Source organism: Thunnus thynnus, chromosome 21, assembly GCF_963924715.1.
Source record: "Thunnus thynnus chromosome 21, fThuThy2.1, whole genome shotgun sequence".
NCBI classification, from domain to species: Eukaryota; Metazoa; Chordata; class Actinopteri; order Scombriformes; family Scombridae; genus Thunnus; species Thunnus thynnus.
The window spans coordinates 4721264-4865442 of record NC_089537.1 but is presented as its reverse complement, the minus strand read 5'-3'; the positions used below and the strand labels follow the sequence as shown (position 1 = coordinate 4865442).

At 40.3% G+C, this 144179-nt stretch overlaps 1 protein-coding gene and 1 non-coding gene across 4 annotated transcripts; both read left to right on the top strand.

Annotated features, from left to right (window-relative positions):
- Positions 1 to 25975: 25975 nt before the first annotated feature.
- Positions 25976 to 119084, top strand: LOC137173304 (cadherin-20-like). Of its 3 annotated transcripts, none has more exons than XM_067578070.1 (12): positions 25976 to 26329; positions 87455 to 87782; positions 92034 to 92328; positions 92745 to 92864; positions 99024 to 99191; positions 100730 to 100917; positions 101533 to 101786; positions 107742 to 107878; positions 110395 to 110516; positions 111831 to 111948; positions 114227 to 114478; positions 117284 to 119084. In XM_067578070.1, the coding sequence occupies exons 2-12, from the start codon at positions 87564 to 87566 to the stop codon at positions 117799 to 117801; spliced, it is 2391 nt and encodes a 796-aa protein (XP_067434171.1). In that variant the 5' UTR covers positions 25976 to 26329; positions 87455 to 87563; the 3' UTR covers positions 117802 to 119084. The 3 variants fall into 3 exon arrangements, with proteins under 3 accessions (XP_067434171.1, XP_067434169.1, XP_067434170.1); XM_067578068.1 differs by lacking the exon at positions 25976 to 26329 and adding an exon at positions 49373 to 49775; XM_067578069.1 differs by lacking the exon at positions 25976 to 26329 and adding an exon at positions 79993 to 80460.
- On the top strand, positions 112642 to 112713 carry trnae-uuc (transfer RNA glutamic acid (anticodon UUC)). Its single transcript has one exon. It is a non-coding gene; the product is annotated as a tRNA-Glu (tRNA).
- Positions 119085 to 144179: the final 25095 nt, after the last annotated feature.

Below are 144179 nucleotides of genomic sequence, written 5' to 3'. Positions count from 1 at the left end.
TCACCAGAGCACCAAATGTGGATTCATCCACCACTGAATATAATAGAATAATAGTCCCCAACAAATGCACTATTTCCTTGGTTTTTCTAAAAAACCACAGTGTCCAGCTGTTTTGGAAAATGAATGAGCCCTTCAGAACTGAAACTAATATATTTGTGTGCTGTTTTTAAAGGTTTGGGTCTTCAGGAATCAATGGGCTTGAAGCTGAGAGCTGCTGAGAGCTGCAGACACATTAAAGACAACAGAAAGTATTGAGAGACAGACTAACAATTGTTGGTTTTGGTCTTTTCATGGAATCTGTTCCCCACAGATTAACCTTAACTTAAGCCAGTTGTAAGCGGTTTAGCATCATGCAGTAGTTAGTAAAGGCAATTGGAACAATATGGCCACTTGGAGATGTTTGGAGAGGATTGGGGACACCAGTGCCACCACAAACTAAAAACTCTCTAGCTCCCATAAAGTAAGGCCTAGAGGTCTGGGATTTTATACAGGTGTGGTTGACAAGATGTAGAAGGTATGTGGTGACTTGCATAGTTCTGGCATGAAGCATGTCCTAGTTATTGTTATTCAAATATGACTCATTATAGACGAGGACCAAAAACACTTTTTTGAGCCATATTTGAACTGATGTGCTAAACAAGCACCTTTCCAGAAACTAGAAGATGTCACCTTTCAAATGAAGCCTAATACATGCATTTTGGCCTTTCAGTTCTTCTCTTATAAGCTTTTCCATTTGGGTATGCCAAATAGGCAAAAAATAATTTTAAAAATGGTTGGATGTTAAGAGGTTAAGACATTTTTGGGACCTCTGCTGAGAGCCACAGACAGATTAAAGATGACAGAAAGTATTGAGAGACAGACTAACAATTGTTGGTTTTGGTCTTTTCATGGAATCTGTTGACAATAAGAAAAATATAGAATAACATAAACCTTCCCCACAGATTAACCTCTACCGGGTTGCTGGCGACCCGCCAGTTGTAAGCGGTTTAGTATCATGCAGTAGTTAGCAAAGGCAATTGGCACAATATGGCCACCACAAACTAAAAACTTCCTAGCTCCCATAATGTAAGGCCTAGAGGTCTGGGATTTTATACAGGTGTGGTTGACAAGATGTAGAAGGTATGTGGGGACTTGCATAGTTCTGGCATAAAGCATGTCCTAGTTATTGTTATTCAAATGACTAATCATAGACGAGGACCAAAAACACTTTTTTGAGCCATATTTGAACTGATGTGCTAAACAAGCACCTTTCCAGAAACTAGAAGAAGTCACCTTTCAAATGAAGCCTAATACATGCATTTTGGCCTTTTAGTTCCTCTGTTATAAACTTTTCCATTTGGGTATGCCAAATAGGCAAAAATTAAAAAAAAAAAAAAATGGTTGAATGTTAAGAGGTTAAGACATTTTTGGGACCTCTGTTTCGTTCTGTGAAGGTATTCAAGCTGAAAAGGTATTGTCAGCACCTGAACCAATTAAAAAAAGTACAACAGAGTTGCAGTGTTTGAATGAACCACCCAGATTACACTCAGTGTTAACACTGGACAGATGTAGAGAGAGAAGAGTGAAAAAAAAAAAAATCATAATGATGAGCCAAAGCCTTAACATTGGCTATCAAGATTCTCATCAGCACCATGTTTTCTCCATAGAGGAAATTTTTGCCGTTTTCATTATTAGCCGGTGAGCTAAATAATAGCTGCCAAAAACCATCAGGAGAACCTTTTCATACTTAATGTGCTCTCACTGGAAATCAAGCTGAAATCCGGCTGCCTGTGAAAGAAAATCTACTTTTGTTGTGTCACGTTTAATTCCACGTCTCGCTTTCTTTATTGTCTTACTCAAAGATATGCAGAGGTGGGGTTTTTTTTATATATATAAAATGAACACACAGGTCTGCCAGATCCCTACACCACTACCATCAGCGCCGCCACCACCACCGCCACACTCCTCTTCCCCTCTTTCCTCCTCAATTCCTTTTGTCTTCTGAACAATACTGACTCTGGCATTTTGATCACAGCTTCAAGGTCCCTGATGCCTGAGCTTAAGTTGAAAGCAGTACGAGAGAGGAACTCCAATTAGGGTTTTTTGTTTTTTTTTTTTCTTTATAATTTATTTTCAATCAAACAAAAGAAGTATGATGTCTTTTTAAAAACGAGAGGAGCGACATCTGTGCTGGTCTTTGAGCTCCTGGAGGTACAGTAAGTCATTTAACATCAGTTTAACCATTTTCCCACTTTATAGGAATTACAATGACAAACACTGAGCGGCTCTCTGTTGGCATTATTTTCCCTCATTCCTATTATGATTCATAATTCACCAACCTACTCTTTATCAGGAGGCTTTTTCTGCGGGGAGCCTGGAGTTTCCCTGAACTGAACCAAATTATAATAAAGTACTTTATTATTATGATTATTATGATATAATTTTGGCTACTTTGGCTTTTAAATACAGAATGCAGAAGGATACACACTCACAGACTGGTTCTAGTCAGCTGCTACCAATGGGAAAGGTTCTCATGTTTACAACAAGTTAGGATGGTTGTATGATTGTATTAACAATACTTCTTTTTATCCATTATATCCGTAAAATTGTCTTGGCAGAATTTGGCTGATGTGAGACGTCCATTATTTGTCTGGTTTTCCAGACACTGTCATTAAAGGTACCCCGTGGAGATTTTGTACTCTAGTAGCGCTATGGGGCAGTTTTGTTTGTCTAATGCATTTGTATACCTCCCTGACAGTTGTTTAACATTATTTCACTGATCTGGAGGTGGTGTTAAAGCACCAATAAATGCAGCAATGTGCCAACAAAGGCGCTGAAGAGGAAGAAGACTGCAAACTAGTAACCATGGATGTAAACAATGCAGGTTTCAAACTTCAAAGATACACACAATGAGTTTTGGTGAGAAATACTGAATGTAAACATAACTTTTGTTTCTTTACAAGAAAACTTAACATATATTGGAGTTTTTTGAGTTGCAGTTACCACTTGAATGTTGACATTAAGGTTATTTACAAGCTGGAAACTGGCAGTATGACATGAACGGAGCATAAAGGCTGATTTATGGTAGGTCACTCAAAAGAAATGACATATTTTCAACAGAAAAAAGTGTTGCTGTGTTTGCAATGTAATTGGGTCGTGTTATTAACATCACCATGGAGATTGTAGTTTTCACTGAACTAACTTATTAATATTGTGGTCTGTAACTTTAGACAACAGTAACGCCCTTGTTAAATTAGTCTCCGTCCAGATGATATAACTAAAGAAGCCGGCTAGAGGACAGCGTCTTGTCACCATTTTTGTTTAGCGACACTTATCAAAAGTGTCAAGTGAACCACCATAAATCATCCTTTTGTAATCAGCTAATCCATCACGATGAAGTAGAAGCGTTGCAAGCTAGCTTATAGGCTATAAATACTGTGGCATCTGACATTGATCCATAATACTTTTTTCCTATAAAAACAAACATAAATAAATGAATAATATATATATATATACTGTACATTTAACCCCTCAACTTCCCTGAACTTCATCAGTCAGGTTTATACTGAGGTGCAGGTGTTACTGGTATCACACTTTCCCTTATGAATGTCTAGACTGCATTTTTTGATCCACTGTTTATTTCAAATATTTAGCCTAATTGAAATAGGAGTTTTCACCTCTCAATATAACATCATATAATTCAACAGCACTATAACCTAAAGCAACCAAAATGACCATAAAGTTGACTTTTACATCATATTTGGGGTGTCGAGATATACCGGTATTGACATTGATATACCGGTATTAATGTTAATAATACACGTATGATAATAACGTGTAAATAATCCAGAGCCTCTTAAAACCCCTTAACGTTCCAATGGCCCGTCCACGGGCCCTCACAGCTATGCTATGTGCACAATTCTTGTCTTTAAGTTGGTACTTTGTAACTCAGATTCTTGTGATTCGATTGATGCAAACCATTTCCAGTCACAACAGCAGGTACAATCAACGCCTCTGTCAGACCACCAATAAACAAACAAACAATTGCAAAATTCACGTTACTCCAGTCAATCCAATCCAGTATAATATTTAGTCCAAAACACATTATTACATCAATAAATATCCACGAATGGCTGTTGTATAACGAGATATGACGTATTCTCCGTCATATCTCTTTATTGCTTTTTATAAAGCCACAACATGGAAATTATGTAAATATAAATAGTTTGCTGTGATTTACTTACTTTCTATGACCTGCTTTGCCACCATAGTACTTGTTTTGACTCTTTTATATGCACAAAGTTTAGTTTCAACAGGGGAACAAAGCACTATAATGTGTTTATGCTTCAGTTACTCTGAATCAGGGGTTATTTGGTGTCTCTAAATGGCCTTTTTTGGGAAGACGCCTAGACAAACCCTTTGAAAAACGTGTGTAAAATATTCATTTTCTGTGGTATTGTTATTAAATTTAACTTTGGACCATGTAAGGCTCCGTGCTTTGGTCCTATTGTGTTTTCCAGCTAATAAGTCACAGCTATAGGTCTGCAAGCATCTGTTTGCAAAAAAATATTCAGGCGGAAATTAAAACCTTATACTTCAGTGTGTTCAAACTTCTTTCAAACTTCAAATCATAACCTTCCAGAAAATATCATTTACTGCAGGGCTGTTGCATTAGTAATAGTTTTAGCCAGGTGGACCTAACAAATTGGCGACTGTCTTAGGCCTTAAAGCTGCAATAATCAATATTTTAATATTAACAATGTGTCAAATAAGTATGTGTAATGAAGGGGTTGCTCATAATGACAAATTCAACTGTCACTCTCTATAAAACTCTCAAATTTCAGCTTTTAGCATCTTTCAGCTCATTGTTTTGGTTTTACAGGCTTAACTGATTCGGTTCACTCTCACCGCTCTCATTTGCATAATTTCCAGCAGCAGGCTGTTGTTTTTTTTTTAGCAAAGAAGTTCTGATAAAACCACTATATGCTAGTTGCCCAGAACCAAATGACAGATGGACAAAATTGGTGACTAGATGGTGACAAAAGTGGAGTTTTTTAGCAGCTAAGTGGAAGCAAAACAGACTGAAAAGGAGAGTCAACGTTAGACTTACATTTGTCAGGTGATTAAAAACATGCCATATCAACTTCATAAGGAAATCATATAATATAATAATATAATAAACTTTATTTGTATATAAATTTTCTTAAAACAATGTTTACAAAGTTCTTTACAGAAAATAAAACCCAAGGAGACAATGATGTAAAATTACCACAATTAAATAAATAATAGAGCTGAATAATAGAGAATAACAATAATAGTATTAATAAAAATATGAATAAAAGGCCGTACAAGAGATAAAAACAAACCAACATTTAAAAACAGATGGAACTTTACAGAAAAACACAAAGACCCCGTCGTAGCCCCAAACACCCGAACAGCAGCGCGTGAGAAGGGATTCACATAAAGGCTTGTCTGTATAAGTGTGTTTTTAGAAGGGATTTAAACGATGAAAATGATTTAGCTAGCTGAACGTCTTCAGGCAGATCATTCCACCGTCTACAGAAAGCACAGTCACCTTTAGTCTTGAGCCTTGACTTTGGAACAGCCAAAAGGGCCTTGTGTGAGGATCGTAGGCTACGTTCTGGCTCATAAGGGGTTGACAAGGGTCAGCAATATAGCTAGGGGTTAGACATTGCCATGCTTTAAAAGTAATCAATAAAATTTTAAAATAAATTCTAAATCTAACTGGTAACCAGTGCAGATGTGCTAAGATTGGGGTAATAAGGTCTCTATGTTTGGTGCCTGTTAAAATCCTAGCTGTGGCATTTTGAACAAGCTGGAGACGTGAGAGTGATCTTTGACTGAGGCAGGCATACACAGAGTTGCAACAGTCTAGACGAGATTAAATAAAAGTATGAATTTACCTTCTCTAAATCAGTGTGAGATAAAGATGATTTGACATTTGATATATTCCTCAATTAAAGGAAGCAAGACTGCACAACTTTCTTTACTTTCCCCTTAAAAGTTTATTTTTTTGCTTTCATTTAACTGTGAAAAGTTGTTGGACATCCAACATTTAATATCCTTGAGACAGTTTCTGAGAGTTTTAAAGCCATTGGGATTATTATGTCTTCAAGGTAGATATAACTGTGTGTCATCAGCACAACTGTGAGAAGAAACATCATGCTTTCGAATTATATGACCAAGTGGAAGCACGTAAAGGGAGAAGACAACGGGGCCAAGAACTGAGCCCTGTGGAACCCCACAGGTGATGTCTACTGTGATTAACGAAGACTTTCCTATTGTGACAGAGAAAGTCCTATCGGATGAATAGGTTTAAAACCAGCTTAAGTCTGAGATACCTACCCACTGTGCAAGTTAAAATAGTATGATCCCCAGTGTTGAATGCTGCACTCGGATCTACCAGGATTAAGACTGAGCTACTTTGACGAGGGCTGATTCTGCGCTGTGTAGTGTCCTAAAACCTGGATTTTTTCAAAAATCATTATGGTTTAGATAAGATGTTAATTGGGTAAAAGCAGTTTTTTTTTTCTAAAACTTTTGATAAAAAATGGAAACTTAGTGAAGGGTCAAAAGTTACTGAGATTAGACGGATCAAGGCTGGGTTTTTTTAAGGAGAGGCTGAACTACAACATCCTTAAAGCTAGAAGGAAAAGTACCTGTGGCCAGAGAAATGGTGACAGTAGACAAGATACAAGGACTATCAGAGAGATCTTTGAGAAATTTTGTTAGAATATCAGAAGAGCAAGTAGAGGACCTCAGTTGCAATACAATATCCCTTAAAAACAATAAAGAAATTGGTTGAAAACCATTTAAAACAGCCAAGTTAAGGGACATAACTGAGAGGTCAGCAGAGGAGATCTGACATCTTACATTATCAACTTTTTGAGTAAAACAAGCTTAAAACTCCTCACACTTCTCTGTGGAGGCTTTAAGGCTGTGGCTGAGAAAAATGCATCTCGTTCATCCATTAAAGATCCTCTCATATGTGAGCATTCGATTTCTCAAAATATCATTTAAGATCTGTAATTTATTAGCCTTCCATTTACGCTCGGCTTTTCTACATTCTCCTTAGAAAGGCCCATTTGTCAGTGTTGTGTTTACAGCTTGTTCTGCTGTCCCCAAGCGGCTAAAAATCTATTAATGCTGCTTTAATATCTCCTCAATACAACTTTCAGAACTTGCACTAAGACAGACATTAGAAGAAGTAAAATTAGCTATTGATAACCCTCCCCCCTGCTTGTGGAAAACAAATATCTCTGGAATATCTTGAGAGACATTGGGAGTTTTCCCACCCATCCTAATACATTTTGGAATATTATTGAGCTAGCGTCTTGTGGCCAATAAGGGAAGAGCATCTGGATGCTCTCTAACAGTCATTCAAAGAGCAATTTTATCTATTTTTATTATTTCCATTGCCCATTGAGGCCCAAAGTACTCAAACACACACGGCAATGCCCATCTGACACATTACAACGTGTATTTTCACATTCTTCAGGAGATATAATGCCCTTTTCTTTTTCACTTACCACTGCATTTCACAGCACATTCTTTCACTTATTGTACACTAACCATCATCTTCTCCAATTTCTCATCTCTCCTCCTCACAGATGGGCTCAAAGTGTCTTTTCCCATGATGCTTGAAGAGGGAGTAAAAGCAGGCTGGAAAGTCCAGGCCAATCAGCGTTATTCAGCTCCTTCTTGGATGTTCAGTACAAGGTAGCCTGGAAAGCTGACAGAGCCAATCGTCATCAAAAAGCCATACATTCCCCCAGAACCTCCCCCCCCTTCTCTTATCCGAGCACCTCGTCATCTCACATTAACCTCCCCCCCCTGCACGGCGAAAGACGTGCGTTGCACCCCACCAACCTGGAGTCATCTGGAGTCCAGCTTCATCTTCATCGGCAGGATCATCACGCTGCAGCTCTTCAGCCCCCGAGGCAAATACTGTATCTCCTCTGAATTACTTTGTTAGACACTCAAACTGCTTCAAAACAGGTAATGTCACTCCTGAGATCTGATAACCACTCTCGTTCATGTTATCTCTTTATTTGTTACCTGAAATAAAGTCCGACTTGGGTTTTTTTTTTGTTTTTTTCAATCAAATATGACGTATATTCTCCGATATTTTCAGTTTGAGTCATAAATTGTACATGTATTCCTTTGCATATGGATTTATTGTGCCTTTAACGGTCTTGCAATAAGCCTTTTCTCCTCTGAAGACAGTGGAAAACCTGCTTTAGAAATACAGTGAAGGTTTATTGATCTTCACGGGCAGATTAGGCTTCTGCAGCAACACAAGTAGAAGGAGTCTGCAGGGAACAGAGAAGACTTTCAATGCAAGGTACGAGGGCGTGCTCAGACTGACATTAACGCCGCATATAAAAACACGGACCGTTCATTTATTTCAATGAGAGAAAAGGCAGAAACAGAAATGCAGAAACGCTATATCGTCTTCATCGTCACGTCTGCTGTCATCTGCCAATCAAACATGGGCAAACACACGTTCCTAATAAGTCACTTTGTAACATGAGCAGGATAATTCTGCTGTTTAACTTCACAATCATTCAGATAAAGAATAAAATGATTGTCTGTGTGATAACTTTCCAGAGTTTCAAAATAGTATAAACCGCTGTACTGATAAGCCTTTAAAACTAAAACCAGCTTTCCTAGATAGTATTTCAAAGTCTCGCTGATACCTGAAGGAATAAACTAATGTGGTTCCTTTTATTATTTCTTATTTTTATCATTTTTCCTTGATAAATTGCTCTCTTTTTTAATACATTGGACAAATACAGGCACATCACAACACAATATCAGTACAAAACAAACAAAAAACAGGAAAAAATCAAATAAAAATGACCAATTATAACTATTTTACGCTGTGTTATGAAGAGAATACCGGCCAGAGTTATGTATTTGTTGAGTGAGCATCATGGTACATCATGTTGCGGCTCGAGAGGAAGCAACAGGTGCAGCGATGAGAACTAGCCGACCCTTTCCCCCAACCCACTAACCAGTGATAGACTGGGATTTTTTAAAAAATGTACCTGGACGTCAACATAGACTGATGAAATGGCATGAAACAGCAGCATCGACATTAACAAGCAGAGAGCATTTACGGGGCACCATGCCATTACCAACAACAAACCTTTTTAACATTCATCATTTGAAAACAAATGCATTACCTCTCTCTCTCTCTCTCTCTCTCTCTCTCTCTCTCTCTGAGGCTGATGGGAAAGTCATTACTTTTACAGGTCATAAGCCAATTTAACCTGACGATGGTGCTAGATGAAACTTTAAGAGTTCATCAAAGTTTTTACAATTCATCCTAGCGGGGGGAACGTGTCTATCGCAAATGTAACTATGAATAATCATATACAGAAGACAGAGAGTGTAAAGAAAACATCTGATACAGTCCCATAAAAACAAACATTTTTCATGGTTTTTTCAGCAAGAGCAAGATTTGAATGAGACCAATTCATCATTCAGATTATCTATCAAAATTTATGTAAGATAGTAAGTTTCTGAAGTCTCTTTGAAATTAATTTCACTTTACTCAAGTCGAAGGTTGTTTCTCTCCTGAATCTATAGTCTCCTGGATGTTTTTCCGAACTTCAAACGAAGCTAAAAATCTAATTAGAGGGTAACTTTTAGCATCCGGTGGGTGTATGTGTGTCCATTTTTGTGAGGTTCGGTTGATTTAGACCTTGAGAGTGTGAACATTTTGGCCCGTCCTCACTTTGTCAAAGGGTTACTTAAGACTTGACTAATGTTAGAATAAGGTTTAGGTTAATGTTTGAGTGTTTATACATTTTGTTAAAGGGTTTAAGATTGTCCAGATTTGTTTAATCCCGTTATCTTTAGCTTCTGACGGGACGATCTTGCTACAAATGGAACTTTAGCGAAAGTTCAGACAGGAAGACTATCTTTTGCGTGCTTCGGCCTCCTGCCATTCACATCTCTCACACTTCATCACTCATAATTCCCCTTGCTGTCATTGGCCGGGGCTATCAGCTGTTCACATCAGATGTTCACATCTATCCAATAGCACGGCGACACACACGCCCTCCGTTGTTAGCCGATCATCTTGAGGCCGTCTTTTTAAAGTTTCTCCCTCTCCGCCCCATCGCTGCCTAGTCTTCCCCAAATTCATCAGTGTCATCACTTCATCAGCCTTATCAGTCTCAGCAGAAGTCATCAGCCACCATCAACACCAGTGTCTGGACTAAATGGGGGGATTTATCCTGCTGCTGCTGCTGCTCAGGACTGATGCCCCTCAATTACAGAATCTCCTTGTAGAGTCTAAGCAGCAAAGACTTTCTTGACAAGACTTAATTATCACCATATCATCTGTTATAATAAACAATCATCATCGCTTCATTCACTTGTCTCTCCTGATTGAAACTCCTTTATATTACCTTTATGTGACAGTTAGTAGTGATAGATTTCTCACATATTTCTCACATAAAATTGATCATAAAGTTTCTGACATTTTATTGCTGTTTTAGTAGGTTAAATATTGGCAGAGTTGCAAGTAAAATTCTTTCCTCCTTTATCTCTCGCCATGTTTCCTTCAATGGAAGAATATTTTTTCTAATGTTTTGTCTTTCACAAAACATAAGAAGAGAAGTCTCTAAAAGAAAGCTTTATCCAGCTCTGTAAACAGCTAAAACAAATATATGTTTGTTATTTTTTTTTTTTTTCTGATTTCGCACATTTCTGGGGAGACTTGAAGTATGTGTTAATAAGTAAGAAAAGCAGCTGGGTAACACAAGCTGCCTCTGCTTCTTCTTTTGTTTGTTTTAGAGAAACATTGTTATTATGATGTCTCTACAGTGAATTTGTGAAAGTCTGCCACAGACAGGTCACAGCTCTTTTTGTATTTGCACATTAAAAAGCCTCACAGTTTCCTCTCCCATTATTATTATTTTTCCTCTCTCTACAACAATAAAGAAGGTCCCTGTAGATGTTCGCTTGGCTTTTATGTCAAAAGCTATCTGACTGATAGGAGGAAATGTCAGCCGAATCCAAAAGTAAAAAAAACAACCTGATTATTCCTTTCCATGAAAGGTCACCTGTGACACAGTATCTCTAAAATGTAAGATAAATTTGTACAATATTAGGTGTACTGAGCCATACCCGAGCATCTGTCTCTGCTAAGCCACAAAAAAAGAAGAAGAAACAATTGGCTGTAGACACTCAACTGAAGTCACACATTTTTTCATTTGTTTATGAAAACCACGGGTTCCCGATAAACTCCACATAATTCAACAGCAACTGCAACCCATCATAGGACCTTTATTATGCCTTCAAAGCGTTCAACAGTGAATGCATCGGTGTATATTCACACCACGAGATCTGATGTCTCCATCACACTGATTGTGCACATGCAGTTGTTTTGTTTGCTACCACAGGTGACCGCCTCGTTCACTCGTTCAGGGGACGGAAGATGTAAGAAGATTGCTTTTTATGGATTGCATTTTTAACAGCTGGGAGTTTTTTTTTTTTCTCTCTCTGGCTGGCTGGCTGGGCTGCTCTGTAACCACGACGGATGATAGAAAAGCTTTGCATCGTGCGTCATTGCAGCACCTCTTGAAAAGGTTCTCCTCTGATGGCCGTGGTAATTCACACGCATCTGTTTTTGTAGGAAAATTGAGGTAGTATTGTGCTATACATCTTTTGATGATTTACCTTATTTTGAAGGTAATATAAAGCACAATATAGGAGCAGAATGTATGGAGGAGAACACTTTACAGTATGTGGTGGTGTTTCATGTGACTCCCTGCTGAGGGGGGCACAAATTTCCATTGGAAGTCTGATGGTGAACGCAGCACAGCACGCTTTTCTTCTTGCCTAATGATGCAAATTATTAAAATGGTTTCCCTCCACAACCTGTTTCATGTATTTCCTTCCAGAAATAATTGAGGAATCTTTTTATGTTTTCAATTAGCTGCTTTTTTTTTCTTCTTCTTCTTCTTCTTCTTCTTCTTCCTCCGGTTGACATTCGTTCTAATTGCTAAAGATTCAGGCTTTGCTTGGAAACGTTGCAGGGCATTACAATAACAGGCGCTTTATTTTCCCTGTCAATCTTATACAATAGGAAGGAGAAGTGAGAGGGAGTTTACAAATAATTACTGCAGGAAAAACATTAATTTTTTTTGCCTTTCTGCCTCAGAAAATAAATACACACATATTGCTCTCAGGGAGTAATTACAGTGAATATTGACATAGTACAATTGTGAAATTTTTGTTATTTTCAGGAAATTTGCTGCACTCACATCAGATACACATACATCTCTAATAATGTCTAGATTTAAACCTTTTTTTCTCTATTTCTTATGCACTGCTTGAAGTTTCTTGCATTGGGCTCGTCTTGTTTTGATGTTGCAAGCTGTAGAATAGCTTAAAGGTTACAGAAACTGAAAGGTTGCAGGTTTAATATACCCCCCCCCCCCCCAAATATCCTTTGCTCTCTCCTAAAAGAATATTCTGCTAAAAGGATTTTTAGTTTCAAACACGAAAAATAATAAATAACTGCAGGCTTGAAAGGTGCTTTTTTTTTTGAGAGCTGGCAGATTTGTCCTTTGTGAACAACAGCAGCTGCGGTCAGTTTGAATTCAAGTTGGTTACAATGGATGGTGACTCAATTTTATAGAAAAAAAAGAGAATCAAAACACCCACAGAACCTTCAAACAACCAGCGCACCACTCTGTATTCTGTTAGACAGTCCTATTGCTCACAAATATGCCAAATTATGTAGCTTCTTTTTGTAGATTGAAGCACATGAATGTGTTTGCTTGAAGTAGCTGGTCAAGCAAACAATCAATTATTACAGTATATTAATTATTATAAAACAATCAAAACAGATTGCCTGTTTTGTCTGATAAATACTAAAAAACAAAAAAATACATTAAATTTGCAAATATATAACAGAGATATGAGCAGAAATTCTTTTTAGAAGCTGATACCAGTAAATATTTGATAATCTAGATTCGACTTACACAATTAATCAATTATCAGATTAGTTGCTTATTGTTTTCTGATGATTAACCAATGAATCAATTAATAATTAAAATGTTCTGAACTACTTTTTACAGTCAGCTCTCAACTTTGCAGGGGCAGAGTGTGGTACACATTTGGGTGGAGTGTTCCTTTAAGCGACATACTATGACTGGATCAACGTACGAGCAAAAATGAGCCAAAAAAACGAGGTTGAGTGTTTACTTGTTTTTGCCTAAAGTTATAATCCTGAAGGTCCTGGTTGATTTGGGAACACCTGTGGTTACTAGAAACTTTGTAGACTGTAAATAGTATCAAAAATGTGATTTTATATGATAAAAAAACATAATTTTAAACCATTATTTTAAAGGGTTGTTTAAACATTTAAAACAGTTTTACAGAAGACTCCCGGTCCTGCCATCAGATGCAGACTTAATCCCCATTTAGACGGGGATTAATATTCCAGTGGAATGTGGGAAATAATATTTCTCCTCTGTGACACTGTTCATGACATTTAGCTACTGCCAAAATACAGGAAGACCACGGAAAAATCCTGATACCCATGGCACTGGTGGGCTTTCATCATTCAATTATACACGTTACAGCTCTAATGTAGATTATAATGTAGATTATTAACGTGATCATAGCATGTTTCAGCTTATTCTGAGTGTTGTTTTCTAGAAAAATGAGGCAATTAGAGTGAAAATTGGTGCAATCAGTGTTGTGACAATGTCTTTTTGGATACTAAGAGTCACCAAGGTCAGAAATTGGTGTATTCAGAGGGGGTGGGGGGTGTGATTAATAAGGGGGTAGGGGGGGACAAAACACACACACATATGTGGACTCCAGATGGGATGGGAAATGAATATTAAAATCAACTTCTAGAGAGTTGAAAATTACATCTAAATGGGGCTTAATACCGTTCCCGTCCAGTCCCAGTTGGTGAGAATAAACTCACCCTCCTGACTCTTGCAGTGTCCTTATGGAGGTGAAAACTAGGCTAACCTTCCTGGCTGTTTCCCTTGGGAGGAGGTGGCAGATGTACAGAACCATACTTGCCCTCCGCAGTACACATACAACAGACATTTTTACACAAACACACACACACACACTAAACCCAAAAGCTCTCCAGGGTTCTGTCTCAAGTCGAGCCAAAAACCCAAGCTGGGGTAATCCCAAGGGAGCTGAACTCTACCACCGGCTCTCCCCTCAAATCCTATTGGGTCAGAAAATCCAGAGAGCAACTGCTCCACCACTGGAGGGAGGGAGGGGAGGGGAGGGGAGGGGGGGGCGCTTGTTATGTTCGAAGCAACATACAGTACTCTTGTCCCTGTGGAGAAAGTGAGGATGGGAGCAGGAACGCCATTCGGACACAGGGGCGTTTCGTGACTTCGCGAGGGGGCCCCAGCTGAGCCTAGCCAGCTGTGAGCACGCTCTATACGATTGTAAAAACACACACACACACATATATATATATATATATATACACTGGCAGCCCTCTCCTGGGGTTTAACATTAACAGCACACCACACACATTTTAAACACAACAGCCCAGATTCATCAGCCATGATCATGTCACCCTCCCAGCTCATCACGTAAGAGAGGAAGAGGCAAAAATCAACACAGAAACATTTTTTTTTTTTCTTTCATCACTCAAAGCATTCTGGAGCCACAACAATCAATTTCAGCCTAATCCGACCAAACGCTGCGGTCATCTAATCAGCAGCAAGGCTGCAAGGTTTTGCCTTGAAACATGGCACGGCGGCGTCATGCCGGATGCCTGGTGCTGGCGTGGAAAATCAGGAAACAACACCAAAGAGCCAAAACGTGCCAGAGAAGAGGCTGTTGAACAAGCCGAGATGGGAGAAATCGTTGGAAAGTACATCTGTTGTAGAGCTAAGATAACACAGATAGATATGTAAGAACTTGTCAATAGTGCTATAGGGAAATAACAATAGGAGGCTCCCCATGTGTAAGAATTTGTTATTGATGTTTTTTTTGTGTAAATTATTACATTTTAAATGACATTTTTCTAGCATGTAGGGGGAAAAGTCAAACAGTGGCTCTATGGATGTGCTTTCTAATAGATTCTTTGAAAAGAAAAAAAAAATTACATGTTTGATTCATTTATTTGGTGATTTATAATTAAAATTGGAATAAATACGAAAGAAAATATAAAAAGAACAGCAAGTAGCATCCTTGAAATGACCAACTGTCTCTAAAAAAATTTGCTAATTATGTATTGGTAATTAAAGTAAAACCCTTCATACAATGCAAATTACCCCCCAGCATCAAAATACACATGAATCAATCAACATTTGGGACTCCGTTATAACAAATATATGATTTACAGTCATGAAATATTTACATCTAATATCCACATACAATCTGTGAACTGACGGAGTGGCCTAATAACACCTTCATTTCCCATCCCCATGTGCAAAGCAGCCAAAAGGTCAACATCTGCTCTCGCCAGTTTGGAAAACACTAGGAGGCAGAGGAAGGACCGGGAGGAGGGAACGATATCATTAATTGGCAAAATGAATCTGAATCTCAATCACTTTACTTGCTCTGTGCGGTAAACGAACAGGAGTTTTATCTTGGTGATAATGATGCAGGGAATTATATGAGCAGGTAATATGTGCACAACAGGAGCTCAAACATGTGTGCAAACTAATACACACACACACACAGTATCACTCTGCATGTACGTTAAACATTAAATCAGCTAAAATGTCATGTACCACTCTTCACAGGAATTTCCTGTGTACATTCAGTCATGGTGAATGAGGGATAATTAAGCAGTTCTATGCTGTAAGATGACATTGCTGCACAGTTTTAAGCACCAAATCCTGATTTATGTGACTTTTGTTTTATCTTTTTATGTCTTTAAATATATACCAACAACACGACAGACTTAATAATGACAAATGTTTTGCATGCCGGGGAAAAAAAACATCCAGAGAAACCTTTTCTAATCTTTTGCAGAAAATCTTTCTTCACCCATCTGTTAATAAAAAATGACAGATTTTATATTAATTAACCTTAACTTGTACAGGGTAGGTTGGCTGAGCATACATGTCTTTTACACAATTAAACTGAGAAATAATACAATAGGAATAGACTGAATCATACACACAATAGAATAAAAGTCCAAACACACCAGCATGCTAAAATAAACAAATTCACTTTTGGGTGTTAAAAGATATGGCTGATTTTCTATATTTCTGTTATTATCAACAAATCTCAGAGCCAAACCAACAATGAACTGCTCTATTAACAAGTGTTATGTGTATCCAAAGCCTGATATATCACATGTTGTTGTCCAGAAACATCAGTGAGCTGCACTCTGGGTGACGTGTTCCTTCATTATGAAGAGTTTGGTCACGTTAGTGTGTTTAGAAACGACTCCAAAGACTAATAACAGCAATCACGTTTTCAGTCTCCTGAGAGTAGTTCTATGTAAGGCAGCTAGCTTGTTGAACTACATATCACAACCTCTTGACTTTGTACTTAAGTTCTTTACAATATAGTGCAAAGTCAAGAGGTTGTGATATGTAGCACAAGAAGTTAGCAAAGCACCATAAACAGAATCACATTCCTGCACATGCTCAGTGGCGTCTGCCTTACACAGAACTACTCTCTGGAGACTGAAAACATGATGCTGTTATTAGTCTTTGGAGTCATTTCTAAACAAACTAACTTGACCAAACTCTTCATAATGAAGGAACGTCACCCAGTGCAGCGGTGTGGCTCATTGAAGTGTTTTTAATAGTTTTTGGACAACAACGGAGGTCTACGGCACAGAGGAATAAGATATATCAGGCTTTGAATACACACTCAACACTTGTTAGTAGATCAGTTCATTGTTGGTTTGGCTCTGCACATGAGATTTCTTGACAGTAAGAAAAAAGTAGAAAATTGCCAGCCATATCGTTTAAAGATCCCCTCCAGACATGTTTTAAATTGTATATAAAAGACTCCACTTTGAATAATAATGTGTCTGATATGGTTTTTCCACAAAAAAAAAGTTCAATTATCTTGTTGAAATCTTTAAAATGACATCTACTCCGTCTCCTTCATTAAAATGTATGAATATGCAAATATGTCTCGTTTCAAACGTTTAACTGTTGGATACAAGATGTTTTGTACTTCACTTAAAAGTCCATCCTCAGTGTTTGTGCACTGAAGGCTTTAAAGTTTCAACATCACACTTGCTTGAGTTAAATACTGGACCCAGGATTGGCTTCCAAACTAGTTGTGATGTCACAAATCATGCTCGTAGGCCCCGCCCCTTAAAAATCAGATTTTTTGAAACTTTCCACTTTCAGCAGATGAAGGTGAAAACAGCCTTCTGGTGTAAAACTCTGCACAGTGAAGCTCAAACATCCAACTGTAAGAAACAGTAAAAAAAAAAACAGAATTGTGAGTGAAGGGGGGACTTTAAGCAATACTTCGCCATGCAACATTTGACCGTAATACAGGGTTGAAAAGGTTGATATGAGAGCAATTATCACGCCACAGAGAAAGTTTGCATAATTTAAGCTGCATTAAACACATTTGCATGTTCATGGCCCCAAATAACATCAAGCAGTAATTGTTTCCTGTGGTTCTAGCTCTTCAGTACCCAGATGTCAGTAAACCAAACCGACCACAGGGACACGAGGAGACACTCTTTCTCTTGTCCTCTCTTTTGCAGACTCAGTGTGTGAATTAAACTGATAAAAGAAAGGTTTGTTTCTTACTAGGAAATCTTTTTTTTTTTCAGACTTTTACCATCTCCTTTGGTTTGACTGTTATATACAGTATATCTGATCCACTATGCATCATTTATTCCAATAAAATTATAGATATTGGATATGATTTGCATCCCAATGTGCACAGCATGTATGGATCACTCCGCATGGCATCTCGCATTTTCACACATCTCATCGGTGCAGAGGAGAGAGACGGTCCCCGCGGTGAGACACAGCGGCTTCTGCCAGGGGTCCAAACACCCACATAATACAAATAAACACACAAACACACTGAAGCACAAACACACATTCGCTCAGTCATGCTGAGATACTTGGAAGAGACTGACAGAATTTGGCGGTTGGGGGGGAAAAAAAAAAAGGCAATCCAGTTTATTTGCTTGTTGACTGACAAGCAATTGCATATCAGGTTTTGCGAGACAGAAGGCCTGAACGTCAACTGACTAACTGTAGAATCGGGTCATGATCAAACCTGGCGAACTCCACCACACCAAGTGGGTTTTTCTCAGATTCTCCTCAGAGCCGTCCGAAGCGTCACCTCCGGGACCACGCACGACTCCTCTACAGCGAAGTCCTCCTCTGTTTTCTCAGGCTCAACAATCATGAGCCAATGTAGTGTAAGGGTGTCCTGAATGATGTTTTTATTAGCATTAATATTATCTTATCTGCTTGCTTATAAATGATCTCAATAACTTTGTAATTTCAATCTTATATTCTGTTTTTAGGGTGACTCTGCAACATCTGTCCAGGGACTACAGATTAAAAAAAAAAAAATAGCCTCTTGTTTATTAATGTGCTCTGTCCCTGTTACATAAACCAACAAATGAAATAAATAAATAAACAAGTGAGCGGCTTTCCATCCAAATTATTTATCAGGCCAACACTGGACAGTCCGCTGGAAAATGGGAACTGAGAGAATGGTAACTAAGTGTCAAGAAAGAAATTGGTTGAGCCTCTTTCTTCTCTCCTCCGGTGGTTCAAGATGCCGAAACGCAAAAAAAAACCCCCAAAAAACACATCAATCTTGCATGTGTTGTTGACAGATTTCGGACACCTTTTCCACAAGATTTGGTTTGTCATTTGAATAATTTGAGGACGTTGTTGTTAACGTGACCGGACCATATCAACAATTTACAGCAGCTGTGCGGTTTCTCTCTCGCGCCGCTGTCTTGTTTGGTATTTCAAACTATGACAAACTTTATGTGACAGTTGTGTTTGCAGTATAACACTGATCCAATATAGAGAAGTACAAGGCTCCCAAAACCTAATTTGCCATATATGGTACCCTGGTGGCTCAGTACACGGCCGTTATTCACATCTCACCTCTCCAATTTCTCTTTAGATTTGTGTGAAAACCTGTCAAATCAGAAAATGTTTATAAATTTATAAGATAATTAGCATTCTGTACCTGATCCCTGCACTTATTCTACTGCTACACCCATTATAAGTTGTTTTGGGGCATAAGATCATTTGCTCAATGCTCCTGCTGTGATTTAAATGTGATAACTGTTCATTATTATGCATTTTCTGTTCCTTTTCTTCTTCTTCTTTTTTACTGCGTATATGGTTTTTACAGGAACGTGGAGCTCAATCACGAATCAGACAGCGAGAACCGGCAGCCGCTGCACATGTCCATCACAAGGCAAATAGCCGTTTGCATGACTGCAATCCAAAAGCTTCTGTCAAACTGCCAGCTAGTCACAAAAACAAGCAACTGTCACAAGGAAGAAATATAGCTGACAATTAGGAAGCTGTCATTGTCATTCACTTGCAATCATTCACATTTGAAATTGACCAGTGGGCCAGAATGGGAGAATTCAACCAGTATTTTTCTTCCTTCATTGTTTTCTCTCATTATCTCCCACTGATGCTTCACAGAGACTTCACTCACCTGTCAATTCTCGCTAGCAATTTGGCCATCAACCGCAGCACGCAGAGGGCATTTGGCATGTCCCGAGTTCTCACTCTATATGACTTCCAGGAAGCCGCTGTGTCCAAGTACAGTGGGAGAAACAAAAACAAGATTGCAAAAAAAAAAAAGGGAGGAGAGTATGCCGGGATGTCATTTAATAACCCTTTGCTCTTTGCATGTCTGTATTAACTCAAAGGGAAAAACTAATAATTTGAAAGGGCAGCTATGACCATTGTCTGATCTCAATCAGCGGCTTTTAAACATGAATGGGATGAAAACCACAAATATATGTATCTGGTTTGAAACGGTGCTTAAATGAATAGTACGTGTTTTCACAGCCTTGGTTTTGTTTTTGAGGTTCGGCGATCCTTTGTATCGGTTATGACAACATTTAATTAAGCAGTTTCTTTGCAGAGGTGCGGGGATGTCACAACACCAGAAACACAGCTTTATAATGGAGTCCATTAACACCAAGACTAAATTGTCATTTCATTTTCGCTTCATGCTTGCCATCATCAGTCGGCAATATGCTTATTTAAGAGTTGTTACTTCTGTCAATTTACAAAAACCTGTAAAACTGCGTCAATCTCATTCATGTTTGTCACCATTTTTGTGGCTCTGGCACAGGACAATAACATGCTCATTGTTCACACTACTTGCCAAACTCTGATTGGCTTGGTTGTTTTTCCAACCAGTCGTCAATGAGCCCAACTGCAGACAAACATTACTGTGCAAAAGTTTTAGGCACTTTAGGTGTTTAGATTCTTACCCAATATGTAATACTATCAGGGAGGCGTCTGATCGGTCCCAAAGTCATAAAGAACTATCTTCAGCAACAAGAAGAACAAGGAGTCCTGCAAGAGATAGTCTTGGCCCCCACAGAGCCCTGATCTCACCATCTACAGAAGAACTGTGCAACTTCTCCATGATGTAGGAACAACCGACCTGCCAAATACCTGAAAAACTGTTTTGTTTTTGTTTATTCTAAAGGCAAAGCCTGCTCACAGCAAATATTGATTTGATCTAGTTAATTGAGTGCATTTAATTTAAATCTGTCAAGTACAATTTTCATCAGTCACATCGGTTCACCTGAAATTTCTCTCCTGTGTTCCTGTTTGTACTTTCAGCCGTATTGGAGCAGTGTTAAGTTACCGCTGATGAAAACATTTCCTGCTGCTGCTGCTTCATATTAAAAGTTTTTCATTGACAAACTAACGGAAGGCTTTTAGGAAATTAAATGTGTTGATCACTGAGTTAGCAAAGGTTTGTTAGCTGTGCTACTCTTTGATAAAAACAAGTGGACACAAGATTTGGAGATATTTGTTCAGCGGATCAGTTAAAAATACTGCAGAGAGAAAGAGAACAAGCAGCAACAGTCTCAACAGCACGTCTCCAACAGGTAGCCTAAACAACTTATTTTACCTTGCGGTGAGGACACTGCACTATTGTAACGTGAGGGAACACTATTTGAAGGAGAACACTTACTTTTGTGACATCCTTCGCTGTGCTTCTGGCTGATCTTACTTCCGTGATCGTCAACATCTGAACCCACGGCAGCTGCTAACAGCTAGCGTTATACTGACTGACTGATCCGCATCATATTCACACACCGCAGAAAATACAGTCCGGTGGCTGCTAGTATGTATTTTAGTTCTGTTGATAACGATATAGTTACATATTGGGAAGATAACAAGAAACAAGAGGCACCATTCTCCCTATTACAAGTTAGTGTGCCAGCTGTTATTTTAGGGTAAAATACTTGCATAATGTTGCTTTAAAACATACAGAAATTAGTGTTTTTAAATAAATTTAAAAGCAAATGTATTTTTTTAGCTATGTGGTTTAGATAATATGGTTCAACTGGGGTTCCTGTCTCTCTGATTGCTTATGTAATTGCCCCATGCGCTCTCTCTTATGAAGCCATGATAGCTCAGTATTTGATGATTTGCATATCAAAAGACGTTTAGATGTCTACATTAGAGCTAAAATTAATAAATTTGGTGGAAAATTGAAAGATTTTTAGGCTTTGCTTCAGCCTCATTACAATCAACCATATTAAAATAATTTCCTTTAATTACATGGTTTTAAAAAAAATTACTTTTACACCAAATTTATCCCCGTTTTAAGGGGGTAAGGCTGTCATTAGGACCAATTAATTGTTGATTTTGCCCTTCACATGGGGTTTGTTGACAGTAATTAAAAATGTTGCCTTCCTACATCTTTTGACCTGCAAATGACCTAATCAGCGCTAACCTGGCAGTGTCGCCGCTCCCTTAGATCTCGGTAATTAAAGCGAAGCGAATAAATCAGCCTGGAAATGGTGGCAAAAAAAAAGAATGATAATTATTTATTTATTTATTTATTTATTTTAGAGGAATCGATGATGAAACGGTTGTGAAATAATCGTGTTTAAAAAGTAATCAACTACTTAAAATAAAATAATACAGATTTTTAAGAGTGCACTCTTACAGAAAACTACAAAAGTAAAAAAATATTGGATAGGATATTGGTAGGTTGAGACATCTCCAGTGGACTCCACAGGTCAAAATAAGGAGGCAGGGTTACGAAGAAATGTCAGCGACTGTGTGGGGTAAAAAAATATGTGAGAGAACAACATTCCCTGCCCTATTTAATGATTTGTTTCCTTGATACTTTCTGTCTCTGCACCTTTGACAGTTCATACCAGCATAACCCTTATTTTGCCTTTATTTTCTATCACCTATCTATCTATCTATCTATCTAAGTCTTACTTTTGTTTCATCTCTGTCTCCGTGTCTGTGTGAGTTTACCATACTCCTCCTAATTGTTTTCTCATCTCACTCTCCTGGGATGTGTAGGCATGGCCTTATTATCCAAGCTGATCGATGTGATTTATAGGTTTAGGGAGCGAGACATGCAAACTTTCTCATCTCCTGGGGATAAACCGAAGAAATCAATCACACACACTCACACTGTGTGCGGGCCAATCCAGTCCTGAAAACGACTTTCTCCAAAGACCATCACTGAAAACAGCAGCACTCTTTTCAAATTGAGCTACTGTGTCTGAGTTGCCCTTTTTTCTCCCAAAATACTCTTTATACCTCAGAATAGTTCTTTGTGTGTATGCTAAAAAAATATACAGTTAACACCTGGAAACATTTTTTTTCATGAGTAACTGATTAATTTGTTTATGCCGGTGCACTGTGCAGTAATTTGCCATGATGCAGATGGCCTCCATGTTAACATAATCATGTTGGCCCTCATGAAGACAGCAGGAAATCATATAGCTGTGGAGATAATTCCCACGGTAATCACTATCTTTTTTTTTTTTTCAAATATTCATGCATTTTAATGGTATTCAACTTTATCAGAGAAGAAACACTTGATTCTGACAGATGTTGCTGTTTTTTATTGTTCTTATACATGACTCAGGCTGCTTGATAAAGGCTTAGTGACAATAAAAAACCCTTTCAAAGACTAGTGGATTAAAGTTGCTGTTATTTTTTTTAAAACCTCTCTTTTATCCTTGATGTGCATCTGCCAGACAGGCGTGTGACGTCAAATCAACATACCGCCGGCTGTATCGATACAGCTTCTGGATCAATACGGGACATTGTAGCATTCAGATCTCGCCTCTGGGCTAAATAGAAGAACCAGGAGGTGTAATGCACATGAAAGAGTCAGCAAATAATCTTGAAAGTAAATCCAGAGAGGTCAGATATTTTTTTTGCTAACCTCAGCACTAGCTAAAGCTGTTCTTGCTGTAATGTCAGATATGTAAGCCACGTTTGTCACTATTCAGTTATGCTTTGTAGCAATGCTGCCTCTGATAAATGGTTTAAATTGTGAGACAGTTTATTGCTAGTTAATCTGATTTCATTGTGTTTCGACTTTGATTTTTGGCTTCAATTTGAAATAGAGTATTGTGCTTTGAAGTCAGTATACTTCAACAGTCCATCGTTCATATAACAGATTTCCATAACAGAACTTAAGAACCCATGATCTGAGACTTTTCATTACCAAAATTTGAAAACTGCTGAGTATTTTTATATTGATATTGGGTCAAATGACTATGTGTAGGGGTTACATGTAGAGGTGGAATTGCAGAGAATCCACATTTTAGCATTTTCAGCTCATTGTTTTGATTTTACAGCCCGTAACTTTACTGTTTTGGACATCTATTTTGTTTCCAGCCGGTGAAAAGGCCCATCATAAACCCGCTTCACGCTACCTTCCCACAACCAATCAGGAGACAAAATTAGCGACTAGCTGGTGAAGATAGTGGAGCATTTAGCAGCTAAAGAACAAGATATGTTTTTCAGACACACCAGAGCTAAAAGGAGAGTGATTGTGGTCAGAAACATGACTTCCAATTAATGCTAATGCTAAAATCATCTTTAGAAGGTAATACTATGTCAGTGTTGAGTTTATAGTTAGCTGTGCTGCCTCCAAGTGGCCAAAAAAATCAATAATTGCAGGTTTAAAACTTTTCAATTGTATTTTACAAACTGGGACACTGTGGAAATAAAGGCCAACTGATGGTCTAGTTTGGATCCAGTGCGTTAAACCAATCACTGTTTTGTGGTTTAGGTTGCGTTCAGACTAATTCCAGCAATGTGTGAAAAAGACGTTTATGCTGCAGGGGTGGGGACCACATAGGGTTCAGCAAAAAAATTAAAAAACAAAACGCAGCGGTTGAACCAGGCTCAATGTTTGCCTGAACGCAACATGATATCATCCAAGTACGCTTACTAATCACGTAAGCAGGCGATCAGACCAAAGACACCCAAGGGAAGAACCTTGTTTACCATGTAGCTTTGTAGCATTCAGCTGTTTACCAAGGAACTGTGAAGATGGAAGAGAGACTCATCGCCGCCCTGACGACCTATCCAGAGCTCAACAACCCTGCCATGACGGAGGATAAAGACCTAAACCGCCGTGCACTCGCTTGGCGTTGTATCAGGCTGCAAGTCAGAATTTCTGGTTAGTATTTCCACGGTCACAAATGGGCCACGTACTGACACGCTCACACCTCCGTAGAACCCTGTGTGGTCATGCTGGTCTGAACACGACCTCACTCCGCTGTTTTGTTCTCCAAATGCTGCGATATTTTCAGCTTCACTCTTTCATTTCTTACAGCCGTTGCCAACTGTTCTTTCCAAGTGCTTAACAGCGCTTGGGCTATCATTAATTGTCCAACATGAACTTTCACTTTGTTCTCATTTGTCAGTCGCATTTTCATTAGCAAAATGGTGACTATTATTGTAATAATTATTATTTCAGCAATCACTATCAAGAGACTCTGAAAGTTGAAGTAGAAGAAAAGATTTAATTCCGCCTGAGTCTGAAATCAGAGAGACTCGACTCGTAATTAAAGACTTTAAACCGCATTTGCACTTTTTCTTTTGAGAGTTTCACTCTCCCTAACTCAGACACTTTAGACTTTACTCAGACTTTGATTTGGTGACTTAAGAACTGAACATTTCTTGGTTCATATGACATCAGTCGATGAGTTCACCAGAAACGCTCCTCAGCCTTCGGGGACAAAAGCAGTTTATTGTCGCTGGATGATTTTTATCTGTTTCCCAATGACTCAATATCTCCAATTAACTCCATTTAGACTTGTTTAAGGACAATTAATCATTAATTAACCAAGGGAGGAGGGTGGTAAATATTTACTTATTCATCATACATTTTTCTTATTTTGCTCCTGATTAGTTTATGAGACAATTTTCTTATAATGTGTGTAGCATTCTAATCTAACAGGCTGGCTTCCTGACTGCACATTCATCATGGATTTTAGACCATAATCTTTTATCCCTGCTTCAGACCGTCAGTTGATAAGATGCAGTCGAGAGCAGGGACTACAAAGTTAATAGACTATCACTCCCCCTAAAAAGAACTGATTGTACTATTCAGGAGGGTCGCATACACAGTGAGAGGGGTCGCCGCAAAAGCGAGAACAAAAGAAAAAAAAAACTGGGGAAAAGTGAGCGGAGCCAAAGAGTGTATTTTGAGTCCTGCGGGTTAATTCAGTGGCTTTCAGCTACAATTGCCGTGTCTAAACATTCATGAGCCATAGAGGGATGGAAGGAAGGAGGGAGAGGCAGAGTAGGGGAGGCAGAGAAGCGAGGGGAATGGATGGAGCAACAGCACATCGCTCAGACACAAGAGGGAGAGCTGGAGGAGCAGCAGCTGCCGCGTTAGCTCGTCCACACCGATCTGAGCAGGTAGAGCGAGCACTTGGAGCACAGGGAGAGGCGGTGAGAGTGCAGCAGCAGCAGCAAGCAAGCAGCAGCAAGCAAGCAGGAAGGGAGGGAGGGAGGGAGGGAGGAAGTCTGTCTTTTCACCTGAAGATTACTTTGTCTCACACTTCACTCACCCTGTGTGCTGGAAGGAGCAGCGAGGAGGAGAAAGAGGAAGAAGGTGCTGTTCATTAGGAGGTGTGAGCTCTTTCTCGCTGGTCCTTTTTTTTTTTTTTTTTTCTCCTCTCTTTTACTCCTTATTCACTCTTCTTCACGGGGGTCAGCTGGACTTCTCTGCAAAAAAAACCCCGGTGATCAGACTCCGTTGGAAAGACTGAGAGATTGAAAAAGGAGAGAAAAAGTGAGAAAACTGCGGTAAATGGCCCTCGGCTGCAAAGGAAAAGAAGTTTCCATGAAAATTTAAGAGATTTTAAAAGGTAAGATTTCTTTTATATAACTGATTGTAACTGAACATCTGGATGAATGTAAAATCACCATTATATATATTTGATTTGTACTCATAATGATCAGAACAACCTGTTACAAGGTAAGTCTTAAAATGCTGCATTTAAGAGCCGAAGTGTCTCTTTCCTTTCTATGTATGGAACTCACAGTGTCGCGATTACCAGTAAGCACCAGTAAGCCCTCATGAATATCATTTATTGACTTTGGCGAGCAGCGGCAATTTGCACTTGTTTTTTTATTTAACTGAGCCACATGTGGGGAAAAATGATGTGACAACAAGGTAAAGTTGAATAGAGTAGCGAGAGGAGAGAGGAACACAGTATGTGTTAATAAGATAAGCTGGAACAGAGCGGAGCATGTCGGAGCCCCGAACAGAAAAAAGAAAAAATTTAGAGGGATAGAGGGAGAGATAAAAAGAGATCAAAGGAGGAGTGGGAGAGATGGGGAGTGAGAGAGAGAGAGAGAGCAAAGGGGGTAGGCAGTGAAAGAGAAAGAAAGAAATATACATGAGTGTGAAGGAGAGTTGGAGTGAGAAAGACAGACGAGAGAGAAGAGACAGAGAAAGAGTAAAAAGAAGGAATAGGAGGAGGGATGGAGGAGTGGAGTGGCGGGGGCTCGCTGGCAGCCAACTCAGTAACCAAGGCAGCTGACATGAGGGAGAGCCAACAGGGGACAGTGGGATTTCTATTTTTCACCCTCGTCGAGATACGCCGGGGCTCTGCCAAGTCCCCTGCCTCATCCCCCACGGATAAAGATTTCATTGTGCAGCTCTGTGACCGAATTCATTAAGCATCTACATTACTCTCCCCTGGCCGCACTACTCTCTTACGCTTCTTTTCTCCCCAAACTCCCTCTCCGGGCTGATACTCACTCTCTCCGTCTGCTTCACCCTCTCGCTTTCATTATAGTCTCAATTGGCCCTATAATCAGCTCAACTCGTGTTGCATCAACAGTTGTATTTTGTGAAGCTCTGCAGGGAATAATAAATACATACCGTATCATTCTTTAGGGAGGACTCTATCAAAAAGGGCCGCTTTGGCGAGGCTGCCCCCCCCCCCCCAGACCAAAAGTTTATCGAGCTTGGCGTCGGGATGCCACACGGGGTCGCTCTAAATGCAGCTGGAGGTCACGGGAGATTTAATTGATGGCAACTTTGCCTGCATTGTGCAAATTTGGAATTTTTAGAACAGAAAGAGTGTTTTCAGAAATCCTCTTTGCTGTTTCAATGTCAATCTTTGTCACAACTCATTTACAGCATTTAGTGATACTTATGTATCCAAAACCAAACAAAATCAAGACTTTAACCCTGATTAAACTGTTGTTGCCTGACGAAGCTCCAACTAGGATTGAAACATCGTCTCCTTTTGATCAATGCTGTTTTTCAGTAGCCCTACATGTACACTCTACACCTACATGTTACTGTAGGTTTGAATATTTACATTTTATTGCTTACTCTTAACCAAAATGCTACTTAGCTAAAATTAACAACAACCAATGTTGATTTACGTGCTTTAAATTGTGACAAAGAATCAAAAATTGTTCTTCAATTTCAAATCCAAATCTGGAGAGGATTTCCAGCTTTGGCGCCATCCGGTGGTAGCATCCAAAATGACAAAAATGAGGCAATTCACACGACACATAGTCAATTTCACTAAATTTTATGAGAATGTGTTGGGAGAACCACTCAAAAACTCCAGGAATTGACCCTACAGAGAGCTTTTGTGATGGGAATATTTAATTCCTTCTTGAAATGCGATGTAATTGGATTGGTAACATCCATGTGTGTGCATACATTTAAATGCACACTTCTCTCTCAGTAATCTCATTTTATTTAAGAGGTCATTGTGAATACAAAGGTCCCTTTACAGAGACGGTTGTGAGGGAAGCTGAACAAAGCTGTATTCAGAGGTAGGTAGGTTTTGTATGTGTTCAATGTACTGTATATCATGCATTAGTCCTTTCATGCCTTTTGTTCACATTGAAGACCAAGTCATCACCACTTCAGGTAAAAGGCTGGTAAAAGGCTCCTCATTGTTTCCAAGATGTGAGACACTTCGCTTGTGGTAAAATCAATAGCCCAGTAAATTCTTAATTGAATGAAAGCAGGGCCTGGAGCCCGTTGGTGCTTTATGGGCTACCAGAAGGCTCCTGTGAGAGAGTACGGAATAACAAGGACCCTGCTGGCATTGTTGTGGTCTGGGAAACATCGTCATGTCAATCAGCCAGGCCTGGCAGGCGACAGCGGCGGTGGGAGTTTGTTAGCGCTTGTACACCTGCCATGTTACGCTTGAGCTGAGACTGGTGTCATATTACCTCCAGTTAGCTTTTGTTCTTTTGAAATGCTTTTTTTTTTGGTTCATTATTCAGCACTGTCTCCCAGTGTTATCTGACACCAGGGAGTGGTATCATAGATGTCATCACGCTGAGCGAAGGTAGAAAACCACCTTAAGGATTTCAGGGAAGAAACAGAGTTGACTGGAAATGGACACTGGTTGTCCAAACGACAGGTATGCTTTCTGTACATGAAATGCCCTTGTCCTGTTTTGGAGCAGAGCAAATCCTTTTGTTGAAGCTGTAACTCATCTGTCTGAGCTGTTGATGGATTGGCTGACCTCGGGGCTCTTGTTGCCACTCCAAAGGAAGCAAAAGACTACAATGCATGCTTTTGGTCAATTTGCTGAGTGTCATGCTTGTTTCATGCTGCAGAATGTTACCCATCACTTTGTTAACCAGCTCATCCACAATGGAAAGTGTGCAGATACTGTGTGGTACAAACTGTATACTGAAATAGCAATACTCTTTGACTCAAATGAATGGAAGTCAAGACAAAGTCCACGAAGGCCAAATATTTGCTTCAGTTCATGATAAAATGCTTGGTTGTACCTGGAGAAAAAGTAGCATTGGTTCTTCATTGGAGAAAAGGATGGTTCATCCATAAATGTCAATACATGCTCCCTTAGAAAAGTTGTTTGATAGTTTGAAAGTGGTGAAAAGCTCCTTTTATATCATATATTAATCCAATTTATGAAGAGAATGGCATGAATAGGTGTGAAACTGGGCAGAGATCCCAAAAACTTTTGTTCACAACATTCCTACTTCCAACCCTTTCCAATGATTACTGCTGCACCGCATTGATTGTCTCTGGTTTGGTAGCGAAATTTGGACCAAGTTCTCTAGCACACCAGCAAAATGTAGCGACCTGTCTGCTACCTTGAAATGCAATATTTCCCTTTTTGTAGCCTCTGTATTGATCTGTACCAACAATTACCTCTGCCTTTGTCACTCGACAAAAACTTCACCTTCAAGGGTTGCTGCTCAAAGAAAACGTGAAATTTTCTGACATTCTTGAAGATACCTTGTTTCGATTCTGAAAGGGCATACTTTGTCCTAAACTTGCGACAAGGATTTGAAATATTTACAATTTTGGCTGGTCTTTAAATAGATAATTTGCAGTCTCTTAACAAAAAAGAGTCACTACCAGCACTTTTCCAGAAGAATCTGTTCAGCACAACAATTTAAAGAAGTGGCACACAGTGGACAAATGGGCCAAGGCAGCTAAAAATACAGCTGTAATTTAAACTGGCAGTAGCAGTGCAGCTAATATACCTCTGCAACCTTAAAGAACACCTACAGCAAGTAACAAGTTCATTCCCCTGACTTTTAAACACAGGCAACACTTCCTCTTTTCCCTCAGTGTATATACAATACAATAATAGTCATTTGTGTGTATTAATGCGTGTGCATGGGCTATTGTTGTGTGGGTTAGCTAGAATAAATTCAGCAATGCCTGAGCCTGATCACGCACCAGAAGATGCAGGTTTTCATTTCATTAAGCTGCTCCTGCAACTCCCTCTAAACTCAGACAGTGAATTATTCCATCCCCTCTTGGGTTGAAGAAAGCAATCATGTTTTCACTTCATTTTTTTTTTTTTTTTTCCAGGACTGACTCTCAGGCAGTGGAACTATTCAAAATGAGAGTTGCTTAAAGTAATAGACAGAAACACCTCATCTCTGAAATTAATTTGAATTGATTCTCCCTAGTCCTTTTCCCCTTGCCCTGACAGGGTTTTTCAGAGGGAAATTTCAAACATTCAAGGCCACATGTAAAAATCAATTTCTAAATCAAGCTGTTTCGAGAGATGAGCTGTCTCTGTCTCTGTAGTCCTCGCTGTGGATAGGAAAGCATTCTGAGCACATACCAAACTTCTCTTAACTGTTGCATGGTAACATACAGCTCATTTGCTTTCACTAAACAATTGAGGATTTCTTATTAAGGAAACCGAGACTGCTCTGCCTGTATGTGTGAGCATTTGTGAATAATACCTAATGTGCACAAAGGATGATTGTCAAGGTATGTACACATACTGCTCATTGTTATTATTTATGATGACAAATCACACAAATGGCGGGGGTTTATAAAGAGTTGGATGCCATCTGGTTGCTCAGGGCCATCGGAGTGCATTGTGCGGACATGTCATTGTTTGTTGTCAATGAAAAACAATAGTGGCGCCTACAGGGGTGGTTCTTGACAAGACACAAACACACTGGTTCACACTTTGTACACACCAACCCCAAACAACTGACAGTCGTGGAAATAAAGAAGTGGCTGTTTGTCAAAAGCTGCAAAAACTAGTATTAAACTGGAACTTGTACAAAGCGAGGTAGGTTTGTACAAGTTTGTTTAAGAATTTCTTGCTAATCATTAGCAGGCTACTTAGCTTTTCTAATTGGTATAAATTCATGCAATCAACTATATCAATAACATTACTTTCATATCATCATTAGCAGTGTTCAACTGGCTTAGATGAGAAGCTCAAGGCTCCTTCTTTCTTTTCACAAAACATGTGTGGTCCACATCTACCAACATTAGCCGGTTAGCCTTAGCACAACAAAGTTTGTTAACAAAAAGCAGTTGGCAGTTTCTTTTCACAGTCTTTTCGGGAGACTCTCAATGGACAGCTATGACTGATGGAGACAGCCGAAGCTGTCAGTAGGCGAGTTTTCTAGTCTAGTTGTACTGTAAAACAAGGTTAACAGCGGAGAAGAAGAAGAAGAAAACACGTTGAGTAAAACTCTACAGCAAAGAGGAAAATACAGCTGTTTATCAACCTGCTGCATTTTTTTATTTTTCATTTCATATCTGTTTAGTTTTGAAAAATTATGTAAGCATCTTTAAATGTAAAAACGATCACAAGAGAAACAAACTTTACACTTGTAGCGGCCATCCTCTCTCCAAAAGTTTACATATTGACTCTTTATGCAAACATGAAGTTTAGTTAAGCAGATTTTGAGAACCACAAAGATCCCTTCACCATTTTACTTACCACTTCAATATTCCCTCAAATTCTCTAATGTGTGGGTTTGTCACCTATCAAAACCAACTCTGATCAGAATATCTGTTCAGAGAAATATCAGATAATAAACTTTTTTATTTTCAATAGTAAATTCCTACTGAAATGTGTCCATTGTAACAATCTTTAAATAAAAAGTCAAATCGATCATAGCTAACAGCTCACATTGTGATCAGTTGCTAGCAAACATGCTAGTGAAGCAGCTGGCGAACAGCAGTGCTAGCTTGACTACCCCCGTCGGTCATGTGATCCTCTCCTTGCAGGTCGTAGCTGTCGAGTTTCCTCAGTCTTGTCATGACTAGAGCCATATGTGATGTCCAGAGGAATTTATTCATTGTTAACAGCTTTTGTAATGATTGTGTAAAGAAAAAAAAAAGTATTTTGGGACCCAAGTGCATCACATGACCTGCAGTTCCATCTGTGACCACTATGCCAAAATCTCAGCTCAGTTCTGGTCCTGCAGGGTGGTTGGGTGAAGGGCTGTCCGTGCAGAAAGCTGCGATGGGGGTTGAAGGACTGAAAGTAAACAGGATGATGTCAAACTGTCAAGGCCGAGTAGTTGAGGAGGCTGTCCCCTCACTGAAATGTCACCAGTTTAATTCATGCAACAGCAAATGTTCTCACTGTCAACCTGTTCAAATATCCCGCCTACTCGGTTATCACACTCTAGATTAGAGCATCAAGAAAAAAAAAAAACCCACCTAAAATATAGGTGCAAATTATGATCTGCTATTACATCAAAACCAAACACACTCTATTTAATCTTTTATCAATCCATCTCTGAGGCATAGACGAAAAATAAACAACTAATCTACTTTCATCGAAGGCCAAAATAATCATCATTGCATACATTGCATAAGGAATACAGTGTGACCTTGGTCTTGGCAGACAGTGATTACGTTTTATTGGCCAGAAAAAAAAAAAAAAAAGGAGCCCAATACTCACCAATGTACTCTGGCTGAATAAAATGGAGCCTGGTCGGGAATGAATTATAGCCTCTGGAGTCGGTGCGCTCCAGTCAACTTTTTCTCTCCTATTGCAGTGGGAGGGGGGGGGGGATGAGTCGCCATAAATCTGACCCGGAGATCCATTAGGGTTTCTGTACTCTGCTGCTCAAAGCGTGAGGCTACTCTTTCTTTTTGTCACTCTGTCCGCTGCTCTTGTGACCAGCGTTGACATTAATAACACCAGTAGTGTCAATTAATGTTATTCAGGATTTTGTATGTTCATTTCTACATTATGTTATCTCTTTATGTGTGTTTGCGTCAGTGTTGCTGATGAATTGTTGCGTCTAGCGTCAGTAGGTTTGTCTAATATTCAGTGTATGTGTGAATGTGTTTAATAGCAAACAGAAAAGAAACCACTGAATTGGTAGAAGTCCCTCAGAGACCTCTGTCAAGCCCACACTAGAGGTCTCCATAGGGCCAAAATTTGGGCACTGATCTGAAACGAACCTGTGGAAAAAACCTACCCGAACATTTTCAGAGAATATGATCTAAACGAGATATGAGAACCAAGTCAGACTCAGTCCAAAATACACACTAAGATAACTAGATACAATTCAAAATGATTTAGACCCAAAGATAGAATAATAAGAATACTGGCAGCAGCATGATGAGCCCCAATTAACTAGCAGCTGCGGTTGAAAAAAAGGAGTATTATATGTCATTTATTGTCATTTTTCCTGTACTCCGCAGTTCACACTTTCTGCCTGCCTCATAAAACACTTTTATTTGTTGCAATGTAAATGCAGTAGCTAGGGTCCACTTGTTTAGTTGATATATTGTTACTCAGACTCTTCCTTGACCTGATTAGATTAGATATATAATTGGATATGGTCCAATTCTGACATCAGGTCGGGTCTTGATGATTAAGGGGTCAAGATGACTCGTGAAACCACAAAATTTGTTATTTTAATAACAGAAAATGATAAAAAATGTTAAGTTGGAATCTGGATTCAGATTTGCATCAATATAAATGGAAAATTATGCACATTTTTTGGGGAATACCTAGATCCTATCTGGGAAAATCTGAGCTTTTTACAAGGATGGGTAATTTGATAATTGAGTCTTGCCATTTTGCTCAAAGTTTATATTTGAAGTGTTGACAACCAGTTAGAGAATGATCCGAGGAATGTAGAATAAATACACTTTTGTTTAAGCAGTTATAAATTGTCTCTTTTTGGTGCTATCCACATAAAAATGTATTTATTTAGTATAGTAGTATTTAGTTCCTCCTTGGTTCATGGCCATTTTTCTGAGATCATCTGTGTTCTCATCCAGTAACTGAAGCTGGTTTCTTCTCTTTTTCATGTCCAGGCTTGACGTGAAACCTGCTACTAGAATACAGTACGTGTGCACACAATGTTTGTGTAGATTTCTTTGTTCGTTACCTGTGAATACGTGTGTTTGTGTGTGTGTGTGTTGTGATGGGGAGGGGGTTGGGAGGAGGGTGTTGCATCAGCGCAGATTGCTCATGAAATATGACCTCTGGAAAAGTTTCCTGTCCGCATTCTCCTCTTTGAACTCCAATCCATTATCTTCAGGTATCAAATTCATCCCAACAGGTGTAGTGTGTTAAATGATATGAGCCTGTGGCAGCCTGCCACAGATGCAGGGCCCCATGCTGCAGTTATCACCCGCATCATCTGCAGCTGTGAGGGAAGTGAGAGTGTCGCGCTATGACAGCCATCTGATGGAAGTTTAGTGAGTTTCCTTCTTTTTTTGTGTGTCTTGGAGGAGATGTGAGTCAAATCTTGAAGACATATATGCATTATAAGATATAGTTTGCTCTCTGATTGACTGGAAAGCTTTTATTTGAGCTTCCCTTGAACATCATTTCTCTTCTATATCCCGAAGCATCCGATCGATACAGTGAGAGTCATGTAGACAAAGAAGACAAAGACAGAAAAGAAGAAAAGTATCTCTTTCTTCCTTGCCGTTTGCTGAGACAAGCAAGAATAGCTGGTTGTTTGAGATGAAATGATAAAATCTTTTGCTACACTTTTGCCCCCTAAGTACTGGAAATGAAATTGTTTAGATCCAATCGGCTCCTGTCAAACTCCACCACAGCACGATTAAATACTACCTGAGTTTTGGTTCAGTCACGACACTCTTGTAGCCTCGTTTTTGGACGTACAAAGCAACTGTTCCCAGCAAAAAAAGCTCTAAAAATCCAACCCAGCACCAAGGTGACACCAAACCGACACTGTTAGGAACTAGCTGGTGAACACAGGGGAGCATTTAGCAGCTAAAGAGCCGGATATTTCCCTCAGGAGTTGGTTGAGAGAGAAAAAACTGAGCTAATAAGAGAGTGAATATTGGACTTACATTTGTCAGGTTGACATGACTGCAAATGAATACTGCTCCACATCTGTGTGAGTAACACATTCACTGCATCACTTTTATAAAGTTGTGTGTACAGTTTGTGGTGCTATTTTTAAGTGGACAAAAAAAAAACACTCACACTTTCTCATTTTTATTTATTTGACGGGGACAATGCTCATTAATCAACAGAAAGAAAAGAACTGTCAGTGAGCCAGCGTTAGCTTACAAGGCTAACTGTCATCTGTTGTCCCAGGCCAGATGTTAAAAAGGCAACCTCAAAAAAAAAGAAAGAAAAGATATTAAGTTGTTATTGTCACTCATTCAATTCTCTTTTAGTCACATTCTTTATGTAAAATTGTATATTAATATTCAAACTATAAGCAGTTGCCATGAATTCAAAGTTGAAAAGTTAAGCCAATTAATGTGATTAACGTAGTTTTCCGAAGGTTCTTTCTTTGCCCCAAAATGGGAATGCGAGAGAAAATCAATGGAAATGTTTATAGGCTGATCCGACATTATGAGAAGCTCCTAACAATTTAAAATTGGCTCGTATACATTATATTAAAGGAAATGTCTGGTTTACTTGAACCTGATATATTTCCCATTGTTCCTCTATGTGCTGTGCTAATGTTGCTCTCTCCAGTTCCGTTATAGAGATTCTGGTGATTCACAAAAAGACGCTTATCTCCCAAAACAGCAATAATCGGGTCAAGCTGCTGAGCCTCCTACATCTGTCCAAATAAACATGATTTTTTACATGAATAGCTTCAAAAGTTTGTTTCTGACAGAAGATAGAAACTAGCCACCTGTAGCCACCATTATGGCTGACTGCATAGTCTACATTTCAGGTGCCTAGAGATAGTTTCACTTTTATGTAAAAAATGACTCTAAAATTGGCACATTTGGGTAATTAAGTAAATATCTACAGAAGAATTGATGCTGTTATTGGGTTCATCTATTTGTTGTTGTTCTCAGAGCCTGTTGAAGACAGTTTACATTACATGGGAGAGAAGGAAGATAAAAATCCATCTTAAGTTAATGACTCTTACTTTCTTTGCTGAACTTCTTAAATAAGTGATATAGTCCCTTAAACAGGCAGGATAAATGATCCTTCCCCATTAGGCATTTTTCACTTCCTCCTTACAGTAAGATAATAATCTAAATGTTTTAAGTTACCGGTGAGGATGGGTATTTTCCAGCAGAGATGAATGATACATGCTGCTGAGCGTCGGTGAAAGAGCTCCAGTCAGAGCGTATTTATTTGCTCATGCGGAACCAAAGTCCCTTGTGTTCACCCCACGCTGTTTGATGGGGCCGACATCCCCGACACCTGGTTGCGGTGATGGGTGGGAGTGATAGGGCGGGGCAACTACAGTTTCCCCCCCCCCAACCCCTCTCCTCGCCCTCCCCATCTACACAAAAACACAGATGAGCCTGTTTGATCTCACTCCACTCTGGTTCAAAAGAGATCTACCCCTCAAATGCAGTCATACCCTTCAACACCCGTCCTCCCTCCCATCCCTCCTCCTGGTATCGTTACACTATACCTCCCTTTGAAATGACATTACCTGTGTCCTCTTTTTAAGCTTAGGAGAGAGGAGTAGTAGATGAGACAGAATGGGAGATGTCGATGGGAGTGCAGTGGGAAAATAATCCACAGGAAATTCCCGATAAGATTGGAGGATTAATTCCTATTCCAGCTGCGTTCAGGGTCTCGCGTGTCTCCTGAGGAGACTTAAATGTACCATGTGGTAGCCAATGCTAGTCATAAAATAAAACATGAGGAAAACTGCTGGAATTTCTACTCTATTTCTTTTGCAGCCTATTTATTTTTATATGTGAGTCAATCTATTTAGTTATTGTATATAATTTCGCCTTTGCCTACTTGATTGTTTTTGTATTTTGTGATTTATGTGGCATTAATAACATATTTTATATATATATTTGTCTCTGTCTTGTCAGTAAGAATGTTCTTGACTATGTTAAAAAAAAAAGTTTTTTTTAGCATTTAGTTTAAATAAAATCATTGTTTTAACAACATGTTAACAACTAAATCTAAGTTAATTTAATCAAATTGAGTTTAACATGTGGTTAGGACTTGCTTTGTGTAATTAAAGCAGTTTTAATACATTTATTTGTCCATTTAGGGGCAGCAGAACAAACTGTAAACACAACATTGACATATTATCACCTTATAAAGTTGATATGGTGTACGTGTTAACCAAGCAGACATGAAGCAACATTATCATTTATTCAGAGTTTTCTGTCAGCCTGATGAATGTAGGTTCAATATTAATTTTCCTTTTAGCTCTGGTTTGGTCTCCACCAGCTCCTGAGGGAAATATGCAGCTCTTTGGCTGCTAAACTTGACTACATTCACCCGCTAGTCGCTAACTTTGTCAGCCAGCCATCAGGAATCATATAGTGGGGTTTATTTTTTGTGAAAACAGCTGTCTGCTGCAGCAGGAAATTGGGTTGATGAGTGTAGTGAACCAAAATATTAAAGTTGTAGGTGGTAAAACCAAAACAATGACCTGAAAAATTCTAAAACTTGGCAAAACTGAAGGTAACTGCAGGTAATAATTGTCTGTTTGTAACTACAAACAACCAATTTCACACTACACTTAGTCGTTTGCCCCATTGTTACTAGCTTTAATGCTGAAACCATTATTAAATGTAACCCAGACATCTATAAAAATTCACTTTTCCACAAAATGAAGCCAGTTTATTACTGACCTCTAGATGTCATTTGACCTCCAAATTACCAAATTAGTGCTTATTGTGCCACATTTCATAAACAGGAGTACAGCTCCCCCCCAAAAAATGAACCAGTATGAATATATAATTGCTAAGTAATGGAGCAAAGTCAGTCAGTGATGCAGGCACAATGGCTTGGCTTCCCTTCTTAACTTCTGTGGCAAGCTCCTGTGGCCATATGTTTGAATAAGTGCCTGTCTTGTACAACAACCTACCTCGCCTTGTCAAGTGGGCCCTGGGATCCATGTTTGCAGTCACTTCAATTCTTAAGTCCTACCTTTAAATATTTGAAGAGCCAGTCACGAATTAAGAACAAGGAGAGGAGAGGCTGCACAGCGCACATGCAAGAATAGGGAGTGCATTCATAATGAATGCGCCTCAGCTCCCGCTCTTGATTTATTTCAAGGCGAATGAGCATAGCGAGCGCGAGCGAAATTAACTTGTTTTACACACTTAACATGTGATGTGAATGGCAATTGTTTTCCTGCAATCTAGTTAGGAATGCAAAGACTGTGTCTGATTATTATTTAAAGGGGAATTTACACGTTTTCTTTGTCAGATATCAATTTGTAAAGTTCACTATACACCAGGTGTGAAGTTTAGTCATTTATTTTTAAGAGAGTACTCGCTTCCCCTCTTCCTGTCTTGTGTATGTCAACTTTAGTTTGTCATATCTGACATTTCCTGTAATATAGTCTTTTTTTTTTTTAAAGAGAGAACATGTGAGCTACAGTCAGGAAAAAATGTGAGTCGTGTAGTGCGGCCATGTTCTGTATCTTTACGGTCTGCTGAACCTACTGTTGTTTGAGAAATTGCTCTCCGTTTTAAAAATGGATTTTTCTCTGTATGACGCTTCTGATGCCTGAAAATGTCTTGCTATCAAGTCACCACTGCGGTTGGAATATTTTTTTTGCTGCTCGCAACATGAATAAAACCACAAATTACACCCAGCAAACAATGACAAGAGAGATGTTCAGCTGAGAGGTTTAGGTGTTTCAGGGTTTTCTATAGATGACAACATATTATTTCAAATATTAGATATAATCACTGAAATAGCTGCAGGCACAGAAGTGACTAAGTGGATTTAAGGGTTTTAAGATTCTTAACTACACTTCGACAACACACTGAGTCCCTTCCTGATCATTCTCTGGTTGCAGGCTAACAAAAAAACCTGCAAAAATAATAATAATAATAATAATGTTCCTCTTTTTGTTTGTTTGTTGTTGTTTGTTTTGTAATGGGAGTTGGAAGCACACATAATCATTAGCGAACCCTGTACTTGAAAAAGCAGTTGAAACCTTCAGTCGTGTTTTATTTGCTTTAGCGGACACTCTAATCTGTCATTTCAACACCGACAGCTTTACACATTTAGCGTTGCCGGATCAATTTGTTTTTTTATGACTCAATGTTTATTAGAGCAACTACTAAATTACTTCTCTTGAGGAAAACGCTGCAGTGCAGTTTTATTCCCCGCTCCCAACAATTACACAGCCCCCCCCACGCCCCCCCGCCCCATACACAACACTTACAACACTCACTGCAGTTTGTTTGTTTGTTTACTACAGTTCTGAAATTATAATTTGCAACTTTACAGTGTTGTGTCTTTTTTTTAAAAAGATGATGGATGATTGCTATTCAAACACAGGAGAAGGGGGAGCGTGTGTGTGTGTGTCTGTGTGTGTGTGTGATGTCTGCTTGTGGACAATCCTTTTTGCGAATGTGCCAAGCTCTAAAATGAGCAAAAAAAAAAAAAAAAAAAAATGTCAGAACACTGATATGGTGTGAGTAAGAAAGAGAAAGCAAGACAGAGACAGACGCATGTAAACAAAGCAAGCAAGTGAAAAAAAAGCGGGAGTGGAAGCCTGCTGAGTGTTGGACTGTGGATTTGTCTCCTCAGCTGCTGGCTAAGTCTGTCATCTGTTCAGTGGTTGAATCAACATCTGGTGAAAACCCGCATAAACACAGCTCTCTGAGCCACCGACACAGTCAGTTAGGAAGAGAGAGAAGCTTATACACTCTTACACCTATAGAGAAAAACACACAGGGAGAGAGAGAGAAGCAGCAGCTAGTATACAATGATGCAGCATTTTCAGCACATAATAGAGTTTATTCTGCTGGAAGTGATGCATTATACATCAGGCACCTCATTGTAATCACATTACTGTTTCCTGTAATGGAACAACGTTGGATATTACAGTTCTACTTTTAGTCATCGCATTACATTTACCGATCCTATCAACAGGTCATGACTCATAATACACATGCGGTGTTATAAATAATTCTGATATATTACACTCATTTAAGATTTATTTATTTAGTATTAAGCCCGTTCTCTGCACTTAGTTTGCTTCGAGAGAGCACCGAGGTAGAGGATGCATGCAAGATGAGACATGGCAGCTGAAGAGGAGGAAAACTCCTGGTAGCCGGAATAATAGATTTCGCTTTGCTCATTGTCATCTGGCAAAGCAGGGCGCTTTCTTCAACCTTTATGCAGCATTTTAGACCCAAATTTTAGGTAATTTTCACACTGGGTTTCCTTGTTTGAGGCTGAAAATGAGTTTTATTTCCTAATCTCTCTCTAACCTTAGTGGTGCTCTTTCACACTTACTTTTCTTACTGGAGTGCAGCTTGTTACCACCATTACTAGGATTGTATTCAGTCACTCTATACCACAGGTGGACTGGAACTGCTGTCAGACCACCTTGTTCAAGTGGACTTTCCCAACAAAGTGTTCACATTACCAGAGGTTTAGGTGAACTGGTTCCAGATTTGGACTAAACTGTCAGTGTAAACACATCCTTTAGTGGTCAAAATGCTTCAAGCTAAGTTGTCATTCTTCAAAAAATTACTTCTTCTGTTTACAGTACTTCTCTATTGTTGTGCTACACATCACAACCTCTTGACTTTATATTAGTTTATACTACTTTATATTACAGACTGTATATAAACCCTAAACCCTAAACCTAACCCTAACCCAAGTGGAGCCAAAATATCTCACTCGCCCCCTGGTGGCTGCTTGCAGTAAAGGTCATAGGTCCATGTTAGTGGGTGGGACATGGGTCAAACTAAAAACACGTCAAATAGATTTTTCCCAAAGATGGTTTCTGTCATTTTAGGTAGTTCTCATCATACTGGTGTTTGTTCAAGTGCTCATTTTTCTGATATGTTTGTTTTTAATTAGTTAATTGACAATAGAAAAAGGGGGTGTGACGTCATGATTGACAGCTGTGATTGACAGCTGCCCTCAAACCTCCATCAGATACAGCAGACGAGCCGAGTGACCGCAGCAGTTTCTGATGGAAATGTACATTTTCATTTGTGATTCACTACTAGCTATAGCTGCTGGTTATCAACTGGTTTTGGTTGGTTTAACTCCATCGCGGCTCCTGGGTTCACTCGGCTCCCAGCGGCTGCACGGCTGTCAGTCAAGTAGAGGAGGCGTGTCCCACGGGCTGTAATCGTGCCACCTGACTCTGCTACACACAGCTGAGTGGCTCATTGACGTGTTTTTAATAGTTTCTGGACAACAACGGAGGTCTACGGCACAGAGGGATAAGATACATCAGGCTTTGGATACACACACAATACTTGGTTTGGCTCTGCACATGAGATTTGTTGACAATCAGAAAAGATATAGAAAATCACCAGCCATATCCTCAAATACTGACTTATTGTTCAACTGATTTAATTTAAAGCCAATTCATAAGAGTTTCTAATCACACTGACTGGACTGAGGTTGGTCACAGGAAGTGATGAGTTAGTATTTGACATTTCTGGCAGCATGCCAAGTGCACAGTTAGCATGGACAGTGATATGCACCATAGATGAAAAGACAAAGAAGAGCACTATAAAAAATTAATTCATGAACTTCATGAACAGGAAATTGTAGAGAATAAATAGCACTGCGCTTTGATATTTGGAAAGCGCAGAATCACGACAACGATGGCAACATGTCGCCAAAGATGGCGCCAAGGTTAAATAAAAACAATTAACAGATTACCTCTTTAAATGAGTGTGCAGACAGTGTTTCAGTCGGCCATCGAGGGCCGTTCTCGATGCATCAGACTGTCGTTCTATTTCTGGGCAGTGGGAGAGAGAGACGTCCTATATCAGTGCCTGTTCAGGCTCCCTTTATGGGAGACCTCCTCCTCTTGCAGTTCAAGTCAATTGTCAACATGATTTATGGAGATGTGAGCTATCTCTAGACTGGCTCCTCAATCTTCCCCTGACGAATTGGTACCATCGGCTCTTGTAAGTGTCGTTTGTTTTCTTCACTGGCCAATTTTCATCCGAGCTGACAAATTAAATCTGCCATGTTTTTGAGGAAGCTATTTTTTCCTCCCTTCTCCTTTTTCCATATATGACCTGCTCGATAATTACCGGAGATGCGGGATTGACACCAAGGAATGAACCCCACAGAACAGTTTGGCACCTGTCTCCAATGCTTTGATATGTCCAGACTTTTAATGGAGCTATAGTGTCATAACATTTAATGGATGGGAAGTTGGTTTGGATGACACGTTCTGACTCTCACATCTCTCAAAGACATGCACCACTTATTGTCCCAATCATCTCATAGAGCTGCTCACCAACACCAATACAACTTTATTAATGTGACCGGCTTTTATGAGCAGGATAAAAAGGCTCTGCATATTAGCGAGGCAATTATTATACCCAAGGAAACTCTTCTAAAAACAATGGAAAGCTCATGCAATCAACGTAAGTGGTGGTAACTTTTTAAAGTTTGGCTATTTAAGTTTATAATTGACTCCTCTCCACGACCACTAAAATGAAATGAGGGTCAGTCGTATCTTTATCCAGGAACTTTGTTGCCCTGCTTTGCCCTGGCCTGACTGCAGATTAAGGGAAATTAACTGCCGGTGGCAAGGTTGCTGAAAGGTTGGTGAAAACTGGGAAAGGCTTCGGCTTTGACCCTTCCATCTACAGCCTGTGAAATACTGTGCCTGAGTGTCATCAATATATTTCAAATGTCAATAAAGCAAAGAGGTTTTGACGCAGAACTACATCAACAACTTGCTGTCAGGCTTCCCTTAGAGTGTTATAATCTATCTAGTATTTACTGCAATGCTAAACAGGGACATTGACTGCATTTACATGCACTTAAGTGACCTGGTTACAGTCGGTTTTCTCCTGAAAGCTGATTTTTTTGACTTTTATGTAACTGAGAAAGTTGGTTTCCATAACTGGGATAGGGGATTAGAGAAACCTGGTTTGTCCAGGAAAACGCTGGTTATTCTGCCATGAATACGCGAAACCAGGTTTCACAAAGTCCATACAAAGTCCGACTAAAACTGAAACTAAAACAAAGTAGCCTGTAGAAGTCTAGAGGTCCACTCTTGTCAGTCATCTCCGACACACACACACACACAAATAAAAAGTCAGAAAGCAACATCTTCCATCACCATAGTTAAAATCATTAAGCCGTGTGTATGCAGTCAGCGTTTAGAGGCCTCCCGTCCAGAGGTGCAAATTATGGGTGGAGGAAATGGAAATTCATACAAATAGCCGCAGCGGTTGATTTACCACAGCAGACGGTTCACTGCGGCAGCGGAAACCGCGTCTCAGATTTAATGTTGTTGTGAAATCTCCAGCGATGTTTTATCAGAGAGAGAGAGAGAGAGAGAGAGAATCATGAGGTTGAAAATAATGTGAAAGAGAGAGAAACACCAATTAGAGGTGCTTTATAAAGATAGTTTTGCAGCAACCTTTCATTTCCCCTCGGTGGAATCCTGCTTATTTTTACTTTTAACATGTTGCAGCAACTAAAGAGCTGAAATGCAAAAACACATCGACAACTTGTCAGTCTGTCACTATACAGTTATAGATACATACAAAATTTACATAAGATTTTGGCATTAAAAACATATTAGAAGCTTTAAAAAAATCAACTAGGCAAGCATGCATGAATATGCAAATGTTTAAAATGTTTTGGATCTTAAAAAGTTACTAAAATGTCGATGGAGATCTTTATCAACAACTGTTCAACTTTAACTTCTTTCCACTTCCTGTTAAATTAATGACATTATGAACTTAAGGTAATGCGGGTGTCACCTGAGCTCAACTGTTGCAAACAAGACTTGCAAAGTGACTTCATGTGAGGCTCAATTTTAAGTTTTGATGAGTAAAAAACAAAAAAAAAAAACCAAATCAGAATGCACAAATATAACAAATATATAGAAGTTTGAGGTTTCAGGTTATCAAATAAGATCATATAAACTGTCCAAATGCTCGAGCAAAACACAAACTATCAGATCCTTTGACGTGCTCGAACAAAACCAGCAGTAGATTCTCGTGAGAACATCACTGCAAACAGATTGATAATAGTAATGAAAAGTAATTCCCTTGTTCGTGTCTTTGATGTTATTATGAGTTTCACTTCTCCAAGATCCTGCTGATCCACCAACAAACATTATCAAACTGAAACAACAGTTGTCAAAATTCCTGATATATATGATGTTTGTGCCGACCGTGCGAGCGTGTACTGTAGTCTCGGTCACGCCTACGGAAGGTTCAAGTGGAGATTAAATAAGCTGTGGAGCGCTGAAAGAAAAGTAATCGGGCTAAAAACAGCAGAGATGGTGATTCATGGGAGCTGTGGATTTCAGGAGACAGGAAGCAAAGCGTAAGGCTTTTAAGACTCTTCGTCACCCCTCCTTTTTCCACACAACACAAAACAACACGAATGCACACAAATGCACGCACGTACGCGCGCAATCACACTCCGGAGTATCACCACCTATAGTGCCAGCTGAGAAAGATGGATGGGGCGGCAGTGGTTTCTGATTTAGTCTGCACAATGTGGCTGAGTGATTTTCTCTGTGGAGCATGTCTTGCCTCTCTATGGTGGTGAGGGAATGGGGGGGGGAGAGGGGGGGGACACAACCCGTCCTCCCCTACCAACCCCCTTGCCCCCCCCCCCCCCCCCCCCCCCCCCCCCCCTCCCCCTCTGTACCCTCCTTGCTGCTCAGAAGATTGCCTCCGTTTTCCCAGTGTGATTGGGGTGATAACCACTAATGGATTCGGAGCCCTGGGCGCATTTAGGAGGAGAAATGTTGGTGAATCTTGCTTTAATTCCATAATAAGCAGGAAATGCTTGGAAACATGTTATCCCAGTGCTGTATGGTCTGCATCAGGAGCATGTTTCCTCTTCCATTCATACTTTAATGAGGACATATCATTCTTATTGTGATTTTCTGTTATTTTTATACTCTTATGATATTGAATGTCTATGTTAAACGTGGTCAAAGGTCCAAAACTTAAGGTGAACATATGTAAAAATGCTCCCTGCATGTCAAAAGCCATCTGTTTACCTCTACGTCCTTGTGATGACATCAGATTGTTCTCTCATGCCCACAAATGGCCGTTGTGTTGTCCACTCGCATATGTCAAATCGGATTCAGGCTCAAACGTGTACAGATGCATGTGAGAAGTTGATATTTCAAGTAAAGAATGAGAAAAAGAAGTGAAACTACTACTATTGTTTGTTTATGTAGCCTCCGGAGCTGGGGGACACTTGCATAAGGGTCAATATAAGATAAATAAGTTTTTTGAACTGTAAATAATGCAAAGATATTCTAGTAGAGGGTCAGAATATAATTATAGACCTCTATGTTTCTGTATAAATCCCTTCAATGAGCAGGATAAACAACGGCTAAGCAAAGGGAAAAACATAAAGATACATAATCATGAATTCATATACACAAACACTGGTGCGCCTGCACAGCGTGATCTCTGTACAGGCCCTCTTTTAGCTTGCCTGGGGGGGGCGGGGAACTCTCATTGTCATGTTGAGCAAATGTGCCGTCAAAGCTCTGCACTTTAAAGATGGGACATGTCACAGGGGGCATGCGAGAAGCCCACTCGCCTGGAGGCAACACGGCCGAACGGTCTGAAACAGAAGGAAGGGGAGGAGGAAGTAAACACAACAGGCGGCGGTGACAATCCTTGACATTTCGCCGCGAGCACTCGTCTTAACTGCCGTTGAATACATCATCTGAAGCGAAGGAATGATAAATAACCTGACTGGTGAGGAGGGGAGAGTTGTGGGCAGACCTCCAGAGAGAAGAGTTATGAGGTTTCAGGTGAGGAGGGCTGAAATACGCAGGGAGTCCATCTGACTTTTGTCCAAACAGAGCCAAGTCAGATGATAGCTTTTTGTGCTCTAGGGGGGCTGTTCAGCAACTCTTTTCACCTTAAAAAACACCAATCTGAACACTCGAGTGAAACTTCTGTAAGGTGCATTCAGTTAAAGTTGGATTTCTCCACACAAAATCCCAGAACTCCTCAGTGTTAGAACGATATGTGAACATTTTAAATTACTGCCAGAAGTCTAACCTTGAAGTCCCTCAAACTAAATGTCAAGTTTTTTTTTTTTTTGTGAATGCCTTTTAACTGACTTATTTGAGCATTTTCTCATCTGGTGGAAAGATCTCGGTTTGGGTTTAAAAAAAAATTGATTCGGGAGCAATTGTGGTCATTGTTTAAAGAAAACAAGTTTGACTGCTGGGAGGAAGTATCCCTTGTCAAAGTCCATCCATCCATCCACCCACCCCAACCTTCTTTCCTAAAGGTGTTTTCAGACAGAACACAAAGCTAAATTTGTCCTTTCATTATTTGACCGCTGGACTGTTTGTGCAGTCTTTGTTTATTCATCCTAAACGGTGAATGTACTGATCTCAGGAATCACCATGGACTCCAGTTATTTTCCTCTAGTTTCTCTCCTTTTACCTCTCATCTTGTAGGTTCATTGACGCCCCGGGATAAGCTTGAAATGTCTTTCCATAGACTTTGTATGAAAGAGTTGAAATTTGCATTGTGTTCTGTCTGAACACACCTTAAAGGGGGCATAACATGCTTTTTGTGATTTTCTGTTGTTTTTATACTGTTATAATGTCAGATATCTGTTAAACATTGTCAAAGTTCTAAAACTTGAGGTGATCATTTGTGAAAATGCTCCCTGAAAGTCAAAAGTCAGAGCTTCAGCCTGCTCAGAACGCTCCGTTTGCAAACCTACCTCTACTTCCTCCTCCTGGTGATGTCAGATCGTTCACACATGCCCACAAACGTTGAGTAAAGAACAAGAAAAAGACGTGAAAACTTACTTTTACTACTATAGTTTGTTTTCGTAGCCTCTAGAGCCAGTGGAAGTCTGCCGAGACGCAGCTTTAGACAGCTAACCAATCAGATCAGCCTTAAAGAGACAGGAGCTAAAACAGCCTGTTTTAGACAGAGGCTGAACTGAAGGGCTGCATAAATTGCAGTTAGTATGAGATAAATAAAGAGTTTTTTGAGCTGTAAATCATGTTAAGATATTCCAGTTAAGCCCTAGAATATAAATATAGATTTGGAAATGTGCATGATATGTCCCCATTAACCTCATCATAGTTGCCATGTGCAGAAATTGCAGAAAATATTTTGAAAATTCTGCCATTGGACTTTAAAAAATGTTATAATTGAAGGTAATCTTGTGTTCTTTCCTGCCAATAGGTTTGTTTTTGTAGTTAAGTTCCCCATTTTTGTTTTCACTTCATATTTCCAAAAAGATGTTATTGTCTCAAAGATTTTGTTTTTTTACTGTAAACTACAGGTGATGAGCAGGAAACACAACGTATGAGTGCATAGCGACGTAACTTTGGTTGTCTTTATATCTCTTAATGTCTCATATTGGAGACTATTATAAGCATTTATCTTTTGTGTGTGTGTGTGTGTTTTGAAAATAATATCTGAAAATCACTACAGCATTTGCCTCCATCAGTGAACAGTTGGAAACACAAGTGGCTTGGCGGGAAGTCACAAATCTCGGCCGAGGCTTCATTTGATTTTCTTTACAAGCTTCCCACGGAAAACATCGAGGGTCGCTTTTTGAAATCAGACAGCAAAAGATTGTATCACTTTAAAAACGGAATAATGGTTTGAAAGGGTCTTAAAATGCAGTCATAGTTGTTTTCTTGAAACAGGACATTATCTCTCCGTGGCAGATCCTTCCACTGGCATCAAGATTTCCACCATCTGATTCTCCTCAAACAAGAAAACTGTGATTTTTTTTGTAGAGGATGAATATTTCACTTGTTTTAAGAAAAGTTGGAAGACTCCTCTGCTGGATTGAACTGTTTGTTGAGATGTTTTTTTTATCCTGGTCTCCTTCTGTTCGTCTCTTCCTGTTATCCTATTCGTATGCCCCCTTTTGCACCTCGCTCTATTCTGTCTGTCTAACACGCTGCCTCAGAGGGCTTTCATGCTTCAGTAGGTATACATGCACCTAGATAGAGCTTCGTAAATGGGCAGATAGGTCAAACACTAACAGAAGCAGGAGTGTAGTCGACGCAGGGCTTACAGCTGGACGTACAGACAGTGTGGCCAATTATTATTTTTTTCCTCTGCTCCGTGTCCATTCCCTTTTTTTGCACATGTACAAACACAGATGAGTCCTGCGTCAAAGTGAAAACTGCCCTGCTCTTGTTAAAGGCTTTTAAACATGTTGGATGGAGACGGGAATGTGTGTTAAGCAAGCTGGAAAGGTGTGGGTGGACAGCTTTTTGTGTCTTTCTTATCAGTTTTATCCATCCTGACAAGTTTCCTGGCGATTCTGTCAAATGCTTTGGCATCGGAGGAGGAAACCAACCTGTGCTGGCCCCAGTAAGAACGTGTGAAAATCAATGATGTTTAGATAAGCTTGCTGTCAATTCTGACATCTGCTCTGCCTCCCCTTCATCTTTTTTTTTTTTTTCCCTCCGCGGAGAAAAACAACAAGGAAAACAAGCCTCCGAAATATTGTTCTTTGTGTGCGTGCATGCACATGTCGGATCTGAGCGAGTCGGGGCGAGAGGGGAGTATTCCGTGTACAGAGGGAAGCTAAGTATCGGAGAAGTTTGTGGGTAAAGTTGCAGGCAGGGGAACACTCACTGTAGATTATGTTAATTTTTCTCAAATCCGCCGCCTCACACCAGCAGCGGTGGTGAGAAGTGGTCGAGATCTGAGACACTTAAAGTTCAGGCTTGAAAGTTTTCAGATCCTTCTGTAAAGAGGGATGAAAATATTCACACACACACATAGATGGATAAATATCATATATTTAAAGTCCATGTAGATTTCTTACACGTTGTACATGTTAGAAAATAATTGCTGAAAACGTGAAAAGACTGTGAACCGTGTAGTTCTGAATTGTGGAGTTCAAGCGTTTCTGTGTTCAGGGTTTTCTGGGCGGGCCTGGAATGGTGGTTCAATGACGTAGCGGGGTGATTAGCATGACCCGTCTCTCGCTATATGAACACTAGACCACATGTACTCATAGTTACTACTGTTTTAACAGGTAGTTTAACAAACTTCCATCAGAGACAACTCATTCATAGACTGTATAAAAATATGGACATAGTCACATGACGTCACCCGTTGGTTTCTGAAGAGCGGTTTTGAAGCTCAAAGTGAGCGCCATCCTGGCAGCGTGTGACTCTGCTGAATGGTTGAAACAAGCCACCTAGCGGCTTAATAGAATTTAAACGAGTGAGTTGAGTGAAAAATTCCCCCCCCCCCCTATAGTTGTCATGAAAGGGGAAACTAGTTTTTTAGTTTTTTGTACCAGGCTGTAAACATGTTTATTTCTGCTGTAAAGTTGGGCATTTTAACATGGAGGTCTATGGGGATTGACTCGCTTTTGGAGCCTCAAGTGGTCATTCAAGGAACTGCAGTTTTTGGCACTTCCGCATAGGCTTCATTTTTCAGCCCCAGAGGTTGCCGCTTAGATTCACTTCAGATAATCTGTTGTAACTGGTGATTGGGGCCGTTTTTGGGTAATGTGAGCACTCAAGGAGTTATTTTAAACCCAGCTTCAGCACTGTCTGTGCGGCTGAGAGGTCCCCGGCCAGAGGGAGAGCTTTTGCTGGGCAGCACTTTACCAAAAAGCATGGCATGAGAGGCTCCGAGGGTGATGGCCACAGTGAAGCCACCAGGGATATTTCAGCAGAGAAGTGAGTAACGTTCACCGAACTCCACTGAAAAAATTACAATTTCACATAATGATGATTGGTGATGGATCGCTTGTTAATTAGTCATTTAAGTTACATTTTTACTGAAACAAGTCCACATTTACCCACAAAATATGTGCCGAATTAAACGTTACTTTATTTTTAAATTATCTTCTATGTTGCTTGCCTTACACATAGAAACAAGGCTTATTTTAAATTGTATATTTTTATATGGAAGTTTGGTAGCGTTAACTCAGAGGCTGTTCATATATATAATTGATATTTATTTATATTTTATTTAACTCAAATGATGTGTTGTACTTATTTTTAAACTTACTGTTTTTATTTATATATATTATTATTTTTTATTTTTAGGCATTTTTTAAGTAATTGAAATTTTTTTTACAATTATCAATTACAATTATTTTACAAACATTTTTTTACAATTTATTATTATTTATATATTTAGATTTTGAAAATAACTACAGATTTTTTTAAATTTATATTTCTGCATATTTTAGTTTGTAATTGTTTATTTCATTAAATTGATTTACTCTGTATTGATTTCATTTTGTATTTTTATATATTTCTATCATTGTGATCATTTTATTCCCAGTGTGATACAAGTAGCATCACCAATTGAGCCGTGTGCTCTGCTTCTCTCTAACCGACATCACAGACAAGTCACGTCCGCTGGTTGTAAAACTCCACGAACCAGGATCAGAGAAGCGATCGCTGCATTTCGTTTCCTGGCTTTCTTTTATTCATTTGCTCTTCCTCCAGCCTTACTCTATTTCAGACGTGCTGACAGGGGATTGAGACCCAATATTCTCTAACCCTACCTTCCCACCCTCTCTTTCCTTCGCTTACAGAGGCTAACATGAGACATGACAGAATGCAGGAGATGGAAGTTTCAACTCCTTGAATTACCAGATAGATTAGAACCAGCGTTGGAGGGGCACAACAGGCCTCTAAGGGATCAGAAAGATCTGGCGTGAAGAAGTGCAGGTCAACATTAGATGGGTATCCCAGAGCCACAGCTGTATATGGATCCTGTCGCCAGTAGCAGATGGCATGTGGAATTACACATAATGAGCGATGAGAAGTGTTTGGTGCAGTCTGGATGATAGGATGTGGGTTGAGGTGAAGGATCGCAACCAGAGAGCAACACAGTGTACTCATGTCTAATTCAGAGCTCAGTGAAACACAGCTAAGTCTCTGGACAGGAGATGGTGTCCTGTTGCTTTCAACAAAGTGAATGCCGTTATTATATGGGTGAGTGGAAAGGGAGGGCAGACAGAGGACTAAATGAGGAGTGAAGTAATCATGGCTGGGCAGCAGTGGAGGATCTGAAGAGGCAGATTGTACTATTATAGTAATTCAGTTTCATTTTTTTTGAGGTGTTTAGTTACAGATTGTTAGTTTAACAACCTTTTTTCAGAGGCAGAGCTGCTCATGGGAGCAGAGAGAAGCTTTTTTACAGAGTTTCCAGAGAGCTGAAGTATATGGGCAGTTGTTGCATGATGAGCTGCGACACCAGAGGTTGGCAGGAAGTTGCTGTTGGTGCAGAAGGTGAGCTGAGCTACCACCTGATTGGGTGATAAGTTGCAGGTGAAGAACAGCGCTGCAGAAATCTGTTACTGACGGACTCACCCGTTTTTTTGAAAGTTAAAATTGAATTTCTTGAACATGTCCTGGTTGCATTAGCCACTAAAAACCTGACATTTCTATATAATATTTATAGAATTAGTACCATTAAATATTATCAGTATGAACCAGGACTTTTTGCTGTGAAAAAAGTGCTTATAAACGCTTTATATTTGATTCATTGCCCCAATCTTGTACTTTTGTTGTTCTGCTGGTCCATTTTTCATACAAAGTTTGAGGAAAATCAAATATAATCCGTCGGCAAAAGGATCCAATGGCCACAAGCGGGCACTAGTCCATCTGTGACTCACTGGATCTGAATGAATGAAGAACTTTAAGCCTCTCTCAATCCGACAATACATCAAAACGTGCATGACAAAAGAGGAAGACAAAGCCCCAATAAATAGTGGAGCTTTGGTGAAACACGACTGCAGTTTAGCCAAACTATCATCACATAGATGGATGGTAGAGATGGAAAAGATTCCCATGTTTACAACTTGCAACTGTTAATATCGCAGGACAACTCAAGACAGCCGTATGATTGGTCGAGTGAGGTACATTGACAATATAACACCATAACCAGTAAATGATGGTTTAATCTTTGGCTGACATGAGGCTATTTATCACTATTTGGTTGATTTTCAACCAGTTCCATATCACCAAGCCTCAAGTCTCTTCTGGACTTTCTGGAAATTTGGTTAAAATTTACACTTCATTTGGATAGAAACTTACAACCTACAGTCCTGAAATGAGTGATATCACCTGTGCAGGTGTGCCATGGGTGTGTAAAACCTTTAAAGATAGTCAGGTAGCTCCATGGACTGTATATAAAGAGGGATATACCGCAGTGTGACATCAAATTAGCTAAATTGTGCTAACAGGGCAGGTCAACGCCCACATGGCAGACATCAAAGCTGCTATAAGTCTTCAAATCTCATTAACAGAGCAAAAATGACCACAAGCACACTTCAGGGCCTGAATTTAGAGATTGAGACCATAATGACTCATTGAAAAAAAAACTACTGAACTCAGTATTTCTGGAGAGAAATCAACGCCTTTTGAAGAAGAGTCAATTGGTGCGATGCCACCGGCTGTCTGTGACATTGCACTTTAAGCACTTTTGTACTTCCACATTGGCTTCAGCCAGTAGTTGCTGTTTGAGTAGCTCTCAAAGAACGTTGTCCTTGCAGTTTCTACACTGATATAAACTCCCAACAATGAGATTTCCGCCTCCAGAGCAGCTTTGTGTCCAATAAATATTTGTAGAACTCTGTCCAATGTCTCTGTCTTATCTGCTGTTGAGCTTATCCAGAGCGGTTTGAACTTAACTGCTTAGTGTTTGGTTCAGGAATATTTGAGTAAAACAAACACAGGTCGCATGGCAGCTCTCGACTTTTTTTTTTTTTTTTAAATCAACTGAACTTGTGACCCTCCAAGATTTTAACTGAGTTTTATGAAGGGATTTGCTGTAATGAAAAAAAAAAAAGGAGTAGACATGAGAGAACAGTCCCGCGGGGAGCAGAAATAGGAAGAAGAATGTATGCAGCACACTTTGGGCTCTGCTTGTGTCATTTTTTTTTTTTTTTTTCAAATCTTGCTCCGTGCCAGTCTCCATTCCCTTTGGGCTCTATTACAGCCGATACCAACTCGCCCTGTCCGGCCAGATCCAAACATAATCCCTCTTGGTATAGTGAAGCCAGGAGCTCAGGGGCAAGGAGCATGTTTAACATCTAGATTCTTCTTATTCCACTGTGGGGGAAACGGTCTTGGCAAAGCTCGTGCTCCAAGATCAACACGGGTTTGACGGCCATCTGGTCTACAGTGCTGAAAATCCTCAAATGGCAAATACCACCCACAGCCTGGTTTTCTGTCTCCCAGCAAACACAGCAGCAGCAGGCTCCAACAATCAGTCAGCCCAACAGCAGACCAACAGGCCTCCCCCCACCCCCCCCACCCCCAGACCAAACTAGGGAGATTAGATCAAACAAACGATCCCCCTGTGTGGGGCGGTGGCACGTCTCTTTAAACAGAGAGGTGATTGGCTTTGTACTCTTTTATTTATGGCAGCGTTTATCTGAGGGAGAGAAAAAGACTTTGTGAAGGCCAAGAGACTCAGTCATCCAAGGGGAGCAGAGTGAGGGGGGGGGGGAGGGGGTTTGTGAGCCAGTCAAGGCTGTGGTGCACCAAGCTCCACGGTGGATGGCAAGGAGCTGTGCACAGGGGGTACTATTACCCTCCTTGGCTAACATGCCCTCTCTGGATCATCATTTCTATGAGAGCTGCTGTAAATCATTTTTACTGCGATGGAAACATCTATTGTGATTGCCTGCCCTTCTATTGGCAAAAGTCATTGTCATAATAATACCTGGGAGGGTCCGCTTTACTGGGATTATGAGTGCCACGCTGATGGGGCAGTGGTGGGCAGCGCCAAATAATGTCAGTGAAGAACATCCTCAGGGGGATGATGACTTTTACACAGCGGTTAACAGCTCCTGTGTTCTGTATGAAAAGTCCTGTGTGAAAGGTTGAGTATAACTAGAGTCCTGCTTTGTGGTTACATCTGTTGACATGTTTTGACATCTGTTGACGTCTCACTTTAGAAAAAATACATGAATGAACAGTTTTCTGCTAAAGTTGGACATGAGAGATTTATTTCTGTGATGTTTTGTCTGTTTGAAATGGGTGAGGTCAAGCTGGAAAAGACAGATGTTATTTACTTCCTTTCACTTAACAACAACATTTAGCAATATTTAAATTGAAATGTGATGACAGTCAGAGACATTTCCACACAGTCCTGATGAAGCACTTTACACTATTATACACTACATCATAAATATTTAATGTTATACAAAAATACATGAGTTTGGAATCAAGTTTTCAGGCAAAGAGGTCATATTACTATTATTACTTTGTGCCCCATTTTCATAGTATACAACATTAGCATACAAGAAATGAATGTACTTCTCAGTCATGTGTCTGCAGACATCAATTTGTGACACTGGAAATGAGAGAAAGCTAAATAATTTTGCAATTTTACTTTGTTTTTAGTTTTTTTGTCTGTTTCACCAGCATCCATTTACATATTTGCAGCTGTGAGTAGCTCCCCTGGTCTCCTATGTGTCTCAATGTCTAAAAGTCACATTTATATAAATGTTTTTAATACGTTTTGAAGAAAAACGTAATTGCTGTGTGGATTAGGTTTGTGTCATGTGTCCGATGTGTGGTCATGATCGGGCTGCAAAAAACTTTGGTTAAAGTCCAGATGAAACAGCATTTCCAGAGTATCTAACCTCCATATCATGACGTTTTTTTCCGAGTGAAACAGGACAGACAAGCGGAACGTTGGAAGGAATTTGATTTGAAGGTTGAAAAGTGGGCGTGTCATAATGAATCTTAAATCTGTGCCACTAAAAGTTCAAGATTGACTGATGGGTGGATGTCATGATATTATTGGTTGAAATCGGTTGGTTCAAGCCAAGCACATGTAATATTTTGTTTTACAGGGAGAAAATATGTTTGGATTTTGATATAAAAATGCAAAGAAATCAATTTTTTGTGCATATATTGTTAAATAGGTGCCGAATATGACCAGGGATGCGATATAAAACGATTTTTCATTTCATCTCGACTCGAAAAAATGTGGTTTTGGCATGATTAGAAAAAAACTGAATGTAGTCGTCATTGCATTTATTATTTTTCTAATTTTCAGGGTTGTGTGGAATAAAAGTGTCTATCATGAACAAAAAAATCATTTAGTCTGTATATTGGCTGCATCTTTTCACTTTTTTCAATTAGAACACATCATTATGTAGTATGGAATAGGGACAGGCTCTATACACATTAATATGTCAATAATAACCACATGTGATTTGAAAAAGGCTATTATTTGCTTAAGTACGAGGTCACACACATGGAGCAGGCAAATCATATGAGCTGTATGCAAAGGGAGAAATGTACTATGTTTGAATTCTGCAGCATGCATAAACCAGCTCCCCAGAGTCTTTTGTAAACAATATATTCCAGGAACCTATATGTCAAACATTAGCATGCTGTGCAACTGACTAACACACAGAGGAATTCTATTGTTTAGGACCTGGGATGTGTCATCCTGAGTTAAGAACATGTCAGCTACGAGGGTGGCTTCCTGCTCCCCCCCCCCATCACCCTCCACTGCACCCAATAGATCTATGTAACTCTAACTTTCTTCTATCTTCCGCTCTCAATCTTTACAGCCGCACATCACTTTTTCCCTTTACTTCACTCCCCTAAGACAGAGGATCCTCTCTTGTCTCTTTGGTTAGCTGTTCATAGATCAATCCCCCTGTCTGTTTAGCTAATTGTCGGCAATTGTGAGCGGTGTGTAATTCATCCCCAGGCGTGATCCATCAGCCGATCGATTGTATTGACGTGCAGAAGTCTCCACGTCCCGACATGTGTTTATCACAGTGCCGCAGAGAACACATGCAGAGAGAGGCTGATGGCTGTTTGTCATGTTGATGAATATGGAACAATGCACTGAAGTGAGGCGAGAGTCAACACGCTTCTTGAGTTATTCTCAGTGCAATATCATTTCTAAGTGTAGTTTTTTTTTTTTTATTATTTTGTCATCTTAGTAGTTCTCTTTTATCTTTATTGATTTTTTTTTTATTTGTATGGTTTCTTACCTGCAGCCTTAAGTGTCTTCTGTTGTTTGTGACTGAAATGAGATGAAACAACACAATTTCCAAGTGCGATTGAGAAATCACTATTATGTAGTTTCACAAAATAATCTCTATTCAAGGCCTATTAACAAGATTTTTTCTGAGCTGAGCTCAAGGTCCACTTACTACCTTTATTCTGAGCATTTCAGCTAAAAAAAAGTGGACTGTTAAGATTATTTTGTCAAATTATCCATCATCTATCCCATCTATCTATCTGTCCCTTTTGAGGTTTGTTTAATTTACTTTGTAGGAATATTAAGCATCAGTACTTTTTGTTCCCCTGTAAGTTAAAAGTCTGTTTCTGGTTATCTGACAGAAGCCTAATTTTGCAAACAACAGCAGATGCATCTCACCTTTCCTGACAGATACATGGGGCTTTAGAAAACCTGAAATTGCTCCTGAAATCTCTAAAAAACCATTGTGTGAGTAATGAACAGCAGGAACAGGCCTCATTTTTGATGGAAATGAACTACTGAGAAAGAAAGAAAGAAAGGAAGGAAGACAAAAAAACCGCCCCAACAACACAAAAGGAACGGAGACACCATACTGACAACACATCCTCAGCACTCAGATCTGAAAAAGTCCAAGTCTCTGACAACGGAGATGGCAGCGCCTGCATTGGGTGACAGGCCCGATCCATTTGGCGCAGGCGAAGACACAAACACAAGCTGTCTAAAGGGAGTAAGGTAGACTTCAATCAGCTAAAAGGTGATAAAACATAATTAATTCAATCACCCACTCACTCTCTCTCTCACTCCTTTTCTCCCCCCCTCCTTTCCCTCCTCTCCTGTCCTCTGAGAGAAAAGCAAAAAAAAAAGCAGCTGAGGTTTTTTCCTTCACACAAGCAAGTTAATGGGAAACTGCATTCATAGTTTCTTTCAAAGAAGCCTGTCCTTTCTTTCTATTTTTCCTAGTCCTCAATAACAAGCTTGTATCTGAGTCAGTGCTGTTTCACAAGATGGCTCACAATACACCCCATGTCATTAAACACACACTGACTCGCTCACACACCCACCATTACCTGTGCAGGCAGAGAGGAAGAGAGATACTTATTCATGCATCACATGTTGAGACCCTTTTTACACTTCTACCTTTAGTCATTAACTGTAAGACCTCGAAAAATGATAAATGACAGGCGCGTGTGACGGATAAAAGATTGTTGAGTGAGCGAGTACATACGAGTCTGTGTGTGCACTCGCGCGTCTGTGAGCGCAATGCAAAGTAACGCCATTAGCGCTACTCGTTGCCCTCACACTGGCAGAGAGGCCATTAACACCCCAACCAGCCCAGCCTTCATCTGCCAGGGTCAAGTAGGCCGCGATTACTTCACTGCGCCACGCTCCAACATCTCGAAAAAAAAGAGAGACTGAGGCGCACGGGCTCTGAGTGGAAAAGGAGGAAGGTGGGGGCTTCTGAAAAAAAGATCAGATTTTGTTGTCAGGCTGGGAGAATGAGTTGTTTGTCTGTGAAGATCAGGATGGTCTGAAGGCAGATGTGGCAGGATCAGAGAGGAAGTGTGTGATCTGTGAGCGTGTGTGAACACCTTTTCGCCAGCCCAAATGAGTAAGTGAGCAGGTGAAAGTGTATGAGTGAATCTGAGTGGGAGAGTGGATGTTCATCGCAGGTCCTAGAGGCAATATATCCCTGAGAACTGGTGCACCAGTGAAAGTAGAATCCACTTCCCCGAGGCGCTCATCTCCCACTAGAGCAAGGTGTGAGGAATGAGAACAATAGCTGTTGAAGGCAGAGTAATGTTTCAGCACAATTGCTGGTCTCTGTAATACAAGGCCGCTACATCCTGTCTCCCATGACAACCAAGCCCTGCGCCCCAGGGATTGGTTGGTAACACGGGAGAGGGTTTTTCGTCGTCTCCGGTCTTACCTGACCGCAGTGGAAACGTCGTGGTAAATAAAATCATGGCTGCTGTTTGTAGAAAGACAGAGAAGCTATAACAAGTTAAAATAAGTCTTTGATCTAATCTAATCTAATCTAATATTTAAGAAAAGGCATAAATGTAGGCTTTTTTCCATTTAAAGACTCTGATCACATATTTACAATTAGATTTTGGTTGATAGGGGTTTTTAAAGGCCTAATGTGTCTGCTGGTTGCAGCTGTGTTATATCAGTATCTTCTGATGTATTTTTAAAGCTCAGCCAATCAATATTAATGTAATTAATATATTTTTTATATGAACAATGAATCATGACTACATGTAATGTGAATGGGGTTGCTTGCAAACCAAAACAGAGCTAACATGATGACATTGGGATGACAATGTTGCTCTGTCTGCTGGATGTGTTAAAGGCTATTTTTTTGCTAATAGTCAAAGCAACTTTATGAGGCAATAGATAATATATAGATAATAGGGCTGTTAGTCTGTCAACCTTTGCTGGAGTTTTTCCGCCACCTAGTGGCTGAAATAAACAGCAAAGTGATTGGTTTTAGTGCAGAACACACAGATAATTATCACCCAATAAGCTCCACGGTTTTTGATTTTCATAAAGTTTCGGTTTCCAGTCAAATTAAAAATGAAAAAGCTCTGATAAACCCAGTGCACACTTCCTGCCCAGCACCAAACGCCAGACAAAGTTAGCGACCAGTGAAGTATTTAGCAGCTAAAGTCAGAAATCTCCTTTGGAAGACGGTGGCGACAAAAGCAGAGTTAAAGTTGTGCGTGAAAATCAGAGTTACAGCCATCTGTGTAATTAGGAAACTTATTGCTAGCATGTTAGCCAAATGCGATAATACATCAGGGTTGCAAGTCAGGCAGGTTTTGGATTTTTTTTCCCCTAGTGGCTGGAAAAATGCAGCTTTGAAGGACCAGTGTGTAGAATTTAGTGGCATCTAGTGGAACAGACGTGGCAGAAATGGAATATAATATTCATAAGTATGTTTTAAATAGTGTATAATCACCTGAAAATAACAATTGTTGTGTTTTCGTTACCTTAGAATGAGTCCTTTATATCCACATAGGGAGTGGGTCCTCTACCACCGAGGCCACCATGTTGCACTGTCATGTTTATACAGTAGCCCAGGATGGACAAACCAAACACTGGCTCTAGAGAGGGCCATTCACGTTTTACACGAGTAGGTTCTCCTACATGCTTGGAAGGGGAGGGTGAGGAGAGGGGTATTCATTTGGTTGCAGTCTTTCACCAAATCTTACACACTTGTCCTTCAAGAAAAAAATAATCACATATACTTTCTGAATGAATATTTTCTCAAGACAGAAAAGCTCCTGAAGTAGCATCTAGACCATCAAGAGACACTAAAACTGTTATTTTCAGCGACATATTTGTGATTTAAAGCTCATGACTCTGCCGGTTCAATAGCAGCAAAATTCTGGAATATATTGCTTTGAAATAAGAATTCATTAAAAAAACAAAACACCACTAAGTAATTAGATGAAAAAGAAAATGTGTAAAGAAAATAAGAATTTAATTGCAGCCCATACAGATTGATTTTATGTCACAAATGATTCAAACTTAATATCATCAACCTCATATATCATTCTAACCTTGCTTAACATAGATTCTTGTGGACCAGAAGAGTCTGCCAACATGTGTTTGTGCAGCTAAAATGATATGTGAACTGATTTTCAACGGCTTTACTCTCCACCTGATGACAGATTACTGCATCACAGTGCAACATAGCATAGCACGTATGCAAGTCATTTGTTTTGAATTGAGGGTTATAATCTTGTTTTCTTTAAGCTATGATTTGCCAAAAAACAAAACATGGTCCAGCTTGACACCCACTGCTACTACTATTATGGCTGCTCACCAAGAGCTCGGTTCTGCACAAGGTTTCCTTCCATTGAAGGGGAGTTTTTCCTTGCCGTTGTCGCCAAGTGCTTCCTCATGGTGGAATTGAGTCTCTGTAAATTAAAGAGTACAGTCCAGACCTGCTCTATGTGAGAAGTACCCTGAGATAACTTGTGTTGTGATTTGGTGCTATATAAATAAAACTGACTTGCTTTGACTAATGAATGGACTTTGGGGAGGTCAGCACACTAAAATCACCTAAAATGTGTTTAAGAAGCAATTGAAAGTATGAAATGGATATTTTCCAGAAATACAGTACAGTTGCCTCTCTCAAGTCCTCATCTACGGTATTCAAAACCGTCAAGACCTGAGCTCTGCCCCTATTTTTTTCTTCAGCATCAAGCAGTCAATGAGTGAAGGACAAAAGAAGATGAAGAAGTGCGTTAACCCGTGCACCAGCTGCTGGTCCAGCTCCATCCTCCTGTTGGATCCTCACCCTACTGTGAGGCTTGCATCAGTGCTTTGCATGCTGGGCTAGCACTTACCCCACAGGCCGCCTGCCAGTTCTGTGCTTGCTTGGCTACGCAGGAGCTGCAGCGACAAGCAGATACTTTCACTGTGCTCCATGTTGAGGGAGGCAGTGATGGCGGCGGGACTGATATGACCATGAGGATCTTTCACCGGAGGCAGAGATGGACCTTTTCAACTGCAAACTCCAAGCCATCCCGACGGCAGGCACGAGTCAGATGACTCATCTCCTTCCATCTCGGGTTCTCTTCCTGGCTCTCCTTCCTCACCATCGGGAGACCTGGAGCTTGATGTTGGGGGATCCTCTCCATCCCCACCACGGCTAGTGGCCCCGCAGCAGCAGCTCTCCTTCTCCGCGTCAATCTGCTAGCCATATGCCCACTGCAACAGCACTTTTTCAGGACTTGCCAGGCATCATTAAAAAGGCAGCAGAACAGCTTGTTGCCTCTTGTGTGGGGACATCTACAACCAGGAGCCATCAGCCAGACATCCGGTGTCCCGCTACGAGCCTTTCACCAGAGTCCACAAACAGCACAAAACACTATCTCGCTGTCTTCCACTGTCTCTGCCTTGGCCACTAAGTCCAGGGCTCTTTCTCCAGAGCTAGCTACTGACATCAGGAAGGCTATGACAGCTGTCCTGACTCTCACCACGGCTTCGACTGTGGCTTTGTCCAGGATAATGGCGTGGCAGACAATGATGCAGCCTAACATCTGGCTCCAGATCTCAGCTTCCCCCTCAAATCAGATGGGAGCTGCTGGATGGTCCCATATCCCCGAGAGGGTTGTTTGGACCACTCATCCAGAGCGCCACGGCTCATCTGCACAAAGCAACTGAGGAAGTGGAAAGAGTAAGGAAACTCAACTTCTGGAGCAAAGCCGCACTTCAGCCACAGCATCAAAAATGCAGATATGCTCACTCCAAGAAGAAGCACCCTGCAGCCGCCACTGCTGCTGCCAACGCGCCTCAACATGCACCTGCTTCAGTGCCACCTCCTCCGCCATGATATCCTCGTCCAGCCCAACAAACTCTGCGCCATAACAGCAAGAGCCTGCAGTCACCGTCCTCTTGGCCCAACCCACCAGCCAAGCTGGGAACACATGTCTCAATCCAGCTGAGCAAAGGAAACACAACAGCCAACCACTTTCCTCTAAAGAGCAGTTACTTCTCAGTGAGCCCGCTTTTACCCCTGCCGAGCATTTTTCGGTTGTTTCCAACAGAGACACGTTCCCCACACACACAGAGGCTCACTGGTGCACACACACAGTGCGGCAGGTGCAGTCTGGTCACTTCTTCACATTTTCATGAGCAGGTACGAATCCCCACTTCAAATGTGCATTGCTGACCATAAACAATTATCACCCACCTCCCACCCATCGGGGCAAGTTAGTTGGGATTTCCTATTATGGCCTGTTTCAAACTGAAGGTTTGCGGAGCTGAAAGCTGACTCTGTCATGCGTTTTCAGCACCACGGCTAGAGCCAGCCCTTTTCATTCTGCCCTGTGGTAAATGAGCACTCGCTTCACACAGCTGTGGAGAGGACATTGCACTGGTTGGTAACTATGTTCAGAGCACTGCTCAGCGTGGCAAAGCCTGCTATCCATGAACCCATGGATGTCAAGGCTAATCACAGAAGGCTACACGCTTCAGTTCGCCCGTCCTTCACCCCCATTTACTGGGGTGGTGGAAACAGTCATGTCATCTCAGATGAAGATAACAGCGGTGATTGGTTCCCATCCATCGATCTGAGAGATGCTTATTTTCACGTGCCAATCATTCCAAGTTACAGAAAATTCCTGTGCTTTTCCTTCCATGCAGTGCAGTACTAGTACAACTGGTTACCCAGTTTATTCTCTGGCTCCACACACCTTCTCCAAGAGTGTGGAAATGGTGCTAGTGTACCTGTCAACACTGGGTTTTGCCATAAATTGGCAGAAGAGCTCTCTGCTTCTCACCCAGTCAATAATTTACCTGGGTGTACACATGGATTCCTCCACCATGAGAGCAAAGTTGTCCCCAGCCGGGCTGGAAGCAGTAAACTCTCTGCGGTCATGCGCCCCATCTGTGATGCATCTGCTGGTCATGACGTCTGCAAGTCAAGTTATTGTCCCCTTGGGATTCCTCCACATACGGAAAATTATTCAGAGATGGTTCAGACGCCTGTGTCTCAACCCAATACGGCACAAAAGACACATGCTGACTATTTCTCCCTCACTGGAGTCAGACCTGGTGTACTGGAAAACCCCTCATATTCTGTCATGGGGGTTTCCCCTCGGGAGAGCTACGTCACACATATCAGTGTACATGGACGCATCTCTCTCCAGCTAGGGAGGGATGTGCCAATCTCAAGTTGCTGGAGGGAGGTGTAAGAAGCCTCCATCTCTCCACATAGACTATCTGGAGCTGTCCATGGTCCTGAAAGTGTTAAAACACTTTGCTGCTGACAAGCAGACATGTTTTAATGAGAACAGACAACATGACAGCAACAGCGTACAGGGCGGCTTACGCTTAGCTCGGCTGCTGGAAATAGCCAGGAGCCTCCTGCTCAAAAACACCTGCCCCCCCATCAGAGCGGTGTACATCCTGTACACCCTGTACAGTACAGAACCATGCAGCAGACTTGATGTCTTGCGGGGGTCCTTCCCACAACGAGTGGAAGTTGAGTCCCACACTCGTTCATATGTTGTGGGACAGATTTAGGAAAGTGGGGGTGGATCTGTTCGCCTCACAAGAGAATACACAATGACACCTTGGTACTCCACGAACACACAACGCCACTGGGAGTGGATGCTTTCTCTCAGCTCCCCTTTGTTTACTGTGGTTGCCCTGATTCCTCGCGTCTTAGCACGCATTCAGGAGGAGAATCTAGCGGTCATTTTGGTGGTCACACACATCGTGGTTCTCAACCATGGTGCAGCTGCTGGCGGGGAAACTGTGGCAGCTCAAATGGCGCAGAGACACACTGTCACAGCTGGACGGTGCGATCCTCCATCTCCTGGTGATAGGCCAATGGCTGGGGGCTGGAAAGGTCAGGCCTGCCCCCCTGCAGTGGTACGTGCAGTCCAGGGGGCGAGAGCTCCTTCTACTACAGCCTATTATGCAGGTAGATGGTCCTCTTTTCAGTGCTGGTGTATGGAGAGAGGCTCAGACCCCATGTCATACCCTCTGCCCCTCCGAAGACCTATCTCCAGACGTTGGTAAATAAGGAACTGGCTCCATCTATGATTAAGTTCTATGCTGCAGCCATCCTGTCATGAAGACTTCAGACAGAGATCTGTTTTTGCACATCCTTTGGTTAAGTGTTTCCTCAAAGAAGTCAGGCGACAGAGACCTGTCGTGCGCTCTTTGGCACCTCAGTGGGATTTACCCCTTGTGCTGCCTGCTCCAGAGAAACCTGTTCGAGCCAATAGCCAAAATCTCTCTCAAGATGCTGTCTTTAAAAACAGCGCTCCTCTTAGCCCTGTCTTCAGCTAAAAGAGTGAGTGACTTATGCATGTTATCAGTTTGCCATCTTGTCTTACTATCAGGGAAGATGGGAGCTACTTTAAAGCCAAATCCCTCTTTTACACCATCTCTTCTCAGGTTGAGGGTTATCTCCCTGGAGGCCCCCCGCCTCACAACAGTGAAACAGAGGAGGTGTCTCACTGACTCTGTCCGGTGCATGCTCTCTCATAATGTCTTGTGCACAGCTAACATCAGACAGAAGCAACAACTGTTAGTCCACTACAGAGGACACCCACAAGCTATGTCCCTGTCAAAGCAGCAGCATTGGCTGTGTGATGCTATCACACAAGCCTACATTGCAGTGGGAGCAGAGCCTCTGCAGGGTGTTCGTGCTCCCTCCACGAGAGCCTTATCTTCATCCACAGCCCTCAGGGGGATAGTGGTGGCATCTACGCAACAGCACGTTTGGCCTCTCCATGCCCCTTCACCCGTTTCTATCTGTGTGATGTATTTGAGTCCTCCTGGATTCACTCAGTTTTAAGCATGCTAGACAGCTGATGACATGTTGTCAGATCTGGCACTATTACACACGTGCAAAGAGGTGTTCTTTTAATCCCATCATGGATTAGTGAGCAGCATGAGGACCATTATGGTGTGTAATTAATGTCCCACTCTCTTGCAGCACTAGGTGAGTTGTGTGAGGGGAGTGTAATTTTCACTCTGTTTTTCCACACAGGGCCTGACATGGTAAATGACCATGACACAGCCCATACCTCCCTGCCTTATTGCACCTCACATTTATGGGGTTGTGAACTGCTGTAGACCTTCATGTCACAGCGGGGCATTGACTACATCAGCTCCACCCTTAACCCAACAGTGACAACTCTAAGAGCCAGAGCTATACAAAGTAGAACATTAGTTACGTATCATAAGACCCAACCGGCATTAGCTGAAGAAAATGCTTACTTTTGGCAGCAGAGCTGAGATCTTGATGGTGTTATATACCATAGATGAGGACCTGAGAGAGGCAACTGTACAGTGGCCAGCGGTGTGAAAGAAAATCTTCACGACTGTGCATGTGTGCGGAGATAAACCCAACAGCGACGGCTCTTTGAAGGCTACGCCTATGCCTCATAGAATCTGGTGTTACAATATGTAACTAACATTCTTGTTCTTTTTTTTGTGCACCAGTGTGTGATGTTGCCCATCAAGTAAGAATTCAAGTCCAAGAAAGAAAAGGAGCATAATAGGTAGACAGATGCACACAATGAGACAGAGAGCGAAAGGAAACACAGAGATGTGGATAATTACATTTCTACCTTTCTCTGGCAGTTGCATAGCCTTAATGCTCGTAATTAATTTCATTATTTTCAGGCCTGGCTGTTGAGTGCAGATTAGTTCTCTCTGAGTTGTGGGGATAAACACGCGGTAATTGCTTATTACTCTCAGAGCCCACATTAGATTATACTCAAGCCAACGAATTAGAAAATATCCAATCACCTTTAGCTAAAATTCAAAACCTGCTTTTGTTACTGTCTTTGCTTGTTTTTCATTTCTTGAATAAGTCTTTCAGTGTGTGCTGGACACTGTGGATCAGCTTATAACAATGCTCCGGCCCCTGGTATTCTGTAAATACTCAGCAGCCCATGTTTTAGCTTCTTTGTTTTCACGTTATTTGTATTTGTCTCAATTTATGACAAGACTATTTTCTTGCAAGGTCTTCCGAATCCATTTTAAATGAACAGTAATAGAATAACATGGAGACATTTTGATACTGTGCCCATACAGTTGAATTCTTTGAAAATAGCCCATTTAGAAAATCCCAGTTATCCACAGTACATTTAATCAAAATCACATAAATCATTGAGTCTTTTTAAAATCTATTTCTGAGAAGGTTATCAGAGCGTTTGTGGTCTTTATTCAGTCTACTTTTCTCAAGTACAGTGTTATATTTATATCTGGGAGCTGTCCACTGCAAATGCAGTTTCTTTCTGCTGTCTTCTGACCAGCTCAGAGAACCTCAGTGGTTATTTTTGAAGGTGGTAAATGTTCATCAGCAGCTTCAAAGACATTTGAAAAGGCAGAGTACAACACTGTGGGATATTAATTAATCAAGTTTCTCACCAAACGCTTGTCAACTAATGCACATTACAGAGCAAGCAATCAGCAAGTTAAAAAAGACATTTAATAGTCCACCCACACAAGTGTTTTCACTGCTTTAGACCTCTACTGAAGGCCTGTACAGACTGTGTTTGACTGACAGGTGCTTCACTCTCCTGTAGGATTTGTTGCACCTGTTAAGGCGGGACAATTTAACACCTTTATTACTGTTATTATTTCATAGAATTTGGTGACATCAATGATAAGGGGTCTAATTAGCCAGAGCAACACCTGTGTGGGTGTGCATGACCTTTACGAATATTAACATTCACTATGGGCCCAATTGAACTGTATAGCAGAGGTCTGTGATACTGCCTGAGGTAAAAGGATCAGGTGCATGCTGATGTTCTAAAAACAAGAAGAAGTTATTGAGGTTTGGCTGCTTATCAGTCAGCGTTTGGAGATGCAGCAGTCACACAGCCCATGGAGGCAATTACGGTCTTTTAAAACCGTTGGCGCCCAATTGCTGCAATTTGCGTCAAAATTCGTACTCATGTAAGTTATAATTCAGTCAAATCTGAACACACAGACATGATAAACATGTTTTTAGATTTAGTGTGACATGCACTTTCCAAGGATATTATCATTATCATGAAGAAATGTCTATAAATCCGCTTGGAAATCATAAAAACAGATGCTCCTGATAACTCTAGAACATGAAAATCATTACATTTTTAAGGTTTTTTCAGTATCAAAGTAATCCAGTGTTAGCTGTCTGTACATCCATTTGAACATTGCAAACAGGAACTGCTAATAACTAATTCGGCGTACTTTTAATGGTGCCAATTGGCTGAAAATGTAAATAAATGTAGGCTGAAAAAACTGAGCTCAAATTGAGATGGAGGGTGTTGGGGGGTGAGGTTGTTTTACCTGAATCAAATTATGATGAGTTATAATATATAATATAATTAATATAATATAATATACAGTATACAATAATGTATAGTTTTATGGTCCTACAAATTTGTGATTTAAAAAGTGAGGACATAAGTCACTGAAATCTTTGTTTTACACGTTTGAAGTGTAATTTTTACTTGACTTTCTACATGGTTCCACATACATTTGCCATATTATGCTATACTGTATATCAATAGTGGAAAATATCCTTTTTTTTATCATAGTGATATTGATTTCAATCATATCATCCAACTTTTATAGGAAAACTTGGCAAGCAGCACGTATAGTTATATACATCAGTTTCACTCAAAAGCCTTTTGACATCACTGCCAAACACTCAGTCATGTAGTTACACACACACAAGTGAAAAGAAATAAAAAAAGATGCTTCGGGTTACAGCTACACACATGATACATGAATGAAGCATGAGCCGTTAGGAAGATATATGCAGACGTCTGTCAGGTGACTAAAAAAAACGTGACTGAAACAGGTTTGATGTTGGTAGACTCCCTGTTGTAGAGCAACTGAAGTCATTATGGTCTGAATTCACCTGAAACATGGAAGAAGTCCCAGTAAATAAAGAACCTATACCCAAGAGCGATTAGTAATCTTCTCTTCGAAGACGTATCTTAATACAGTATCTACTTCTGTGGTGGGGCGACACTCGAGCATCTCCCTCGGGGCTTAATATATGGTTACTTCTGCTGAAAGGCAGCAGCCCACTTTTCTGTCACCACCAGCAGAACTCTACCTGAGAAGCACATCAGAGCGGAGGCTGTTATGAATAGATCATAACTCCCGTAACGAGATCTCGACACAGACACCTCGTGTTCCATCAGGCGGGATGAGAGCTTGTCAAGGACTAAGGGCAGGACTTCTGACAATGCTTCTTTGTATGGAGACAATTCTCAGCGTGGCTGGGTGAAAAGGGCCTTGCAACAAGATATAGCAGTCAGAAGAGGAGACAAGGGAGACAATGACCCAAAAAGAAAGATGGTTAAAGAAAGAGAGGTATCACTGTGGCAACGGAAAAATGCATGGATGCAGCCATGTTTTCATTAATAATATCAATTTGTATTCCACCTGCACTGCTTCCACCCCTTACTGCATCTTTACACTAAATATTTGAGACATTTTGCTTGAACCAGCTAATAAATACAGCAGCCACTTCACCCCAACTATAAGAAACCTTTTTTTTCATTTACCTGTAGTGGTATCCAGTCATGTGGATATATATATATATTTTATTTGCCATGGTTTTAAGCAGATTTGTCACGCCCATTCAAATATTTGAGATTTAGAAATAGTTAAATTATATTTTCTTTTTAATTAGACTTCAATAACATAGTATATGAGCAAGCTATGTAGGCTAATTACTGGTAACAACTTGGTTTTGTGAACATTTACATTGTGAAACTGTGCCCTTGGTTTTAAGATACTACTTTTCTTAGATCCTTCCCACCACCCCAATGCAATATAAATGCATGAAATTTCATTTGTGTTACTACAATATGAAGAATTACTGTAGTCAACCAGGATATTGTATCTGGCAGAAGTGCAACAGCAACCAGGCAAAGCGGGAAGTCGTACCTGAAAATGTGTTTGTTTTGGAACAAGCTGCTCTATTCAATATGACAGAATTTACCCATTTCAGGTTTCCATCCTGCAACTTTAATATTTTTTGTGTGTAGTTTCTGTTATTACAGATATTTTTTTCTGTAAATTGGTTGAACTAAACCTTTAAAATGTGAGTGGGGAATATGAGTGTTTTTCTGAATAACCTCACCTTTATTTGCATTCCACCTGCTCTGCATTCACCCCTTTCCTTCTCTTGATGCTAAATAGTAGGGACATTTCGCTCTAATCACATGCGAGCTAACGAAGCTAACGAATGTAGCAGACGGCCCCCTTTGACGACTAAAAAAAAAGCCTCGTTTTCTCATGGAGGTTGACGGGCCGAGGGGCAGCGCGCACACACACACATCGGCTTATTAACACGGACTGACTCGACTCACAGATCAAATCCATGCTCTCAATTTCTCGCTGTCAAGCCCACATGTACGTACAAACATGCAAGGTGAAGCATGCATGTGCTGAGATGCAGAGCCGTTTAAAGCCCTGACTAAATTTCTTCTGAAGGACTGGAGGAGCTCTCCGGGGATGCAGCAGCCTGGCCCTGCCACTAAAGGTAATAGGGTCAGACAGCTGCATATTAGCTGTGGATCATCTCCTTTGACACAGCCGTTGATCTCACTGGCGGCAGCAGTGCAGAGCCCATACCTGTACCTGCCAGGCATATCTGTGCCTTCTCTCTGCAGAGAAGAGAGGGTGGGGGTATGTTTAAGCAGCGAAGGGGTGAGCGGAGTGCCTTTTACTTCCACACTTCCCAGGTACACTTCACGCCCCGCGCTCACCTTCGAAGACATCCTCACTGTCTCCATGTACAGGGTGGCAGATTTGCGTTGTGCAAAAATGCACCAAAGCAGGTGTACACACATTCCTAATAAGCTAGGAGAATACTCACTTACTCTAATAATCAACAACTACTCTTTGTCGATGCATTTTGTTAGACGGGGATGAGTCCGGGGGAGATGGGAGATGGGAGGTCAGGCCATTCATTTCACAGGAACAAGAGCAGATCAGACGGAGAGAGTTGCCTCTCCCCGAGGCCTCTCATTTGAACATGACAAACACAAGGCCTGTAATTAAAGATGTAACAAAAGCTCTATCAATTGTTTCTCTCATCTCCGCCAGCGCGTCACCTTGCATTACGGCACTAAGCTTAGTCTGGCGTGCTCTGTACACAAGGCTGCTAGCTAAGGTTCATCTGTCCTCATCTCCACTCCAGCTAAAAAAAAAACAAAAACTCCTCTTTGCCCCCTTCGAGAGAGAGAAAACAGCACTCCGGCTGGCTTCTGTGTTGTTCTTTTGTTTTAAGCTTCACAATATCAGCGATGGAGATGATGAAATCCTTCAGAGCTCGTGGTGATTTATATTGCATGACTGAGCAGGTTGGGATTTGGAGTTTTGCTCAAGGACACTTTGACAGCGCACATGGCTGTTGATGGACGTATGCCGGCTGTGGAGGGAATTTGAACCTGTGAGCAGATTTGAGTTTTCGCGTCCGACATTTCTCGGAGACAGAGCTGCTCCGGAGGTGGAAATAATCTCATTGATTAAGTTAAACCTCAAGTGGGCAGCGCTAGAAGGGCTGCAGCGTTTCAGAGCGTGTGGAGGTAACTCACAAAAGACTGAGGTCAAAACATGATTTTTCAGATATAACTTGCAATTTTTCAAGTTAGAAGGACAACACTTCACTACCTTCACTTGAAATTCACTGTAAGTTGCCTATATAGGAAATATAGATGAACATCCATTGACATTAAATCCACAAATGTCATTTCCTTTCAAAATTATGATGGACAGATTTGCAATATTTACTGCAACAACCCTCATGTCAATTCTTTATCCTTGTCATTAAATAAATATACGTTCTCTGATGCATCACTGATGCTCAACGGGTTTTTATTTAATTCACTGTGCTCTGTCAGTCAATATCATCCTTAGCATTGGACGTAGAAAAAGAAATAGAGAAACAAGGGTTGTTTTTTGACATGTTGTTTGCGATTATTTTAGCAGCAAAAAAACAAAGATGCAGAAATGAAGAAGGGGCTAGTCACACAATAAAACACTCAACTCTGTACAAGCTTGAAAAAAGAAAAAATGATATTTATTAAAGCTGTGTTTTACTGCCATCTCTGCTGAAATGATTTTAGTCTTATTTTTATACAGGAGGTTTAATCGCTGTATTTACCAAGTTTATTGCTGAGCAGCAACAACACTAAGAATAAGTCCAGCAGGGCAAGAAACACAAGCAAGCAAACAATCAGACAGATGGACAGATAAAACAAAGGTGACAGGTAGAATTATTGCTTAAAGGTGCTATATGTAAGAATAGCATAGCAATAAATGTCTCGTAATACCACTTTGCACCTCAAGAGGCGATAGTGAGTCACTGTAGCGTCCAGTCTGCCCTCAGTATAAAATGAGAGAATGAAGAAGAAGCGCTGCCCCGAGCTGTTGTAATTTTCAATCTAGGACCATTATCATGTCACTTTATTTAGTTTTAATATTTTTTCAGGCGAGGAAGTAGCCAGTCAGTTTATCCAAATAACGCCTGCTTGGAAATTTGCTCTGATGTCTTAAAAGACGTGAGGTCATCTCGGCCGCTAGACTCCCGACTCCTAAACTTGAAGTTTACAGCCTGACTTCCTGTTTCAACTTTACTGCCCTCTCTGTTGTTATGTGTAACCCAGGTTTCAGGTGAAAAGAGGGATTATTGTATTATTACCGATAAAAATGATAGCCAAAGCTATGAAAACAAGGCCCTGTTAAAGGAATTATTAGTGATGTCACAGTGTACTGACCACACCCTGGAGTACACTTCTACATCACCGCAGCAAGGTGAAAAGTTAAACCACTGGAGGTCAGCAAAAACAAGATTTTTCGCTGACATTACATTGGAAAGATGTTGTGGTTCTTTTTTTTTTTTCATCACGGAAAAAAAAGGTGTAAAACTGAAATTTCAGTCATAATCGCTTCATTAGTTTTTCTGTAATAACATGTATGGATACTGAAGTAGGAATTGTGTGCACTATAAGTTACAGTGGGTCACTTTTTCCTACTATGAACCCTAAAATACTCTGACACTAACTGATACGCTGCTCCTAATATTTCATGTCACTCTGACTTTCTGGCTTCAGCATCTCTGCTATATTTGCATTTGTCATTTCGGTGAATGTGAAGGTGTCACGTTATCCTATTTTGTGCACGGGGAATGAATTCTGGTTTAATTTTCCCGCAGATAATGCCCAGATCAGTCCTAGAAGTGTCACATCTTCAGAAACTCATTCATAGCAACGGCGGCGGTGACGGCAATTAACTCCAACTTTAGAAGCGCTGGCCTGCTTTTTTTCCACCTTCGTCAGTACCGAATGCTTCCACGTTGCCGGGATAGTTTTTGTCAGTTCCGTAAATGGGGTATTAACATTCTCCTTTGCTTTCTGTGACTGTCTATCCAGCACACAAATGACTCTCTTTTAGAGATAACTGATGGTGACGTTTCTCAGACGCCTCCAGGATCCAGCAGCCCAGAATCCTTCTTCACCGTGGGGCAGAGCACAGCAGTCGAGTCATTAGAGCAGTCAGAGAGAAATGATTTCAGATCAGTCTGTCACCAACCTCTGGGTTGCAACCCCAGCGTAGCGTTAATGGGAACATTATTAAATCAAGTAGAAAAACAGGTGCCAGATTTTTTACTGTGAATCAAGAAGCCACTTTAAACCATTGTTTCATCCCCGCTCTCCTGCTTTTTTTCTCTCCTCATCTCCTTTTCTCGTTATGTTTCTCTCCGCTAGCGGTGGAAATAATAAAGTCAATTCATGATTTCATAACGTAGGAGTTCACAGTTCAATACACTTGGGATAATTTGAACAAAATTTGAATCAAAACAAACCACGGCTGGTATGAAATTCTTTATTTATTCCTCCTTAGGCGTAACAGGCAAGAAATGTGAATTATGGTTACACAATTCAAAATTTTAATTGTTTGGTTGTAAATATTCAAATAACAGAATCAAATTAAAAGATGAAGCAGATCAATCTACATAACTCTAAACTGAACTAATACTCAAATTTAAAGTCGCACCTATTGGACAATCTTGATCAAAGATTCATGGTTGGTTCATGGTTCCCAGATGAATAGGTTGACATTTGTTGTATTGAGTTAAATATCTAAACAACTATTGGATGGATTGTCATTACATTTTGTAGAGATATTCACAGTTTCCTCACAGGATAAACTGTAATAACGACACCTTGATAGCGCTGAGAGTGAACCAAAACAGTAAAGTTGCAGCCGGACAACTAAACAACGAGCTGGAACTCGCTCTAAACCTCCGTGAAGCTGCTTCAACACGCACGACACAAGTAACACCGTCATCTCATACGTTGTTACTCTGAAAAATATCAATTTTATCCTCTTTAAAGCTTCACTGCAAGATGTGCATAATCTCTTAAATGAAAAAAAAAAAAGCAGCTTTTCACAGGCAAATCTTTATCTGCGTGAAACTAAAGTGAATTAAGATAATGTCTTCATCAGAGAGTATTTGTACAACTCCCAAATTCTTTACACAAGCTGAGTTAAGACTTCAGATTTCTTAAAGAACAAAAATTGCTCTCTCTGGTATTTGATATGTGCAAACTGAAATTAGAAGCTTTTTTTCAGAGTGTTATCTGATCCCATTTAAGTAAATGTTGTATTTTAATGTTCTGCTCCATGATGTCATGAAGTATGGTGCCACAGTGCATTGTAACCTACTCTCAACCTCTCCCTCTCCTCCTCTTTCATCCTCTTGTGTTTAAACAGGATGTTTAATGCTAATGCTCTCCTCTTTGTCCTGCTGTACACTCTCACATAGGAACACAGAGGTTGTTCAAAAAAAAAAAAGGCACACACATAAAAATAAACACATGCACCTTTTATCCAGCAGTACCTTCTAAATCCACTAACAAGGGAGTCTTCAACATAATCACTGTGAGTGCACGGAGGAGAAAGTCATGTGCTTTAGTAAAAGGGTTCACCGCTACAGTCCAAGATGCTTTGACCCCCAGCTAGTGTGTTTATAAGAATAAAGCCAGAGGCGAAGCAAAGGTTTTGTGGATCTGAGACCTTCTAAGATGAGCATGTGCTTTGAAGCTTTTAGTTGCCAGGTGACAGAGAAAAAAAAAAAAGATTTTCCCCCACACAATTCGGCAGAGCGTGCTGTTACAGACCTTGGGTTTAAGACTCCAAGTGTAGGGCGGACTTCATAACTATCATAATTGGGGTTTTTTTTATTTTTTTCATGCAACAGCAGTTAATGAGTAGCAGCTTCATCTCCAGTTTAGCACCAGTTCCTCTGAGGACAAATAACAGCGTCCTCTCCTCCTGTAATAACTCCTGCTCCTTTCCTCTGTTTAGATTTATCATGTTGTTTATGACGTTGGAAAAGAAAACGGAAACTTTTTTTTTTTTTTTTTTACACGCACGTAGCTTTGAAAGGAACCACTGGTTTTTCCACTGTGATAAGCCAGGTTTGTTTCGAGGTGGAAGGAGAGTGGCAGACGGTGTTGTTTAAACCCCCGCTGAACTATTTCTTCCTCTGATCACTGGATCAGTGTGGAACTACAAACACACAGAAACCAACAAAGGAGACATTTATCCTGTGTGTGTTTGTTTCTGGTTCGACGTGGCTGCCTGTGCATACACCCCACTGCATACCAAACGTGTAATGGAGCGCGCACACTGCCCTAATTGTTATTCTATTGACTCTGGGAAGTGGGGGGTAGAGAACTTAAGAGTCAGCCAAACCTGCTGATATGAGACGCGTGCACTTACGACTGGGACATGAGCCATTTTGAACCATTAGTTAGTTTAGGTTAATTAAGTTCAGAAAAAAAAAAAGCTTGAGTTTTTGAAAACCTTTCCAATGGCTGCCACTGTTTGAGTTAAAATACTCTGGAACGGGATGTTATTTTTCATTTGAAGAAACATGTTTTCCTCTCTTCTTTTTTTTTTTTCCTACATTCATTTCATTGGCTACATGTAAATAATTAAGCAGGAATAACATTGCAGACAGAACGCATTCATAATTCAAGGCGTTTCATGTTCTGTGTGCATTTGTGTTTGTTTCTTGCATCAGTCACAACATATGTGCTCCACCTTAATTCCTACTTCAAAAGTTACTTTAGTCTTTTTCATTTCGGATGCAGCGGCGCAGACAGGGTCACGGGGACAGAGCAGAGAGTTAGGGGTTATGGGGAATGACAGAATAGGGAGGGGTAAATATCAGAGCGAGGCACACTGTTCCTGAGGTTTGTGGTCCTGCTGCTCCGAGGCCCCCGCGTCTCCTCGGCTCCTGTCAGCTCATCAAGGCCAAGTCCCTGCCTATCCCCGCCGGAATACCGCATCAAACAGCCCGGGGAGCCTTTTATCCCAAACAGAATGCCGCCTCTTGTCACAGCGGAGGCTCAGCAACAAGCCCCACACGGATGGCAAAGTTTAACACGGCGGAGTGAAAGTCAATACCCTGCCGAGGTGGCGTAGCTCAGACACGAGAGAGAGAGAGGGGGAGTGGGGGGGGGGTGGGGGCGGTGAAAAGGTCACCGGGAAAATGGAATCTTGAAAGAAACAGCTTGTCTGAGACAAGAGCATGCGAAGCAGGAAGCCAGATGATGCCAGGCAGGCAGTTAATGTCACGGTTCACTCTTTCGACCCTGTGCCAATGTCTCACAATTAAGGCCAAACGTCTTATGTTTGTCTTTTCCACCAATTACTGTAAAGGTTACCGCTTCAGTTGTGAACTTGGCTTCTGTATACAAATCTTCCTTTTCACGTGTGTATCTCCCTCCACAAAGACACAATGACTTCCTCTTCTAATTTCCCTTTGTTTCAACCTGTAGCCAAAATCAGACATGAAAAGGCTTGACTGCACACCCCAAAGACACAGAAGAGCTCTTTGTACTCAGGCTTGTTCTGCTCCATGCCATTTTTAATCCCGGGCAGAAGGGAAGAGAGCTGCTCTTCTTATCTTAGATGACATGGAGGCTTTGCTCCCTCTCTCCCTGGCGCTCTCTCATCTTGTTCTTCTGAAACCTAACCCTCTTTCATGCTTTCCCCTAGTGGTGGTTGTGGTGGCAAAGTGATACACTGAATGAGACCGGCTGAATTTTGTTTAGGTTATTCTGTCTGAAGGTTCTTACATGATAAGTGGGGGTAAAGAAGGGCAGACAACGAGTCGGGTTATTTCCTTCCTGGGCTATATTTTTCATTAACCTAACTGTTGCCATTATTTTAATTACCTTATTGGAAGCGCAGCACTTTTAAGAGCTTATTTAGCTTTGAATCTTGAAAGAGTGTGTCAGGGATGTTTATTCAGTGGAGGATTCTTCAAACCTTTTGAACCGCCACCCATTACACTGGCTGTATCCCCAGTGAAACAATCAGAGGCTTTGCTGCAAGATCAGAAACATCAGGTCATTTGAAGCCTTGACCGCATTCAAAAAATATAATAGCTTCTTGGAATATCTTAAATCTTTAAACTTCAGAACTTTAAAAAAAAAGAACATGAGACAATATCTGAGACGAGGTTGGAGAGAGACTGACTGGGAATCCACATGAAAGGTGAGACGTGAGCAGCCTGTAAGCACTATTGAGGCGTTCTATTTAATCCACGCCAATTACGACCTGCGTTCGGACGTCTCTGTCCACAGAACCGGTCGTCTGTCATCAGCAGCTGACGGGGAGTTGAGAGGACAGCGGCCGACCAAACTGTCTTCACCTGGCTGGCTGACTGCATAAATTTACTGAACCAAAATAGCTTTCATGTAAGGCTCTGGAGGAAGAAATCGACAGTGTTTGTATTCATTGATTCATTGATTTTATTTCTGTAGCGGGCGAGGGGAATCTGCTTGTAGTGACACCGGCAAGGCTCATAGCCACACTGGAGGTCCTGATCAATCAATATAGACACTGTTACAAAGTTCAGAGTCGGAGATTTGTGTGATTTAAATATCTATCTGTGGAGATTACCCTTCACTAAACAAGCCAGAGGAGAAACATGTGGGATAACTCTCAGAGTCGGTGTGGATTGATACATTTGATAAAATGTAGGCATATCTGTTCTGAGAAATGCAAATGATGGTTGAATGATTCAAAAAACATAACAGAATTTCTAGAAATGCTTTCTATGTGGTTTTGGTCCTAACAGTAACTCAACCATTTACTGGATCCTTTCTGATCCTTAGGACACAATTTCCACATAATTTGCATTATAAGAAACTGTTCGTGTCTGCTTCTGATCTACCAGACATTTAGTTTGACTGTGTAAATAATTTATTATAAGTTTTCAAACTTAATAGCCTAACTTAACAGTTTAGTTTAAAAGTTACAACTTAAGTTACAAATTACTTGAGTTAAAAGTTACAATTTGAAATATTTCCTCAAATAAAAGACGGTAGTCATTAAAAAGCTGGGTCTCTGATATTGGGCTGGGGGCGTGGTCGACACGAACAAACAAAGGCTGGCCTAAAAAACAGGCCGGGGAAAAAACAAGGGTGGAGGAGACACATTATTGTTTAAATACAAGGATAATGGCACATATTTGAATAATAATAACAGCAGCGACACTACATTAGCATGGGTATGCTAACCAGGATAAACAGAGTAACTTGGCTAAGAGGGCTAGCATACATCCGTGAGCATGCTACCCGCAAGCTACAACTAAGTGGTGCACTGCAAAAACATTCCAGGTGGACTCCAGCACTAGAACTATTCTGCATGTTGGAGTAAGTGGATTACCAGTAATGCAGTAACAAACATTTCACAGAGCAAACAAAAGCAGATCAGAAAACAAAGAGGCTTGATACTAAAATATGAGCAAATATACTTATCAAACAGAGGAAATAAAGGTCTCTTTCTAATATAAACCTGTTTCCAATAAAGACCTGGCACTATTTGAGGAATATGGTTTTTTACGCCAAGTTGTCTTAACAAGGAACAGTAACATAGCTACACTTATATGTTAGTTAACTTAACCTCAGGTTGTAGAAGCTTGGTGATGGAGTGACTACTCGCAAGGCTAGTTGGTAAACTGCTGTAAGCTAGCTGGAGAGCAAACCAACATTATTTTTAACATTATTTCTCTCTACTGCTACTTCCCTCTGGTATTTTGTTTGCCATTGCACACCTTTTCGTTAACTAAAAAGTTATTAAAAGGGAAAATAAAACTCTCCAAGCTAACAAACTTGTTAACAATCAGTTAGCAAACTTGTTAGCTCATTAGCTTAGCTTGGGACAGTAACATCACACAGTTGAAACAGATTTGTACTATCGACCCGGCTCAAAAGTGCTCCTTTGTGAAACAGTTTTTACTTCCTTCATTTTGGACTCTCCAGCTCTCCATTCCTTCAAAGTTAAGTACTGTCAAGACAGCTTGTTATTGGTCAATAGCATGTTATCGCGGTCAAAGTTCACCAAAGTTGAATTGTGATTCTACTGGAATGAATTAATTCACCACAAATTTTAAAGTTTAAATGCTGGCATGACCAGGACTTAATGGAGGGATGCTAACAAAGTGGCAATTGAGAGGCTATTTGTTCAAAGAGGATGTAACTCTTAACTACCATAAAATCTGCTTTCCTAATGAAAGACCTGAACAATCTTGTTAGCTTTGGTAGAGGTATAAACCTATAACCCTCAATCTTAAGAGTAGGCGTACTTGATCCGATGCGTGAACGCACCGTGTCCCTATAACATCTAACATATTACCACAAAACCAAAGTCCAGCAACATGCAGAACATAACTGTATCAAATCTATTGCTACGGCGGATCTGGGCCTTTGTGAGGGGACCCAAAGGGACTTGTTTTCCAGATGTCTACCACCATAACAGACTTTAAATACAGACAGAGGCCCTTCCATAAGCCCTATAGGTTCAATTTGTTCTGCCAATTATTATCCTCTGCTCCGCCACATTGATGGAAGGTGTTGTTCAATGGGCCTGAATGCCACCCTCTCCACGGCCCGCCCCAACAAAGAGGGAGCCCCTGACTTTTTTTTTTTTTTCTGGAGGTCCAGTCAAGCATTCGCTGACAGATTGGCTGGGGGCGCTAACCAGTCAGGTCTTCAAAGAGACAAAGACGATGGGGAGGGCAGCGAGGAAAGGAAGGAGGGGGGGCTAGTGGTGAAGAAGAATGACCTGCCAAATCAGAAAGAAGACATATTGAAAGGGACAGAGTGGGAGAAAGAAAAAAAACATATTGAACCGATGGAGAAGTACAACCTTTTGACCATCTGGCTCGGTGGGTGATAACAGCCTTCATCTGTATTTTTAGAGCTGTACAACACACCAAATTACTCTGTCAGGAAGATTAAGGAGAGTCAAAGGGTTGTCGAGTGGAGAAAAAAAAAAAAAAAAGAGCAAAGTCGTCCCAATCGGGAGAGAAGTGGAGAAACTCAAAACTTTGTAAGCATATGTCTGAAGCACCATCACTTTATTTTGACTATATATGTAATATAGAAACATTTCAGACTATATATATATATAAAAAAAAAAGAAAAATACAAAATAAGAACCAGAGCAACAGCCTAGAACACTTCTTGTTTCTGTGTAATATATTCTCATTTCTATTGAAACATGGTTGAGTACATCTCCAATATGATTTCACTTTCCCAGTCCTTCTCCTCCTGAGCAGAAATATGCAAGAGACTCATCTCTGAAAAACCTCTTTTTGCTGCATTAATTCCATGATTGCTTAAATGAAACACTGCTATTTTCTCGCTCAGTACTAAACAGGGATCAAATCTCTGTGACCGTGACTAATCTTCCGCCGTGCTTTTTGTGTGTATTGGCGTGCACCTAATTTTTCAGGATCTTTTTGCCAATTTGAAAAACTAATTGCTTTGACTCTGACTGGGCAAGCAGCGGAATATAATGCAGTTTAAAGCTTCATCTTTTATGCCCATAAATCCTTCTACAGATCCAGTCGTGTACAACACCGGCTCATTAAAATGCATTAGGGCAGGTTCTCTGGTGCAGGAGGGAAGGTGATTTTTTCTCCTCTCTCTCTCTCTCTTCCTCATCCTTTGCGTTTTCTACTTCGCTGGTCAGTGATCCAAGGACCCTGCAACCCCCCCCCACCCCCTGCAATTTCCACACACCCCTCTCTGCCGTCACACGCTCCCGAGTTTTTCCTCCGCCGCGCTGGTCACTTTATTCACTTGCAAATACCCTGAGATGAAGTGAGTTGCTTTTGTGGTGCGTGCAGGAGCATTTCCCTCCACCGCTCACTATCTACCACCTCATGTCTCTCTCTTCTCATTCCTCCATCCCTTGCTTGCCTGATTTCACCCAACCTCTTTGATTTTTTTTTTCACCCCCCTCCTTCCTTCCACTCGCTCTAATTTCACCCCTATCCTGCTGTCAATCTACCCCCTACAGCTCTTTCTCTCTCCTCCTCCTCTTTTCGTTCTCTTTCTCCACCTCTTCTCCGTCCGCTGCTCCTTCCCATGCCCGAGGTTGTAGATTGCTGGATTACGCTGTGGCCGGGGGGAGGCCGTCCCACTGATTGTAAAGAGAAGGACAATTGGTCCTTTAGTCTGATTGGGTCCCCAGATAGGCAACACCAGGGATGAGAGTGTGCAGACAGTTATGAGAGGCAGAAAAGGAGCAGTGACAGAGTGGAAGCAGCAAGAGAAGATATATATTTATATATAGATGTGGAGAGAGAGAGAGAGGAAACTTTACAAAGAGGGCAGCGAGCGAGAGCTTGGACTCAAGGTGACTTTAGTGAAACTGATGCACTGCAGGCGGTAGCTTTCACAACTTTTACAAGGGAAATTTAGCAAGTGTGCAGGGAAAAGAAGAACAAAGAGATAAAGAGAGGAAGAAAAATGAGCATTTTTCACAAAAGAAGAACTGAGAAAGTGGAATAAATTTGAAAAGCATAAGGTAAGGCATGGAATTTTTGCTAAAAAAAAAAAAAAAAATCATCGACTTTCACTGTAGTAGTGGCAATAAGAAACGCCAATACTACTTTCAAGCTGTAAACAAGGAATGCTGAGGATGATTTAAGGGTGACTGGAGATTTGATAGCTGTAACTGAAGTTTGAAACACTGTGAGTGGAGATGGAGGGTGCTGGGATGAATAAGACACGAGGTGGGAGCACTGTATCATTACCGCACCGAATCAATAGCACTTTTTTGTGTGTGTCTTAATTGATAAGCAGTGTTTACAGGAACAAATATATTGCACTTTCTGGCTGTCAAAAGTCGGGAGAGCCTTGCGTCAGCCGGCGGGGTGGTGGGGTGGGGAGGGGGGGGTGGGGTTTGGTGGCACATTTAAAAAACTTTTATGTACACAAGCTCAGGCTCAAAGCTCCAATTCTCAGCACGTCTGCACTGTCGCTGCTTCAAACAAGTCACGCTGAAGGAGAGGAATGCCTATCTGCTTCTTTTACGGACCTCTGTTTGGCATTCAGACCTCATTCCTGAGCCTGAGCCAAGGTTCTAGTTTCTCAAGATGAGGACAGATTCATTATTTTTCCCCCCCCCCCCACCTATCAAACCCATTAAGCTATCGCCTGTCTTGTAAGCCCAGCCTGACAAATAAGATTGGCATATGCTCTCTAGCTGGGGCAGAGAGACTTTTCTTGCCATTATCGGTGTCAGCGAGAGGCGGTGGTGGTGAAGATGAGCATCGTGCCTTCAGAGTAACAACACCTTTCAGGTCGGTGCTTGTGGTCCAGTGACATTCCAGTACAATAAGTGGTCTTCTTATGGAGAGGATGGGGTTTTTTTTCCCCAGCAGCAGCCACAAGATGGATAAATACCATACAGCCAAGAGTCCTCCAAAAAATTTCAAAGGAGAGTTTGATGAGTTCGATATTAATTTGAATGGATCTGTCCCCAAGACGCCGCTGTTTAATTTGCGACGGAGTGACACTGATTGCAAACTTTTCCAGATGACGCTTATGCATGGTGACATCATTTCCATGCACCAGTGCCTGGGATGAATGCCAGTTTGTGTGATTTAATTTCCCCATAAATGACAAGGCTCCTTTTATGGCCTCCACCGAGCGATGAATGAACTAAATGTGCATCGGGGAGAGGAGAGGAGAGGAGAGGAGGGAGAGGAGGAGAAGGAGGGAGGGAGGGATAAGGAATCGGAATGTAAAGAGTTCAAATGATATATTAATACAGACATAATACAGATGTTGAAAAGATGGAGCAGAAGAAGGAGAAGGAACAGAAGGAAACAATTAGGAAGAATGAATTCGATTTTTTTTGTGTCCGTTTTATTGCAGAGTACAGAAACAGGAGCAGCAGCAGGGCTGAGCAAACTTCTGACGGCACACACACACACACACAGGCAGATAGAAAGTGGAGGGAGGGACGAGTAATTAAAAACACCTTACAGTAAAGCAACCGCAGGGAGGGAGACGCTCGTCACGGCACAGCGGTGGCGGCGCGCACACACAGCTGCACGGAGGCCCAAGCCTGGGGAGCTGCTCCCCCACAATTAGAGAGCACGGCACAGGCAGGTTCAAAGCCTGCCCCATGCCAGTGTCTCTGTCCTGAGGGGGGGAAGGGTAAGAGGAATGAGGACGAATAGAGGGTAGCATTGACACACACACACACACACACACACACACAGGCATGCTGTGCATCCACAGAGAACTCATACCCACACACAAACAACTGTGTGATCTTGAGAGAGTTTGGCCAGTATACACGCCTCCCTTTAGCCCGAGTCTGCCTTTGAAGGCTGCCTTCTCTCCCTGTGAGCCTGCCGAGGAAACTGGGTCCTTGCTGCAGGCGGTGACGGTATAGAGACCCCCTTCGCTTTAGAAAACCAGAAGACCTGGTCATTTTATTCTGTCTCGACACATAGAAATATATATATACCGGAGGCCATACTGCAGGAGCGGTCTGCTTATTAAAAGTTAAAAGTGCTGCAGCAGTCTGAATTTAATTATGAGTAAATAAGTAAATAAACATTAGCATTCAGAAATTAGAAAAACTACGCTTCATTGAGGAATGCGGCTTGTCGCTCAGGCCAGGAAGTGAAATTAGATTCAGTTGTGTTTAAGGAAACCTTTATACACTCAGCTTTCTCATGCAGGAGCATCTAAAAAAAAACAACAACAAGTAAACGTGCATGGATGCAACCCTCATCCGGGCTGGAGATATGCAGAGCTTTGGCGGTGGCGTCGTTTTCCACCATGCCAAATCAATTGTGGTTAACAAATTGGCCGTGACGTTTTGCTCTGCCAGGGTGGGAGGAACCCCTTTTTTCATGGGTCCACCCAGTTTTAAAGGACCTTTTCCACAGTCTGGGAGGCCTCTTTTTTTAGAGCTGAGGTGAGTGGAGCACATACATGGCCACTGTGAAATTAACACTTAATAATGCTCCACGTAGCACTTAAACAGGCTGAACTCATACTAATGTGCCCACACACACTGAGTCGACCCTTGTTAACCTCACCGAGTGAATCCAGAGTTTGACGGACCGGATGATCTGGATGAAGGTTTTTACTGCATCTAATAACTTTTTTATCATTGCTGATCATTTTCTCAGTTAATCAATGAATCACTTGGTCTATAAAAAGTCAGAAAATAATTTTAAAAGTGCCCATCACGACTTCCTAAAGCCCAATGTGATGTCTTCAAATTGCTTGTTTTGTTCAACCAATACTCCAAAACTGAAAGATATTGAGTTAACTATCACATAAGACAAAGAAAGCAGCAAATCTTTATGTTTCAGATGCTGAAACTATGTTATGTGTTGCTTTTCAATAGATTGATTAACTCATTATTTTAGCCCTATATACAGTAACATTTACAAAGCTTTATTTACAGATGTTTCGCCACCAAATGTCAAATTTCAGGACTGAAACCAACTAATACGTTATTTGATTCCTTACTCTGAAGAAGCTAAACAAAACCATTTTCTCATTTAACAAAATATACCAAACTTCTGAGCGTTTACGTGTGTGTATGGAGCCAAAATCCAGTCCAAAATTAGTAAAATTGTTGCACGATTTAAAACAGGAGCTCTCTGAAGATCCTGTCAAAGCATCTGACATCAACCTTTGCTCTGTATTTACAATGTTGAGGTTTGATATCCAGCTCTGTTAAGGTTTCAGGGGTTAATATGCTGTGGTTGAATGGGTTTCTGAGCTTTTGGGGGGCTTTTAGCAACTCAATAATCTGAACAGGTGTCGTTAGTCAGATTATGTGTTGTGTGCTTCAGCCCAGTCGTGGTCAGTCAGTCGTGCTGCAGCAGTTTGTTTCCTGTTTGTTTCCCTCCGTTGGGTGGAAACATTCACTCCTCTCTCACTTATTTAGGAGCAGTTTGATAAAGTCTGTTGTTGTCAGATCGCAGTTAACGGAGCTGCAGGTGGACTCGGAGTAAGATGATTCTACAATATGGTCCATCATTTTGTCACACTAGGTGCTCCCTCTGACAATCACCATCTCTTCCACTGTCACTCAATTTCTTCCTCCCTCTCAAACAAACACTTTTTCTTTGCAGGTGTTTCTTGCTTTTCAAAACAAACAGAAAAAAAAAAAAAAAATCTCATGTATACCTATTTTTTGGTCCATTTTGACTTCATTTCTTCTCATCGTGTTTTCTAGATAACAACCTAAAATTGTGTTATTTTCTTTGGAATATAATGGCTGATTTTTCAGCCGGGAAGAATGCTTCAGCACGGTGGGAAAATACCTCTTTGCCTTAAGTCTGGCAAAGCTTTTTCATATGATTGCTCCTCCACCCTCCACCTCACTCCTCATCCCCTTCATCCCTTCTTCCCATCCCCTTCACCTCGCCTTTTCACAGCATGTGTGTGGCAAACGCCAGCTGCTTTTTTTCTTTAAACAAGTGAAATGCCATAAGATTAGCAGGAGAGAGATGTGTGAAATGTTTTGCCAGCACAATTATGTAGCGAGTCACCTCATTAAGCACGACAAAATGGAGCAAAATGCTCGGGTGCGAGCTGTGACCTTTGAGGGGCGGAGCTGAGAGGGGAGGCCGAGAGGGGGTTGAACAGGGGAGCTAATTTTACTTCATAATGGCAACCAGGCGGCTTGAATAGACAGAAAAGAAGGGAGCAGCGAGGTCAAGTGTCAGCCGTCCTGCCAAGCGGCCCTCGCAGGGTTTGTCTCTGTAGAAGAAGCCCAGAAACACACACACACACACACACACACACACACAAACACACAGTCAGCCCTGCCTCCTGCTGACAATGCAGCCATGCCCCCCCACCCTTCCCTTGCCTTTTGTGCCTCTTCAACAATGATTAACTGAGTTTGGCGATTCAGAGAGAGTCTACAGCAGCACAATGCACTCTCTCTTACAAACATAATGAAGTCAACCCATGAGTCAAACAGTCTCTCTTTCTTCCGCTGTTTTTTTTTTTTCTTTTTATATCGGCCCCAAACTTTCCATCTCTCCCCCTGCTAACAGCCTCTTTGCTTTTCTTAACCACCCCCCCCCCCCCCACCCCCCCACCCCCACCACCACCACCATCCCCTTCTGCTTTCTCTCTGCCTTTTGACCATAAATCCGCCTTTTTTTTCCCCGAGCTCGTTAATGCAGGAAGAGCAGGCAGATGCGTCCGTCCTCCTAATACATAAAAAAACAAGATGCAGATGGAAAGAGGCAGCCTAGGTGCCATGCACTGCATGTGAAAAGGTATTGATTAGCTCAAATCGATGCATAACCTTAAAAAGCATCTCCTGCAAGGAATTCGAGGAATTGACCTCGCCGATCTTAAAAGATTCCTATGATGCTCGTTTCAAAAAAGAGCGATGCGGAGGGAGATAGTATTTAGAGGCATGAAACATCCAGATGATACCATAGGGACACGGAAAACCTGAGATATGGGTGAAAAAAAAAACACACACAGTTCTCTTGTAATGAGCGGTGTGCAGCGCTGAAGGGAAACTTGTAGTACATGGTGTGAGCGGAGCTTAGGAAGGCTGTTTGCAGAAACACTACAGTTTCAGAACATCACACCCCCAGGCCTTTTACAAGAGGTGTGAAGGAGCTCACCTCTCCTCATGACAGGAAGAAGAGGGAGGAAGGGAAAGAGGATGGTTGCACTTTTTTTTTCTCTTTTTGCTCTGCTGACTTGAAATGTCTGATTGTCCCGAGCAGCAGGGGAAAGAGCTGAAGCAGGTGGCATCAACCAGTGCACCATCTAGGCTCCAAAAAGCGCCATGAATTAAGTTTTTATTAAAGTTTTAAGCTAATTTCCAAATTAGCTAAAAATTAGATTATATATACCACGAGTTAAGGTTGGTTTAAGGTCGATCAGAACTGACTCGTGTGATCATGTTGATCACGCAGCTGTCATGGGGAGAGAGGGGAGCGACGTGAGATCGTTCAAATGTGACGATAACAGTGCGTGTTTTTAGATGGTCTCTCCTAGAAGGCATTCATTGTGTTGCCCTCGGTTGTTCATGTTAAAAGTGGCTGAAATGGTTATGCCAGGAATGTAAAAAGAAAGCCAGAGAGACAAGTTAATGTCCTCCTTGATCCGATGTCAGAGAGGTGTGGGGTGAGGTGGTTTCAGAAGCTATTTGACCATCTGAAAAGTACGTCTGATGGCGTATAAAAGCCCCTTTAGGCTGCTGTCATGTCTGTGTACAGCGTACAGAGAGAAGTCAGGAGGCAATTAGCTTAGCTGAGCTTGAGGTGAGTCAGTAAATACATCTACCAAAAACCTCTAAATTTAATCTTTTCAAAAAGAGAGATGGAAAAACTACAAAATGTGGTTTTAGAGGAGTTATAAACAACAGTTTATCCATCCGCCTGTTGTGTCATCTTGTGTCGTCATGTGGTTGACAAGATGATGTGACTCTAACTCACCTCTTCCAGATGTTGTCCAACAAGTAGAGTTAAAGTAATAGTTACAGCATATGACCATTTTTTTTTGCAAAGCTAAGATAACGTTGCAGTTACATACACCGCAACATGCCCAGTCTTTTTCACCTGTATTGTTTTGACCTTCTGGTGGAGTGAAGGCCTGTGATTGGCTGCATGATATGAATGATTTGCTTACAGTAGCAGTAGCTAAGCTATGTACTGCAAAGTTTAGGTGTTTTACCGAAAAGTCACCAGTGTCTGGTGTAACATGATCATATTTGTCTTCTGAAAAGGAAATAAGACACATTTCATCCATACAGTGTTTTTGTGTGACTTTTTTTGACCATTTTGTCTGTATTTTAAGGTGTGCAGGTGACCAGATATTAGGGAGGAAAGAGGGGGAATGAAACACAACAAAGGTCCCCAGCAGGGAATCGAATCTGGGATGTTGTGAACAAGTACATGGTTTACATCTTTAACATTATTTAGATTCAGGGAATAACATACACAGTTTCAATATTAGCACAATGTCACAATCTAATGATCAACAATGACGACTGTGATCAAAAAAACAACATTTTTCATATTGCTAAGTAGACTGTCTCTCAGTACTATCAACAAAAAAGGAGATCAAGTATTACCAGAGAGGATATCATAGTAAATTCTCTCTTTTGCAATACGCCAACTGTTCTGGAGCTTCCACTCTAGTGGAAATTGAAAATGCACATAAAAACAGGTGGATGGAAACCTATTGCCCCCTCCCCCCTCTTCTTCTCCTCTCATATTAGCTCCTCTCCTCTTCCACGTGACCTCATCGGCAGTACAAGAGGAAGCCCCTCTTTCAGCCGTGATAAGGCACACACCGACACACACAGAAAGCTCATTATAACTCAACAAAAACTCAGTAGTAGAGGGCTGATCTGGAGGAGGGAGAAAAAAAGATTGCGGATGTGTGTCACCATCAGGTTTCAAACACTGCAGCACAGTGTTGATGCTCAGTACACAACAAAACGATGATCCAAAAGGACATAAATCTGAGACTCATCTGTCCTCTTCTCTTTTATCTTCCAGGGCATCAACAGTAACTAGAAAGACGGAAACCAGGAAGCAACTGTACTTGAGTGGCAAGAGGAAACTAGAAGAAGGAAATAAGACTTTTCAAATACTACTCTGCTTCACAATGGGAGCCCGATTGCATCTTCCAGCAGTTTCCAGCACCTTGCTCCCTGTGGCCCTTGGCATTTTGACCCTTCTGCCTCATATCCTTCTGGGTAAGCCCGCAGCGGAGGAAAGCACAGACAGCTCACCACTGCTCCAGAGGGTGAAGCGAAGCTGGGTGTGGAACCAGTTCTTTGTCCTAGAGGAGTACACTGGACTGGAACCACTTTATATTGGAAAGGTCAGTGAACACTATATACTGTACTGTATCCACACACACACACACACACATAAAGGTAAACCCCGGAGAAATGTAAAGCATGGAGGCTTCTGGGTTGGTTGGGAGGCATCTTGACCTTTGACCTTTCTAGTCGCTGCACCTGATGTGAAAGGTGACTCAGTGTAGGTGCTGCAAAAGAGATTTCAACTTTCAAACTGTGCAAACTAAAGGATCTATAAGGGAGCTCTCAGCTGCTTGGCGGTAATCTACAGCTTGGCCAGAGATGAGCTCATGAATGCAAAAGAGGAGATCATGAGTTGGCTTCAAGAACTGCAAAAAAAAAAAATCCCAATTTAATCCCTGGATGCACCGCATCCATACTAAGACAGCCCTTCTTCTATCCACTTTGAACCAGAGCCAGACAGCAGTGATTGAGGTAATTGACTCGAACCGAGGCTTCACTCAGTCGGCCCTGTTTCACAGAAGTGGACGGTACGTCCGCAACACAACTGACATGCTCTGAAAAGAGAAGCCAGTGGATGCTCACAAAAGAGCACTTTGATCGCTCAGTTGCTAAAGTGGATTGAACATTTGATCAATAGTTGTAAGGCCAGTCATCATCAGCAGAGAGACACAACAATCTTGCAAACTGGGCTGAAAATTGCCATTATATTACTAAAAGACAGTTTTTAGTTAAGCTTTTAAGTGGCAGAGTTGTCATGTGTGCAGGGTTTGAGCCGCAGCTGGCTGTTGCGACAATGTGTCCTTAAATATCCTTTGACTTCAACCTTGTCCCCATAAAATCAATGCTGTTAGCGGTGAGCCACACTACAGAATGAAACCGTTCTCTGGTTAAATGCATGACATTTGTACATTCAGACAAAGATGGTTTTGTTATGGAAAGTCGGCTGTCTCAGTACATAAACAATCTTGCGTTAGTCACCTGTGCATGTTTATTTTCCAGCCTTGTGCTTCAGCAAATGTAACATTAGCTCAGCAGCTACAGGAGAGACTCAGAGCTGTTAACAGGATCATTTAGTATCTTACCAGCAGTCATCATTAAGTTTAATGCCACATTTGTATATAATGATTTTTTTAAAGATATATTTCAGAGCATATTTTGCCTTTAATGGATAGCTTGTAGTAGATAAGCAGAAAGAAAAGGGATGTTGTGGTTGTGTGCCATTCACAGTAACTGCTTGGCTACCAGTAATTTTAAGTATCCAACTCATGTAGCTACTGTCACTCTGTGTAGGTGGTAAAGCAACAGGTGTATCAGGAGAAAGTAACTTAAACACACCTGATGAAGGTCAGACAAAATGAAACATTGTGAACTAGTTAGCGAAACAGTGTGTGCGAGCTTTTCTCATTGTTTCAAATAGATTTAAAGTAAAATACAGATAAAATATTTGATAGTGGCATAGTAAAACTTTGGGGATATCCAATAGAAAGTGTGTTTGCATAATGGAAAACAACATTAGTTTAATATGATATGTCAAACATCAATATAATATTACTTTCTTACACTCGACAGGTGTACAGTTATTACAGTTTTGCTTTTTGACTCCCTTGAATGGAAAAGTAATGGGCCCATTTGACCCCACTCCTATATAATCCTGGCTCCAACACTGTATGTACATGATGCTCTGCATGTAAATTGTGAATTCCGTAACGTCCGTTCCTGTTTTCATCACCCAATAACGAACAGAAACTGAAAACCCTACAGAGCGTTCAGTCAGAACTTGGATATAAGAGATTAATTATATAAGATTTTTTTTTCCTCCAAATTCCTAAACATATACCCTGATTGATTTGCCTTTGCCTCAGCATTCCTCGTTGACTTTTAAAGCACTACGGTATTAACCACTCATCCTCTGAAATTTCCCCGTTGGGAATGATGTAAACCTTCCTAATTAGTGTTCTGGAATAATCTCATCGCGATCGCTCGGGAATACTGAGGGAAATACTGGATTCCAAAAAGTCACATGCTCTGATTGGATAGAAGAGTAATAAGTCCTGAGAGATTGCTGCTATAGCGCTGTATAAAAAGCACAATATCTGCGTAGCATATGTGGTATGAAGAACTACTTAAAGATGCTGTTGTGGTGTATATTCTCTTCCATTTTACCTATTCATCGCTTCCATTTTGCGTTTCTTTGCTGGTTCTTTTCAAGCCATCCGCTGTAATTTTTCCAAGCTGAATGAAATAGGTGATGCTGACAAGCTTCTACCTAGAGAGCCACTCAAGGTAGAGAGGCATTGTAGGATATGATAAAGCTGGAGAAAAATGTCCTCTAGCCTCCCTCCTTTGTTTTTTTTTCTCCTTAGTTCAGCCTACCTTGCCTCTCCTCTCCGTCGAGGCACATAGCAGACTTAGTATTCAAAGCCGTCGAGATGTCGGAGGTTTGTGCTTTGGGGCCGGGGGCCGAGGCCGAGCAGGTAATTGATAGCCTGAGTGTCAAACTCCCTCCTTTCATAGGCTTCGGTGGAAAGGAAGGATCAGTGAAGAAGGTGGCGGATGAGCAGGAGAGAAGGCACCGGCCCTGAGATATATCACCGCGAGACACGGGGCTGAAGCCCACAATGGGGTGTTGATTAAAAAATCTATTCTGGGCCGAGCTGGGCTACGCAGTGCTTTGCAGGAGAGAGCGCAGGTGGGCACGTTGTCCGAAGAGATAGGAAAAGCTGTATTGTCTGCCAGCTCGGGAATGATAGGTATTGTGAGGATTACTGCTGAACTACCGCCGGAATAACAACAATGAGTGCTGTAACTGTAAACTTTTAGCAGTTCGACAACCTCAGCTTGGTCATTTCACTTAGTGGCCCTAAATGACACAAAGGCCAAGTATCTTGAAAGAAGTGTGCTTTGAATCAGCAGGGGGGGGGGAGGTTGTCAGCGCTGTGTTGTGTGTTTACTGTGCATGCCTGTTGATTATATATGAGACAGACGTCAATGGGGGCATTTAATTCCGCTCTGCTAGTGTGATGGCAGTAAGTACTCATCATACGCAGAGATCCTACAAAGTAAGGAGTGATTGCACATCAATAGGCTGTCATTTGCACTTACAGGCCACAAAAGGCTTCTGATTGCACCGCAGGGCCCATGGCAACAAACGGGGCTGTAAGCTGTGATTAGATGTCGACTTAGAGCTACAGTATTATGGTACGCATATAACCACGTACCACCCATAGAGGTCTAGAGTTAATTTACCCCCCTGGTCCAATTAGGAAGGAATTTGTTGACAATATGCTTTTATGTACTTTAGTATATAGAATGAAAAGAAAAAATGTTGTGAAAATGACTTTAAACTGCTTTTTGAAATAGCATAATTAGCATTGTTTACTCTGCTAAATCTGGGTTGTATAATGTTAAATTAATTCCTTTATGAACAGAAAACATTAGGACAGTGATGTTGGCTCTGTAGTCCAACACTTTGAATTTGAAATGAGCTTTAATTTTAGGGTTTTACATCCACATCAGGTGAACAATGTAGGAATTACTACCGCAATTGGACAAGAAAACTTTATTATTTGGTTCCAAATCTTTAGCAGTCACTGACAATGTAAAAGGCAACAAACTATTATTTTCATTTTTGGTTTTTTTTTTTGTTTCTTTTGAGTAACTGATTAAATGTTTAGTCGATAAAGTTTCATTCAATCATGAAAGTGCCCAAAGCGACGCCTTCAAATTGCTTATTTTTTCTGTTCAACAGTCTTTAAACCAAAAATATTGATTTCAAAATGATATAAAACTGGAAAACACAGCAAATCCTCATATTTGAGAGGCTAGTACCAGCAAATATTTGGCATTTTTGTTTATTAAATGACTTAAATGATTTATCAATTAAAATAAATTATTTTTTCTTTTGATCATCTTGTTGATTTATCAGCTATTACAGTCTTGAAGATTGAAACAGGTGACATCACTGTACCGCTGCATTGTGCTAAGACTGAGAAACTCTCTGGAGTCCTAAAATGTTCACATAATATACATGTAAACATCAAAAATACGTCACTTTCCCAGTATGTATTTATTAACATTTTTGTCAGTTTCATCCTGTATAATGATCTTAAATATTGATGCCCTTACAGTTTGTTTGTTTTTTTACAGTTTTGACACAGATTTGACCACTTTGGAAGTTTTTTTGTTGTTTCTCAGTGATAATAAAAGCCATTCAAAATCTCCAAACTAAATGTTAAAAAGTGGATATTTTCTTTTGAAGATGCGCCTTGTGAAATCTTTTTCTGACTGACATGTAAACATCTCCGCAGCTCCACTCAGACATGGATAAAGGGGACGGCTCCATTAAGTACATCCTGACGGGTGAGGGTGCGGGCACCACCTTCACCATCGATGACAGCACGGGGGACATCCACGCCATTCAGAGGCTGGACCGGGAGGTGAAGGCCCAGTATGTCCTCCGTGCCCAGGCCCGCAACCGCCTGACGGACAGGCCTCTGGAGCCCGAGTCCCAGTTCATCGTCAAGATCCAGGACATCAACGACAACGAGCCGAGGTTTCTAGACGGACCCTACCAGGCGACTGTACCTGAAATGTCCAAAATAGGTAAGGGAATAGACAAAAATAAAGGCTGACAGATGGACGGAGAGAGAAACTATACTGTTTCCTGTGCATGTCTGTTGTGTTTGTTTTAAAGGGAGCGGCTGCTGTGAGTTTGAAGCCTTGGTGAACAATAGCAAAGTACATAATAACCCTGCAGAGTTAACGTTGTAGCTTGTTCTTACTGGCTGTTCTCCATCTGCTTCATTTACTATTCATAAACCTACTTTTGTGGTTACTTTGATGTAAATAAACATAGTTAATTCCTTGAGATGCTCAAGCCACAGATGGAAAAAACCCAAAATTGTGATTTAAATGATGATATTTGCGTAGCTGTTCGGCATCTTCCTCATTCGCCTCTTAACTTCTTCTTCTTGTCCTCTTGTCCACCCATCCTCACCCTTTATACTTTCTTTCCCAAGGTACATCTGTGATCCAGCTAACCGCTACTGATGCCGACGACCCCACATATGGCAACAGTGCTCGTGTGGTCTACAGCATCCTGGAGGGCCAGCCTTACTTCTCAGTGGACGCTAAGACTGGTATGGCTGCACATCTGCTGCAAAACTCACTCTGAAACACCTGTAACCAGGGCCATGGGTGCCTGTTTATGTTTTAAAATCGGGGAGCAAACTTGGAAAGATACAAAATTGTGATTTAAAACACATTTCCTGCATTTCTACACCACCTAACCTCTTGGATTCAGTCAAGAAACAGCCACCTGCACTAGTCTAGATTAGTTAGATTGAGAGTGCCAGGAAAACCAAGAATGCATCAAGAACAGTGTATAAATTGGGTGGATCAGGACAGGAAATGATTATTAGAATAATGGCTATTGGTGGGAGAGGAAAGGGACAGATGTGCTGCTGCCAGAAGGGCTGCTGACTGAGCTGACTCTGAGCAGCATGCATGGAAATAAATTACTATATAACAGATTTGTGTATATTTCTGGCTTTCCCCCTGATGGTCTGAATAAATCCCTGCTGCACAGTGCTGCTCTGTCTTGTCTGTCTGTGCGCTGTCAGTGTTCTCTTTTTGCACTGTGACGTTATCAGTTGTGAATTTGTTTTTCACTGCATGACAAAAATGGATGTGTGGCGTGAGAGCATGTGAAAAATGTCAATTGCATGAGTCTCACGGTCAATGCGTGAGAGTCGGCAGCCCTGTTAATAGCAAACTTTACACTTAAAAGAGCCGACTCTGATTCGGCTCCTTCTTGAACGTCCAATCTCAACAGCTAAATCCTGTCTGATCAGCAAGCTAACGTTACGTGGACAGGCTGGCAAATTTAGCTAGTGTTGACTCGCAAATAGGTTTGTCATTTCAGTGACAGTACGATCCTAATTTTTGCTCATTTCAATTTTGGCTGGAGTCAGGTTCATTCAACATACACTAGGCTATCTTTTCCTATGTTCTATTTTCAGTCAGTGATCACAGTTAAGCTAAATAGCTTGTTTCTCACCTTTGTTAACAGTCAGACTCCTGTGCAGATTGACAAACTGTGATTGACAGACAAAGCATGCTGTTACAGTCAGCCATGTGTTCAACTGGACCAATTCGAAGGGTGGTCCAAGAATGTGTAATTTTTTCATTACTTGTTTTTGTCAGGCTGCTTAAATATAATCACCTGTTTGCAGAGACTGTATGATGATAAGTTTAATTTTAAAAAGATGAAAGGTGGTGTAGCAAAGCCATAACTTAACTCCCCCTAACTGAATAATGGGGATGCATTTGCTCCACTTGCTCCATTGCTCAGGCACCTTTGACCAGAGCAACCAACGTTTTTATCCATTGCATGTAGAGTCTGATGGATTTCAAACTTCGCCAGACACTTTCACTATTTTATGAGCTACATATGAATTTATAATGAGCATGAATGATGTTAGATGACCTGATAAAGTCGACAAACTTGGCAGATAGTTGGTGTTAATTCCCAACCTTGTTTATAACACTGGCTCACACTATAATTGCAGAACAGTCTGATTTTAGCAGTCCACACTCTAAGCCCCTGTGTATACCAACCAGCTCTGAATGTGGGAAGCTCAGCATGGCTCCTGTTGTTGCTATGAAACTACCGAACTCACTTGCTAAGCTCAAAGTGTGAAAATTAGGACAGAATAAGACAGGCAGCCCCTTGTACCTTCTAGTGTAGTGATTGAGTGTTTCAAGAAACAGTCTTATAAGACAAAGCTCACAGGTTCAGTCTCCTAAAAATATAAAAATATATCTATAAGTCACTGTTTGTCATTACAGGACCATAGCAGTGATTTTGCATGTTTTAGCCTGTTTACCACAAATTAAATATACTATTTTCTAACATTTTATGTACACAGAGAAGATAAACTTTACATTTATTTATGTCAAAGTTACATTAAAAGAATCACATTGACATTAGGGGGAAATACACTTATTTGCTTTCGTACTGAGATTTAGATGAGGAGCCTACAAACGCTAGAGCCAGGAGGCTGTTAGTTAGCTTAGCATAAAACAGCTAGCCTGACTAAAGTTTAACAAATGCCTTCCAAAAGATCTAAAGCTTGCTAATTAAGACATTTGTTTTTTTCAAATCTAGACAAAAGCAGGCTAGCTGTTTTCCCGTTTGTAATCTTTATGCTATGCTAAGCTAACCGCCTCTTAGCTGTAGCTCCATACTTAACACACAGACACTAAACTGGTATCAATCTTCTAATATTACTAATATATTTCACAAAATGTTGAACTGTTTCTTAAAGAGGAATGATTGAAGCCTTTATTTATATAAACAAAATAATGTTTGTAAGGAACCATACGTTTTAGTTACATTATGTTCCAGCTATTTCATTCCCTTGATTATTACTTTAATCTGACAAGAGAATAAATAATAAAAATCAAATCAAATAGCCCACATAAATGTACCTTTTTCATTGGTGCGCCATACACCCGCAGCAGAATGTTTCTTTTAAAATGTGAAGAGGAAAACTTGGAGGGGTGAGATGAATGGAGTTGGATCAGTGTACAGACAGTTATGCAAGGTTACAACAAGAAGTAAAATAAGATAAACTCCTATTTTAACATGTTGCAACCTTAGGAAACGACCTACCCAGCGAAAATCCAATAGTCAACTTTATTTTGGTTTATATTTTGGTTTCCTGACTGTAAATCATATTGAGGGTAAGCGGGTCGTATTCTTGTTTCTGTATCTTTAGAAAAAGGAAAAATTCTGTTTATTCTGCTGTCAGTATAAAACAGTATTTCATCCCAGCTATAGACGAAAAAATGAAACAATACAGTTGGTTTTGTAAATATAAATGAAAAGGGGAGAGTTTCAGACGTTTTCTTGTTTCTGTTTTCTGTTGGTTCTTTTTTAATTTCTCTGCTGTTGTTCTGAGGCTTTAATTTGGGGACAAAATGCAAAATATGAACACGTACAGCCCAAACCCTCAACTCTGTTAATGGCATCCCTTTTCTTACTTTTAAGCACAAAACATCACTTGACCTTGGTTGGATTCTACTACATCATGTATGGATCTGTTTGTTAATAATACATGGTTGATAATAGAGTATAAGTAGGATCCAAACAGCAGGGAGAGCTATCTGCAAACAATGAAATCAGGCATCCTTGAAGGTTGAGTTCTGGTTACATGTTCTGCAATAACCTCATTGTAAAACCTGCATTAACATGATTAACATGAAGGAGGACAGTAATTAGATTTATCCATTAACCACAGACATATTTTGTACCAAGGCTGGTTGATTTTATGTGACATAAGATGCAGTTCCTGAAGGGCTTTTTGTTGTTTTTTTAATCAATTATTGTCTTTGGGGGTGGACTGACAGTGCAGATAGAGACCCGGCTCTGTACACTCAGAAAAAGTGACAAAAAAGTTGTGTCAATTCCCAACACACCGACGATGTGTTTCTGCAAGGACCACACATTTTGTGTTACTTTTAACACACCTACTGTGTTGAGAGTTTTAACACAAGATTTGTTTTGGATTTTCAAACACAGTGATTGTGTAAAACACAATATGTGGTCCTGATATAGACACATTACTGTGTTAAATAAAATGTGCTATTTCTATTCCTAAGGACTTGAATTTAAATAAGCAGGCACCCAGTTGTAGAAAAAAGGTTAACATTTATTGTACAATTCAACAATCATGGTTATGAGCATAAAAGATTTCATCAATTAAATTTTACATGCATATGCATATGTACATGCATACTTGGTCGCCCTGGAAACATGACAACAGGCTTAATGATCTGATATCTATATAAAGTTTATAAATACTTACCTTTGGAAACAAACTTGTACAAGCTACCATCCTTTTAGTGTCAGTTTCAGTTTAAGTTTGGATTTGCTTATTTTTGATGTAAGCATGCACCCCTACGATTATTGATTTTTCCTTCTGTCCCACCAGACTGGTGTCACGGTTATACATTTCCTGTCTTAAGTGTTAGTCATTCCCTTCTAAAAACCTTTTCAAGTGTACACATGGCCAAGAAATCAAGTTTCTCCAGCAGAAAGCGTGCTATGTTAACTGTGTTTCTCCGTAACCTCACTAAAAGAAACCCAGTTGCAGCTGTAGCTCAGGTGGTAAAGAGGGTTGAGCATTAATTGAAGGATCGGTGGTTTGATTCCCAGTTCCTCCTGTCCACATGTTGAAGTGTCCTTGAGCTACATAGTTTCACACAAAGAAAGTTCACACAAAGCAAGACAGTGCAAACATCTAACATTTTTTTAAAGGGTACGTGTCATGCACATCTCCAGGTCTGTGTTTATGTTCTGGGGCTCTAATGGAATATCTTTCCATGATTTACAGTTCAAAAAACTCCTTTTCTATCTTATACTGGCCCTGTATGCAGCCCCTCAGTTCAGCCTATATCTGAAACACTTCATAGATAAAACAGACACTATTAGATCAAATTAATGTCAATGTCAGCCTATGAATCTTAATACCCAAGAACCTATGTTTTTATGTAAGGAAACACTGGAGAAATTTGTCCTAGTTGATGCTGAGATGCTTAGCAGTTATTTCTCAATTAAAACCAGCAACCTGCTTTTTAGATCCCATTCCCACATCCTTTTTTAAAACCATTTATAGCTTTTTTGATGAAGATTTACTCAACGTTATTGACTACTCTCTTCAAATGGGTGTTTTCCCTACTGCTCTTCAGACCACCATAGTTAAACCTCTTCTGAAGAGGTTTTCAGGCCAATCATAGCACTGAGACAGCACTAGTCAAGGTTGTAAATGACCTCAGGTCATATATGGATATGAAAAAACTTTCTGTATTAGTACTTCTTGACTTAAGCGCAGCCTTTGATACAGTAGATCACTCGATTCTTTTAGGTAGACTTCACAGCCTGATTGGCATCTCTGGTAATGTTTTTTAATAATTATTGATCTTAATCTTATCTTACTGATAATCACTGAATTTTTTGTAAGCATGGATGAATGTTCATCTAAAAGATATAAAATGAATTGTGGTGTTCCTCAAGGTTCAATTTTAGGTCCAACGCTTTTTAATCTCTACGTGCTGCCACTTGGAAATGTCATCAGGAGGCACAGGAGGCATAAATTTCCATAGCTATGCTGATGACACACAGCTTTACATTGTGTCTCCTGATGAGTGAGGGCCAATAGATGCCCTTTTTAACTGTATTTTAGATATCAAGTTATGGATGGCAGAGAATTTTCTACAGCTCAGTCAGGACAGAACTGAAGTCTTGGTCATTGGTACTGAAACTCAGAGAGACTAACTCAATGCGAAACTATCCCTGTCAACAAGTAAAAAACCTTATCTTTGATTCAGATCTTAGTTTTGAACCTCACGTCAGGAACATATCTAAGAATGCATTGTATCATCTTGAGAACATTGTCAGAGTGCGACCATTTCTCTCCCAAGCCAACACAGTTTAGTTTACTGTCTCCACCATTTTAGCTCCTGTCTCCTGAAGGCCCCTCTCCAGATGAGCCCACTCTGTTCTGATTGGTTAGCTTCAGAAAGCTACAGGAGGCTACATAAACAAACAATAGCACTTGGGATTTACTTCTTTTTCTCATTCTTTTTTCTTTGAATCTGATCCAAAATATGCGATTGAACAACACGAACAACCTTAGCAACAAAGGCTACAGAACAGACGGCCGTTTGTGGGCATATGTGAACAATCTGACATCATCACAAGGAGGAAGTACAGGTAACTTTGCAAACGGAGCGTTCAGAGCAGGCTGAAGCCCTGGCTTTTCACTTCAAGGTGACATTTTTTCATACGTTCACCTAAAGTTTTGTAACTTTGACCATGTTCAACATAGACATGCGACATCATAACAGTATAAAAATAACAGAAAATCAAGAAAAGCAAGACATGTCCCCTTTAATATGGCAAAAGTGCCACATTTTTCACACTTCTAAGTAACTTTTTATGTGCAGAAGCACACAAAAGCATCAAAAAACATTTTAATCTGTTCAGTCTGAAGTATGTGGGTGGAAAGTTCTTTTTTACTGCAGCAAAATAATACACTAGTTGTGTTTATACCTCATTGTGTGGTGCAGCTTTAAATGAGAAACCACCTACAGAGTAGAATAAAATGACTAGTTTCATTATAAAACATTCAATGACACCACCATCACTCGGGCACATGAACCTAATCTGTGTCACCAGTTTGCTGTTGCTGACCTTTGATTCACTTCTTGTGTGTTTTGGTGTCTCTCTTCAGGTGTGGTCCGCGTCTCTCTGGCAGACATGGACCGGGAGACCAGAGAAAACTACACTGTGGTCATCCAGGCCAAAGACATGGGTGGCCAGCTGGGGGGGCTTGCTGGCACCACCACCGTCAACATCACTCTCAGTGATGTCAACGACAACCCACCCATGTTTGACCAGAGTAAGAGATAGCTTGCACTTCATACTTCCTGCACTCAGTCTTATTTATCTCCCCTTTTTCCTTTTTCATTTTACCCTCTGAACCCTTGTCGCCGTCTTCTAATCCCTGCTGATACTCTTCCAACTGAAAAAAGGAACAAAATTAAAATGTTCTACACACTTTCTCTCTGCAGTAGAGAAAAGGTGTGAATAAAAATGCAATAATATACATTGTGAAGCTGAGAAATGGATTACAAAATTACAAAATTAATCTGATCAGTTATGACTCCCATGTTTGCATACATTACTTTAAATATCATACATTATCAACAGCCTAAAAATGCAAACACACTTATAGTCTTTGAAAAATGTCCCACTGCAGAAATCTGAATCCAAGGTTTGAGAATATTACTCCAGACTTTTTTCATCACATGTTGTATTTTCAATTTAGTTTTATATTAAAAAAGATGTGTTTGAAACGTGGCTAATATATTTTTTCATTGAAGAGATTCTAATGTGCTCTAAAACCTAAAAGAAAGGTATTCTAAAAAATAAAAATACTGAACCTTGAAACTGTTTTTTCTCTTTTCATTCTTATAGATAGAATAAGAAAGGATATTCGTACAACCACAATTAGTTTCCATTCCAACAAATATCATGAGTGTACCCTTACAGTTGTCACATGTGTACAGTGAACCCTGTATGTTATCCTATAGTATGTGCAGACATCTGTGGCGGAAACGCACCACGTACCTCATACCTTTTCACATTTTTTTAACAAAACGTGTTGTTTGTAGTGCTTTTCAGTGAGTAAGTCTGCCTGCAACAAAACTACATTTGAATTTCATGTGTGATCGCTTATATCCAAAGTGACACACACGCTGCCACACAGCCACTCCACATCTATCCATCTAATTTCTTGCAAGCATCCAGCCGTTAGCCCCTCTGCCCTTCTTTCCATGTCCACTTCTGGTCACCAGTCCCTGGCCATTTACCCCCTGGCCTCCTCCCTCCCATCCTCCCCTCAGCCACCAGTCGCCCCATGCTGTCTCTTTGATTATCCCAATTTCTGCTTCTCTCATTACCGTCTTCTTGAGGTCAGGGGTTGTGTAGTTGTCTGCGGTCATCTCAGCTTGGCCGACGGGTGTCTTCACTCCTAGACAAAGAAAACACCCGCCCACTTCCACTTCCATCACTGGTCCCCCACCAATTAGCGCCATCACTTCGATGGAACTTTGATTGGTTGTGAAGAGCTTCAGGGATTCCCCTCTGTCAAGCACAATGTGCAGGCATTTCACTTTGGACTGTAGGGAGGGCCACAAATTGGGCAGCTGTCACCTCTTCTTTGAGGTTAAGCGGTAGATGAAATTCAAGCCGACCCACGAGACAGTATATAACCCAATTGTGAGGCGTTTATGGAGCCATTCATTTCAGGCTGCTTGAGATGTGATTTTGAGAGGAGAGAGCAGCCGTGGAGGTGATGCTAGAGGTTTGGCTCCCTCTAGAGGATAAAAGGGTAAAACAGATGGAGGAGGTATAACGGTTCATTTATTTCCTCAGGGCTGTACCAGATGAGCATCCCAGAGTCAGCGACTGTGGGTTCAGTGGTGGGTCGTATCTGGGCGAAGGACAGGGACATCGGGGTCAACGCCGAGATGAAGTACAGCATTATTGACGGAGATGGAAGGGACACCTTTGACATCAGCACAGACCCCACCAACCTTTTTGGCATCATCACAGTGAAAAAGGTACACAAGGGAAAGGAATTTCAAAATGTATTTATATGTGTGTTACATGTTACACATAAAACATATAATTGTTACACTTATTTGTCCTTGCATTTACTTACTTGATAACTTGCTGTAAAGAAGAATAAGTGGGAAAAAAGGCAAGATTTTTAATTTTTGTATTAATGTTTATAACTTGTACACATTCATAATTCATAAATTATTTTTGCCTTTCGAGTAGAAAACATCAAGTACTTTGTAAAGTTGTGTCTACAGACCATTTTTGTTTCTTTTGGTGAATTCAGCACCAAAATGAATAAATTAAGTTTCTCTTTTGCAGGAACATCCATCTTCAAAATTGAATTTCTATCGTTTGATGTTTGTTACTTTCCACTGCTGTTCCTCGCCTTTTTAGTGTTAGAGTAGCTATAGAAGAGCAAGAGATTTCTTTCTTTAACACTAACACAGAGGCTGCAGATCAAAATTTAAGTGCCTCTTTAATGGCTTTTCAGCAACTTTTGACTGTAAGGAGCTTAATTTAACTGCAGCCAAAGTGCATCAGCAGTTCACTCAAGAATTTAAGGTGTCAGCTGTAAAACAGCTTTATTCACCTGAGTCTCTGTTTTCACCCACCAGCCACTGAACTTTGAGAGCAAGCCCAGTTACACTCTGAAGGTGGAGGGTGCCAACACCAACCTGGACCCAGCTTTCCGCCAACGCGGGCCCTTCAAGGATGTAACCATCGTGCACGTGAGCGTGGAGGATGTGGACGAGCCCCCGCTATTCGACTCGCCGGCGTACTACATCGAGCTGCCAGAAGACGCTGAGATCGGGACGGTGGTGAAGATGGTGTCAGCGAGGGATCCTGATGCTGCCAACAACACTGTGAGGTGAAGAAAACAACCACCACATACAAGAGACCTCCAGCACTATTCTGTGTTCATGTGGTTTATCAGGCTTCGCTAGCTGTTTTCAACCTACTCTCCTGTTGATTTCTGTTACACTAATCAGCTCTGACTGAGCAAAATTTCTGTTGTTCGAAAGTACTTCAGCTTTCTTTGCAAGTACTATACCCCTTTTCTTCCTTTTTTTGAGCATTGGAGCACACCTCCCCTGCAGTTAAGCTACACAATGGGTCTACAATGAGTCTACAGTTCACAATTCAAACAGAACAATAAATACTCCATCAAAGAAATGAATCTCGAAAACACATATCATGTAAAACTGATGTAAAATCAACGGGATATTTTCAAATCTGAATACATTATTCAACAGGGTACAAATCATGTATTTTATACAGTTTTGTTAGTATTATTTATATTCAGAAGTCTAGGAGGAAAATATAGCTTTCATTTGCTGAAAATCTCTTTAGTCTTTACTTTATTAAAACATAAAACTGGTGTTTTTTTCTGTAGTACAGCAGAGCTGTAGACTGTTGGTCCGTCTTTTCTTTCCATTCATCTTGGATCAACTGGTTTGACCCTGCAGATACACCAAGTGTTGTTGGGAACTAAGACAATGAACCGCACATTGCTCCAGATGACTGTGTGTGTCAGAAAAAAGTTTGCATTAGACAGCAGTAACTTACTTTATCTCTGTTACATCATTATAGTATTCTGTTTCATTTGCCCAATGCTGTCAAAAGAGATAAATGTTATTTACTGGCTTGTGATGCTTTTATGTGCTGCTGACAAGCTCTGAAATCACAGATATGAGCGTTTGCTGCTAAAATCTTTCATTTAGAGCTGCAACGATTGGTCGATCGACAGAATATTAATTGCCAACTAATTTGATAATCAATTCGTCACAAAATCGTCAATTTCTAAGAAAAAATTTTAAAATTCTCTCTCTCTTTCTGTTGACTGTTACTCGAGACAAAACAAGACATTTGAGGACATCACCTTGGACTTTGGGAAACAGTGTTCAACATTTTTCACCATTTTCTTACATTTTATGGACCAAAAGACAAATCAATTAATTGAGAAAATAATCGACAGATTAATTGATAATGAAAATAATGGTTAGTTACAGCTCTACTTTCATTAATTCATTACTGCACCTGTATGTTGTCAGAAAATCAAAGCAGGAAGACAAACGATAAATAATATGGGCGTCATAAAAAGGATCATATGGATTTGACAACTCTGTCCAATAAATATAACAGTAACAATATAATATTTAGCGGCTGTTCGGCTGATGTCATTAAATTTCATTATTATAATTGTTAATTTCAGAGCATGAATTTAATGCATCAACACCCCAATGAAATGAATGTCAATGACAATAATTTAGACATGAAAACACATAAAAATCAACCTTATAAGTGCCAAACTTCATGAGAAAGAGTGTTTCTCCCAATGCATGCTGGGACAGTTTCTGTAATGCCAATAAAACATATGTGTCTAAAATTTTATTAGAACATTTAGCTGAATTTATTAATCTAGAACAATTGATCAGAAGTTGCTCCAAGTGGGGATCAAACTACAGTTTTGTGGCTCTGCAGATGTGATGTGACCTGATAGCCAGCAGGGGGCAGCATCACAGCATGACTTCTCAAAGCAGGCTGCAACTGCAGGCTCTTCAGCAAAGCAACATGACTGAACCACCATTCACCAACATGTGTGTTGAGAGCTAAACAGTGGGACAACTAATTCTAATGTAGATGAGGATGAGGAGGGAAAACATAATAACAATAATAACAACGAGTTTCAAAATCCAACAATTAGTCAACACACAGAGATGAGAAGTGAAGGACTTTCACTTCTCTTAATTATCAGAGAGTATGTTTTGCGTTCTAACAGAACAGATGTGTGGTGGGTTGACTGTCCAGACTGCACCTCTTATAAACTAATTAGACATAAAGCCTTTAATTAGGCTATTAATCATCTGAAGGAATCAATGTCTGCAGCAGTAAATGAGTGTTTCACATGGCACAAGCTGTACCCCGTCCCAGCTGTCCGTTTTACAACCTGTATTAGGGCTGAAAGTAGTGCAAAGGAAATGAATATCGATAACACAGTGGCTGCTTGTGTGTGTGTGTGTTTGCTAAACTCCTCTGTCTATATGGACACTCAGCAGTTTTATCTCAAGTGCTGTGTCCGAAATCTCTCCCGGATTCATTCGTTCACTATCCCTCGAAAGCTCAGTGGATTTCTCTATCGTCAGCAAGAAAAGTGTGGGGAATATTTCACAGCACACAAAAAATATTTACTCTTAGAATCCATCCATCCATCCATTTTCTGACGCTGGTCTTGGTTGCAGTGGTGGCAGGGTGAGTACAGTAAGGTATCCCAGAGGTCCCTCTCCTCAGCCGTGTCTCTAGGGAATCCTGCAAGTGTTCCCATGCCAGACGGGATATATAATCCCTCCGGTATGTTTCAGGGTCAGCCCCAGGGTCTCCTTCCAGTTGGAGAGGCCTGAAATACTTCCTTTAATGGCTAAACACGAAGGAGCAGAGGTTCAATGGGATGGGAACTCCTCACCCTGTCCAAGGACGACACCCAACCCTACGAACCTCATTTTGGTTTCCTGTGTCCATTAGAGTTGCAGCAATTAGTTGATTTATCATTAGTCTATCAAAATAAAGTTAATGTGGAACTATTTTGACAAACAATTAATTTTTCCAGTCATTTATCAAGCAAAAATGACAAAAAATTCTCTGGTTCCAGCTTCTTAAATGTGAGGATTTGCTGTTTTTGTCATATTTAACATTGAACTGAACACCTTTAGGTTCAGGGCTGTTGGTCGGACAAAACAACCAAACTGAAGGCATCACTGTGGGCTCTAAGAAACTGTGAATTCAGTCATTTTTCACTGTTTATAACATGTCATAGACTAAAAGATTATTCAATTAGTTGAGAAACTTATCTGAAGATTCATCGATAATGAAAAATTAGTTGCAGCCCTTTCAGTCAAAAGTAAGGGACTCTGGACGAGAGAAAAATGCACAAATACCCATCTGTCTCCTCCCCTGAAACCAGCGGTTCTCTGCCATTTTGCTTGTAATACTTTACTGTAATACAAAGCAATCCCTTATCACCGGTCACATATCATGAGTTTGTTTAAGATTGTTTCATTTGATATTTTCCCAAGAGGTGAAACTATAGTATATAGTATCAAAACCATGCAAGATTAAAGAAAGATATGAAAAATTAGCATCATTTTATGTAGCATAAAGTTGTCTCCTATTAGGATTAAGCAATATGAAGATGTATTCTGTGAGACAACAGAAATTTGGAAACCACCTAATATTTTGCCGCATCATTTTTTACCAAGGTATCTGTTCCTTTAATACCTTGCAAACTGTCCTTGACTGCTTTATGGCTATATTGGATTTACAGGTAACATTTTGTGATATTTTTATCTGCCAGAAACATTCCCATGGCGTTATTTTGTCAATAATCTCAATAAAATTTACATAAAATATACCAAATCGCAGCACATTTTGAAACTACAATCTAAAATGTCATACACAGAACCGTGACAGAGGATTTTATCCTATTTCCTGCCGCGCTAAATATCTCTCAAACCCTTTAGATTCTTAGATAGGAACCACTGAGCCAATTAGGCAACAACACTCTCATTCCTGAACAGCCGCCGATGCAGCTAAAGCTCCATTCTGAATATCATGCTTCGCTGAAATCCCCAGAGCTGGCACCGCATCCTGGCAGTGTATCAGTGAGAGATTTTTTTTTAAAAAGCCAGTTTGTAGCGTGAGCAGAGTTACGGCACAAGTAGCTGAGAGCTGAGGAATCAGTTAAGGGTGACAGTGAAGCGCTGAGGCCAGATACTGCAGCAGCAGCAGCAACAACATCAGATGACAGATAACGACAACAAGCAGCAGGTGACCTTCAGTCTCTCTGTCTGTCTGATTTCCATTTTACATCTTTCTGTCCTTTCACTGACTGCAGCATGACTGGCAGATATATCTGAACCCACACAAGTACATGGCCCACACACACACACACACACACACACACACACACACACACATAGCAGCCCCTCCTCATGACTGTGGAGGAGTGATATTAATAGAGATCCTTCAGGGAGATCCTTGCTAGCCGTAGATGTGCCAGTCACGACTGTTCCCTGTCGGAGTCCAAAACACACACACACACACACACTTACACACACACACACTGCAAACAACCCTACGGACATGAACACACACACACACACACACAGAGGATAAGACAGACATTAATGCTAAAGTGACTCTAATATGAGTTTGCTAATATTGTTCTATTATCAAAATTAGATCTTCACCAGTATGATGGAGATTAAATATTTTAATTATGTGTTTTGTAGGTTAATTATTCGTTTAAAAAGAGTAATGTGTTGCAGTTTATTAAAATATTTTTGAAGTCTTAAAGGCACAGTGTGTAGAATTTAGTGGCATCTAGCTGAACGGACTTGGCAGAAATGGAATATAATATTCATAAGTAAGTTTTTATTAGTGTATAATCACCTAAAAGAATAAGAATCGTTGTGTTTTTGTTACCTTAGAATGAGCCCTTTATATCTTTACCATATTTAACATCTGACAGTATAACTAGAAAAATGACAGAAAATTAGAAAAAAGCGTGATATATGCCCTTTAAATGATCACATTTATCAGCAAGGAAGACAAGAGGTCTAAAATATTAGTTACAATACATGACCAAACCTATGTAGACACTCACCAAACTGTGAAAAACAATCACACGTCCCCACAAATACAGTGCATGGACAAACAGTTGAACCCACAATCACCCATTAAAAAACATCCAAACCAGAATAAGTGATGAGACAGAAAGAGAGAGAACATGACAGCGCAGTCGTGTCCTAAAAATCCTCTGTGTTGATTAGATGAATGTTGATGTATTTGCTGACCTTTAAGAAAATATTATTTTTACACCTGTAAAGAAATTTAGTATTTCATCTTCATCTTTAAAAAGGGATCTGTTGTGCTCTGCTCTCTGTCCTGATTATTTTCCTTAGAAATTAATTTTTTAACTAAACATTTGAGTAATTTCAAACTTTCAAACATAAGGAAAAGTGGGCCTTGTGAGTCCCAGAAGACACACGTAATATCTTAGGTTAGTTTATTATGTCTAAACAACTATTAAAAGTAGCTGCGTGATTAAATTTACAAAAAAAATATGCAATGAAGAGTCTTCACATTTTGGAGGCTGGAATGTGCTCATGATTGGCATTTTTGCTGAATAAATGTCTTGAACGGTGTATCTGTCCGACAGTAAATCAGTTGATTACATAACTCGCTCTGGTTCGGTTTGATTCAGACAGACATACACACCTCTACTTCATCCAGGTGAGAGCAGAGCGGAGCAGCTACAGGTGAGCTCAGTTCATGTGTGAACACGGGACACCTCATCGTTACATAAACTGGTTTCTGCTCCACAGCCTGGAAGAGGATGTGCTGTACATTTCCCTGTTCCTCCTCCTCCTCCTCCTCCTCCTCCTCCTCCTCTTATGTGTGTGTGTATGTGCCTGTTGTTGCATGTCAGAAGAGTGTTTTGGAAAACGGCCTGTGGTGGCAGGAGATGAGCCAAGGTGCCACGCTGCAGGTCTGTGTATCCGCGGCATCAGTTTGGCAGAGGAGGCAGATACTCTGATTAAGCTTTATCTGGAGCCTCTTCTTCTTATTGTGCCTTCAGAACCTGCCAGCCTGACGCCTTATCTCACAGATACACACACATGATGCACATGCTGGATTGTGTGTGTGTGAGTGTGTGTGTGCGTGCATCCCCCTCAGAAAGGATTACAAGCTCCCGCAAAAACACACAAAACTGCACTTAAGTCAATCGCGGATACTTCACATCGCACGTGTCGTTTTGTGTCATCAGGTATTCCATCGAGAGGTCCAGTGACCGCGAGAAGTACTTCTACATCGAAATCACTTCCGGGTCGCTGATGACGGTGCGTTCGCTGGACCGAGAGAATATAGGATGGCACAATATCACTGTCCTTGCCATGGAGATGGGTACGAAACACGCACACACGCACAGACATATTCATGTCATTTCTTTCTGTTACAAAGTGTAAGTGTTCACTTCACTGTCTGAGGTTTACAATACTAATATAACATCATATCAATTAAATTTGGGCTTAATTACATTGACTGGTAGTCTCTGGATGATGTGAGGCATCCATGTTTGTTTGGTTTTATATTGGAGCTGTGAGACAAATATGAGATTTTTATGTGAGTGCTGTTTACAAGTTGGAAACTCATAATTACTATAACTGTGATAGGACCTGAACGCAGCAAAAGCAACAGCAGAAAAATGAATAAAACGTCAATTTTCTTCATGTTGGTTGTTACAATTTTGACCAAATAAGTGTAAAAGTCAACACACACTAAGAACATGTAAACGGATTCCTCAACAAAAATGATTTCTCACTTTACTTCGACTTTGAAGACTTGAATTACAGACGAGAATGACTTCATAAGAAGGAGATTTTGTTGGGTGGGTTTACCCAGAGAAAGAACAGATGGGTGAATATTCTCGCACAAATGCAAAACCAGTGATTTTGGAAAACAACTCCTGCAGAGTTATGTAATGTAGAGATGCCCCGCAGACCTGCACACAGCTGGTAGCACCCAAAGTCACCTTCATCCCCCCCCCCCCTTCCCCCCCTCCCCTCTGCTTTGTTTGTCTGTTTGTCTCTTTGTTTGGTAGACACACCTAAAAGGAGACGGTAATTGAATTAATGACTGATTAAATAACGTCCCGCATGGTGGCTAATTAAAGATGTGACGGAGACGGAGAGAGAGAGAGAGAGAGAGAGAGAGAGAGAGAGAGAGAGAGAGAGGCAGGTGAGGGAAAAAAGTGAGAAAGAAACAGCATGGAAGAGGAAAATTAGCTGGAACAAAGTCAAGTTGACTGATTCGCTGCAGTTAATGAAGCGAATAACCAAAGTCATTCTTCTCACGCACACGTTTAACTTAATACTAGGAAGTTATTCTAAGTAAGTTACGTCTTTTGTTATTAAACTCTTTATTTTTACTATTCATATAATTGTTTTTCATCTATTTTTTCCTTATTCTGCTGCTTTTTTATTACCTTGTAGAGCTGTGGATGAAATGATGCTGTACTACAATGGAGTTTTAGCATCACTGTGGCAAAGACAGATGAAAGACATCAGAGATTTTGAGAACAAAGATATAACATTTTTAGAAAAACGTCTTAATATTATAGGAAGCAAGTTGTATTTTTTTGGAACAAGAATGACGAAAGTCTTGGTTTTACGAGAAAAGTCAGGATTATAGTTAAGATAATGTCAAATTTAATCAGAAAAAACATAAAATAATTAGGATTAAGTTATCATTTATGAGAAAAAGTTATTATATTTTGATATAAAGTTGTAATTTTACAAGACAAATCACAAGATTATAAGGATAAAGTCATAATTTTGTATGAAAATTCTCTAAATTATAACAAAGTTGTAATTTTATGAGAAAAAGTCTTTATATTATTATATAAAGTTGTATTTTTATAAGAGAAATTGCAGTAATATGAGGATAAAATCATATATTTACAGTAAAAGTCATAATATTCTGACAACTAAGTCATTTAAGGTCATTTTATTATGATGAAGTTATAATTTAACAAAAAAAGTCAGTGTTACGAAGATAAATGTTAGTTTTATGGGGAAAATAAATCGTATTATACTATAACATTGTAATTTTATGACAAAAGTGATAATATTATGAGGTAATCTTAGAAGATAAAGTCATATTATGAGATAAGGTCAAAGTATTATGAGGATTATATTATAATTTTATGGGAATAAAGTCCTACTTTTAAAAGACAAGTCATATATTATGATATACAGTTGTAATTTCACAAGAACGAGTATATGATGAAATATAATTATTATGGTATAATATATATTATTATGGCCTTTCATCCTTTTCACAGTCTTTGTGGAAGATTTATAGAAAGCAAATCAATCAATATTCACATTTTAATTGGATTTCTATGTTTTGTTCTTTAACGCAAATATTTTCCACACCACAGATTTTACCTCACTGAGGTAAAACATCAGCAAAGTTACAGTACTTTCACTGGAGCCGGGTATTAAAGTACTTCTGTCCGACCCTTAAACACACACCAACTCTCTCTCTCTCACACACACACATAAGGCGTCACGGAGCTTCGACCTCCAGAGTCAAAGTCACGCCATTGATTGATCGATCATGTGATGAAACCTGAGAAAGTAGTTACTGCCCACTAATTGCGTTTCTATTGCCTATTACACAGCTGGTTAAGATATGCAAATTGCAGATTGGTAATGGAGAATAATAGAAATGTAATCTGAGCGTGAGAAGCCCTAATGTGCCGCAGGCTCGCTGTAAATGAGGGGAAGATTAAGAAGAAGCACAAACTGAGCTCAGCAGGATCCTGAGAAGGGTCATTTATCTGAGTCCATCAGTGCATCTTACTGTACAGCCTCTGACCAATATGTGTGTGTGTGTGTGTGTGTGTGTTCCTGCAGCTAACCCCACACAGATCGCCAGTGTGTCGGTGGTTGTAAAGGTCCTGGATGTGAATGATAATCCTCCGTCGCTGACGCACTACTTGGAAGCTTATGTCTGTGAAAACGCCAAAGCGGGACAGGTAAAGAGACACCTGACATGACAACATTTCACATCACAGCATGAAAAATTATATACTTATCAGTGGTGGAAAGTACATTCAATAAAGTACTTTATACTTTTACTGCAAAGGAAATTATTGTACTTTTTACTCCATTTCTGTGACATCTGTAGTCATTAGTTAATTTGAAGATTAAGATTGTACATACAAAATATATCATCATACTAAGAAATATGAGACATTGTTATAGATTAAATGATCCAACAGTATAAAAAATAGTTACAATTAGCTCAGCTGCAACATTAAAAGGCTGCTTACACAATGAATCAGTAAAACAGGTAATAATTCACTCTGAAACACTCTGAAACACTCATTTACTACTTTTTCTCGTCATTTTTAAGTATTTTCCTGTAATACTTTAACACTGTCAGACTTTTACATACTCAAATACATTTTTTTTTTTTGTGGTTTTGCAACTTTTACCGCAGTAAAAGTAGGATCTAAATACTTCTTCCACCACTGATAGTGATACTATAGTTTAATACTTTATAGTCTGATGCTCTTATATGGAAAAAGTCATCATTCTTCCCAACTTAACCTTTGTAATTAACATTAACATTTGTAATTCTTTGCTATTGTTAGTTTTCTATCATGTTTCTTTTCTGAAAAGTAGGGCTGCAACTAATGATTATCTCATTATTGATTCATCTGTTGATTATTTTCTCCATGAATTGTTTGTTTCTATAAAATGTCAGAAAACTGTGAAAAACATCTTCAAATTACTTGTTTTGTATAAAACGCAGAAATATTCGCAGTTATGAAGCTGGAAACAATGAATATTGGGATTTTTTTGCTAGAAGAAATTACTTGAAAGATTAATCAATTATCAAAATTGTTGAAAATTAATTATCTGTCGATCAACTAATTGATAAATAAATTAGTTGTTTCAGCTTGTAACTGACCTGCTGTTAAGCCTCATGGCAGCAGCTGTAAATGCTAATAAGATCATGTGTTTTTGTTTATATGATAAGTGGCTGAAGATGTAATAACCAGAACATGTTTGAACTTTTAAGATATTAATGAAAGAAACTCACAGAGTTAAAGATGCTGCAGCAGTTGTTGATTCTTGATGTCAACTTAGCTTTAATGTCTTGTTTGTTCTTGCTTCTGTGGTCAATAGCTTTGGATTTTGTGGCATCATAAGCTTGAGGTCAAGTGAAAAATTATATAGTTTAGTAAAAACAGATGGATGTAAATATATTATAAACTAATCAAAAAGATTCTGTTATGTAAACCGTTGCCTTTCTTCTTCTGTGATCTGCGTCTGTTACCCAGCTGATCCAGACGGTGACGGCGTTGGATTCGGATGAGCCGCTGGGCGGACAACACTTCTACTACAGCTTAGCTCCAGAAGCCGCCAACAACCCCAACTTCACCCTGAGAGACAACCAAGGTAGACGACGTCCCAAAAACAGTCTGTCAGGATTGTTGTTTTATCTGGGTTATAAGAGTGAGGTGTTTTACCAGCTCAGACATCAGTTGGCACCCGTGAAAATCCATTTTGTATGATTAGAGCACTGCTTTGAAGCTACACGTAGCATCAAAAGATTATCAGTCTGCACAGTTTTCTGCTTAAGGGAAGAGGATGCCTGAGGTGAGATGCCTCGTCCCTCCGCCATCTTCAGTCACTTGTAATCACTGTACTGTGTCATAAATCATACAGAGGATTTCTTGTCACATTTAAGTCAGTGTCAACATCAAATAGTTCCCATATGGTCTAGCGGTTAGGATTCCTTGGTTCAACTCCCGGTATGGGAATAGTACAGTTCACCTGTGTAATGTTGGAACTAATAGCATTATCCATATCTACAAAGCAATCCTAGTTCTCAGTGTTTGGTGTGGTTTACTTATCAATTCTTCTATTCTTATATATTCTTTTTATTATCCAGATATCCTTCCTTTAGTAGATCAGTACAGTAGAAAGCTGACAGGAAATGAAATATGGGGTACGTAATGCAACAAAGGTCCCAAAGGATTTCATGATTATATGGTCAAGATCACCTGATACTCTTAAAAGCCATAAAACATCTTCCAGATCTGAATAACTGGCTCAAAATGTCAAGTCAGAACAGTAAGCAGACAGAGATCCCATATGGTCTAGCGGTTAGGATTCCTGGTTTTCACCCAGGCGGCCCGGGTTCAACTCCCGGTATGGGAACAGTTTCACCTCTTTCCAGGTCAAAACTTGCTACATGAACCATGCAAGGTCCAGATTTGTTGTCATCATACAAGACAGGATTGCACAATGCAGTGCAGTGCAGATTTGACCTGTAACTGCTGTTAATGCTTAATCATTGCTTCATCTGTATCTTATATTACTGTGTGCTAGTGCGGCTAAAGTTTTCAGCTTGTTCACTATGAAAACACAGCTCACTCTTTGTTTTTTTGCCCCCTAAACTAACTCGTCGGTTCACCGAAATCTGACTCACCGGCTCAAAATATAAAAGTCAGTATTACTAACACAGATATTCCCCACATGGCCTAGTGGTTAAGATTCCTGGTTTTCACTCAGGCGGCCCCCGGGGTTCAACTCTTGGTATGGGAACAGTTTCAAAACTTTCAGTGTGAAGAGGTTCAGTATTTACTCCTGTGTTCCATCAACCCTAAACATCCAGTAACCATTTGATCTCCATATAGGTAACGAACTGTAATTGATGCTAAAAGTCACATATGTACTAATCTCACTTAATCTCTTATGATTCTGTGCTAGTGTGGCTAAAAGCTTTAGTTCATTTGTTCTGGAGGAAATCTGAATTGATGGATGATAATGTATCAACTGTAGAGTCCCTATATGGTCTAGCGGTTAACTAGCGGATTCCTGGTTTTCACCCAGGTGGCATTGATTGGTGACCTGTTTTATTACCTGTCCAACAATAATTAGCCGTTGCTATCACTGAAGACACTATAGTCATATTTTGGGAGTAGTTTGCATCCTGTAATTACACATGTTGGGTTTTTAAGGCAGATATTTGTTTATATCTATATAAATAGATTTAGCAGATTCACCTTTATAAGTACCATACGGGAGAGTGACCTGATAATTAGCCATTGCTATCACTGAAGAGACTAAAGTCAAATTTGGGGGTTTTAACTACATCCTACAATTACACATGTTGGGTTTTTAAGGCAGATGTTTGTTTAGACTGAATATATTTAAATGTGGCTGCATTTATACCATCATATAAGGAGATAAAACTAGAAAACATATATTTATTTCAGCATTCATTTGACTTTTTCTCTACTTGTATAGCATAAAACCAACCAGTGCATACAACAACATACTACAACCCTGCATATACTGCACACAGACGTCATTTGGCCTGTGTACAGCTACTGTATGTGCTATGAAAGTTGATTCTGTGTCTGACGTCAGCAAAGACTGACAACCTTTTGATGACACTAATCGCCCTGATGTCTCCAAATATCAAGCAGTCACTGACTGGTGTTAAATTGCTGTTTATAGCCTCTTCAATCATCACTTCATCTTCACAGCTGTACAAATCTTCAAATCTCGCTATCACCCCCGACTCCCATGACTCTGCTGTTTCACAGTTACCTTCTGTGAACTCAACCCTATTATCTATATTATAATTTTAGCTCAAATGAATCTAAAGTCTCTGTGTCTCTGTTCAAAAACTCAACCTCTCCCTGACCTTTTTGTCTCTTTCCAGACAACACAGCGTGGATCCTGACGCGGCGCGGAGGCTGGTCGCAGCAGGACCAGACCGTCTTCTACTTGCCCATCTCCATCTCTGACGGCGAGCAGCCGGTCCAGACCAGCACCAGCACGCTGACCATCCGTGTGTGCAGCTGCGACCATGAGGGCAACGTCATGTCGTGCAACGCTGAAGCCTACAGTCTGCCCGCCAGCCTCAGCAGAGGAGCCCTCATCGCCATCCTGGCCTGCATCTTTGTCCTGCTGGGTGAGTTACGCTCTGCTGCTGCGAGGATGTGGCTTTCTGGCATATCTGTGTAATAATATTCAATCTGATGCCATGTGAGCTAAAACTTCATGTCATAGAGATACTGAAGTCATTATTGAAGTCTGTTCCACTAGCTTCTGTAACTCGATGCAATCTCTCGTTTAATGTTTCTTTCATCAGTCTTTCTGAAAAAACTTAAGCATGTTCCTGAACTTTACTTTCCATATTGTACTTGGCATCCACTACAGCAGCTGCTATCAGAAACATAAGCCTATTTAACAAAGTTAAACAATGTTTTTATTGTGCTCAAAGAAAAAACTACAGCCCCCATTAAAAGAACTACAAATGCTGCAGCGTGTGTCACTGTAACTTGGAAAGTAACGCTAACTTGGCTAATGTTAGCTGCAAAATTTAAAGAAGTAATTTAATACAGAGGGGTTTAGTGAGCATGTCATTTTGTTTTTTTTTTTTTTTGGGGGGGGGGGTTGTGTACAAAGTATTTCTTTAGACCAGGAAGTTATCAGCCAATTAGAGACTCAAATAAAAGCCTAAACAATCATTCCTTTATTGATTTATTGATTTTTTTTAAACAAACATCATTTAATAGTCCTTCAGCTACAATAGAAACAGCATTTTGGAACAAAATATATCCTTTTAAATCAGAATTATTATGTCTATTCTAAAGAATGAGCTCACACTCGAAGCGAGTGAAGATGTTTTCACAAAATTTATTGCTGCCTCTCGGTGGAGCAGAGTGAGTCAACCTGCTGGGCTCCTGCTCACAGTTACAGGTCTGCAGGGAGAGATAAAGTGGGTCCATATCAGCCTCCAGGGAAAATGAGAGTGTGATGCTAAAGGGCAGCTGGTGCTAATGAACGCTGGGATGCAGAAGGAAATCATATTTAATCCCATACTGATGATGTCACACTGGGAGATGCCTTACTGGCTGCTTTTAAAGGTGCACTATGTGAGATTTGTACAGGATTTTAGTTTAAAACTGTCAAAAGTTAACTAAAATTATCACCAAATTGTGAAGAAATAACAGTTTTGACGTTATGTCAAAGACATATATGTATTGTGTTGCAGAGATATGTACTGAAGTTAGCATGCTAGCCAGCTAGTCCCGGCCCGTCTGTCTTGTAATACCACTTTGTACCTCAAGAGGTGATAGTGAGTCACTGTAGCGTCCAGTCTGCCCTCAGTCCAACATGAGAGGAAGAAGATGTAGCTGCACCAACCACCCATGGATGTATAATAAGAACTGGATAGGGCGCCACTGCTCAGCCTTGCAGCCAGTTTTTCCCAGTGGCCACTCGCGGTATTGCAGCGAAAAATCCCCCTGCGGCCCAAAAAGGATTTTCCCCATAAACCACCATTGTAGAAGAGACACCTGTATAACTGTTGACAGGCCGCCTCGAACTGCAAACGTCAATTATGACTCTTTCTATTATGAACTTTTGATTCATGGAGGTTTTATGTTTGTAAAACTTTCCTCGAGCCGAGAAAAGCCATTTTAAAAATCCGTCATCACAATGTAAAGTAAATTTTGAGCCAGGCTGAAAACTGCTCTAAGTTTCATTGTAGGACTGATATATATATGTATATAATATGTCACTTTATCAAGTTTTAGTTTTAAAGAAACCATTTAGAATCCCAGTATGTGATCAGTTTATCCAGATAACACCTATTTGGAAATTTTGCGCCGACATTGATGAACCGATCTGTGCAGCTCTAATGTCTCTTCAGCATTCTGATGTCTGTACGACATCGTAGCACATATTCACTGTAAACTGTGAGCTTTACACTATATTCAGTGGATGATAATTCTATCAGAGTGGTGGTGGGGTGATGTGTTTTGCTTTCTGGCGATATGCTGCACCCTATTTGTTTGGTGCAGGTGGCCAAATCTTATGTAGTGCACCTTTAATGCTCCTGCGTCATCTCCATACTCAAACTGAGAATTTCTGCTCTTAAGTGTTGACTGCTAGACATCTTTTTCTATCTTGTTCTCATGTGGCGAGCAAGCGGAGTGCGTTTAGCGTAAAGTCGCTTCAGAGGGGATGAATATTTAAAATTATATATTTTGATTCAGCTGTGAAAGCTTAATGTTCTGTCCAATTACCTGATGACTCACACAAATACTCAGAAGTAGCACATTCAGTAGCTGAAAGGTCAGAGTGTAAAACAAAGTGCTGCAGTGATTTTTAATCAAGGCCTCCCGCTGCCCCGAGGCTCGCCCTCGGTCACTATACTTTTACATTCTTCTACATGAGTAGAAAATGCAGAAAAACTCAGGTTGAAGGCAAATACTACGTGATATTTTTCTGCATTCATGTACCTTCACGTTCGGCCTCTTAACATTCGTCCAGAGTATGAGAAGGTGCAGACATGTTGGCTCCAATTCCAGTTTGTGTGAGGCCTGATAAAAAAATACCAACATCAATCCTTGAAATCGGGTCATTATATTTATCTTCAGAGCTGTGATTTTAATTACACTTCAAATCAAAGGTTGTTTATGTGTCTATGTCTCTTTTTTTGTTGTATTAACCTTTAATTTTCTGATAAATTGATCAAAACGTTAATTGCAGATGTCAAAAAAAGTTAAAATAATGCCAGTCATATGTTCCCAAAAGTGACATATATACAATATTTTAACTAACTGATAATCAAAATAGTTTTAGCATCAGTTCAGACTTAAGAAAAATGATCTTTTATGTATCAGAAACCGTGAAAAAAAAGTATTTGTGCTTCATCTTTTGGAAATTATCTCTATATTGATTGTTTCTTTCCTCTCTCTTCCACCAGTGATGATTCTGCTCATGCTTTCCCTGCGGACCCATCGTAAGAAGCCCTACCTGTGCGACGAGGAGGAGAACGTGCACGAGAACATCGTGCGCTACGACGACGAAGGCGGCGGTGAGGAGGACACCGAGGCCTTCGACATCGCCGCCATGTGGAACCCGCGAGAGGCGCACCACCACCTGGGCAAGATGAGGCAGGACATGCTGCCGGAGATCGAAAGCCTCTCCCGCTACGTCCCTCAGGCCTGCGTCATGGGCGGCGGCGGGGACAGTAACGTTCACGGATACGTCCTGGCGAAGCTCCTGGAGGCCGACATGGACCCGTGCGCCCCGCCTTACGACTCTCTGCAGACCTACGCCTACGAGGGGGAAGGCTCGGTGGCGGAATCGCTCAGCTCGCTCCAGTCAGGGACGTCCAACACCGACCACGAGTACGACTATCTCAACGACTGGGGGCCTCGTTTCAAAAAACTTGCGGAGATGTACGGCGTGCTGGAGACAAACAGTCCTCCGATGTGGTAGGACGACCAGAACCTTTGCCTTTGTAATTTACATAAAAATTACACCAACAAAAAGAGAAAAAGAGACTTTAAACACATCACAGAAATGACACAAACAGACAAAAAAGTGCGCGAATAGAAGACACAACGAAAACCCGGGATGTGCTCACATCCACATCCGTGACTGTTAGCACTTGAAATCCTGCCGAAGCCTCGATTCTTCACAGCCTGGAAGGCCTGAGGTGCCCGCAGCAGCAGCAGCAGCGTGAGCCGGTTTTAAACCTGCCCGAGAGACGGGGGGCTTCAGAGACGGGCTGGATTGGCAGCCTCGGGAGGCCCACAAAGGAACGGCTTCAAAGCACATGTTAACTCCCCCCCCCAAACCCCCACCAACCCCCCACCCTCCCCGCCTGACCCAGCCACAGGCAGAGCCCCTTTGGTTCAAAGTGTTGAGCGATTTATGCCAGAGATGAAAACGAGAGAGAGAGGGACTACCTAACTCACAGCAACACGGGAGACAAACTCTGAAATCCACTGTTCTGAGTTTGTGCTTTTATACGACCCCCGAGCCACTACAAAAAAAAATGAGAGTGAAGTGTCATCGCTGCGTTTTCGTTTCATCCGTGGCAGGTCTTAATTTATTTCTTTGTTTCATGTGCTGTATTTATATTTTTTGCTAACTTATTTGGGTACTTCAAAACCAACACTGTACTTAAAACTGCCGCTACGTGAGGAAATCTTTAAAAGATCACACATATATGTTGTAACATACATGATGTAACTGCCCTTGTTTCAGTCTGTGTGAAAAGGAGTTTTCCCATACATCTCTGAAACGTCACATGACACGTGACGCAGGGAGATGGCGATGCTGTAATCCCATGTGGGTTTTCCAGGTTGATATGTTTATTGTATTATTGTTTTTTGTATCATTTTGAACTCTTTGTATTGTAACTCTGTGTTGCAGTTATACATTCATGAGGATAAGAGGGAAGCCAGTTTTTAAAATAAATGTTGCGGGGATGTATATATCCCACATGATGATCCCACATGACGCTTCCCCCGTAGCTGGACGAGCACACGACCGAGTCGCCTTTCATTTCGGATCCACCGCCGTGCCAACCACAGTGCGACGGCAACGAGGCTTGATCTGTCCTGTTAAGAGATACTGTGTTGCTTTTTCTGCCACCACACAAATGTGGCTTAATCCTCCAATCCTGTGGACTACAGAGACATTGATAATCTGCATTAAGTGCCAAATGTAAAAAGGACAAAACAGACATTTTGGAAGAAAAAAAAAAAAAAGAAGCAAAACGTTACCAAAAGACAAAAAAGGATTTTACAAACTAAGAGGGAAGTGAAGGTAGATTTTGATAATTTGATTGGGTGAAGTTTACTTGAAATCTATGTGGTCAGTCATGCTACAGTAAGTGGTATGTGAATGTAGATATTTTTTGTATTCTTGGTAATAAAAAAGTGAAAAATAACATCTCTTCTTCTCTTCTGTCCTCAAACCACCTGGATACTGTTGTTATTATATCCACGATGCTGACGCAAGAAAAAGAAATGATCCTTTGCGAACATCTCTCGAGTAGTTTTGGAATAATAAACTGCTTCTTTTTGGCAGCCGAGAGCTTTATGCGATCCCTTGAAGCATGACAAAAATGTAAGTCCTTCAAAAGATAAAGTAGCTATTTAAATTTGCAATCATATGCTAAATTGTCCTCCAAAGTGTTATTGCAGATGATTCAGTTTTCATTACGGTCTCCCTCAAAGTGCTTAATTTGCTTGACTTATTTTGTTTTGCAGCGATAATGCTTAGCATTGATTAAAAGCTCATCCCCCCCCCACACACACACACACACACAAACAAACACACACACACACTCCGCCTGCCGTACCTGAGCCTCCGGTCTCGGTAGCACAGCTCAGAAACCCTCCGTCTGATTGCTTCTACTGTAACGTTTATGTGAGCGGATGGAGCATGTGCCAACGGGAATCAATCAGTTATAAACAAGAGTCTCTACTTAACTGATTACACCGATCAAAGTGATACCGATGAAGGGAAAGAGAGAAACAAGAAAAAGGTATGGGAGGAGAAGAGGGGGAGAGGAAAGAGGAAATATAAAAATAAAAGCAGCAAAAGAAAGGGGAAAGGACAAGAACACAAAGGAGAGAGGAGGAGAGTAAAAGAGATCAGAGTAATAATTGACTCCGAGCTATTTTTATGTTCCAATTTCCACTGTGAAATCTTAAAAGGTAAAAAAAAAAACAAACAACAACAAAATAACTCTTAGGAATCAGCGTCTGTGGCGTACCTGCTGGGTGGCATTCAACAGTGAAATTGCACAGAAGATGAGCCTATAATATTCTCAGGATTTAAATTTTCACCCTAAATGCGTTCATATCCCTCTGCACGCTGAGCAGAACACTTCAATTACACACCGGGGATCTTTTTTCTCTCATTTGTCTGCTTTTGTTTTAACGTTTAAAAGTCCACAAAAAAAAAAAATCTTTATGTTTCTCTGTCTTGCGTCATATCTCAGGTTCCTCGTTAGCGTTTTAAAGAAAACACTCTCCTAACCTCCGACCTTCCTCATCATCGGTTAAACACTGTTATCCCTCTGCGGGACTTGATGTATCCTGAAGTGCAATTACTATTTCAAATGCTCGCGAGGTAGAAATGAAAGATTCAGGAGTATGAATGTGTTAAATTGCTCAAAAAAAAAACATCCTAAAATACTTCACAAGTCTCTGAGTGCCATTTAAAAAAAAAAGGAAAATATGATAGAAACAAAGAAACTATGATGGGAATTTTACCTCAGGAAATCTTTGTATGTGAAATAAAGGGGTGTTAATGTATTAAGTTCAATGCTAAGTAGATTATGGCTAGCAATGTTATAATATAAAGTCGAATTAGCTGTGATTGCTGAAAGTGCAAATCCTCCCATTGGAGAACTTGCAAATGTTTAGTGGAAACATTACCTTATTGTTTAAGCGCTTCTCATAACTCTGAATGGCTCTTTGTGCTTCTATTTTTTTTTTAGGGTTTTAGGGGGTTTTATTATTCTATGAATGCTTCTCAAACTCAAGCTCACAGACAGGAAGGATCTGCGCTCGCTGCGACTTTATTCCCATCACTTCTCACTATAAATCTCTTGTTAAAAGCAGTTTTTTTTTTCCCCAGCATATAGAGCTCATGTCCTCAAGTCCCTTTCTTCCTCAGTGCCCTTCCAGTGCCCACCGCATAAATTAAATCCTAACAACCCCTCCGAAGCCAAACCGTTCAAACCCCCTCGCACTCACACGGACCCATCGCAGCCTCCTTTTCCCCCCCGTTTGCCCCCCTCCTCCCCCCCCATTTGCCAGCCTCTCCCAGGGCCATTTCCAAGCCGGTGCAGTGCCATCCGAAAAGGCACTGAGGGGGTAATTTGTCTTAAGCTCCACTGCCTCTTTCTAACAGACGAAGGAGCTCAAACGGTAGAAGATAATAAGAAGCCTTCCAGCTCTAATCCTGCTGAGGGTAAACCGCAGCAGACCCAGTGAATCATCCCCTAATGCGAAGTGGAAAAACACACTCCGCTCGGCTGGAAATTGAGGGGCGGAAAGAAAAGCAAACTCCAAGGCCCTGAGAGAGAAGAGCAGGTCCAACCCATTTGACATGTGGAGTTAGTGAGCGAAACATATATACAGACCCAAATCGCTGCCGGGCTTTCTCTCGTTGATCCTCTTCTTATCTTTCTCTCTCTGTCTCTCTACCACTTTCATTCTCTCCCCGCAGTTCGACTCTTCTTTCTATCCTTTCTGGTTCAGTCCAAACACTCTTTCAAACGTCTTTCATTCCCTCTCCCTCCTTCACAGAAAGTGTTTCCCCTCCTCGTCCTCCTCTCAGCCTCAGCTCATGAGTGCGGCGATGGTGTTATTTCTGCTTTATCTCTTTAAGCTGCAGCAGAACATGAGCTTTTTGCCGTCAGGGTCTTTGCTGCGAGAATACTGGCGTCTCCTGAGCGGCGCATCATCAGTGTCTTTCAGAGGTTTACAGTAACTTGACTGGTTCACACTCTGCTGGAGACACTGGTGCATAGCTTTACTTTTAAACAATTCATTTTTATTTTCTTCCTCCCTTCTTTGGGCTGTTTTCCTTCTGTCAGCTGCTAAGTGGCCGTTACTGCACTTCACTCATTAAGCTCATTTAACAGTCACATAATAGAGAAACAAATGTTGTCTGCTTCACCGTATTTTGTCTGGACATGGGCGGTAAAGCCTCTAAAAACTCAATTGCATCATCGTCTAATATTTCTGTTTTTAGAAGACTTTAACAGACATTATTTCACACAAGACCAAGAGGTCTCAGGTTAAAATGTCACATGTTGGACAGAGTGATGACAGCTAGTGGAAGGACTTCCTGCAGGGTAGCCTTGCTATGTTCGCTAATCTCTGGTTATGTTGTTGTAGTAGTAATAACTGTAATATATTGTCACTGTTCAGTAAAATGTCAACCATCTGTTGTTTTGTCCCATGACTTCATCTGCTTCTCTCTCCCTCTCTGCAAGTTTAAGAGGACACACAGTGAAAGAGCAAGGAGCTGATTATTTATTGTAACATTAACTACAGAAATAACTTATTGTGGAAAAAACTCCCACGAATGATCCAACGATCCAATCACATCTCTGCTGAAATCTTCTCAGACAACCATCGTTGGTTCTCACAACCTCTTATAAACTACTTCTTGTTTGATCTGGTTCTCCTCAAGTTTATGATACAAAAATACTGCATAATAAACAACAGATACATGAACTGTGCTAAACGTTTGGTACAGATTGATATATGTTGCACACTCACACTCTACTCATGTTGTACTACTTGTACATTATAAATAACTTCAGTATAAAGTCAAAAGGTTGTGATACGTAACACAATAAGCTAGTGAGTCACTGTAAATGGCACCATGTTCCTGCACATGCTCAGTGGCGTCTGCCTTACACAGAACTACTCTCCGGAGACTGAAAACGTGGTCAAATTTATTAGTCTTTGGAGCCGAACTCTTCATGATGAAGGAACATGTCACCCAGTGCAGTGATGTGGCTCATTGACATGTTTTTAATAGTTTCTGGACAATAACGGAGGTCTACGGCACAGAGGAATAAGATATATCAGCCTTTGGAAACACACACGATACTTGTTAGTAGATCAGTTCATTGTTGGTTTGGATCCAAACATGAGATTTGTTGACAGTAAGAAGAATATAGATAATCATCTATATCTTTTAAAGTAAAGACTGTATCATTAACAGTGAATAGTGGCTGGTGGCGGCTGTGTGGTCCATGATGAGTGCGGCCATCATTAGTGGCTGACGCTGCCTGTGAGGAATAGAGGTGTTATGCTGCAGCAAAGTCGCCCGCAATTGGTCCCCGGAGAGCGTTAATTACCTCCCTGACACTATATCAATAAATATTTAGGGAGAAAAAGAGGTTCCTGAGGGTAAACAAAGAGAGCATGTTTCCACCAAGTTCACTGAACCATGAAATATGGGACTTTGATAAAGAAAGCTACTGGGAATAAGCTTTTTTTTTTTTTTTTAATCTTTCAGTGAAGTTCATTTCTTTAAAAAAGGAAACATTCAAGCAATAAATGTCAAGTAGTTATATCTCTAAAAAAAAAAAAAAAAAAAGGGACATTTGTGTTAAACCTATAAAAGCTCAATAAAACATTACATTTAAAAATGAAGACTGCTGGAGTCCTAGTTGTTTCAGATTCAGAGCGTTTTGCTTTAACGTTCGTCAGCCGTCGACCCGACACAAACAGGAAACTAAAAACAGGAACTTCACAGCGTTTTACAAACACACAGATAAAAAAAATATAGAAATATATTTAATAATATAGAAAATCGCCAGTCATATCCTTTAAGATTTGAAAGTTTTCAGGTTTATTTATATGAAATTACTGTTACTATTTGAGGTTACTGCTCAAATCAAAAGCGGCATCCTTCTTCTCTCCTGCTTCTTAAACTAAATAACAGAAGAAAACAATGCTGAAGCCTCCTCACATACAAGACATTTACACCGCAGGGAGACATGCTGCACGGATGGCAAAGTATTCTCCAGGAAACGATGACAGAAACATGACAGAGTAACACAAGTACACGTTCTGCTTTTCTGTCTTCTTCTATAAATGTAAAATTATTCAAGGCAGGCACCTGTACGACGTTTATAATGTGGAACTTCAAATCGTCTTTGATCCTGTGAAGATTTGTTTCTGAGCAGTCCTGCCTGTTTTGCACATTTTTATTATTAATGGCACCGACAGACGTTTTTTTCCCCCTCTTGGCGACTACATATGTGAATTGAAATGAAGCAGTGGAGGGAGGGAGGGAGGAGGAGGAGGAGGAGGAGGGAGGTGTTAACTACACTTGTCAAATGCGATGGATTAGTATCGGAGGGTTAGATGAAAAAAAAAAAATCCTCCCACTTGTCTTCCAGTGTTACTGCTACTTCCTCTTTCTCATCCTCCTCACAATGACCAATTTGTTTGGTTGTTTCCTACATCCCGAGGGAGGGGGGGAACTCCAACGCTTCGTGCTGCTTTAGACAATAAAAAAAAAAAAAAGTGAAGCCATGATAACACAAACTGGATCTGAAATATTGGACTTGGCACACAGCATATTAGGTATCCAGGAACCTTACTGTGAATGCCACTTTGTAGAAATAGAGAAACGGCGAGGGGACTGGGAGGAAGTGTTGAGAGTGGGCAGATATAGGCTAGATTGGGGATACGGCTCTGGTTGTTGTTGCTGTGTTGCTCTTATTGAACTGCCAATCCAGTAAATCCCAGCAGGACCGTTTGTTTACCGGCTTTTCTTTTTCTTTCGTCAAAACCGTAGAGATCGAGATAGATATATATATATATATATATATATATGTGTGTGTGGATGTGATTCCTTCCAGATAGACGGCGTGTATCTGTGGGGGTTAAATAAACCCGTGTCTACCAGTCTTTTGTTGACTTAAGCTTCTCTGAGAAAGATTTCTATGTTTTTTCTCTCAAGAAATGTTCTCCGGCTCTTCTCTGCAGTTTTTCTGATTCTTAATTAAATAACAGAAATGTGTGTGTGTGTGCTCTGGCTGGGCTCTAGAGAATGCAAAGAATTTGGTGTTTTTCTTCCCAGGCCTTATAGAAACACCAAAAATAGTATTTTTGTAAGCAGGGAATAAAGGAATAACTATGTATTTATCTTCTATAATTGTTAAACTCATCTTACAGACAGTTATCACTTGGAACAGATTGGAGCAATGATTTACTACCTTTATATACTAACAATTCATCAGAGTCATTTTTAAAATGATACTAAACTGTCCTGGTGCATTTTAAATATAATATAATCTTGTTTTAACAATATATGGAAGTTTCTTGTTATAACAACTTACAAACTTTACTTAACGTGTTATAACGAGAATAATTTGTTTTAATGACGTACGTTCATTTTGTGCAATAACAAGAGTTTTGTGATAATAACAAGATAAACTGGTATGTTGTTAAAAACAAGAAAATTTTCTTGTAAACGCAGAATAATTTAGCATCTAATGATAATACAGGTGGAGCAATGTTAGCTTCCAACTGTGAGTCGAGACAGTTTTTTAAAAAGTGTAACTACGATCGTCCCTCTAACCTTAACCCTGTGGTTGTTATTGTTGCCATGACGATGACGGAGGCCTAAATTTAAGGAAGTAGCAACTTAAGTGATAACTTTTACTCAAACCATGATCCTTCCCTTCACCGAACTGAGTGGTTTTTGTGCCTAAACCTACTCAGATCGTAACCACAGCAACGTCACATCATTAAACATCATTACATCATCATACAGACAGATGATGTTGTCCTGTCGTTTACTGCCGATAGGGACACCAGATTAGAAAACGCTCCTATGTGTCGTTCTGGAGTCACATGATCAAACAGCATATTTAGTCATCTAATTTAGGGGACTTGTTGACATGCAGATATACTGATATGTATTCATATGTGCATGTATTTTAGGCAGCTAATGGAGTTTTTTTCTTGTAAACTTGGAAGGGAATATGTATTCATGTGTTCATGTCTTATGTTTTTGTTAATAACTTCTTCTTCCTGATGCTAATGGATCTAACTCAATAGCAAGCATTGATTGCATGGTCTGAGACGTTACTCTGCACCATTACATGTGTTGAGAAGCAACATTTTAATAAGGCCTGTGTTGAGAAACACTCAACCCATCCTTTTAATGCTTGAGTGCTTTTGCATTGATAATTTATGACTGTTAGCCTATGCAAAAAACCCCCCCAAAAAAACCAACCTGAATTATTGTAATAGCTGCTTTTGGACCAATCAAACCAACTGAAATGTGCAATCATGCCTCATATTACCTGTGAGCCAAAAGTCTGCAGGTTTTCATTTCAACCCCGTCACTTCAGCAGGTGATTTCACTGAGGGTGATTTCTGCTCGAATGTGTGCTAATCAGTGAAATCAGCAGGTGGAGTTGTGCAGACTCTCAGCCCTTCATGGCACACGGTCGTCCATCCCTGGAGGTTAAACCCAGCCAGCGCTGCAGCTACTGAACATCTGATGGCTGAAGATAGACGGAAGACATGCGGCTTCCGAGCAAGCCGGTCACGCACGCATGCAAACCCAGCTGTGCAGGGAGCCACAGCGGCAAAACCACAGTATGCATATTTTGTAAAGGGTGTGGGACTCGCATGCACGCACTGGTAATGCACTATGGAGAATGTCCACAAAATCACAACATAGCGGTGGAGCGGGTGAAGCAGAAATAAATGTAAAAATCTACAGTAAATTTGGATTTGAGTTTTCTTTTAATAGCAAACTTAATGTTCACTGGAGTCTTATAAATATTTTAACTTGGCCTCTGAGGAATCATATCAAACTGACGGAAAAAATGCCAGTTTGATATGGTTAATGGCTTTAATACAGCAGTACTCAGCGCCCATTGATATGGAAAAGATGCCAAAAGAAACGTGGTAATCAAAAAAAAAAAATGAAATGAAATGTATTCACAAATGTGTCGTTGCAAAATAACAAACAGTATTTGCTAAATTCATCTGACCCTGAGACTCTGAACTGATTTAAACTGCTAAATGTATCATTTAACTGTAGTTAAATTTGGTTGCTGCAGTGCTGCAATGCTCTCTGGGAGTTGTAGCTGAATTTTCTATGAACACAGTCTTGTACTGTTGACTTTATCAATAGACCTACATTGTTTTTCAAACCATTTGCTTGTTTCAGCTGCCTGTTACCTTATAGTTTATAAGTAGAAAATCAAGAGGGCTTTATTTCTAAATCCTCACACTCTAAGTACAGTATAAACACTCTCAATATCGCCAACTATCACTAATGTAAGTACAAACACTAAACAATCCTTTTGACTCATTAAAGCAGGAAAAGCACCCAAGATTATATTTTTTTATTTATTTATCTAGATAAATATAGATATAAACTTCTATAATAACCTCTGAATTTAGCTGTTTCCATCACAGAAATGAATTAAATGCTGAGACATACAGTATATCAATATATATGTATATATTTTCTTACACCCCTTAAATTCAAGAGGGCACCGCTACCCCCCTGCGAATCTTTGGCGACCCCTAGTGGGGGTCTGGGCCCTCAGGTTTGGAACCAGTGCACTAGAGCACCGAATGTTGAGTAATCTGACGCTGAAAATAGTAAAATAATACAAATAGCACTATTTCCTCCTGTTTGTTTGCTAAAAAAACAACAGTGCCTCGCTCTTTTAGGAAATTACAGAGGCTTTTTCAAAAACTTAAACTGTGTATTTGTGTGCTGATGCATTGTTAGTTTTGTCTTTTCATGAGATTTGTTGACCCTAAAACAAAAAACAGAATAACAGCAGCCTTATTAAGTACTCAGATGTTCTCAGATGTAACATACCGGTTGGTAAAATGCCTCGCAGTGCCGTGTGAGTCCATGATAGCATGTGGAAGCAACATGCTGCTCAGAGGATGAAAATACTAACCCTCACAGTGTTGTGTTGGTGCTCTGCTCTACTCATAGATCTCACACACAGGAGCTCAAACTGTATTCAATCAGTCATATCTCAACGTATCCGTGTAGTTGACATTTCTTTACTGCTGCATGTCCAATTAGTGCTCAGCAGGATCTGGAGACAGAAAATAACTGCGTGACAATGTACACGTTTTCCAAGACTCGTGTTTGGCATTTTGAAAAAAATCAATATTTGAGTCTAGTGGTGAACACTCAGGGACGAGCATCTGTTTCATACATCTGCAGCATAAGTGATATTGCAGTTAATATATCTCATCTCGTTTGATTAGATTGGCGCTTAACTGCATTATTATCAGGTATGGTGACGGCCAATCTGAAATCAGAAACTACCAGAGGGGAGGCCTTGAGCGCAGGAAGCTGAGAGGCCACTTCCTATCGATGGAGAGCATCAGAGGTCAGTCATGACAACCACCGACATCCACACCCTCAGGTGAGGAAGACAGCTGGGCATTGAAGGGCGAATGGCGAAGGGCACGCCTCAGGCTACATCTTCAGAGAGACAGCGATGGAGAGCGAGGGGCTGTCATAATCAGTCCAGGATTACTTCTGAGAAAGCTTGGCCTGTGCTCGATACATCACAGGAGCTGCCAGTGTACATCACTCATCGACACACTTCATGGAGATCCGACCATGTGAGTGAGGAGCAGCTGCCTCTGTCTGGTCCCACCTGCCAGCTACTTAATCTACTGAACGCCGTCTGACAGTGTGCAAGTCAGGATTCATATGCAACAATGCAAAACAGGTTCAGACAAATATTGTGAACATTAAGTTTCTCTAAAATGAAAGGAACGTATGACAATAGAAGTCAACAGATAACATATGAGGGTGTGAATCATCTAACTACCTTTAAAGGACCAGTATGTAAGATTTAAAGGACCAGTATGTAAGATTTAAAGGACCAGTGTATAAGATTTAGTGGCATCTAGCGGTGAGGTTGCAGATTGAAACCAGCTGGATAGCCCCGTCCCTTCCTCCTCCTCCTCTTCCAAGCATGTAGGAGAACCTACTGTGTCTGCAAAAAAAAAACCATGACAGTCCCCCTTCAGAGCTAATGTTTGGTTTGTCCATTCTGGGCTACTGTAGAAACGTGGCGGTGCAACATGGCGGGCTCCATAGAAGAGGACCTGCTCCCTATGTAGATATAAAGGGCTCATTGCACGGTAACAAAAACACAACTATTCTTATTTTCAGGTGATTATACACTAATTAAAACATACTCATGAATATTATAGTCTGTTTTGCTAAATGCCACTAAAATCTACACACTGCACCTTTAAACCCAGGTTAAAAACTTCTATGGTTTCTACTGCTTTTCCCTAAATCTATACACTTTGCGCTTAAATCCTTAATTGCTTTCTATTTATTTTTTATATCTTTTTAAATATTGTTTCTATACTTTTAATGTCTTTAAATATATTATGCTGTATTTCTTATTTAATGTGTTTTATGCATGATGTAAAGCACTTGGAGGGCATTTTTAGACCTGTGCTGATTAGTCAGGTTGACTTGGACTTTGTTTCCCCCCTTGGTGCGATTCGTTTGGGCACAACGCTACCAAGACCCTTTAACAATGTGGTCTCGGTCTGGTCCTCAGCCAAGTGTGCTTTACATTCTGGGATGTGGATGAGCGAAACCAACAGTCAGTCCTGGACCAGCGCGACACAGATCTTCTTCCTGTGTTTATGTTCTTGCTGCTGCTCCAGATACAACTAACCAGCGAGCAGAGTAAACATTCACACATTGCTTTTAGTGATGCATTTTGGCTCTTTTTCATTTTTCTCACTTTGTTTGAAAGGTTAGGAAACACCCTGAATCGCCTTTGTGTGTGAAGTTGTTGTCTGAAGGCCAGTATGTTCAGAAATAGAAGTGTTACTTGAATAGTCTGAAAATGATGGAAAGCTCCTTTCTGATGTTCAGCTGAGGGATTTGCTAATTATTATATCTTTCCAAAACAGACACACCAACAATTAATGAAAACAGCTAGCCTATTATTAGCCATATTTACACTTTTTTTTAAATTTTACATCATTTATTCTGTGACTTTAACACATGTAGAAATCAAAAATGAGGCATGCTGGTTCAAGTAGCTGTTAGATTACACAGCTATTTATTGACCAGCAGCTCATGAGCCCGGGACACCTCTATCTATTTCTCTCTCTCACACACACACATTGTAACTGCAGTCCTACAGGCAGAGACTCACAACCTCATATTGACCTTCTGAGCCTGTTCTCTCCCAGTGAGAGAAGTGAAGCGATGCATCTCTCTTCACCTCTGACTCCAAAATCTCTCCACCAACAGAAGCAGGGAGAGAGCAGCTGTGTCGTGTCACGGCCTCCCTGACTGTGTCCAGTGACAAATGGGAGGACAAAAGAGGTGGTATACATACTCCTTGGAGAAAGTTCGTAAATATGAGAGGAAAAAAAAGTACTGGATGCAGTTTTGTCGTGATATTTCCATTGTAAAGGACAAATTTGTGACCTTTATTACGACCACACGGACTGAACTTCTATACAAGTCTCTAGCCAGCGAGAATCTTGCTCAAGGGCACCAGAGCAGTTTTCACGGTTGAATAACCTTGATAGTTCAGTCCAAAGCATGTCTCTATCCGGTATGTGTCAGGTTGATGCCAGGATGAAGGTGGATTTGGGTGGACAGGAATCGGTGCATCGTGAGAAAGCATCTTGTCAGGGCACAGTGTATACACAGAGAGCGGCAAGATGCATATTCCCGGGATTAGACACATTTGTTTTGAGGTGAGTATGACCTCCTTTAATCCGTCATGCCGCCTCTCCAGCCTCCCTGGTGCATTCATTAAGGCTGAGAGGCGTAAACAGATCGATGGCATCAGAACAGGTAGAAATGGAGCCTGAAACAGGGTCAAATGCATTTACTGCTTACATGTAAAAAACAGAAGAAATATGATCCTGATGTCACCAACACTGAAGGTTTCCACATTAAACAAGCTAAAGCATGAATTGGCATCATTTAGATAATTAATGTGAATATTAGTTCAGTTCTTAATATGCTTGCATCACTTATTCTCTCCTCAGTTTGCCAGATGCTAAATCTCTCTGTCATGTCAGAGCCTGTTCACACTGTTTGGATATATGGGAGGTTTCAGCAACATCTGAGTTTCCTGATCATAATTATGTCTTGGATATTGACGTGAACGCTATTTACAAGTCAGTATCTTGTAATTATGATAATTCCAATATACCGTGAGCGTGGCAATATCCCCGTCCAATAAGAACTCCATTACTAGAGTAAAAACAATCTATGTCCCCCAAGACAAAAGAGATGCATTTTAAGATTATAGGGAGTTTTTCAACCGAGATGACAACACTTGTAATAATAATGTTAAAACCACAGCAATAAGATACAATTGTTTTGGGTTGATTTTTATAATTGGCTTGGACCTGTGTTTCCATATTTTACATCTTTCTTTTTTAAGAAATCATACTGCATTTGGTGCCATTCCTCTGATAAAAAACAGAAGCTTTATCCAATGCAGCTTTATGTTTAGCTAAATTTGATAAGACTTAAGTCTTGATAGTTTCAAGGAATTTATCTTTTTAAAGTCCAACTGAAATCACATTTAATCATACAAATGGGTCAAAATGGGTTTTAAATGTGCTGGTAATAGTTTTGTATAATGAAAAGGAAGAAAAACGGTCTAAGAGAAATCATCAGAAATGCTCCTTTTTGTCTCAGCCGGCTGGGGGGCGTCTCGGTGTCCGATTGACATTAGCTAGCAGGCTACCGGTATTACACTGTACAGAACAGAGACAAAGTAAACAAACTGCTGTAGCTACAAGTCATGGACAGATGGTGTTGCTAACAGGGATTTTGAAGAGCAACGACCAAACCAGCAGCAGTCTGAAGTGACATTTGCAGGTATGTTTACATGCTATTTAATGTGCTTCAGCTGAGCAGCTAATTAGCTATCTAGCCTGCTAACTGATGTTAGCGGTGCACTTTTTCCCAGTGGAATTTTTGTTTGGTGGCTTGTTCAACAAGCTAAGCTGCAGGACAAGACGTGTGTTCATGTTTGTAAGTTAGATTGGAATGAAACTTTAGCAGGAAAGCTAATGTGGGTTGTTGTTCAGAGTCTGCGGGTCTTATGTTGAGTAGCAGGATGCAATCAGGCTCAGTGTGACCGTCTGCTCTGACTATGATAGAACGACACGTTATCACTTTATGCAAGATTTGATTTGCTGTATCAAAATAAGGACTCCAGCCACATAAATGCATGGTGGAACGGTATTTAATCAAATAATGTAAAACTAGGGGGAACTATCATTAAATCAAAGAATTTAAAATAGAATTTTCTCCCTTTGGTTTGTTTTTTGTATTTACAGAGCAGATATGTATGCTGTAGACCAAAAAATGAAAATCCTGAAGCTAATGAAAACAAGAAAAGGGAAGGACTCTCTAGCATACCGGCTACTTTTATCAGTTTGAGTTGCTTGTTAAGGAAGCATTTGCTGCTTTGAGTTTTTTGACTATCAGTTGAACATGGTTTTTATGATTAATTTCTTAAAATTGTGTGTCTGGGAACAAAAAAAGGCTGAACTAAAGCTTGGGGTTTTTTTAAGCCAGTCGTTTGAGGGGATAATTCTCTCTCTTTCTCTGCCTTTATCTTTAAAGACTTGCATGCAGGCTATTAGCTGTATCTGCATTCCCTCCTGTTGCGCCATCAGATCAAAGGATAATCAGAGGCTTGTTTGGAGGTCTTGAAATAGCATTCGTGTTCTGATGTGTCCTTTTAGGGAGGAAACTCGTAAATGCACATTTCCTGCATTCCAATGGAAAGAACTGCTCATACATTTATCCTGTAGACAGTAAAAACAGAAGGAAAAGCACAAGCACTTAAAACACTTATGTCTTTACCCTGTAGCATATATGCAAACCTTAATGTGTATGTATCCTATTACAGTTTAAGGGGTTGTTTTTTTTCCCAACGCACTGGACATTTCTGTGCCTCTTCCTGCAGACATGTATTAATCCCATCCATCAAAACATATGTAATATATCTTCAGGGCTGTGTGGTATAAAATCAGTTTGAAATTAAACCTGATATGTATCAAATATGCTTAATATTTGTCTCTGGTGGATAAATGAAAACGTTATATTCCTACAAATTCTTGTAGCGTGATTTCTGGTGCCTCCGTGTCTTCCTCCATGTTGAAAATGAGTGTGCATGAATTAAACACATCTGCTTATTTGGTACATATATTTAAAACAGTAATAAATTATATACATGAAACAGGTGTGCAGATGATCCAGAGTTCTTTTCAGGTCCTGGAGCCGGTTGAATATGACTGTTTATAAGTTCAAACCTTGCCTCGTTATAATGTAAATGTTTACTAAGTGGATATTTACACCACACAAACACGTTCTTACATAGAAATAATATGTCACTAAATATTTACAGCTATTAACTGCCAGGTGGAACTATTGCATAAGCTAGCTGAATTAGCTTGCTAATATCTTAGCCACTTATATGTAGAATATGGTCGACATATCTGACCCGACACTTCACATCTCACAGAAAAAACACACCAAACGTCTGTTACGACCCCGAGGTTATATGAAGATTTTGTGCTTTAATCATCTCTGTGCGTGTATGATGGATCTCTCTCTCTCTCTCTGGTGATCCTGCTGTGGTGTCTGTGTGTGATGGGTTGCAGGTGAGCTCGGCTGATTGTCTGATTGAACGGTTGTGACTGTGTGAGTGTGCTGGTTGTTCCAGGGAGCTGATTGGTTCCAGTATCCAAGCTTCCTCCAGCTCCTGCAGGCTCTCCTCTCTCTCCACTTCCAACCAACCAGCCTGCTTGCCAGCCAACATGTTTCTGTGTGAAATGTTGTAACATAGATTTGCCAAATTGATATAAAAGCCCATGTTTGGTGGGGGTTGATGGCATTTTTGTTTAATCCCCTTTTCTCCTGTTTTTGTTAAGTTAGGAGTTAGGTTAGTGACTTTTTTTGTTGTTTTTTGTTTGAGTGGGTAATTTTAAGTTGCTCAGCTTTATTTCCCTTTTGTTTACTGTTTTGCTGTTAACCCACCCTGAAGCTAAAAGGTTTTAAAATAAACCTTTAAAGGGTTGCAAATCCTCTGTTGCTGGTGGTTCTTGGGAGCTGGGAGGAAGGGAGTCTCATCTTTCATGCGACGGGTTTCCCCCTTTGGCTGGGTCATAACAACCTCAAATTACCAACTAGAATAACTGCGAAAGACTGATTAGACTAAATGACCAAATAATGAGAGTTATTTCCTCCCACAGTCCAAAAACACGCAGGTTTGGCAAAGTTTCATTTAGATTTGAGTGTGGATGACTATAGACTGCCAATCAGTCCAGGTGTGACCTTCCTCTTGCCCAACCTGCAATCTTGTATATATATGATGGATGGATGTGTTCAGTGAAGTCTGAGACAAATATCTCAGCAGATAAAACCTAAACTTACCCTTCATCATATCTGTATGGCTACTATGGGTTAAGTGAGTTTTTTTCATTTTTGGACATCTGGGGCAAACTGACCCTTTGAGGTAAAGGACAAGTCAAAACAATGTCCTCACGAGTGACAAAACCAAGTGTGTGTGCGGTGTTGAAATCTTTTCAGGGGCCTGAGGTGGGGACAGACAGGCGGGCTGATGACTTTGACGGTGGGGGATTTAGTGAAAATGCCTGGCCTAGCGCTTTCTCCACAACTGATGGATTAGACAAGCCGGAGCAGGGCTGCGAAGAAAAAGCAGTCCGTCTCACACTGAGCAAGCCACACTCCACGGTCCATTTCAACAGGGAATGAAAGAAACAAGTGTGTTGTGCAGTCTGTGTGTGTGTGTGTGTGTGTGTGAAGGCAGAGGGATGCAGGTGTTTGCCAGTGTGTGTCTATGTGTGTGTTTGTGCATAATTTTGCTTGTCTGCCTTTATGATTGTGAGCATAAAAAATGCACTGCTTGCAGAAATTGGCTTGCAAGCCTGTGTGATGATGGCACAATAAAGGTTTCTACAGTCAATACTCCAGTATAGTCCAATAATTTGCACAGGGCCATGCATCGCTGGGAACTATCTGAATCAATAAGTGGGTAAATAAATTAAACTGGCGATGGGACAGTCGAGGAAATACATCGCCAAATGGCAAAAACGTCAGTGAAATGGAGAGAGCAAGCGCTTTGCTCCTCCGTCTGCACCGGCAGAATTAATTTCAGTTTATGCCTCTTTGAACTATCAAAACACACGAGGCTGTTAAGAGTGCGTGGGCGGGAGAGAAAGTGAATTCAGAACCACATTTCTGATGTAAAAATATGCAAATATTCATTTCTACCACCTGCAGCAAATACTGTCTTCCAGCTGCATCGGTCCTGCCACGCACTATCAGCTCGTTTTACACCCCTGTCACCACTGACGGCAAATAATCTTTGCCACAAATCTAATTAAGAAATAATCTAATTGAGGATGAAGTGTTTTGCCGCTAGAACAATTCATTTAAACGCCCTCTTGGGACCAGTGAGGATCAATCTAGTCTTCATTGGGTTTGCAAGCTTTTGCTGAAATCAGGAGAGAAGGGGGGAAATTTTTTTGATGTGGCGCCTTTTTTTATGGCTACAAATAGCTTAAAGTGCAGAAAAACCAAGATAGGTGGTAAAAATCTCTATATATAAAGGTGTCAGGAAAGATATTTGCCAGTTGAGAGTGTTCTTCTATCAACAGATAATCAACACGAGCTCAAAAAGATGCATCAGAAAGGAGAAAGACGGCTGAAAACCCAGTGCCCAGTGGGACGTCTGGTTGAAGAGACCGAAGAGGACAAGTGGTCTTGTCTGAGGGCCATTCATGTCAGAGTGGAGGAGCAGCGATTTGAGCGATTACAGGCGCAGTGGGAGAAGAGTTTGCCATTCTGAGTGGACAGCCAGGATTGAAAAGCTGGCTGGGAAGTCGTGTCAGGGGAGGCTACCTGCTATTTGATGGGCTGAAGAAGAGAGAAAACAGTCAGTGAGGAATAAGTGAGCGCTCCATTTTTTTTTCTGGACAAACGAGTCCCTGCAGCAGCAGCTCCATAATCAAGATTGAGATTCAGTCTTTACTCAGAAACTGTGTCTCAGAGGCGAATGACAAAAGCGGGAAAGATTCATTAAATGTAGAATTGAAAGGATAACGCTGATGGCGTTTCAGTCACTACATATTTAATACATCACGTAGTTTGCATCACTGGTTACTATTATTTCAATCTAGCAGCACTTGAAAAGGTGCTGGCTGCAAGGAAACTCAAAAACCCAAACAACAATAATACATATGAGGTAATTAAAGTAGTGCAACCAATATTTTTTCTAGCAATTAAAAAATTCCAAGGTGTTTTTTTGATTGATTTGCTGATTCTTAAGGAGGTATTGGTTTCCATTAATTTCAATATGCTATAAAATTCACTTCTATTTCTTTGTCAGCAAGAAATATATTAGAGCTGAAACCATTAATCAATTAGTCAATCAACAGAAAACTAATGAGATAATTGTTTTAATAATTTTTTAAGCAAAAATGCTAAACATTAACTGGTTCCTGCTTCTCACATGTGAGGTTTTTATAGTTTGCTTTGTCATCTGCTGGTTGTATGAAACAAGGCATTTTTGACTATTGTCTGACATTTTATAGACAAAACGATCAATCGAGAACATATTTGGCAGATTAATCGATGATGGAAATAATTTTTAGTTGCATCTTTAAACTGTATTTAAAGGCTCTTTGTTGGTGTGTTAAAGGACGCTCTGACATCTGACATTTTTGACTTTACTGCCAAAAAGAAATCTGCTAAATGCAAAAGAGAGAACAAATTCAAATTATCTTTTTTCAGAAAAGTCCATAATTATTTATTGTTTGTCTTCTGGGTTTGATTTTCTGCCAATAAAAGCTTGTGAATGCAAAACTTTTTTGGCAGCAACAAACTTTACTCCCTGCTTGTAATTCCATCACCTTCTAACATCAATTACATATTAATCTAAAATTACGGGTAACAAAGTGTTCACCGTGATAAATTATGTACCTCAAGCAAGTTTCAATTCCCATGTCTTAAGTGTTTTTCCATATTTTTATTATCTAATTTTAATTATTTTAATCTGTTTTTCTCCGTTGTGCTCTTCAACACAGCACAACACAAATGTGTTTTGTTCTGGGGAGAATTTGCAGCAGCTTTTGGAGGTGATCACAACTGAAATGAGAAAATTAAAACGGTGGTTTGACATAAACAAACTGTGATTAAACCTGAACAAAGCAAAGATTATGTTGTTTAGAAATTGCAAAATAAACACTCGAGTACAAGTGATGATAGAAAATGTCAATATAGAAAGAGAGTGTACGAAAAACAAATTTCTAGGTGTGATATTAAACCACAAAATCTGCTGGAAACCTCATATCAGATTTGTGCAAGTGAAGCTGACAAGAAGCGTCGCAATACTAGAAAAAACAAGGCTCACAAAGCATTGCACACTCTGTACTGTTCACTTGTACTGCAGTATCTGAGTTACTGTGTGGAGGTATATGGTAACACCTACAATACTAATACTGTACTACTGACTACATAATACTACAAAAAAAAGAGCCATAAGGATAGTAAACAATGTAGGATATAGCAAACACACCAACATGCTGTTTTTACAGTCATATACCTCGAAGTTCATGGATCTGCTAGAATCTAACACAACACTTTTATAAAGCAAGAAATAATGGAGGATGGAGCTAAAATAAAGTACAAATATAAATCAGTTCAAGAAGATATTCAAAAACATTATTTTTAAGAGGCATGTGGACGAGGAAGGGTTAAATGTTTAAGATTAATTTTATTGACATTTGGGTTGTACATAGAATTGGGATAATCGTTGATAAATTGTATAAATGAGTTTATGGAGTATTAGTAGGAATAAATAAGCGTAGACTTCTTCCTACTCCTTTTTGAACATGTAAATATTTAATTTGTGTTGTTTATGAGAATTTTTTTATTGAGTTTGTTGTATCAGTTTATTGTTGATTTCATTTTATTGTTATTCATTTTGTTTTTATCTGTCATTCGTTTTTACATGTTCTAAATAAAAATAGACTAATAATTGTGTCAGTCTATGAATAAACATTAGTGCATAAATTAATGAACAAGTCCTTTACTAAACCACTTCATTAAGTGTCAGGATGAGAATAATTACTCCGGGGTCTTGGACTTCATGATTCTGCTCTCTCCAAACTGCTTACTTTGTGTTTACAGTCCTTGTTGTCGTCTGCAGAGACACAATATTGAAGCGATGAAGGATGAGCGGTCCGTCTCAGAGAGTGACGCCAATTGATGGTTTATTCTCCAAACCACAAAGGTCAAACTGAAACAAGCCACTCAGCTCTTCTGTGGTTTCTAGATCAAAAGTGTCTGATGGGAAGACTTTAAGTAGCATGTAGGTGTGTGTGTGTGTGTTAGCTTATCTTTTTAGCCATGCTAGCAGCACAGTACTAGCGATGGCGGTGATCCAGACTGAAATATCTCAACAACTATGACATGGATTAATATTAAATTTAACACAGACATTCATGGTCTCCAGAGGATAAATCCTACTGACTTTGGTGATCTTCTGACTTTTCTTCTAGCACCACCATCTGGTCACAGTTTCGTTTTCTCCAATACTTTGGTTTATGGTCAACACCTATAATGGTAACACCTGCAAAACTAATGACATTCCCATCAGCCTCAGCTGTACTTTGAGTTTAGTTTTAGCTAATCTGCAAATGTTTGCTAAACCAACACAGTAAACATGGTAAACATTATACCAGCTAAACATCAACGTGCTAGCATCATCATTGTGAGCATGTTAGCATGATGACGATCATGCATTTAGCTTAAGTGCAGCCTCACAGAGCTAGCATAGATGTATCCTCTCAGGGTGTTTCCAAACCAAGTCTTGTTTAGTTGGGTTGGTCTGAACAAAGCGATCATAGTCAGATGCGGACCAAAACAAACATACCGAGACTCTTTAAAAACCACCAAAAGTGGTTCCAGTTTGTTCTCAAGTGAATTCTGGAGGGGTTAGTTTCCGGTGGGAATTTGATCTGACCTCAATCCGACCCGACTACTAGACCTACTCTGCAAGTTTGAGCTAAACAGCTCCTGTAGCCAGACATGCTTTATACTGACATTCAACCTGGACTAACAATGAAGTACTCTAGATCTACAATGTATGATTACATTATCAATTAATCTATCAGTCTTTTCTCTTATTACTTGATTTATTTGTCAACATGTCAAATGCTAAGAGCATTTAAAATAACTTTTATTTAACTTTACAATTGCTTTATATACATATGAAGACAATAACATATGACAAATACAAGCACGTAAAATACATGAAAAATATTAAGTTTATATGAGTATAACATGTATTACAAATCAAATCAAATTAAAAACATAGTAATGAAACTATTGAAAATCCATTAAATGTCCATTGCAAGTTCCCAGAACACAGACTTTTGTCCTTTCATTGCTTATTTTGTCCAAAAATCTGTCAAAACCCTGAAGGGATTACATTTAGTTGCTGAAACCTACAAATAATTGGTATCTTTATTTGATAAATTACTTTAAACAATTAATGGATTATTAAAATTGCTGTGAAAGAATTTGGAAGCAGTCATTTCAGTACTACTGTGCTCCTAAACAGCAACAGACTTGTGGTAAGAACTGAATGTTAAATGTTACGTAAGAAGACCCGGCAGTTAAAGCCAAAGTGAGCCTGTAGAAAAACACAAGCTGAAATCCACCTGATCCTTTCCCTCCCCATCTTCATCCCCGTCACACCAACAATCCCTGTGAAGATTGACAGAAAAACTCTCCAACAAGAGGGCCACTTCTTACACAAGCAATGCTCTCGGCTGTCTAAACTCCTAATTAAACCTTCTCTTAAGGGGTATCCCTCCGATCCTTGACACCCCTGCTTGAAGATAAGAAGACACTGACGGGCACGGAGAGACAGACGAGGAGAGAAGACGAAAAACCATGTCTATTAAATCAGTAATTAAGTCAGACCCGGGGAGTCAATCGAAGAGGTAAAAACAAGGAGAATCCTGGGGCAAAAAAATACAGAGTGTCAACCAGTGTGATTAAGTCCTTGAAGTGTAATTGCACCAGGGAATCAGGGTATTGTCAGCATCAGAAAGGGATTTCCAGGAGTGAAGGAGAGGGGAGGGGATGGGAAATGATTGCATGTACACACTCCAGGTCCTGGAGCTCAGGGGAGGAAGGAAGCCAGTTTGGGCTGCACTTGAAGCGAACAATACTCAAGTTCAAAGAATAGCACGAGGTCTGAGCGGAGGAGTCGAGTGCTCGCCGTTGATAAACCGTACCATCTGTTGTTTGTAGCCCACCATTACCTCATGGGCATCCTCTGTGAAGAAAATGAGACAAACACATGGGAGCCATAATATCTATTCAAATTGCAAGCTCTACTTTTCTTTTTTTATCGTCCCCCGATGAGCTCTTGGTTACCTCTCGAACTTTTGTGCACGCTCGTGAATTCTATTGTGCAGTTAGCAGCAGCCACAAATAACACCTCCGCTTCTCAAACTTGTTTTTCACACCACATGTGCCTGTCGCGAGCTGTCTCACGCAAAAATCTGTTTTGGCCATCTGCACTGCTCGTGGCAAAGGTCACAGCGAGAATATGTCTGTGCAAGAGGTCCGTTGCTGATTGGGACGTGGCGTGCTTCGAATCGGGCAGCGTGTGTCCGTGGTAGTCATGCTGGCAAAGGAAATTAACGAGCAGGAATGGAGCAGGAACGACGTGCTGATTGTCATTTCCTGAGCTGGAAGCTGAATTACACCAGATAGATATCTGGGAGTTTCAGCTTCCGTACAATCAGAGTAACCCAGTATTTTCCAACATAAAAAACATCAGAAATCATTAGTAGCTTTGTTAAGGTCACCCTGGTTATGAGAAGCAGCATGAAAATATTATTTGACTCTGTGCAAACCGGTTATGTGGGTACACTGTGAAAAATATAAGAAGCAGTAGAGTACTCCAGTGATTTAGCATTGGATTCCTACCCACAATGTCTTTACCCACAATGCAACCCGATTCTGTTCACTCAAATGTATAGATTTGGCTGCGTTATGCTAGTAGCGGTTAATGTAGCCTTTAGCTCTCAAGCAGAGATGACGATCGGGCTACAGAAGTGTGATAACCTCATTTTTTTCTAACTGGTTTTCAGCCCTAACCTAACTGCAGGGATAACTTGGAATAATCACTGTTCCCCATTGTCTATGGGCAATGGGGCCCAATATCAATATGAAGCACAATATCTCAGGAATCCTGCAAACATGTCTTGTTTTTAAGTAACTTCAGCTACAATCAAAATGCATTGGTTATATTTCAAGCAACCCTAAACGCAACAAGGAGAAATATGCATAAACCTATGGGTTCCCACCTTGACCACTTTAGTGTATTATTTGGTGGTATTAATAATAATTAAGGCAAAAGAACGCCATTTATATTAATCAACATCAGGATGAACATAATATAAACTTCGCATGCAGCTTGAACTTCGCTATAACCGCTAGAAATATGTTTCCTGTGATCTGTCTGCTGAGCCTCATGAAGTGATATTTGACAATTTTTAATTGTGTAAATGAACGAAATTCATTAAAGTAATTTGGTGTTTCCAAAGTCATCCTATTAAGCTGAGACAGATTCAATGTTCTCTCAACGTTCAGAGGCTGCTGGTGCGAGCATTAATAGCCAAGCAATGTTAGATAGTAGTGTAATACTGCAGTAATAAAGTCAATGAGCACTCAAAGTTAACAGAATGTTTCTTTATTTTTACTTCAGTATTTCTTAGGAAATGAGAAATGATTGATGGAACCTTTTCCTAAAGGTTATTGTTTTATTTAATAAAAGTATTAACATTCTTGATGTAAGTACAAGTGGTTGTCGGTAGTTGGCCCATGTAGAGCCACTATGATGCGCTAACTTAGCTTAGCTTAGCAAGGTTCAGACAATGGAGAGTGTCAGAATAGGGGATGTTAATTAGGTAGGGAGGGTGTAAATTTGGCCTAAACACTATACTATTAGCATAGTAGTAACAGTAGTGGTAGTAGGTGATGGTGGACGAGGGTGATGTTGACTTGTAGTTTCAGGGTATGGTGTCCTGGGGAATATCAAGGATTTTTCACAGATTTACTGGATTTTCTCTAGAAAAAGTAACTTCAGTTGTAATGGACACTAGACTGGTACCAGGGTTAATTGGTAGTGTATTTAAGTGATTTTACATGTAAAGTACTAACTCAAAAAAGTGGATTTAGTGTGAAGTTACTCTTTAAATCTGTGGATGTTCATGCAGTTGATGGTTGGAGAATTCAGCTCATCAGGTGTGACTCACACTTAAGAAGCTTGTGGCAGAGATTAACTCTAGTCTCTCATTTAGTCATTGGTTTATTTTCTCTTCTTGTCATGTATGATAAACATATTTTCATATTTTAAATTACAACTCACCTGTGAACCTTGAGCAACGTTGTGATATTAACATGATAGACTTCTGTAAGAACTCTATTTGTATTTCTATTTGTAGTACTTTATCAGCACTGGTACACCATATGGTACACCCATCTGTTTTTGATGGGAGCTTTTAATGCTGCTACACACATAACAATATGTCAGTGCTCCTGTACACAAAAGCCATGTGTATAAGAAATAGTTTTCCCAGTTTGCTGTGGAAGAACTTGACTGGAGCCCAAGCAGCAACGTCCGGGGCTGAAAAATAAAGCCAATGCGGAAGTGCCAAAAACAATCCCTCAAATCGTCACTTGAAGTTGGCTCCAAAAGCGAGTCATTCCCCATAGACCCCCATGTTAAAATACCCAAGTTTACAGCAGAAATAAACATGTTTACAGCCTGGTTTGGTCTCTATCGCTAATTTCCCCTTGCATGACAACTGTACGGCGGGTGAATTTTTATATAACTCACCCGTTTAAATTTTATTAAGCTGTAAAGTTATGCATAATTAAGGACATGGCTGCTTGAGTGACAGGTTGCTAGCTGCTAGCTGGCTTGTTTCAGCAACCATCACCATCATTCGGCCCATCTCAGCTCCACCTCTTTGCCTATTTTGGATTAGCTGCGAGTCAAGCGTAATCAGGCACTGCCAAGATGGCGACGGCCCACTTTGAGCTTCAATACCGCTCTTCAGAAACCAATGGGTGATGTCACGTTGGCTATGTCCATGCTGGAGCCCTGACCTCAACCTCATCCAACACCTTTGAATGGGGACAAATCCCTGCAGCCAGGCTCCAACATCTGTTGGAAACCTTCAAAGCAGAAGAGTGGAGACTCTTATAACAGCAGATTAATGCCCAGAGTTTTAAAAGGACAAGTTCAACAATCACGTATAAATGTAATATTTGAGTGTACACGTACTTTTGGACTGATTACAGAGTTCCTGAGAGCTTTTTCATGTTTTCAAGGATCAGAATGTCAAGTATTTAATCAAGTAATTTCGGTGATTCATCTCAAAATGTTACAGCCTTCATGCGCAGTTTGAATTAGAATGTCTGAATGTCATGGGTCAGTATATAAAAACACATTTTCTATCATTAAAATTATTAACAAATTATGCAAGCAAAAGGTCTTAAAATGACTCATAACTCTAAACAACAACCCAAACAGTTTTTTACTTTATGTCAGAGTTATTTCCTCGGAGTGGGTGGCATTTTTAAATCAGTTTTAATGTAGCTGAACCAGACTGTTCACATGGTGGGAGGTAAAATCAACATGATGAAGTGACCTTGGGGGTCTGCCTCTCATAGACGTAAAAGAAAATATTAAATTTAAAGACTTTCAGGAGTAAATGCTCCAAATTGTTCTTCAAATTTAGTCTCCGTGGTGTTTCTACATTGTGATACAGGGAGTTTTCAAGGATTATTTTGATAGCACAAGGTTCAGAAATCTAAACTATTCCATAACAAGCTCTCACTCAAGCTTTCAATAGACGTTGGCTTCCAGAAAAAGATTAGCTTCTGAATTTCATAAGAGGGGAATGATTGGTAATGTTCTCCTGCATGGGGGACGCTGTCAAAATGCAAATGAGGTCCTTGGTGCGCTGACAAGCCACCAGCCAACAGTTACTATGCGCTGTTCCTGGAAGAGATTGAGGATTCGTGTGCATGCTTTGCACACACGCAAGTATGACCACCCACATCTGCAAACACACACACGCTAATTAACCTGTCATTACCCACACCTGCGCTCCGAAGGAACCAATCACATGAGGAACAGAATTGATTTCCCAACCACCCCACCCGCCTGTACGCTGAATTTG

Coding starts and splice junctions, on each gene's coding strand:
- LOC137173304 (XM_067578068.1), top strand. CDS start 49,717: ATGAGAGGCTCCGAGGGTGATGGCCACAGTGAAGCCACCAGGGATATT. Junction 49,776..87,454: donor AGGGATATTTCAGCAGAGAA/GTGAGTAACGTT, acceptor TTTATCTTCCAG/GGCATCAACAGTAACTAGAA. Junction 110,517..111,830: donor AAAACGCCAAAGCGGGACAG/GTAAAGAGACAC, acceptor TCTGTTACCCAG/CTGATCCAGACGGTGACGGC.